General features: G+C 39.2%; 4 protein-coding genes across 6 annotated transcripts; 2 read left to right on the forward strand and 2 right to left on the reverse strand.

Moving 5' to 3' along the window:
• The first annotated feature begins 10,828 nt into the window (after positions 1 to 10,828).
• Positions 10,829 to 78,165, forward strand: LOC104225778 (uncharacterized). The gene is made up of 52 exons (XM_070153011.1): positions 10,829 to 11,234; positions 15,500 to 15,603; positions 20,451 to 20,585; positions 20,667 to 20,717; positions 21,504 to 21,598; positions 21,664 to 21,781; positions 22,303 to 22,404; positions 22,487 to 22,675; positions 22,783 to 22,943; positions 23,314 to 23,484; positions 28,061 to 28,153; positions 28,260 to 28,581; positions 28,817 to 28,921; positions 28,996 to 29,091; positions 31,203 to 31,270; positions 31,646 to 31,766; positions 31,848 to 32,051; positions 32,162 to 32,365; positions 32,460 to 32,569; positions 38,411 to 38,501; positions 38,581 to 38,679; positions 39,565 to 39,729; positions 39,819 to 39,893; positions 39,983 to 40,435; positions 40,523 to 40,870; positions 40,959 to 41,090; positions 54,729 to 54,842; positions 54,919 to 55,103; positions 55,340 to 55,448; positions 55,913 to 56,056; positions 56,172 to 56,462; positions 57,095 to 57,745; positions 57,855 to 58,049; positions 59,268 to 59,371; positions 64,001 to 64,290; positions 64,385 to 64,466; positions 64,546 to 64,860; positions 65,121 to 65,961; positions 66,304 to 66,467; positions 67,171 to 67,327; positions 67,652 to 67,921; positions 69,180 to 69,377; positions 70,911 to 70,953; positions 71,704 to 71,825; positions 71,949 to 72,407; positions 72,504 to 73,277; positions 73,377 to 73,450; positions 73,553 to 73,898; positions 73,975 to 74,073; positions 74,168 to 74,323; positions 74,895 to 75,076; positions 75,180 to 78,165. The coding sequence occupies exons 1-52, from the start codon at positions 11,138 to 11,140 to the stop codon at positions 77,875 to 77,877; spliced, it is 12,972 nt and encodes a 4,323-aa protein (XP_070009112.1). The 5' UTR covers positions 10,829 to 11,137; the 3' UTR covers positions 77,878 to 78,165.
• A 6,396-nt stretch (positions 78,166 to 84,561) lies between these two features.
• Positions 84,562 to 88,584, forward strand: LOC104225777 (uncharacterized). Its single transcript, XM_009777641.2, has 8 exons — positions 84,562 to 84,747; positions 84,824 to 84,889; positions 85,006 to 85,074; positions 85,865 to 85,924; positions 86,003 to 86,068; positions 86,457 to 87,065; positions 87,903 to 87,974; positions 88,113 to 88,584. Exons 1-8 carry the CDS (start codon positions 84,634 to 84,636, stop codon positions 88,344 to 88,346), a joined length of 1,290 nt encoding a protein of 429 aa, XP_009775943.1. The 5' UTR covers positions 84,562 to 84,633; the 3' UTR covers positions 88,347 to 88,584.
• Positions 88,585 to 89,356: 772 nt separating this feature from the next.
• On the reverse strand, positions 89,357 to 104,476 carry LOC104225776 (uncharacterized). Of its 3 annotated transcripts, none has more exons than XM_070155545.1 (13): positions 104,329 to 104,476; positions 104,156 to 104,205; positions 96,158 to 96,206; positions 96,031 to 96,079; positions 94,018 to 94,088; positions 93,403 to 93,461; positions 93,071 to 93,172; positions 92,637 to 92,694; positions 92,321 to 92,457; positions 92,134 to 92,190; positions 91,155 to 91,252; positions 90,340 to 90,545; positions 89,357 to 89,665 (listed from the first exon to the last, which is right to left on the reverse strand). In XM_070155545.1, the coding sequence occupies exons 2-13, from the start codon at positions 104,165 to 104,167 to the stop codon at positions 89,595 to 89,597; spliced, it is 969 nt and encodes a 322-aa protein (XP_070011646.1). In that variant the 5' UTR covers positions 104,168 to 104,205; positions 104,329 to 104,476; the 3' UTR covers positions 89,357 to 89,594. The 3 variants fall into 3 exon arrangements, with proteins under 3 accessions (XP_070011646.1, XP_070011648.1, XP_070011647.1); XM_070155547.1 differs by having other exon boundaries at positions 104,373 to 104,459; XM_070155546.1 differs by having other exon boundaries at positions 104,302 to 104,442.
• Positions 104,477 to 105,315: 839 nt separating this feature from the next.
• On the reverse strand, positions 105,316 to 108,859 carry LOC138876212 (uncharacterized). The gene is made up of 7 exons (XM_070155117.1): positions 108,599 to 108,859; positions 108,386 to 108,520; positions 107,972 to 108,280; positions 107,071 to 107,199; positions 106,836 to 106,910; positions 106,397 to 106,742; positions 105,316 to 105,473 (listed from the first exon to the last, which is right to left on the reverse strand). The coding sequence occupies exons 1-7, from the start codon at positions 108,857 to 108,859 to the stop codon at positions 105,316 to 105,318; spliced, it is 1,413 nt and encodes a 470-aa protein (XP_070011218.1).
• Positions 108,860 to 144,179: the final 35,320 nt, after the last annotated feature.

The following is a 144,179-nucleotide window of genomic DNA, read 5'->3' on the forward strand; positions in this document are numbered from 1 at the left end:
CCATATTATTTATAAACCTATGACCCCCTTCCCTTTATTTCTTTGATTCTTTGCTTCTTTTCCTAATCTTAAACTATTACTCTAAGAAAAAATCAGTTTCCCTTTTGTTTTTTCTAACTTTGCTCATTTGTAACCATTATGTGAAAATTCCCTCTTACTTGGAGTTTTATTTGCCTATGTGTTATTTGCACTTAAGTCACAATAATTGTCTGGCCGGGAACCACACTAGTGGATCCTGAGGGATGCCTAACACCTTCCCCTTGGGATAATTTCAAGCCCTTACCCAATCTCTGGTTTTTCAAATCAAACCTTTCTTAGTGTCCTAATGCACTTAAATCATTAGGTGACGACTCTTCAATTCAAACCCAATTCTCGAAAGGAAACGAGTTGTCCTCCCAAATGTCATAAACCCGATTTCGCGAGAAAAAAGGAGCGCGACAATGGCCCCTTCTACTGATCCTGTCAGCACCACTGATGATCATGCAGTGGCGCATCCGGCTATAAGGAGGCGACTTAATAATGACAATCCCGATAGCGTACCTAGGCGGGATGCGATGCGCCTCAGGCCAGCGGCTGCGTTGAAGCACACTGGATGCGGGACACATTGATTTTATTCTTTTTTTTGTATTATATGTAAATAATATTTTGGTATATACATTAACAACAACTTTTATATAATATGTGCATTACTTTTTTATTTCTCCGTTAATTAGCTAGTTTCGTACTACAACACAAACACAAGTCATAAAGAAGTAAAATTCCATTACAATGACTGGAAATAAAGTTCATTACAACTACTTTAGCTTAATACTACAACACGAACACAAATATAGCAACTTAACATAAAAAAAATGCTTTAGTACAACTAATAAAATTACACGACAACACACATAAAAATAAATTGATACACTAAACACATACATTTAGTCATTCCCGCCCATTATTCTCTGCTCCAACCACTTAAATTGTTCTAACATCTTATTTTTTTCTTCGTCTACCTCTTTAAGTTTCGCTTTCAACTCCACAACCTCTTTTTAAGTTGTTTTTCACGTTCCCACTGTTTTAAACACAAATCATTAAGATCGTTCAACAATCCTTTGTAGTATTCCTGATGACAAGGTTCATCAATCCATACCTCAATATCGCAAATAGGTTCGTCGGGAACCTTATAAAACTTGTTCAAACATTCCCAGAAGCGACGTCCAGCTGCACCATTATCCCAACAACTTTGCATCTGGCATTTTTTTCCGCACTTGCACCTTGGGACATAAATAGGCTGAGACATTTTTCTGTTAAAAAAACTTGCGTTTCAAGGAAGATTTGCTATTAGTTATTTTTGAGCGAAGAAAATATGTAGAATGAGCTCGTCATTTATAGGCAAGACAATACACATAACGTAATATTTAACCGCGATATATATAGACATAACGTAATATTTAACCACGCTATACCTTGCGTGTTAAATGTTCTGACGGGTACAAAATAGCTTTATGTCAGTTAGGCAGCTTTATGTCAGATCGACAAGACAACAGACACACATAACGTAGTATTTACTCGCGCTATGCTTTGCATGTTAAATGTTCTAACGGGTACGAAATAACTTTATGTCAGTTGAGCAGCTTTTTCAGATCGACAAAACAACACACAGTCATAAATTAATCAGATTTATGAAAGTTCAATGTTGTTTCCAGTTCTTCCGAATATATAATTTTTTTTTATTATCATTAAAAAACTAAAATGGAGAAATTCAACAATTAATTAACAAACATAATTTTATTTTATAAATCTTGAAACATAAATAAAACAACTAAATATTACAACACAAACTCATTGATAGTTAGGCACAATAGAAGAACACCCACCCCGAGCTTGATTAATGTTGCCACCCAAAGGATATTTTCGACGGTCATATCCTGTTTGCGAGCATATACCACATCTATGCGCATAAACGGTATCACTATCATTCATTTGGTTCCGTATACGCGTTCTCTTCTTCACCTGTATTTGACGCAAATAGGACTTGTTACACACCATTTTAAATGGTCCAGACGACCAATAATGCTTAGCACCCACTGGCTGCAACTGCCCACTATGTCTGTTTAGGTACTTCACAAAACTATATTGTTGATCAACATAGTTGGTTACACCCAAACCAACTTGTTGAAAACACTTGATGGCCTATGAGCAAGGCATGTGGTAGATGGACCATTTCCAACAAGAGCATAACCTTGTAGATTGATTTACCGTATGTACATTATTACCCCGATTTTGATGGATAGCGGTGCGAACTTCAAAAACATTTCTTTCGTTATCATACTGCAAAAATAAATGCCAATGCGCTTGCCGTCTGTATTTCTCAAATCTTTGCATCAGCACTGACATAAATTCAACACCCCTTTCCATCAATGACGTTGCAGCTGCAGACCTTTCAACAAACCTCTCCGCCATCTGCTTGAACGACATCCGCATCATGGCTGTGATAGGCAATCCTCTTACCGACTTCAATAACCCGTTGAAAGACTCTGACACATTTGTAGTCAGAGTTCCCCATCGTCTGCCACCATCCATATGCAACGTCCACTTTTCAGGGTCATGTCGCATTAACCAACGATAGGCTGCCTCGTCTTATTGCCTGATATATCCCATGTGCCTCCGAAATTTATGTTGTTGGTGGTCTATTGCTGCCATCCACATCAAATCATGCAGATCCTTGTTGGGATATGCCTTCTAGAAATTGGCTTTAAGGTGCCTAACACAATAACGATGGTAGGCATAAGGTTCTTGCCATGCAGGCAAGTTCTCCACAGAACTTAAGATATCACCATGTTGATCAGATATTAGACAAATACCGAAATGCTGTTTGACAACGTGCTCTTTCAAGTGGTTCAAAAATAACATCTATGTCTCTTGGCTTTCATTGGCACAAATAGCAAAAGCTAGAGGAAATATCTGTCCATTAGCATCTACTGCCACGACTATCAACAACTTGATATCATACTTTCCATAGACATGAGTGTCGTCTATGGATATTACGGGCCAACAATGCGAAAAACCATCAATTGCTGGTTTAAACGCCCAGAACACATAATTGAATATATATTCTGGTTTACTTGAAATACGCTAAAGCTTCCATTCAACAACCGTCCCGGGGTTAAACTGCTACAGTGCAGCCATGTACCTAGGCAGATCTGCAAATGACTTATCCCAGTTACCATAGACTATTTCAAATGCTCGTTTGTGCCCGAGATATGCCTTTCTTTTAGTAATGGTATGGCCATGTTCCTGGTGGACTGCTGTAATGCACTCTTTGATTTTATACCTTATGGACGCTTCGATGTGTGGAATAAGAACAAGAGAAATCAAGTCAATATCCAAGTTGCAGTGATTCCCGTTGAATGCGTCCATTTCGCATATGTGGGTGGGAATGTATTTACCCACTTTCCACGGACCTGTCTTCTTCTTGCTCGCACGCAACATCCAATGACATGGCCAAAACCACATGCGACAAACAACCTTGTATACAACCAGACTTGACTCCCATACCGTCATCTCACGACACTCTTTTACTTTGTGCATTTTACAAGCCCTGCTTAGGCGCGCTTTATCAGGAAAAAGTATGCCCTTTGCCAGCACCGTTGGTCTAGACTCATCCCATATTGCTGTCCGAATTTTATCAAAATCCCTTGTGAGAGCTTCCATATCCGGCATGCTTGGCAAGTTATCAAGGTAAGGAATCTCCCTTGAATGTAACAACACTTGGGACTCGTACACTCTTCGTCTAGGGGGTGGAGCATACTCTCTTGTCAAATCAGGTCCTTCCTCCTCATCCTCCTCATCACCATCCTCACGAGGAAAGGGTGTCTCGTCTCCAGATTCATCAGCATTGTTGTCGTAATCACTGTTCTCTTTCTCACTCTGTGCATCTGCCAGATCCCGATTTAATACGTCGTCTTCGGGCAATTGAATGAGTACATTTGGTTCAACTTGCTCGTTTTCACTGCACAATCAACAAAATAATAAGATGCTGAATTTAATAAATAATTTCCATATAGCCGTATCACTTCACTTACAAGTCGTAATGTGATGAAATTCCATGATAGACATTTTCATTTAGGTGATGGCTCCCGGATGGACCACCATGTCCAACACACCAAAACTATGCTTGGGTTCATAATTTGTAAAATTCATATCCGGCCTGTACCCCCTGTTAAATATATGAGCGTTAATGCAAATTCAATACAACAAAAATGTACATCGTAACACAAAGAAAAATTGAAGCTTACCACTCGTCTTGTGAATTATGTAAAGCAGGTGGGGATAAGTTTAAATCAAGGAAAACTCTTTCATCCGGAACCTGTCAGGCAAAACTCCTCCAGAATAGATGACTGGGGGTTATCCGGAACCTGTCCGGCAACCTCATTATTTGGAACGTCTTCGACCTTGACGTACATATCCAACATATTTATTACAAGATATTCCCGGTATTCATCCGGAGTCCTTAGAAAATCCCTCAAAGTTTCATCATCGTAGATATTTAACTCTGAGTAAAAAGTAGCCCCTTGCGGAGTGACATAATATGGATATCTTTCTGTTACTTTAAGTATCACAGAACGTTTCCTCACACCCATTTTTTTGCATAACAACGATATCAATTTATCGTACTCTATTGTAAGTGGTAATTTAACATGACCTTGTGGAGATAAACTATACCTCACGTAGTTATTCTCCATCACAATCTCCCCCCCCCCCCCCCCAATATAATAAAACTCTTATTCTACGCTCTTCAGACATTACGAAAAAATGCTTCAGAATTTAACAACAAGAAAAAATTGAACGGGAGTTAGAATTTTATGTGAACAAATTTTTCTAAAATCCTAACCACTTTATATAGGAAATGGCTAGCCCGGGATATAGAAATTTTTTGCCGTATAGCGTTCTTTAAATATATGCTATACACATTTAAATTATTGTGTTTGTCAGTTCACTTATTGGTGGGTTCATATTCAGGGTATAACGTTTTTTTTTGGCGCTATATGTATAGCGTATGAATACAAGATGCTATAACTTAACGACAGATGTTACCGTTAAGGTATAGCGTCTTGTATTTGCACGCTATATGTAAGCACGTGATTTTTGACCCTCCCCGGGAATTTTTACGCTCTTAGCTTAAATATTTAATTTAGGACTAGTATAGCCATTTTCACTATTTTACTTTATTTCGTTGCAAAAAGAAAAAAAATCACAAAATATATATATAAATTTTAGTTTATGTATTTCTCATAAACTTGAAAAATACAAAAATTGTACTTTATTTTGGTTCTTTATTAAAGAACGAAAATTACAAAAAATAGTTTTATTAATATTCTATAGTCATTTTTAACTTTGAAAAATACAAAAATATTACCTCATATTTTATCTTAATATTTAAAAACGAAAATTACAAAAAAATAGTTTTATTAATATTTTTGTAGCTATTTTAAAATCTTGAAAAATATTTAAAAATATATAGTTTTGTTTAAATACTAGTCTTATTTTTGGTAGTTATTTTGCTTACATAGGACTAGTTAAGCAACGTGTTCCTATTTCTCGGGTCCGGGCAAAAGAATAATATTCGGGTTCAAACTACCCGGTTTTAGGCCTAATTTTCGGACCTAGCCCACAATAAACCGTGTCCAGGACACGTGGGGAACCCCACCACGCGTGGGGAACATATGCCTTGAACCCCACCACGCGTGGGGCTCATTTTTCTTGGCCAAAGGGATCAAATACACGGACAAAACATTAAAGGAGGGAGGACTTTTGGAAATTTTTGAAAGGGAGGTACTGTTCACGCTTCTTCTTCCTCAAGAAGAAGAAGCAAAAACCCTAGCGGACTCCTCCTCAACCCTTCACTTCCCCCTCGCCGGAAACCACCAGTCCAAACACCACCACTGCTCGTCGCAACCAATCCATCACCTTCCCCGGCTTCTTCTTCCCTACCCCGGAAAAACCAGAAAACTGACGACCAAAAACCCTACCTCCCCGCGTCCAAACCCAACACCAAATGAACGCCATAACCACCACCCCCCACGTCCAAAGTCACCATCAACGACGCCCAGCTCCATCACACCCGTCGCAACCCAAAAACCAGTCGCGACGCCACTCCCTCACGTCCGAACGACCATCGCTTCCATCCTCCATTAAATCCGGCGAGTACTGCTGCTTCGCCTTCGTCGTCCAAACCACCGAACACCACCAGCTCCTCCCGTCGACCACTGCCCAACCCACCACAAAACACCACCTCCTTCCTCACCCAAACTAGTCGAAAAACCCTACTGTCAAGAACAAAGAACCCACCATCGTTCCACCTCCGTCAACTAGCCTAACCTCCCCCAGCCCAACTCCATAACCATCGTCGTCAAACCTTCAGCTCCCAAACACCACCTTCAACCAACCCACCTGCTCGTCGAACCCCCTCCTCCTCACGTCCAGCAAAAACACCAACTCCCTCACCTTCCCCATCGCCCCGACGACCCACTGCTGCTGCCCAGCTCGCAATCCCCAGTCCAGCATCCAAACGACCCCTTTTGCTTCATATTCGCGTATCAGTCTGTTGCGTCGAAAAACAGAAATACAGCAGCAACCAACATTTCGTGCGTTGGCAGTCTTGGCCGAGGTTTCAGTCTCTATTGAGGTCGTCGTTGTTCGTCGAGGTCCGGAACGTCGAGGTCGTTCCGAGTTTTCGTTGTTGTTCCTCGTTCAGTGAAGTCCAGCTTGAGTCCCGTCGGGGTCTTGTTTGTGTTCTAGGTTTGTCGAGGTTCGAAGGTTAGTATTCTTCATCCTTTGTTTCATTCCGTTCATTTCGCATATTATCGTTCAAGGTGAATAAAGAGTATTATTTGATATGGATGTATGTCAATAATGCATTTTCGTTGTGTCTTTTGCTAAGAAAAAAAAAAGCTTATTTCATGGTTAGTTACCGCATATGCTTAAAGTAAATGAGAGAATATATCGTGGGTTTAAGTTTTTACGAGAATGTTTACTTCCATGCATATATTTGTGTTTATTAAGGGAACAATTTGACATCCAGTGAATTGTTGCGAATGTATGTACTCACGTGTATTATGTACTCTCGTTGCAATAAGTATGTGGACGTCTGAATGAAAAAATCATGACTACTGGCGTTAAAGTCATATTTCTCATTTTTAGTAATAGAAGTTGGATTTAATAACAATAACAATACGCTAGCAAAGTTGGGATTAATAAGGAGCCTTATTAAAATATTTAGATTCCGGGACGGGCCGTTTAGCAAATTTCACGGCCTTACCCAAAAATAATAATGCGCTAGTTGCTTTAGAGGCGCCTTTAATAATGTTATCTCCCTAAACTCGGGTGCACATTTATGTGACCCAAATCCAAATCTCAACGGAGTCGAAATATGTCTCTAGTCACGGGCGCATTGATTGTGGCGGGGCCCGAGACGCATTTCCACGACGTTGCAAATTCCTTCAAAAATAAGAATGAGATGAGCCTCGCCGAATAAAAATACAAATTGTGGGGCCCTCAGTAAATACTTGTTTTAAATTACTTAGAGTTCAGGAGGGCCGTTTAGCGAATTTCACGGCCTTCCCAAAATAATAACACGATAGTCTCTTTAAGCGCGTGTTTAATAATCTATTTTCTTAAACTTGGGTGTGCATTTCATGTGACCCAAATCCAAATCTCAAAACATCAAATAAAATGCGTTCCGGATTGTGGGTGCATTTCATGTGACGCAATCCAAAGACGTGTTTTAAGCGATGTTCACATTCTTTTGAAATAACAATAATAAAAAAGCGGTTAAAAGTTAAAATTTGCACATAAGTTCATACTTGTATAAAATCAGATAATCAAGCCAAATATAACAGTTGAGCGACCGTGCTAGAACCACGGAACTCGGGAATGCCTAACACCTTCTCCCGGGTTAACAGAATTCCTTATCCGGATTTCTGGTACGCAGACTGTAATATGGAGTCATTCTTTTCCTCGATTCGGGATTAAAATTGGTGACTTGGGACACCCTAAATCTCCCAAGTGGCGACTCTGAAATTAATAAATAAATCCCGTTTCGATTGTCCTTTAATTGGAAAAAACTCCCCTGCGCCCCCTCGGGCGCGGGAAAAGGAGGTGTGACACTATATATAGAAATGTATTTTTTTAAACACCTATTAAGGTAATTTGAGTCCAAAAAATAATATTTAGGTTCCGGACTCAATGAATAGTGTACCCCCATATTTGAGGGAACACTATTCATCTCCATTTTTGGGACAAAAATGAGGGAGAGTTGGAACTTTAATACCCCAGAAATTACCCCTATTATAGGAAAATGGGGTAAGGTTGGAGATGACCTTATAAAAAGTAGTAAAAGTTCAATTTTGATAAAGTTCTTTGAAAATATTCATATAAAGTCTTTATATGTTAGAGAACTGATCATGATGATGTCATATGCCGTACTAACAAATAATCATTTGGTCCATTTTAATTGATTTTTAAAGCTATTTTTACACATATTAAGAAATTAGTTAATTAATAATAAAATTGACCATATTAACCTTAATTTATTCATTAAAAATACCCCTATGCTCCTTACTCCAAGGGAATCTTTGGAAAAAATAGATCAATTCCTTCTTGATATTTAAAAAATTAAATATTGTGCATCACAAAAAAGGTCAAAAAATCAATTAAAGTGCACGAGAGGGAGTAAGATAGTATTTATTGGTATAAATGCACACTCTAATTTTGAAGCCAAAATCAAAGTATTTAAAGTTTGTTTAGCCTGATATATTGACACCCTTAATTTAACTCTAACTCTTGGTTAAACTATATCTTGAAAAAAAATTAATTTAATATATTAAGAATTTGATGTGTAATGGATGAAATGATTGAGAATGATTAAGGCTTATTTTATCTTAATTTTTATTTACACCTATAGGTTAGAGGTTCGAGTCATGAAAACAACCACTGATATTTGTATTAAGGTAGGTTATATACATTACACCCTTGTGATATGGTACTTTCCTCAATCCTGCATGAAAACACAATACATTGTGCATTAGGTTCCCCCCTCCCCCCCAAAAAAAATCTATGCTAAAAGTGAAATAATGACTTGACTTGTCTTAAAAATTGTGATTAAATGTATTAATCTCGACTCTAGGGACTAAACTTTAATCCAATTTAGTCAAATGATCAAATTGAAATTTCTAAACAAACACTACAGAAAACAAGATTTTCAGTGACGATGTTCTAGGCAACCTACTTAGTCGCCATCAAAAATAAGTGTCAAGTCGCCATAATAAGTGATATTTTCAGTGGGAAACTATATATTGCTCTTTCAAGTAGTGACCTATCTTAGCTAGCGTTTGGTCATAAATTCTCAAATTTGTTTTGAAAAATCTGATTTGGGTGAAGTTTGGTTTGAAGATGAAAATGTGTTTGGACATTAGTTTTCAAAACATATTTCCCAAATTTATTTTGGAAAAACATGAAACATGACTTATACCCACAAGTTCTAAAAACTATCACAAATACCCAACAATACCATTATCAATAACATACATTATATTATTGCAAACCATAGTCCTGAACATAAATAAATTTGATTCAAAATTATCATTTTTATAATGAACTACATGATGCACTATCAAATGACCGAGAAGACGAAACAATATTGTACAAAATAATAAATGGTGGGCTGTTTTATAAAATACAAAAGTTTGGGGCAATTTTTTAAAAATGTAATAGTGATATTTTGGCCAAAAACCAGCAGCTATTGAGCTGGTTTTGGGATTTGGAATTTTACCAAAATGTAGGTAAAATTTATGGCCAAACGGGTCCTTAAATTTATCTTCTACATTTGCATACTTTTCTGGCGATTTTAGTCGTCATAAAAAGTTAATAATAGGGGTATTCATGATTCGGTTTGGGTCAGTTTTTCAGTTATTTATTAGGTTTTTTCTTAAATATGAGACATACACTACCAAATGCATATTCCGGCGACTACATTTTCGACGCAGCACTATCAAATCAATTGCTCTTTGAAAAATCTATCATTTACATAGATATATTGATTATAATTGAATCTAGTGATGAATAATTTAAGCACTCAATTAAAAATCGATTATTTTTAACATGAAATAAACTCTTATACTTAGCAAAAGAAAACTACTAATCAAATTAGAATGTGAAGGTAAAGAATTAAACTATTATAATAGCAAAGAACTAGAATAAAAATACAAATGACTAATATGTACCATAAAATTTTAGAAACTTTATATAAAAATATATACATATATATAGGTGTAATAATAAATTTAAATAGCTATTTTTATAGTTGGTTTGATTCATTTTTTGGGTTATTTTTTTTATTAAAACCAAGACCAAATTAAATTTGATCGGTTTTTAAAATTTAAAATCAAAATCAAAATCAAAATCAAAATCAAATTAAACCTAAAAAGTATCGATTTTTTTGATCGGTTTGATTTGATTTTTCGAATATTTTATGAACGTCCTAGTTAGTAATAAAACATGCAAGCTTTGTGGTGATGAAACTCGCATAGAAAGTAAAAAAGCGCCACAAATATCGGTAGGTCGCTACTCTAGAAGGCGATGTACATGTCGGTACCTACCTTTAGACGCGACCTTGGAAGTCGCCACAGAATCGTCGATGAAAACCTTCCTTAATAAAAACACTTAATGCAAACACGTGATGATCCCCTCCCTTCATCGTTGGCTTTGAATTACTCGGCAAGATATTAGCTGCTCCACGTGTAGATATTAAGATTAAAAGAAATATCTCAAACCCCTCCTCGTCATTCTGCATTTAGATTTTAGCTTACAACAACTGGAGAACCCCTCCGTACTTAAGCTTTTTAGACATTTTATATCTTTATAAAATAGAATAAGAAACAAAGAAAATTAAAAGAAAAAGAAAATAGATCGTGCGATTCCAAATTTCCAATTCTAAAATTCTCTCTTTCTTCATTTCTTCTTCGCCATGGAAACTTGTGGAACACTTCACTTTTTGACATTCAAAGTTGTATATAGAAACTTGTAGACATTCACAGTCACATCGTTAATATATATTTGAATTGAAGAATTGATCAGTTGAAAGTTCGCGAAGATGTTGGAAGATCAGGTAGCGTACTTGTTGCAGAGGTATTTGGGGAACTATGTTAGAGGACTCAACAAAGAAGCTCTCAAAATCAGTGTTTGGCAAGGTAAATTCCTAATTCTCTGAATGTACAGTTGATTTTCTATTTAACCATTAGCCTTTATGTAATTCGATTTCAAATTGTGTGATGAATTTGTGCAATAAAGTGCTTTCAACGGTATAATTTGGATTTGTATTACTTTGTTATCCGGCGTTTCACATCATATATAGGTTTATTGAATGTTAAATAGTATAGGCTGAAGTAGGCATGTGTGTGAAGAAAGTGTTGAAGCAAAAGCGCATAAATGTTTGAGTGATTAGGACAAAAGTATCTTTAGTTAATTTGCTGCGTGTTCTATTCACAAATGGCTATCTATTTATAGCTGTAGGGTTGGTCATTCTTGTGGTGCATTGTTTAGAGCTACATCGGCTAACTGTCTTCTCCCACGTTCAGTCGACGTTCCTCTATTCATATTTTCTGGAGAAGTGGTTATTTGACTGAGTCTTCTGGCTGTAAAAATTGTTCTTGACTCAGTTAATAACTGTAATCCTTCTTGCACCATTGTAATTTAGGTGTTATCCAACTCTTTGAAGGCGAATCATGGACTTACCCATCTCCCTGGTTGTATACTGGTTCTACAACATTGCTTAGCCCGTGTGGTTGAATCTTCTTTTGGGCTTAACCCATGTTCATTATTCTTTTGTTCTGCTAGGCGTGGTCCCTTTGACTCCTACTTGTTAAATTTTCTTGTTAGCTAGCTGTATTCCAGTTATACTGTCTGAGGGAAACAACATTGTTTCATAAATCTTGTACAACCTATTCCATGTATAGTTTCTTTGTTCAATTACAATGAAGTACATTAGTCTACTATTTGGAAGTGGATAACAAAACAATCTGGTCCAACTTTCATGTTGCCGAGTGGTTGGTTTATTTTTTCCACAACAGTTTTATAGTTCATCTGGATTAGTTTTTCCTCCATTCAGTAAACAAAATTTCACGGAAACACATCAAGGGGATGTGAATCTCCATAGAATCAAGATAACATGATGTAAGAAAGAGGAACCCGCAAAAAGCCCCAGTGAAACCCCGTCAGAAAGTAATAGATACTTCTAGTTCATACAACATAAAATTTAAGTGGTCCTACGGGAATCGTAAGTCATTATGTTATGACGACTTCGATCTTTACATCTGCACCAGTGTCAGATATCTGCACTGTGTTCGAGCAACTGAGGTTTTTATAAGGACCTAGCAACATGGATCCCAGTGATTAAGAGAGTTGAGAAAAGACTGGCAGCATGGTGAAAGAGGTACATATCGAGCATCTCTGTGTAGTTCATGTCATTGTTTCAGGCACTGGACGATGTCACAACTCACTGGTAAATTGGAAAGACTCCAAAGGAGCATCCTACGGGATTCGAGAAATGGGGTTAGGAAGCTCTACTTAGTCAGCTGGGAGAATGTTGCGGGAGGGATCTTGGGTGAAAGGTCTTCGAGTTTTCAACAAGGCCCTATTAAGAAAATGGTTATGGAGACTTTGCGTGAGCAACACGCTCTATGAGGGGAGGTGGAACTTCCAATGGGATTCGACAAATGGGCCTAGGAAGCTCAACTCAGTTAATTGGGAGGACGTTAAGTGAGAGCTCTTGGGATGAAACGTCTTCCAGTTTTCAACAAGGCGCTACTAAGAAAATTGTTATGGAGAATTTGGTTGAGCAACACGCTCTATAGAGGAAGGTTTTACTTCCAATGGGATTCAGAAACATAGGGTTTTGAAGCTTCACTTAATCAGCGGACTCTTCAATGAAATCGGAGGTCTTGAGGTAAAAGGTTGAGTATTCAACAATGCTCTATTAGGCTAATGGTTACGGAGATTCGTGATTGAGAAGTATGCTCTTTGTAGGGAGATGGTAGTGGAGAAGTATAGGAATGTGGAAGGGCAATGGAGGACTATATACATCATACTTGCATTTGTGTGCAGACTTTTGAAAGAATATTATGAAAGATTCACATTCCCGAGCATTTACAGGATCCCAAGTCAGAAAGTGATTACTACGGAAAATTTGAATGATACAAGAGGAGGAAGTATTGGAACGTAAAGAAAAGTAACAATTAACAGAATGGATCAACAAAAAATTAATTGAGTTACTCAAGATTATGTGAATGGAGACAAATCTAAAGACATTTGATACTAAAGTGGGCAAGAAACACATGGAGAGGGAAGAAAATAGAAAAGAGAACAAACAATAGATTTCACATTTGCCAAGCACATAAGCATATAATTGCGTCATATGAATGATATGAATCAGGACCAAAGAAGCTGCATGTCCAATGAAAGAGCACCACAAAATCCTTGCCGAAAGGGTCACTTTGCTCCTACTTTGTACCCAGATAGATGATATTGCTTCAGATGATGGGGTTGGTTTTTTGGATAAGTGAATCCCCCCCCCCCCCCATATATATATATATATATATATATATATATATATATATATATATATATATATTTTTTTTTTTGATAACCGTGGTGTCCGGAACAGCTTGCGCGCACCTCGACTAATTCCACGGGATACCTGCCACCTCCCACCAGCAATAGGTACCAGGTAACTCTATCCACCAAGGCTTGGATAGATGGGAAGAAATCACCTAGTGTGCCTCCGCTGGGATTTCAACCTGAGCCTTATGGTTCTCACCCACTTCATTGACCACTAGACCACACCCGCTGGAATTCCACACAATATTTATATACAATTTTTGATGATTTATAATTTGTTAGGTATATAGTCGGGTTTGTTCGATTTCTTTTTTGGTATAATAACAAATCAAATCACATAGTTTTTGTTTTTTCCAAATGTAATTCCAAACCAAACCTACCCAAAGTATATGTTGGTTTCTTTTGTAGATTTGTTGGATTTTTAGTTATTTTTCCTCATTTTTTCCCATTGAACACTCGTAGCGGAGACTTTAAGGCGGGAAGGAATGAGACATCTCTTTTAGGAAACCCCTACATGCTTCGGAGTTGAATCGTTCTTATATACGGCTTTACACAGTTTGGGTAGATAGTATTGATTTGGAAAGGTTCTCATCGAAACACTTAAGTCAGGTCCTATTATAGATGTTTGTTTATTGGTGGGGAGTGGAGCCTCATGTGGAAAGATATATTGATTTCTTGGAAACTTAAAACAGTTAGTTTTTTTGTATGTTTGCCGCTTGGGAAGCTATTCCGACTGTAGGCAGTTTGAGAAAAATAGGATATATCATGGGAGCTGGTGTTGCATGTGCAAAATGCATGCGAGGAGGTGGATTACATTCTATTGAATTGTGTGATGCAGAACTTTAGACCTCGATATTTACAACCTTCAAGATCTATTGGGTTTGTCCTAAATAGTAGTAGGGTGGAGCTCGAGTTTCATTGTAAGGAAGAAAAAGTAGCTATGGAGGACAGCAACACTTTTCATCTTTTGGGTTTTGGGGAGGATTAGAAATAAGAGAACTTTTGATGGACTAGAGGGTTCAGTGTTGAAGGTTAAGAGTTCTCTTCTATTGCTTTTAACTTCTGCTGCAAGATGGAAATATCAATTTGTGTAGATGGTTAATGTTTTGGGAGACCTGACACATAAGGTTTATGTTGACTTAGTTGGTGAGCCACTTACCGTTGCTGTAAATATTTTGACACCAGATTGGTATGATATCGATGAAATGCCATCCAATTTATGGCCAAAAAGAAAAAAAAAAGTCTTAGTTTGAATATCTCTGTTTTGCATTTACTGGTCATAGTAAAGAGTTCATTCGTAATGAAAATAGCATCTTTAAAGCTGATAATAGATGTTCAAACTCCAATAAGGGAAGCACCCAATAAGTAGCCCCCCTTCTTTAACATCTTGTTCAAGTAACTTGCCCTTGCCTTTATTATTTTTCCCCTCTTGATAATTGTTTTTAATGCCTTCAATGATGTCGAAAGACAGCATTTTAAGCGCAATTCAGTTCAAAAATTTTCTTTTTGACATATTGATTTGGCAAGTTAGATGTATATTCAGAATTTTAGGTGCGGAGTCACTAACTACTTCTTTGTGGCAATGGGTTCAGATTTATGTTAAAACTTTTTTGACTCTATATATATGGCTCGAGCAAAAGCAGTGATACAGGTGCACTCGCTGCCTTGAACATCCATCCATCCACGGAAGTGGAAGCTTTAGGTCTTCTTTTTTTTAGGGGGGATGCCATTGTATATAATACAGTTCTTAAGTGTTTTCCTTGACAATATCTGTTGCAGACAATGCAGGTATGGATTAAAAATTTGCTTGGTTACTAACAGATTGTGGCATATGTGACAGGTGACGTAGAGCTAGTAAATATGCAATTAAAACCAGAGGCTCTCAATGCATTGAAGTTACCTGTAAAAGTCAAGGCAGGATTTCTTGGATCTGTGAGACTCAAGGTTCTACCCCTAACATGTGACTTCTGAATGAGTTATTTTGAAGTTTTGAATACCTGAAAGTGAACTGAGTATATTGGTTGTTCTTGGCTGTGGATGCTTTTGCTTATGACTTTAGTATTTTGAACTCGAGGGCATATTTATAAAATTTTGAATCCGTTTCAGTTGTAATTTTATGCCACTGTTGTGTGATTTTGGAAATTAAGTGCACACATCACAGTGATTAATATAATGATGAGTCACTATTGTTTCTACAAGGAGGATTGATTGATCACTATCTCAACCCTTGAGTTAAATGAAAGTTGAGTTGAATAAACCTAATAACATCAATAAAGCAAGCTAAATTTAGAATTAGGTCATCCTTGAAGGAACCTGGTTCGTAACTTCGCATGCTATTTTTTTAAAGTGCTTTATTTATCTAAATTCATATTAAAAACATGTATTCCTACGGATATTGAAGTAACTTTAGGAACTATCCCTAATAAGAGTACCCGTGGTTTTGTAAGTATATTTCCTTTTTTTTAGATGAAGTAAGATAATATCATTGAAATGGCATCAGGAAGATGCCAAATTACAAGAACATAAATTATGTTAGCTCCCGTACAAAAGACAAAAAACATTGTAAGCTTAAGAGTGCCTATGCTAGAACCAGGGAGCTAACAAAATCCAAAAAATTGTCAACCCTATTAACAGGGGAAAGAAAGTTCCAACTGAACAAACTAACTAAACATTTAGCTTTTGGGAATGTGTTGGAGTTGATATTCCATCAAAACATATACCATTTCTTTCCTTCCAAACAATCCAAAATATGACTGCTGGGATCATTCTCCATATTTGATGGCTTTGTCAACTCTCCAAAAAATCCAGCTAATATAGGCTTCGTTGATGGTGTGAGGCATGATCCAAGTTATACCAAAAATGGATATGAAGAAGTTCCAAATATCAGCAGTGACTTGGCAATGAAGAAACAAGATGGTGAACACTTTCTGATCTCTGTTGGCACATATAACATCTGTTAACTAAAGTAATGCTCCTTCTGCTAAGATTGTCCTGTGTTAAAACAACTTCATTGAGGGCAGTCCATGTGAGGCAAGCTACTTTGAGTGGCATTCTGGTCCTCCAGACATGTTTCCAGGGCCAATCATCTAGTATTCCATTATGTGAGCAGATAAGGTTGTAGCCCTCTTTGACTGTGTACTTTCCTTCTTCTGAATTCCCTCGGATGATTCTGTCTGGTTGTTGATCTTCCGTGATGAAATCTCCCAGTGTGGCTAGGAGAGCAAGTAAGTCATTGATTTCCCAATCCTGAAGATTTCTTCTAAACACTGGATTCCAAATGTTGTTCTCTCTGTTTTGAGCAATATTTGAGTCCTGATTGCAGGCTATTAGGTATAGACCTGGGTATGAATCCTTTAGTGCTGTATTACCAAGCCATATGTCTTTCCAGAATTTCACATGAACACCACTACCAACTTTGAATGATGTATTCTGAAAGAAATCATTTTGAAAGCTGCTGATGTGTTTCCATAAACCCACTCCATGAGGTGCTGGACTTCTCTTGGGGCTCCAGTGATTCTGAATTCCATATTTGGCGTCAATGATCTCCTTCCAGTAACCTGCTTCAGTTTGTCCATACCTCCATAGCCATTCATTAGCATACATTTGTTGTGAAGCTTAAGATTCCTGATACCCAATCCCCCCATAAGACTTTGGTTGACTTACTTTTGGCCACCTAACAAGTGAAAATTTGTGTTTCACTGTTTCCTTCCCATAAAAACCTTCTTCTTAACCGGTCTAGTTGTTTCAGGACTGAGCTTGGCATAGGAAACAGAGACATGTAATAAGTTGGTATGTTGTCAAGTACACTACTGATCAGTGTGAGTCTGCCCCCATCGAGAGATATTGCATTTGCCAGGTTGCTAGTCTCTTTTCAACTTTTTCAATGACTCCATTCCAAATTTCAGTGGATTTGAATTTGGCTCCTGGGGGGAGTCCTAGATAAGTTGTGGTAAAGGAGCCAGTTTTGCAGCTAAGTATTTCAACTAATTCCTCCAAATTTTGAACCTCATTCACTGCATAAATAATGCTTTTAAGCATATTGATATGTAGCCCAGACAATGCTTCAAAAATGAGTAAGATGAGGTTGAGATTGATTACTTGTGACCTTTTTGCACCACAGAAGATCAATGTGTCATTTGCATATAACATGTGTGATACATTGATTGAATTTGCAGGATTTTTCCCAACCTGAAAACCTTGTATCCATTGAAGCTCCTTTGCCCTTCCTAGCATCTACGAGAGACCCTCCATTGCCAATATAAAGAGAAAAGGAGAGAGTGGATCTCCTTGCCTGAGGCCTTTTTGAGGAGAAAAGAAACCTACAGGACTTCTGTTAACCAACACGGAATATTTCACAGTTGATATGCAGTATTTTATCCACCTTATCCACCTATCTCCAAATCCCATCTTCTTTAAGATGATGAGATATGCCCAACTCAGTTGATCAGAAGCTTTTTCAATGTCTAATTTGCACAGCAAACCTGTTTCACCACTTTTGATTCTCCAATCCAAGACCTCATTGGCAATCAGGGAGGCATCTGTGATCTGCCTGCTTTTATTATAAAAGCACTTTGCTGCCCAGAGATCAAATTGGCAATGACCTTTAATCTTTCAGCCAAATTTTTTGCAGCTATCTTGTAAATACTCCCTATTAAACTGATAAGTCTATAGTCCCTTAGTTCTATTGCTCCTTTCTTTTTGGGGATAAGAGCAATAAATGCAGCATTGCAGGATTTGACCATATGACAGCTATGATAGAAGTGATTGAGAGCCTCCATTTAATAAAGTCCCATGCCTTTTGAAAGAAGGCCATAGTGAACCCATCGGGCCTGGTGCTTTATCAGGAGCACAAGACTTTAAGGCTGCCAAGACTTCTGATTCCCCAAAAGGTGATTCTAGAACAACACATTCATCTGCAGATAATGAGGGTAACCCCTCGAACTCTGCTGTAGGTCTCCAGGGCTCCCTCTCCTTGTACAAAGCCTGATAATAATCCAGTATTTCCTGTTTGATATGCTCCTTATCTTCAACTAGATTTTCTCCCACCTTGAGCCTATCAATGCTATTGTTCCTCCTTTGAGAATTAGCAATTTTCTGAAAATACTTTGTGTTTCTGTCTCCCTCCTTTAGCCATAGGCATCTGGATTTTTGTCTCCAAGAGACTTCTTCAGCTAGTGCAATCTGTTGAAGTTCCAATTTGAGATTGAAAGTACTCAGCTTTTTCTCTGGAGAATGTACCCTATGTTCAGCCACTTGATCCAAGAGTCTTAACTCATCTAGTGCCTTGTTCCTTCTGTCTTCCAACTTGCCATGCACCTCTCTATTCCAGGTTGTCAAGTCCTTCTTTAAGGATCTCAACTTCTGGATGAGAATAAGTATTCCTTGAATTACTCAAATCAATCCAATTGATAGCTAAAACATTAGAAGTATTAAATGAAGTTGATCTTTAGGCCAAAAAAAAAAGGTTATTACATCTTTTTGATCAACAAACCTGGAGTTTAAGCTTTGGTCCACATGAACCACAAACAAGTTTTTTTGCTTAGCATGTTAAGAGTTCCAATGCTCTCTAAGAAATAAGCACATACTTCTCACAGCCTAGATACTTCTCCTCCCTTGTCCGTGTTTGTTTGTCTGTGAGGTTGCTTGCTCTTCAATGGAATGTAAGTTGCTGCAGGTTGTTTCAGTGTTGTCAAAAGCTCATTTGAGGTGCTCTTAAACCCTAAAAAATAAGATAATGTCAGGCTGTGCGCATCATCTCGCTTAAGCAGCACTTTAGCGAAAGCTTTAAGGTGCTAATGCATGCACCTCATCACCTATTGGAGGGCACAATAACTATAGTTGGTAAATTGATAAATCATTTGTCGAATCTTCACTACACATGTTAGGTTCTCTTCTTTTGGTCTATTGGGGCTTTTTTTTGGATGTAACCAGGCACATTGTGCCAATTTGTTTATAATAATACTTACCACCTATAGCGGACACTATTGGGTCCTTGTAACTATTACAAGACTAGGTTTTTGTTCTTTTTGGGGGTCTTGTAACTATGTTTTACTCTTAGTACTTTCTTTGCGCTAAGGGTTACTTTATCTTATTTATAAAATTTGTTACCTTCAAAAAAATAAAAAATTACCATTTCAAAAGAAAAAAGAGTGAGTTTTTAACGATTAGGAAATAAAAGTACACCTTTTCACACCCTTATCAGAAAAAAAGTACACCTTTTCACATAAATCAGATATTTATAAAATGTATTTTCACCTTGATTGATATGATTTTTACATCTTAAGTTTCGCTTAATTATAGTTATGTCAATTCTTTTGTCAAAATAATTATTGTGCTTGTTTGTAGGTATTTTCTGTTGCCTTATATGTACACACACATATATAGTTGTGTATGTGTATACATGATTATATATATATATGTATATGTGTATGTGTATATATATATATATATATATATATATATATATATATATCTGTTGTTTTTCTTCATTGGTGAGCTTTTCGTTAAAACCCACACTTCATTTCTGCTTTGTGCTTAAAGCCCCAACAGATTATGGTGCTTCGCTGTGCTTTTTGCTTTTGACTACTCTGGGTTGTTTGGTGTAGTTACAGTGTGTCCACCTACTAGGGATTCTATAGTATCTCTAAATATTTCATTCCTTCTACCTTTTCTTATGACTTCTTATCATTTTCCATGTAACATTGGGACAGTTGGTATCCCCTTTATGGGTGACTGTTTAATTAAGGAATTGTATTGTCATTTGCATGTCAGTAATTAGTCCATAACTATAGGTACCATGGAGCAGGCTTGGCCAAGATCCAGTTCAAGTTCACCTGGATCGTATTTTCTTATTAGCTGAGCCAGCAACCCAAGTTGAAGGATCTACCGAAGATGCTGTCCAAGAAGCTAAGAAGAGTAGAATACGAGTAAGGTTTTGAGTCTCAAGTAAAATTTTTTGCATGTCGACAGGAAATGTTTTTGATGTTACCTCTTTTGATCGCAACTAGGACATGGAAACAAAGCTTCTGGAGAGTAGACGAATCCTACAGACAGAAATGGTATATTTTTTTGTCTTTTGTCAAATACATAAAACTTTGACGTATGTGTGCCAACTTGGATGCTCAGAATGATGGGTTCATTGGTTGCTTCTGTCAGTAGTAAACTGTTAATCTGATATCTAGCTTACTAACTTTGACTGCTGATGCTGCCTCTTGTTTTTGGACGTGAACTTATGGGTCTAGTGAAAAATGATTTGTTTTTTTCTTCTCTTGATGAAAGTGAAAAGTGAGAGATACGGGTAAGAGGCTGTCAATTTGCGTCAATAACTGCAGCATAATATTGTTTTTAGTATTCCTGTGCTTCTAGATACTGAAATGGAGAGGAGGCATTATAGTTTCTTAAGAATGTCAGTTGGTTCAGCATTATCCATGCTTATGGTTCTAGATTAGGAGTAATTAAGAAATGGCATTACAGTTTCTATAGAAAGTATAGTTCAGGGATTCTAATGTTATAATCTTTAGATATTAGTACCCACATCTTTAAATGAACTGAGATTTGACATCAATGTTAAGATATTCCTGTTGCTTGTTGTGTGTGGCACTCATATATGTTAAGTTCGATTGAGTTTTACCATATAAGATTTCCAAAGGCTGCTTGGAATGTTCTGTTTTAGTTTTTTTATCTTTAAACATCTTAAGGTATCCTCTTTGATTCGTTTTATGACATTGCCACGGATGGGAAACAAATGTAAATCATAGTTCTTGTATGGAATGGCAGTTTCACAGAATATTGTCCATCAAGTATCATCACTGTAACCAATTTTCTTCTTTGCCTTTCTCCTCAAGAATAAGTCCTGGTTGGGGTCTTTGATCAACACAGTAATTGGGAATTTGAAGCTTTCAATTTCAAATATCCACATCAGATATGAAGATCTTGAGAGGTAAGGAGGTTCAACTGTTGATTTCTTTGAATTTGTGATGAGTCTGACTAGCTTTCATCGTGCAGCAATCCTGGCCACTCTTTTGCAGCTGGTATGACCTTAGAGAAACTATCAGCTATGACGGTAGATGAGAGCGGGAGTGAAACCTTTGTAACTGGAAATGCATTGGATTTTATACAGAAGGTCCGTCTCTTTCGCACTTTTAAGTTGATGAAAAGATAAAAGTTCTTAACCACCCCCTACCCAATGACCTCTTTATGGTATGCGTTTATACATTAAGCAAACCTCTTATTTTCAACTTCCCCAATTTTCTTGCGCCTTGTCTACTTTTGCCCTCGTTGTGTTCTGTTTATAGCTGATTAGTTAGCAACTATAGTCGTGCAAAACTAGTGGTTTTTCGCTGAAGCAATTTTAGTGTCCCTTTACTCTCTTCAACCAGATTCTAGGTCCTTGATCATATCATTCCTGCAGTCCATTACCTACCTCTCTACTGCATCTCTCTTGCCTCTGGCTGTAGCTGTTCTCTGAAATCATGTCAACAATGAAAAAAGGGAACTGCCAAGTGCATATGTATTTTAATGAAGTCTTATTATCTTGTCTAGATTTTTATATGATGTGATAATTCTTCCTATGTTTTTCTTGATAAAATGTCCTTCTGGTTTCTTATTTCACACTTTTTATTGATTTGTTTTTTGACGTGTTAGTCCGTAGAACTTGAACGGCTAGCTGTTTATTTCGATTCTGATATCAGTCCGTGGCATATTGACAAACCTTGGGCAGATTTGCTACCACTGGAGTGGGTCAAGGTACTTCTCGAGTGTTCTGGTTGTCATTTGATGGTTCCTCTTTCTGATCTGTCCCTATTCGTAAACCTAGTTCAATCCTCAGATTTTCAGATATGGAACGGATAATGGCAAACCAGCTGATGGTCACATTAAAGAGCATTCTTACATTTTGCAACCAGTGACTGGGAAAGCTAAGTTCTCAAAACAGCGCCCTAATCCTTCACTTGATAATACGGAACCTCTACAAAAGGCAGTTGTGGCTCTGGATGATGTGACTCTTTGTTTGTCAAAGGCTGGTCTTGCTAACTTTTCTTTTCTGTCTTTTATTTCTCGTCCATGTGGAATTGATATCTAGCTTGTTTTGGCTTTTTCACTTACTTTGGCATGTAACTTGTGCAGAATGGCTATAGGGATTTATTAAAGTTGGCTGAGAACTTTGCTGCCTTCAATCAACGGTTGAAATATGCTCATCTTCGTCCACATGTCCCGGTGAGATCTGATCCAAAATCTTGGTGGAAGTATGCTTATCAAGCTTTATCTGATCAGATAAAGAAGGCCAGGTATGTAACTAGTTTCTTAAGGAATTAAGAGACTCGCCAAACTTCCTCTTACATTTTGATATCCTCACAACACTCTGATGCGAAGGCTAAACAAACGCGATAAAAGAGGAGCTAACATGTTTCTACTTGTCCTCATAATCTCTCTTGGACCTGAAAAAGATGCTAATGCTTTCGTTTACGCATTCACCATATTTGCTCTATTTTATTTTGATAAAAAATGATAGGGCTTTTGAGGAAAAAATGTTACAGCTTTTAGAAGATGTAATATCATTCTCTCTTATTTCGTTAAGTTGTGTAGATATATATGTGTATGCACGTGGAGAAGATTTGGTTCTTAGTCTTCAATTAATAATACCATTATTGTTTGTAGTGGAAAATTGTCATGGGAGCAGGTCCTGCGATATACGAGGTTGCGGAAGAAATATATCTCTTTGTATGCTTCATTGCTGAAATCTGATCCTGATCGGATAGTAATAGATGATAGTAAAGATTTAGAAGAACTGGATCACACGCTTGATGCTGAAATCATTCTTCAATGGAGGTAATTTGTGCTGCATGTTTTTCTATATTATTTCATGAATTGTTGGCTAATGGACTGCATCAAATTCAAAGGCAATATGTTGGTGTTGCAACATTGTGGGATTAACTTGCTTTCTATTAGTCTCGACAGCATTACTGGATACACTTTTGGTGAGCTGTATATTTTTAGTCAATTTGTCAGGTGACCCTGAGCAATCTTCCCCCTTCTCCATTGATGTTTCTCTGTGTGTGTGTGATTCTCTCTCTCCCTCTGTGTGTGTGTGTGTGTTTCTCTCTCTCCCTCTGTGTGTGTTTCTCTGGTGCATACACTTTGACTTGCAAGTTCGAGGCTCTTTTATAGAATTTTCAATGTCACATAACAGGAGTGTATGCCCCAAATTGTAGAATAGAAAGGAAAATAGTATGGAGAGAAATTGGTGCAGTGAGAGGATTGATGGAAGGTCCTTGGGCGGTTTGTGGTGATTTTAATGTTACAAGGTACCCTTCTGAAAAACGGGAATGTTCAAGGAGGTCCAGGGCGATGGTGGAATTCTCAGATTTTATAGAAGATATGGAGTTGATAGACCTTCGACTTGAAGGAGGCTACTATACTTGGTTCAAAAGGGACAATCATACAACCGCTTCAAGAATTGATAGATTTCTCATTTCAGAAGAATGGGATGAAAGCTTCAGAAACATCAATCAAACTATCCAACAAAGGCTGATTTCTGACCATTCACCTGTGGCTTTATACTGTGGTGCTTGGGAACAAGCTAAATCATACTTTAAGTTCGAAAATTGGTGGCTGAATGTGGAAGGTTTTGATGACAGAATTAGAGACTGGTGGACATCTTTTGAATTCTCAGGAAGACCAGATTACATTTTAGCTTGCAAGTTAAAAGCGCTCAAGGGCAAGCTAAAAGAATGGAGCAGAAGTTGTGAAGGTAATTTGGGATTGGAAAAATCAAAATTGCTGAGTCAACTCGCAGGTTTTGAGGCAACACAATAACTAAGAGCGCTGACAGAGGAGGAATCAGTGAGGAAAGTAGTTACTCTAATAGAGATTGAGGAACAACTCAAGAATGAAGAAAGTGCATGGAGACAGAAATCAAGAGCTCTGTGGCTCAAATAAGGGGACAGGAATACAAAATTTTTCCATCGTACTGCCAATGCACACAAGAGAAACAACAACATTGATCAACTATCGATTCGACATGAAGTAGTCGAGGATCCAGCCAGAATAGAGAACGAGATCATTGAATTCTACAAGGGGTTATACACAGAACCTGAAGAGTGGAGACCAACGGTCAATTTCGAAAATAGCCCAAGAATTTCTGAATCAGAGAGGGAGTCTTTACAGAGTAACTTTGAGGAACAAGAAGTTTTGAGCTGTCTGAAGATGTGTGCAAGTGACAAGGCCCCAGGTCCGGATGGATACACAATGGGTTTTTTCATAAAGTGTTGGGACATTTTGAAGGAAGACATCATGGAGGCCTTCAACAACTTCCATTCGCAGGAGATGTTTGAGAAAAGCTTCAATGCAACATATATAGCTTTGATTCCAAAGAAGACAGGTGCGAAAGAATTGAGAGATTTCAGACCGATCAGTCTGATAGGGAGCTTCTACAAACTGCTCTCAAAAGTCTTGACTGAAAGACTTAAGAGGGTGGTAGGGAAAATTGTCGATGCTCAACAAATGACTTTCATCAAAGGAAGACAAATAATAGATGCAGTGTTGATTGCCAACGAAGCTGTGGATTCAAGAATAAAAAAGAAAGAACCCGGAATCTTATGCAAATTAGATATTGAGAAGGCCTATGATCATGTAAATTGGAGCTTCCTACTCAGAATGCTAGAACAAATGGGTTTTGGGCAGAAATGGAATAGATGGATGAAATTTTGCATATCTACTGTAACATTCTCCATTCTCATAAATGGATCTCCTAAAGGTTTTTTCCATTCACACAGAGGTCTAAGACAAGGTGATCCTTTATCTCCCTTTCTATTCATTATAGCCATGGAAGGATTGAACAACATGATCAAAACGGCTAAAGTCAGTGGATGGGTTAAAGGTTTTGAGGTAAACAGGAGTGGGGCAAACAATCTAAAGATCACACATCTCCAATATGCTGACGATACTCTAGTCTTCTGTGACGCTGAAAAGGAACAACTTAGATTCCTAAGGATCATTTTGGTCTTATTTGAGGGAGTCTCAAGATTACACATCAACTCGAGAAAGAGCAATATTTTCCCCATTAATGAAGTTAACAACATGGAGCAACTGACACAGATATTGGGAGGAGAAGTTGGGTCCCTACCAACTGTTTACCTTGGGATGCCTCTTGGTGCAAGATCCAAATCAAAAGAGATCTGGAATTCAGTCATAGAAAAGTGTGAGAAGAAGTTGTCAAGATGGAAATCGCAATACCTATCATTGGGGGGAAGGCTAGTTCTAATCAACTCAGTATTAGACTCACTTCCTACTTGTATGATGTCTTTGTTCCCAATTCCAGCCGGCATTTTACAGAGATTGGACAAACTACGAAGATCATTCCTTTGGCAAGGTAATAAGGAGAAAAAAGTCTTCCATTTAACTAAATGGAAGACACTCACAATGGCTAAAAAACAAGGTGGTTTAGGAATAAGGAATTTGAAGAATCAAAGCAAGGCTCTTAGAATGAAATGGTTATGGAAGTACTCTCAAGAACCCCAATCTTTATGGGGCAAAGTGATAAAAGCTCAGTATGGCGAGGAAAATATCTGGGTGTCAAAAAAAGTCAGAACATCATATGGAGTAAGTGTGTGGAAATCCATCAGAGAACTTTGGCCTATAATGAAGAACCACTCCTCCATTAGAGTGAACAACGGAAGGAACACATCATTCTGGAATGATAACTGGTTAGGACACGGAAGCTTAAAGGAAAGATACCCTGATATGTTTGGTTTAGCACATAACCAGCACAAGACAGTAGCTGATATGAGGAGTCATCAAGGATGGGAAATCGCTATCAGAAGACAGCTGAATGACTGGGAGATAACAAGATTAGCTGACCTTTACAAAGAGCTGGAAGCATTTAAAGGATTACAGGAAGGGTTTGATTTACTTTGGTGGCAGAGACACAACAGAGGGGTTTACCGGGTGAAGGATGCATATAAGATTTTGAATCATAATAATCAAATGGTAGACCCATGGCCTTGGAAACATATATGGAAAACAAAGATTCCATACAAGGTAGCATGCTTCACTTGGCTACTAGCAAAGGAGGCGGTATTAACCCAGGATAATCTCATTAAAAGGGGAATTTCGCTGTGTTCTAGATGTTTTCTATGTGGAGAAAATGCTGAAACTGTCACCCATTTATTTCTACATTGCAAGATTACAGACCAACTAGGGGTATTTCATGGTCAATGCCATACAGGCTTAAAGACGTTCTTTATAGCTGGAAGAAGCTGGAGCTGAAGCAACTAGTAGAGATAGATGGAGGACTGTCCCGGCTTGTATATGGTGGACAGTTTGGAGGGAAAGAAACGCTAGATGTTTTGAAGATAGAAGCAATCCAGTGCAGAAGATTAAACTCAATTGTATTCTTCTTTTTTGTTTTTGGTGTAAACAGATCTACACAGAAGATACATTGACAATCATAGACATACTAGGATCTTGTTAGGTCTCAAATCAGAACATCTACTAATCCTCTTCATGTAAATTTGGTTTTCAGTGCAACCTATGTACTGATGTTTCTAATATATACAATAGTTACCAAAAAAAAAAAGTCATCAATTCATCAGAAGTTCTCAAATGTCCGTCTTAATGCCTTAGCTTGCTCCTTTTTGAATCATACCGGTACCACATCAGTTAAGGTTGTAGTCTCCATGTTTAATTTTGTACAAAGTCACCACTTGAGTCTCTTGTGGCTGAGTTAAGCTCAATGTTCGTTTTCTTAGTACGATACCAGAGCACCTTTTGTAAGTCCATTCTCGTGCCCGATTAATGTTCATATGTGAACTCCAAAACACTTAAATTACTCTTCAGGGAGGGCGTTCACTTAGGAGTTTATAACGGTTTTAGGCCACTCCGCTCGCAGTTATAAAGGTTGGGTTGGATACACAGATTTTCCAGATGGTATTAAAGTTGCATCCATTCCTGATGTTGGGCCACCTATTTTATATTACTTCACTTTCCCGATGTTTAACCTGGGCATTGGGGAGGGGGGAATTAGGATCCCACATGTAGGCTCCAAACCTCACTACTTGAGCTAGCTCTGTGGTTGATTTGAGTCCAAAGTTTTTTTCCTTAAGAATACCTATCATTTTTCTTTCATGTATCTAAGCTAGATTTGTTCTTTTGATTGAATGGAAACTTATTGGTTGACTTATTTTATTCCTTCATGATATTTCAAGTGTTTTGTAAAGCAGCTCCTGGGTGTAAGAGTGTTCCAGAATTTTTGCTTGTGTTTAATTGGACAAATAATCGTACATGCCAGGAAGAGCCATGACAACAATATTTTGATTTTTTTTTACTGAAGCTTTCTTGCCGATGTTTTAGAATTTACACAGATTTTTGTATTAGAGAATGACCTTTATTTTTAACTTTTCCACAGGATGATGGCGCACAAGTTTGTGCAGCAGTCAGTAGAGTCAGATTCCTACCTAAAAAAGCAAAAGTCAAAGAAATCTTGGTGGTCTTTTGGCTGGTTAATACTGGATCTTTATACTCCCTTGATTTCTGTACTGTGAAATGCTTTTATTTTCTTTGTTTTTTCTTCTATGGAGTCTTATGTGGTTGACCAACTTTCTCAGGACCAGCCAATCAGTTGAAGATGGAAGTGAGCAAGCAGGGTTTACTGAGGAAGACTGGGAGAGGTTAAATAATATAATTGGGTATAAAGAAGGTGAAGAAGAACCACTGTTGGCAACTCATGACAGGAGAGATGTGCCACATACCACCTTGGAGGTTCACATGAAGCACAATGCCTCAAAGCTTAGTGATACTCACAACTGCCTTGCTGATTTGTCATGTGATAACCTTGATTGTTATATAAAGCTTTATTCAGAAGCAAAGGTTTTTGACGTAAAACTAGGGTCATATCAATTATGGTCTCCAAATGGCCTTCTCGCTGAGGTGAGAATCTTTACATTCTAAGTTAGAAAGTTTTTGAAATTTTGGATATTACTTTTTCTTTTCTATTTAAATATACCTTTGCTATAGGGTGAAAAGTCGACAACCGAAAGCTTTCGATATTATGGAGAATATTTTCTATTCTCTTTTCTTTTTCATTTTTCGGGGGGGGGGGGGAGTGTGTGTGTGTGTGTGGTTAAGTTAGACAGCCTCATTTATGGTAATATTTTCTGTTTAGAGCGCTACTGTCAGTGATTCCTTGGTTGCTGCATTCTGCTACAAGCCTTTCGATTCCAACATTGACTGGAGTTTAGCGGCTAAAGCTTCTCCCTGCTATGTGACTGTAAGCTGAAGTTTTATTTTAGTTCACCAGTTGCAACAGTTTAGCGCTTTAACTGATCAAAATTTTTTCCTTAGTATTTGAAGGATTCCATTGACCAAATTATCAACTTTTTTGAAAGTAATGCTGCTGTAAGTCAGACCATAGCTCTGGAAACAGCTGCTGCAGTACAGGTCAGCTTTAGCTCCTTATTTTCTTCACAAACGTAGTTTCAAAGCTCAATTTTGACATTACTTTTCCTTTTCCATCTGTTTTGTTCCCTGTTCATTGAATTGGTGTTTATATCACAGCTTATTTCATGGTCATAAAACATTTTCTTCTTAGAGGAGTGAGTTAATTGAGCATTAAAAAAAAACCTGACTAAATTTCCTTGTGCACTCCACTTCATTGCTTGATCTTGTTGTTCCTGGCAATGAATGCGGATGAACCAATAAGAAGTTTGTCCTTGATTGTTAGCCTTCTTCTTTCATCAAACATTGTCAATGAAGGTGTGCTAGGGCGTAACGGCATTTTGGAACTGATCCCAATGAGAAGATTGAAGAGTTGACCATGACATTTTCTTGTTCTATTTTCCCCTGAAACTGAAAAGACATGGTTGTTGTAACCAAATGGATCTGAGAATGCAAAATTTGGTAAACATATTCTGCTTATTAGCAGAGTTAAAGCTTTGTCGGTGTGTGTAAAGGTGGCAACTATACATAAAGCAGTTCGGTAAATATAATGAGTGTGGCAGGCCATTAGCTCACACGCAGGACATGGAGGATGTACATTACAATGCGCATAGAAAGCATCCTTGCAAGACTGGTAGTTGGCTTGGCCATGCATAACTGTGCCAACAAGTGGGCTAAGGGTGTGGCAAGCGTGCAGACAGCTCTCTGCTGCTATTTGCTGCCTTTGGCTGGTGGTTGGGACTGTCAGTCGCATGCTTCCTTCTATATTAGCTGTTGAGTTCAGTTGATGTTGGAGAGAAAATTTCATACTTGGTCTAATTTTGGGTGAACTTTGGGGGGGGGGGGGGAGGAATCATATAGCAAGTCTTTAAAATATGATTCTTGCTAATGAAGGCGCTGTTGGATATCGGTTTCTGGTAAGTTTTTCATTTTTTTTTAACTTTTAAGATAAAGGAGAAAAGGAAGAAATTTCGAGAATGAATTGCTTGGTAAGTTCCTCAAGCCCTGGAGTTCCTTGTTGTACATAAGATTGGGTGTCTTTTGTAGAGAACAATATATTTTGGTGGGTTTCTGCCTTTTTGGTATATTTCTAGCATATAGGCGCTTTTGTTTTGGCCCAATAAATAATGAAATTTTATTACTTGATCATAAAAATAATCATATACCTTTAGATTAGCTATAATTATTAAGCGAGAGATCGGAACTACCAAATTAATAATATCTTTAATCGTTTTTTTTTTTTGTTGACAAGGGTAACATTTTATGAAAGAAAACAGCACAAAGTTTGTGCTGGTAGAAGTGACAAAATACATATCCCAAAAACAGTAAAGAATCCCCCTACTACAAAAACTTACAAGGATATCTTTAATCTGTTGATAACATGTTATAGTTTTATTGGTAGAATAGAGTATAATATTAGCACCCAAGGGTGTGGCCTAACAATTGAAGTGAGATTATGCGAAACCAGGGTTCAAATCCCAGCAAAGGCAACGACCTAGGTAATTCCTTCACATTTGCCATTGCTAGGCAGAGTTACCGATTACATGTGTTAGTGGAAGATAAGAGGTACTCGGTTGAATAGTCAGGTGCGCACGAGCTAGTCTAGACCTATGTTGCACGAACTCTCCAAAATATTGTCGCACCCGTGTCGGATTCTCAAAAAATGCACAGCTTTTGGAGAATCCGACACGCACCAGGCAACATTTTTGAAGAGTTCGAGCAACATAGGTCTAGACACCGCCATTATCAGAAAATAGTTGAGGATAATATTGTATTGAGAAAGGTAAAAGAGAGGCTTAGAAACTTTGTGGTATTGAAAAGAATTGAAACTTCCATGGGGGAATTGAACAACAATTTGAAACAACCCAGAAAGGAAGGGGAACATTTTGGGATAGGGCGACTATTGCCTTTAAGACGTTTATTTCACCTTTTAATATCAACTCTTGCTGTTACTACTTGTTTAATTGCTCTTTGCCACTCAACCTAGTAATATGGATATTAATGTCTCAAAAATGTTGAATTTAATTTATGCAAGAGATTCTTGGTTTATGTTTGTATTCCCAGTTTTCATTTGAAACGTGTTGGTATATGATGTGTATTTGTCCTGTTGTTAGATGACAATTGATGAAGTCAAACGAACTGCACAGCAACAAGTAAACAGAGCTCTTACGGATCAGTCCAGGTTAGATACTTTCTTTTGTATGTCAAACTGGTATCCTGATGTTGTTGAGATTACTGGTCCCTCACAGTAATTTGAGCAGTTTAAAAGAAAAATTGCTACATGTTATTGTCCAGTAAAAAAATCTGCAAATGTGATCCTGATGTAAAGAATAGGTGGTTTTGTGGAGGGATGGAGTGGCGGACAGGGATCAAGACTGATGGTTCAGTGGTCTAGGCATGTCTCCCTATAAGTTTGTTAGGTTTTTCTATCTTTTTCTGTTTAATGTTGCAGCATTATCAACCTTCGAACCCAAACAAATCTTGTGGTAGATATCAACATGTTGTATTCTTTTATACCATCCTGATAATTTTAAAATTGATATCCGCTTTTTACCAGGTTCTTCCTGGATTTGAATATTGCGGCTCCAAAAATTACCATTCCTACAGATTTCTCTCCAGATAACACTCACTCAACTAAGCTGCTTCTTGACTTGGGAAATTTGGTGATTTCTACAAAGGTAAATCTAAGGATCGTCTGAATCTATAGGACCAGATATCCCTCAGTTGGCTAAAGTGCCGTGTTTCTGTAATTTGGGCAGGATGATTCTGAATTTATCGCACCTGAGGAGATGAATATGTATGTTCAGTTTGATATGGTCCTCAGTGATGTTTCTGCTTTCCTGGTTGATGGTGATTACTATTGGAGTCAAACCCCTACAAATGGAGTTGGGCCATCTAGGTCTAACTTTGTTGCTTGGTTGCCTGTTATTGACAAGTGTGCAGTGGTTCTAAAGCTTCAACAGGTGATTGCACATTTCTTCTAAACATGATCTTACATTCACATAATTTACCTTAGTATGTTTTCACAGTTTCAACTTTGGGTGCAACACCTCTCATATTCCAATTTTTCCAGATTCGGCTAGAGAATCCTGCCTTTCCTTCGACGAGACTCGCAGTGCGTCTTCCTTCTTTAGGATTCCATTTTTCTCCTGCTCGGTATCATCGGTTGATGCAAGTTGCAAAGATATTTGAAGGAGAGGAAAGAAATGATTCAGATGTTTATCGTCCTTGGACTCAATCTGATTTTGAAGGGTGGTTGGGTCTTCTTACCTGGAAGGTTACTTTTAGATTAACCTATCCAAGTTTTGTTGCATATTGATATGTGCTTTAGTAGTTGTACATTTCTGATAATTATTTTTTTTTCACTGTAGGGTGTTGGTGGTAGGGAGGCTGTATGGCAGCGGAGATACCTATGTATAGTTGGAACTTTTCTTTATATACTGGAAAATCCTGGCTCTAGATCTTACAAGCAGTATACCAGGTAAAAACTATGCTCCATGTCTTGTGGCATCACCTAAACAATCGAGCCCCAACAAAACACCGCAAAAGTAACTACATTAGGCTGGTTGACATCGATAATTTTCTTTAGTTTTGGGAGATGACCAACTGTATGGCCGAGTGGGAGATTCCATGGGTATTAGGAAGACTTTAATACAATAAGGTTCTGGGAGGAAGGAGTGGAGAGTATAATGGTGTCTAGGGAAATGGAGGAATTTTCGGAGTTTTATCAACAATACCTCTTATTGATTTACCCTTAATAGGAGCAAGTGTTACATGGATCAGACCATGAGTCTATTTCAAAATAAGGGCTGGATAAGCTTTTGGTATCTACTGCATGGGATGAGATGATGCTGGATGCATTGCTAGTTCCATTGTTTAGATTTGTTTCTGACTATGTGCCTATCTTGCTAGATAGCGATTGTCATAGTTTGACTTGACATAAACTTTAATAAAGAAGAGAAGACTTATGAGATATGTGGTCTTAAATAAGCCATAGCATTTGTGTGGCTGAATTTTTTTTGAAACTTGTGGTCTGAAATCTGCCATAATATTTGTGTGGCTATAATTGCTTCCTATTAAGGAAATATTGAAAGGTGCCAACATTTTGAAATGGACTAATAAGGAAATAGAGCCAATCTTTTTAAAACGGAAGGAGTAGTAGAAGAAAGTACTCTTTCCAAGTTTGAGAACCAAGGTGGACCTAGGATTTAAATTCTAGGGGTTTAATTTTTAAGGTTCTTAGCATTGAACCCATTATATCTTTAAAGTTATGATTTCATATCTACTATTTATTGCAATTTTAGCGAATTTTTACACTTCTCGTCGAAAGTACTGGGTTCAGATGAACCCGGTATCCTAACACTAGATCCGCCCTTGTTTGAGAACATGTGACTCAAGGTGCTTGATTTTAGAGATAGAGTCAAGGAGTAGTGGAACAGGTGATGTCACCAGGTACACTATCCTTTAGGTATGCTATCAATTTTGGAGTAACAGCAACAACATACTAGTGTATATGTCCCATAAGTGGGATTTGGGGAAGACAGTGTGTACACATACCTTACTCCTACCTTGTGAAGGTAGAAAAACTATTTATGATAGGCCCTCGGCTCAAATGTATGTAAATAGAAGAAAACACGTAATAAGATACCCGGATCAAAAGAAACAAGTAGTATTAGAAATCTAATAATAGAAAATACGAGAATACACTAGTACTACAGGTATAGAAAGGCAATACAGATACAAGAAAGAAGCACGCTCAACTACTCACTAACCTACTACCCTAATCCTCGACCTCCACACTCTCCTGTCAAGGGTCAATGTCCTCGGCGAGTTGAAGACGTGCCATGTCCTGCCTGATCACGTCGCCCCAATATATTTTCGGCCTCCTCCTACATCTCCTTGGCCCTACCATTTCCAACCACTCACACCTCCTGACCGGGACATCTGCTTATCTCCTCTTCACATAACCAAACCATCTCAGCTTCGCTTCCCACGTCTTATCCACCCCAGGGGCTACTCCCACCTTGTCCAGAATATTTTGGAGTACGAATATTAATTGTATAAAAATGAGGTTAGATGGAGACCAAAGTTTCGGGGGGGGGGGGAGGGGGATAATGTTCAACCAAATAAGAGACGAGAGGAGGGAGTGGTTAGAAAGGGTTATAGGAGAACAAGAGGTGAGTTGTGCCCGAGATAAGATCCTGGGACCAAATGGGTTCACATTGGCCTTTGTCCAGCTGTGCTAAAGCAGATTTAAGGGAACTTGATGCGGACCATTATGACATTTTTTAATGGGTGAGTTCAAAGAAGCCTCAACACATCATACTTATTATGCTGAAAGATGAGGGTTATAAGTACAAGGACTACATGCATAGAAGTTTGGTGGGTATCATATATGAGATAATTCCTAAGGCGCTTTCTAACATACTAAAAAAGCACTAAATAAGACAATACCCATTTCTGTAATGCGTTTGATCAAGTAAACAGAGTTTGCATGCAACTTTGGTGGCGAATGAAGTGATTGATCCTAGAAGGAAGAAGGGAGAGCTAGGGATTAGGAATTTTTGGATGCAAGTTGGACCTTGACAAGGTTTATGTTGATATGCATTAGGAACTCTTGGACTACATCATAACTATGACATATTTGGGACAAGAGGAGGTGGATCAATTTTGCATTTTTATTGTTAGATTCTAAGTCTTAGTGAATGGAGGACCTTCTGGTGATAGGGGGATCCGCTATCTGCGATGCTATTCTTTTTGGGGATAAAACCGCTGAATTAAATTGATGGAGGATTTTTAAGAGACATTTTATCTCGGTGAGGAACAAAATTTTCATTAGGGTTATCCAGTTCATATTTGTGGATGACACCTTTGTATTCAGCAATGCAAGTGTGGCCCAGCTAAATATTTAAGACAAACCCTTATGTGGTTGCAGGTGGTGTCTATCTAGGTTAAAGTTCAACCTTAGGGAATGCGAGATCAAACCGGTGGACGGGGTAGCAAATGCTGAAGACCTAGCATACGTGTTGAATAAGGTAGGAGCACTACCTACTACTTACCTTGGTCCATCTTTCTCTGGGTGCTTTCAGTAAGGACTCAGTAGAGTGGAATATGCTGATTGAGAGGGTGGAAAAGCGGCTAGCTAGGTGGCGAAATATGTATTTGTTCAAATAAGGAAATGAAGTATTAATCAACCATGCCTTCCACATATTACATGCCATTGATGCAACATTGATCTTACTGAAACAAAAATTGGAGTCGCCATGGCGGAATTTTGAAGGAGAACGCAAGTCGAATTAGGAAATTTTGCTTAATGAATTACGGATCGGTGATATCTTCAAAGGAATAAGATCACGGAGTAGAAGATCTTAGGATCTTCAATAAAGCTTACTAGAAAGAAGCTCTGGAGAGTATTTTTTAACCACTTACTTCATCAAATAAGAAAAGAAAGAAGCTCTAGAAATCTGGGTGGACGAGCATGTTATGTAGGAACACTTTAGCCTATTTATCACTTAGGGCAGAGAATGTTAGTAGTACTCCCTCCGTTTCAATTTAGATGAGGTAGTTTGACTCGACACGGAGTTTAAGAAAAAAAGAAGAATCTTTTGAAACTTGTTGTCTTAAAAGCTTAAGGGGTAAAAACTTTGTGGGGTCATGATATTTGTATGGTTATAAAAGCTTCTCATTAAGGGTAAAATGAAGAGTTTAAAGTTGAATTATTTCCAAATTAAAAGGAAAGTACCTCATCTAATTTGAGACGGAGGGAGTATAAGTTTTTGTAGACACAGTTGGTGTGGTGACAGATATTAAGTAGTGCTTCCCTAATTTCTTTAGAGTGACGTGCCAAAGATGACAGTACAACAGAGCCGAAACATACATAGCAGGGAAGTTTATCAGAATTTGAGGTTTAGGAAAAACTTTTAAGATTGGGAAATGAGCGAGTTTAACATCTATTGGAGCTGCTTCACAAGCACCTTACACTGAATGATACACCACTTATGGAGATGGGTGAGGTTTTAGGAGGGATGGCCTATATATAGTCAAATCTTACTACTATAGATTGTTGGGAGATCCTGCACCAAATGATTCGTTTATCGGGGTGTCGAATAAGGTTCGTTTCTTCACGACATTTGGTGTTTTGTGTGCAAACATTCGAGTGAAAATGCAGATCATCTCATGTTGCATTTAAACGTCACAGTTGTGGTGGGTGGTCCTACATTGGTAAAAAGTGCAGTGGGTTATGCAGAGCACTGTCAAAGAAGCGCTTACATAGCTGCTCTTACATATCTGGGCATGTAGAAGGAGGAGAGAAGACCTAGGGCATGAGATGTTGCCTTGTTAGCTCTTATATGGGTTGTATGGATAGATAGAAATAAGGGACTGTTTGAAGGGTTAGAAAATGACTTTGTAAGTTGATAGCATAGCCTTTTATCTTTAGTTCTCTTTTGGTGTACTCATGAGCTCCTAGCTTGTATAGATGATTCGGTATTTTTGTACATAGCCATATTTTTAGTGGGTTCTCTGCTTTTTGGTATACTGCTAATATACGTGGTTTCCCCATCATTAATGGATTGTTTACCTTATTAAAAATAACATCATGTCGTCAACTTGTCAAAAAAAAAAGAAAACAAACAATTCTTTACCATTGTTTTATTATGGAGGATCAGACTTTACATTATCATATTTTAATAGCCCTTTTTGTGATATGAGTCATCTGTGAAGGATATAAAATTTATGTGATGAACGGAAAAATCATGGTTTACTTGGAAAATTAGTTAAGAGCTTGATATAAAAATATTTTTGGAATAATAAGTAGAGGTAACAACTGGGTGGGTTGGTCAAATTTGGGCGGGTCAAAATGGGTCAAATCAATAGGCTGATGATGACTCGACCTGCCCAAAGTTTGCTTGGGTTAAATCAATTATTGCCCTTTTCTGTTGCACTCTTTTACTGAACATCAAGGATGATGTTCATCAGTTTGTGATGGGGGGAGGGCTTTTCCTTGTATAACGTTGCAATCCTTATACATGGCCTCGTCACTTACAAGATGAAGTCTATTTGACTATAGTTACAGCTACTCTTAAATGTTACCAGATGTGATTCCCTCTTTTAAAAGTGTGTTAGTTAAAAATAAATCACAAGGCAAACTCTAAAATAGTTTTCACTATGTGAGGCTGCCATCATAAGGAAATGTGAGGCGCAGAGGAGTGATTATATAGCCAAGGTATATGGGTAACAATACCGGTGCTATTGTCCCCCTTATTTGTACTTTTCCTAATTGTTGTATTTTTCTTTTCTTTTATTAATAAAAAGCTAGCCCTAGGCGCTTGCCTAGAGGATTGCCAAAAAAAAAAAAATAGTTTTCACTTCATTTCTAGTACCATAACCATATTCCCCATATGCTCGATTGAAATTTGTTTGTAGATCTACGCATATGTCTATTGAGATCTCCCCAATAACATTGTTGGTAATTTGGGACTCCTTGTACTGGGGTATCCACATCCTCTCGGAATTTGGTTTTACCTTTTTCATGACATCATAAGCTTATGTTTTTTGCGTTCAGCCTCATAATTTGATCAAAATACTGTTTATTAACCCCAAAAAGGATAAAAACATATTGAAGTTGCTGTTTTTCCCCGCGAATAGTAGTCTAGTGTTTGGTATGCTGTCATAGCATGGAGCAAAAATCAAAATTGAAGCAAGGTTCACAGATTGGGAAGTTGTATGTCCTATTAACCATGCTCGTGAATGGAGTTCCTCTTTTTACGTCTGTATGGCGGGAGGGGATAACCCAAATGTATTATTGGATCATGAGCTCTCTTATCCTACTTCATGGCTTCATATTTTTTTTTTTTTTTTTGAGAATGGTAACAGTTATATTAATCTTCAGCACAGAGGTTGTGTTGGACCGGTAGCTAAATACAGATCCCAAAAAATTAAAAATGTACAAAAATCTATCCTACTTCATGCCTTTGGAAAGACAGATAGATATAGTGCTAGAACATGAAATTAGCTAAATGCATGTGAATTTATATTATGCCTTGAAGATGAGATAAATGATATACTATTACAATGTGGTTTGGTTTATAGAATCAAGAATTTTATCTCAGCAACTAATTCGAACGTACAGCATGTTTTCATCTCCAATGGTACTTTATTTGGAAAAAAAAGGAAAAAAAGAGATAATGTCTAGATTTCTGGTGGTCCTCCATGTGAAGCCGATCTAGGTTTTCTGACTGTAATTCCTATTGCTCACCTGGCTTATCCATCTTTTATCTGTGCTTCGTATCCTTAACTTCATTGTTGTACTGCCTTGTTGCAGTTTACGAGGAAAGCAACTATATCAAGTTCCTCCAAATGATGTTGGCGACGAACATGTGTTGGCTGTCTATAGTGCTGAAAGAGCCACCAACGTACTTTTCAAAATCTTTGGCTTCTTTTGGTTGTGCAGATTCTGTTTTCTGACATTCCTTACCTTATCATTGCTTGTAGGTTGTGGAAGATGCAAATGCTCTAATATTACGTTGTGACTCTGAAGATTTAAAGAAGACATGGCAGAGCCACTTGCTGGGGGCCATCTATCGTGCATCGGTAGACCTTTGTGCTATTTCTCTTTATGCTGATTTGGAATTGATTGCTTATTGACATGCCAATAGCTAGAGTCATAAGATTGTGGTTGGATGGTCTTTGTCAGATAACATCCCTTTGTAGGTGCCTATGACAAACTATGAATTGATGAATAGAAACTGCTGTTAATAGTTTAAATTAAGGTGAAAATATGGTGAGTGAAGCACCCGAGGGTGTGGCCTAGTGGTCAATGAAGTGAGTTGAGAACCTTAGGTCTCGGGTTAAAATCCCAGCAGAGTCAAATTCACTAGGTGATTTCTTCTCATCTGTCCAAGCCTTGGTGGATAGAGTTATCTGGTACTTGTTGGTGGTGGGAAGTAGCAGGTATCCCCACGGGTTTTGGAAAAAAAGACTCTGGTGAGTGGTGAGTGGTCAGCAGAATTTGATCTTGGAGACTATAGTATGATAAACCTGTTGCCTTCAAGACAAAAAGATTTTTTCCTAAAAACTTGCAGGAGTATCTCTCTCTCTCTCTCTCTCTCCCTCCCTCTCTCTAATTCCTTTTCTCTGGACAATGTTAATGGATCGAGATCCTTACCATAAGTAAATGGGGATCAATTAGAAGCATTGGGAAAATAGGTTTTTGGTGTGGATTAAGAGCTAGGACAAGATGTCTTAGTTTAACTTCATCATAACTTCACTTAGATTTGGCAGTTTAAGTCTTCGGATTTGAGGAGATCTTAAGGACTGTCTTTATTGGTTGCTTTCAGGATAGTACTTTTATCCCCTTTTTGAGGGGTGGGGTGGGGTGGGGGTGTTGTACGGGGAAAACAGGAGTATATATTCATCAAGTCCTTGCATGTTGTTGCTTTCCTATGAGAAACTTCTCAAAAGTGAGGTTTCATGCAGGGATCAGCTCCAATTGCTGGTTTATCTGAATCATCATCTGAGTCTGAAGACTATGAAGCTGATCACGCAGACAATCAAGATTTAATGGATCTGTCGAAAATGGAGAGTCTGTATTTGACCGGTATTCTTGATGAGTTAAAGATGTGCTTCAATTATAGTCCAGAGGTGAGTATTGGTGAAAACTATCAAGGACACTTTTTCTTGAAAAGCAGTGACTCCACTGACATGTATAATATGCTTTCCACTTTGTCTAGCATGATCAAAGTTTTACTAAGGCACTTCTAGCTGAGGAGAGAGGCTTATTTGAATTTCGAGCAACGGGTGGTCGGGTAAGATTACTGCAGGTTTTGCTATCGGTCTTATTTTAGCTTGATCTCTAATCTTTTGCTTTAATGCTTTAAATTTATGTCTGACACAGGTTGAGCTTTCAATTAGAGGCAATGATATTTTTATAGGGACTCTCCTGAAAGCTCTGGAGGTAGAAGATTTGGTGTGCCAGACAGGGATATCTGGCTCTTGTTATCTAGCACGATCCTTCATCAGAAATGTTGGTGCACCCCCCCTTTTGAATGATGTCAAAAGCCAGAGCAATGAATTTAGTCAATATGATGGAGAAGAGGAGTTTTATGAGGCATCTGAAAATTTAAATGACCTGGCTGATAGTCCATATTCATCTGGAAATTTTTTGTCATCAGAAAAGACCGTGTCAAAGGCTCCTAGTTTTAATCGTTTTGCTGGTCTTCTGCCTATTGATGTTCATGATAATGGAACTAATTCTGTAAAACTGACTGATACATTAGATAGTTTTGTGAAGGCTCAAGTGGTTATTTATGACCAGAAGTCACCTCGCTATACTAGCATTGATACAAAGGTCAGCTGGTGTTTCTTATCTGGCTAAATCTGTTTACTTTGTTCTGCACTTAGGATTTCTAACTTAATTGCATATTGGTTATTACAGGTAGCCGTCACACTTGCTACCTTGTCTTTTTTCTGTCGTAGGCCAACAATATTGGCAGTAATGGAATTTGTAAATGCCATAAATGTGGGGGAGGAAAGCTGTGAATCTTTCAGTGACACTTCTTCATCAGCCATTACACAACATGATAGTTCCAAGGAAAATGTGGTTGATTCACAGTTGTTTGAGATAGCTGATGTGCCTGCAGTGAAAGGTTTGCTTGGGAAGGGGAAGTCTAGAATTATTTTCGGTCTGACACTGAACATGGCTCGTGCCCAGATCTTGCTGATGAAAGAGGATGGATCTAAGCTCGCTACCTTGTCCCAGGATAATTTTCTTACTGATATCAAGGTCTGTTGTTTCCATCAACTTTGATTTTTTCCGTTGTGATATTTATTATGTGAGTGCAACTTTTCAATCTTGTTTTCTCCTCGGATAGGTGTTTCCATCTTCTTTTACTATAAAGGCATCTCTTGGAAATCTGAGAATTAGTGATGACAGCCTCCCTAGCAGCCACCTTTATTTCTGGGCATGTGATATGAGGAATCCTGGTGGTAGTTCTTTCGTAGAGGTAATTCATTGTATAGCTAGTGTGGTCGTTCTAGCTATTGTTGCTGTTAATGTCATTGATTGATTGTTGTCGTAATTGTTGTCTTTTTGGCTATGGTTATAGTATTAGTGAAGTTCTAACATCTTATTTGCTAGTTACTCCTGTAGGTCTGATCAAAATGGCCGGCTGTGTATTTTTCTGCTTTGAAACTTTAGAAATTTTTATTTAAATAAAAATTTTAAAAATCTTTGCATTCGGGGGTGGGGTGGGGGGTGGGTGGGTAGGGAATAGTCAATGAAACAAGTGCAATCCTTGGAGATTAGGGTTCAAATCTTAGCAGAAACAAAAAACAGTGAAACACTAGGTTATTTCTTCCCGTGTGCCTAAGCCTTGTTGGCAGAGTTACCTAATACTTGTTCTGGTGTGAGGTAGTATGTACTGATGTACCCGATGGAATAGTCGAGGTGTATGCAAGCTAGCCCATACAACACCATTATAAAAAGATAGCAACAACAATAACTAGTGATGTCCCACAAGTGGGGTCTAGGGAGGGTAGTGTGTACGCAGACCTTACCCCTACCTTGGGAGGATAGAGGGTTGTTTTCGAGAGACCCTCGGCTTAGGATGGAAGAAAGAAATAGTAGAAACAAGCGTTACCATCACCAAGTGCCAGAAAGATAATCACAACAAACTAAGAGCCAGAAAATAGATGTAATGAAGCAGTAGCAACAAGCATCAACCACAACAAGAAACTAAGAAACCAATGCAGATGGTGATGTTTTATTCTTCAATGCCACACGGGAGGAGGGGAGATGATTTGTGTGGTGTCCAATTTTTCGAGTGCACAGATTATAGAAGGACCTGGTTCTTCTATGTGTTCCTTATACTACTATTTGTGAAATAATAAATGCGAAAAGTAAAGAACACTAAGTATTTTTACGTGGAAAATACCCGGCTCAAAAGATGTAAAAATCACGACCTATTACTTAGTAAGATTTTTCCCAACACTTGACTAAATCACTGAGCCAAACAGCATTTTCAAAATTCTTTGTAAACCTAAGGATTACCTCTAATCCCGTTGTGGCAACCAGCCTCTAACTGTTGCGATAACTTCAAGTTAACTCTAGAATACTCAGAGTACCTAATACAATTGCTTCTAGATAAAGCTGAAAGGTACAATTTGAAAACACCTACTATAATGAAACTAGAATAAAAGACAAGACACTTGGAACTGATTCTTCTATCTGGTTCATGTAGCTTCAGGTTCGCACACTTGAATCCCACAAAAATTTCTTGCAAAATGCCTTGCTATTTTGCTCTCAACTCACGTTTAACTTCAGCTTTTGTGCGTACCCGTAAAGTAAGAATATCCTGTAATTTAAAGAGTTAGTAGGATAGGAAATAACTAGAGTTCCAATGCTATACTCTTCCTTGGTGGAAGAGTTCTAGTTATCTTCAACTTCTAACCCTTCCCTTTATCTTGGATAAGTTCTCTTCGAGTAAGGAGTCCCTTTCTTCATCAATTGTGCAACCTTTTTGAAAATGTTGGTTTATGTTTAGTCAACAATGGCATGCTAAAAATGTTGGTTTATGTTTAGTCAACAATGGCATGCCAATTGGAAGAGTTGGTGGAAAGAGTTGGTGTGGATACTAGGAGGAAGCTTCCTCCTTTGATGTCACCTATGACATCAAGAGGAGGTAGTTTGATGTCACCAATGACATCAAGAGGAGGTCTTTACCTCTATAAATAGATGCACTCCTTCACTTGTAGAAATCATCCCAAAATAATACAATACATTGTAGTGAGTAGAGAGTTAAGAGAGAAATTCTCTTAAGTGTAATTGGGAAATCTCCCCTTCCTTTGTTAATATTAAAAAGGGCAATTGTTCTCTGGTGGACGTAGGATTATTTTGATCCGAACCACGTTAAATCTTGTATTCTTTCTTTTACGTTTCCGCTAACAATTGGTATCAGAGCGACAGGATTCTTTAACGATCCAAGGAGAAAGAACAAGCAAATATGAGTTCCATGAAGTTTGAAATTGATAGATTCAATGGACGCAACAACTTCAATATCTGGAAGATCCAGATGATGGCGTTACTGCGGAGGGAAGGTTCAATCCATGCTATTGACGGAAAGTATCCTACGGATATATCAGCTCCCGACAAGGAGAAGATTGAAGGGGATGCATTGAGTGCAATCCAACTATCCCTTGCACCTAACGTGCTTTGTGAAGTGAGTACGGGTACCGAAGAGACGGCCAAACAGTTGTGGGAAAAGCTAGAAGGGCTATACCAAGACCGATCAGTGACAACAAGAATGTTGTTACAACGGCGTCTTCACACATTTAAGATGGGGTCAGGTACTTCGTTACAAGATCATTTAGATGCGTTTAATAAACTTGTCATGGACTTACAGATTGCAGGAATTAAAAGGGAGGAGGAGACGCTTGCATGTGCTTTGCTATTTTCATTGACTTCAGGATATCGTGATATTGAGAATTCAATGATGTATAGCAAGGAGCCTATCAAGCTTGAGCAAGTGCGGCAGGCACTTAACTCTAGTGATGTGCGGAGGCACATTGAAGGAGATAGAGATGACCAGGCAAGTGGCCTCTTTGTAAGAGGCCGGACTAGCCAACAGGGAAAGACCAAATCAAAGCACAGATCAAAGTCTCGTGTGAACAAGAAGAATACAGAGTGTTGGGGTTGTGGCAAGAAGGGGCACTTTGAACGAGATTGCCCAATGTCAAAGTCCAAGGAAAAGGCGAGTGCATCTACAGTTGAACAGGTACATAATTTTGATAATGATTATGTACTAACAACATCGTGTAATAATAATAGTAGTTATGAAAACAAATGGGTGTTAGACTCTGCTTGTACTCTGCATATGACGTTCCGAAAAGACTGGTTTAGCAGCTACGAGAAAAGTGGAGGAACCGTAGTAATGGGCAATAATGCAACTTGTGCAATAGTTGGCATTGGCTCAGTTCGGGTTCGCTGCCATGATGGAATCGTGAGGACTATTACACAAGTCCGTCATGTTCCTGATCTGAAGAAGAATTTGATCTCCTTGGGTACTCTGGATGAACAAGGCTACAGGTACATGAGCGAAGCAGGAACTATGAAGGTGACTAAAGGTTCTTTAGTCATGCTGAAAGGCAAGCTGGAGAACGGCCTTTACACATTGGCCGGAAGCACCATTGTTGGCTCTGCAAATGCATCTACAGTGCAGTTATCTAATGATGACAAGGCAAGACTATGGCACATGAGACTAGGTCATATGAGCGCACGTGGACTGGAGATGTTGAGCAATCGTAAACTTTTGGAAGGTGAGAAGATCAGCACGCTTGACTTCTGTGAGCACTGCGTTCTAGGGAAGCAGAAGAAGGTCAGCTTCAGCACTGGCAAACACAAGACAAGAGGAGTGCTAGACTACATCCATTCAGATTTATGGGGTCCTTCTAAACTTCCATCGAAGGGCGGAAAGAGGTATCTTCTCATTTTTATTGATGATTTCTCACGAAAGGTTTGGGTGTATTTTTTGAAGGCAAAAAGTGATGCTTTTGAAGCATTTAAAGAGTGGAAGATTTTGATTGAAAATCAAATGGAGCGGAAAATCAAGTATCTTCGCACAGACAATGGCTTGGAGTTTTGCAATGAAGAGTTTAATGAATTCTGCAAGGTTCATGGGATCTCAAGACATAGGACTGTCAGGCATACCCCACAGCAGAATGGAGTTGCCGAGAGAATGAACAGAACTCTTCTTGAAAAGGCTCGTTGTATGCTCCTACAAGCCAAAATGTCCAAAGTATTTTGGGCTGAAGCAGTTCACACTGCTGCTCATATTGTCAATCGATCTCCAGCATCGGCAATTGACTTTAAGACTCCGAATGAGGTATGGTCAGGTGAACCCTCTAACTATTCATACTTACGAGTATTTGGGTGTCCAGCTTATTATCACGTTAATGAAGGAAAGCTTGAACCAAGGGCTAAGAAGGCCATATTCGTAGGGTATGTGGATGGAGTAAAAGGGTACAAACTTTGGTGTTTGTCTTTACTCAAATTTATAGTTAGTAGAGATGTCACCTTCGATGAATCCTCTATACTTGATCCCCGTAAAGTTTCCGTGGAGTTTTCAGGAAACAAGAACAACGAGCAGGTGGAGCTTCCGGTGGAGCTTGCCAAGGAAAAGGATCAAGAGACTCAGGTTAAAGATGAGTCAGAAGATGTAGGCGTTGAAGAACTTGCTGTCAATGAACCATACACAATTGCGAAGGGGAGGGAGAAGAGGCAGACACGAGAACCGGAACGCCTTATAAATCAAGCAAACTTGATTGCATATGCGTTCGTAGCTGCACAAGAAGAGATTAAAGATCTGGAGCCCTCCTCGTATATTGAAGCAACTTCTTGCAAGGATGCCGCACAATGGCGGTTAGCCATGACTGAAGAGATGGAGTCTCTTCACAAGAATCAGACATGGGTCTTAGTGAAAAGACAAAAGGGGAAGAGGACAGTTGGATGCAAGTGGGTCTACCGAAAGAAAGAGGGAATTCCTGAAGTGGAAGATGCTAGGTTCAAGGCGAGATTGGTTGCAAAAGGTTTCAGCCAAAAGGAGGGAATTGACTACAATGAGATTTTCTCTCCGGTCGTGAAGCATAGCTCAATTCGCGTGCTACTAGCATTGGTTGCACAATTTGACTTGGAGCTTCAACAGCTTGATGTCAAAACTGCTTTCTTACACGGTGATCTAGAAGAGACAATCTATATGGATCAACCTGAAGGTTTCCTAGCTGAGGGAAAAGAAGATCACGTATGCCAACTAAAGAAGTCTTTGTATGGTTTGAAGCAATCCCCTAGACAGTGGTACAAGAGGTTTGATGCATTCATGACTACACATGAATTCTCAAGGAGTGCATTTGATAGTTGTGTGTATCACAAGAAGATGTCTGGTAACTCAATGATTTATTTACTGTTGTATGTTGATGATATGCTTATTGCTGCTAACAACATTACAGAGATAAATGCTTTGAAGAAACTATTGAGTAAGGAATTTGACATGAAGGATTTAGGAGCTGCAAAGAAAATCCTTGGTATGGAGATTTCAAGAGAAGACGATGTTGTACATCTTTCTCAGAAGAGGTATATTGAAAGGGTTCTCGAGAGATTCAATATGCAAACGTGCAAGCCTGTAAGTACACCATTAGCTCCTCATTTTAAACTTTCAGAGTCACAAATGCCTCAGTCTGAGGATGAGGTGGAGCATATGTCAAAGATTCCTTATGCCAGTGCAGTTGGTAGTATTATGTATGCTATGGTATGCACACGTCCAGATATTGCTCAATCTGTAAGTGTGGTAAGTAGATACATGTCCAACCCAGGAAAGAGGCATTGGGAAGCTGTCAAGTGGATATTGAGATATCTCAAAGGAGCTTCTGGTGTTGGTCTTACCTTTCGAAAAAGTGGTACAGGTATTTCAATTCTCGGTTATGTGGATTCTGACTATGCAGGAGATCTTGACAGAAGAAGGTCCACAACTGGATACATCTTTACCCTCGTTGGCAGTGCCGTCAGTTGGAAGTCGACTTTGCAGTCGATTGTCGCTTTGTCTACGACAGAAGCAGAATACATGGCAGCAGCGGAGGCGGTAAAGGAAGCTATCTGGTTGAAAAGTTTAGTAGCGGAATTGAGTTTGGTTCAGCTGGAATCAACTCTTAGATGTGATAGTCAGAGTGCTATTCATCTAATGAAAAATCAGAGATTTCATGAGCGCACTAAACACATTGATGTCAGATTTCATTTTATTCGAGATGTTATTGATGAGGGAACTATCAAGGTCGTGAAGGTTATCACAGACGATAATGCTGCAGACATGTTGACCAAGATAGTCCCGCTCGCTAAGTTTGCACACTGCAAGGACTTGGCGGGGGTGTGCATCAACTGATGCAACTCCGAAGAGAACAGTTGCTAGGTGGAGGTGGTATGTTCAACAATGGTTTGATTCTTCTTGTTTCTTACAACGGGGTTGCCCAGTAAGCTTAGAAGTTTTGGCCAGAGTTGTTCACACGCTCGAAACGCAAACCAAGGTGGAGATTGAAAATGTTGGTTTATGTTTAGTCAACAATGGCATGCCAATTGGAAGAGTTGGTGGAAAGAGTTGGTGTGGATGCTAGGAGGAAGCTTCCTCCTTTGATGTCACCCATGACATCAAGAGGAGGTAGTTTGATGTCACCAATGACATCAAGAGGAGGTCTTTACCTCTATAAATAGATGCACTCCTTCACTTGTAGAAATCATCCCAAAATAATACAATACATTGTAGTGAGTAGAGAGTTAAGAGAGAAATTCTCTTAAGTGTAATTGGGAAATCTCCCCTTCCTTTGTTAATATTAAAAAGGGCAATTGTTCTCTGGTGGACGTAGGATTATTTTGATCCGAACCACATTAAATCTTGTGTTCTTTCTTTTACGTTTCCGCTAACACTTTTTGATCAGGAGATATCAGATATAACTACTTAATCTTATCTCCTTCACGTGCATCCCTTATGCTCGAATCCGCCCGTGTCTGTGTACACTATGTATGGACCTGGTTCATGCTTGAGTTCCTTTGTCAATCATCAAAACAAACTTCACTTGGGCCAACAAATTTCCATTTTTTTATGATGACAAACTTTGTGCTTTTCATAAGCATAAGCCCTGTTTCAACTCAGCTCCGCATCAACACAAAGCTAGAACACTTTTCATTTTATAGTCACTAATCATTAAGGGCCAGGTTCATTAGGTTATAAATATCACAGTCCAGTAAAAAGCACAACCTATCTCCCCCCTTTTGGCATCATCGAACAGTTGCATAACCCTTCCCTTATCTTGGCGCTTTTTGCGCTTTTCACCCTCGAAACACACAATAGTATCGGGCAGTGTTATCAAAGGCGCGCTTAAAGTATGCTTAAACCCTGAAGCGAGGCTCAAAACACGTTGAGCGCTTCGCCTAGCATAACAGGTGCTTTAGTATTGTAATCAAGGCTCTAAGGCATGCTTTTCCTTGCCAATGAGCGTAATCCTAAAGAGGCAATACTAAACAATTGATATTTCACTTTATTCTAAACTTTCTTCAATTTTTTTGTCCATATATTTGGTTTTCATGCTTATAGATATTAGTCTTGGACTACACATACATATTTTTAGTTTTTCTCCATTTGCGCCTTTCTTCATTAAAGCCCACGTTTTATTTGCACTTTGCGCTTGTGAGAAGGCCCGGGAGAAAATATGATATATTGATATTGTGTGTGATGCAATACAAGAGGTGCTATTTATAGCTACTCTATACAAAGGGGATACTACTCCTATTCCAATGTGGGACAATTACATAGCTATCTCTAACATTTACATAGCTATCTCTAACACTCCCCCTCAAGCCCTAACACTCCCCCTCAAGCCGGAGCATATAAATCATATGTACCGAGCTTGTTACATATATAATCAATGCGAGGACTAGTGAGGGACTTGGTGAAAATATCTGCAAGTTGATCATTCGATCTCACAAACTTCGTAGTAATATCTCCTGAGAGTATCTTTTCTCTGACGAAGTGACAATCAATCTCAATGTGTTTAGTTCTCTCATGAAACACCGGATTTGATGCAATATGAAGTGCAGCTTGATTATCGCACACAAGTTCCATCCGACTGATTTCACCAAATTTCAACTCCTTGAGCAATTGTTTGGTCCAGACTAGTTCACATGTTGCCATAGCCATTGCTCGGTATTCTGCTTCTGCACTAGACCGAGCAACTACATTCTGTTTCTTACTTTTCCAGGACACCAAATTTCCTCCTACTAAAACACAATATCCAGACGTAGAACGTCTATCAGAAGGTGATCCTGCCCAATCAGCATCCGAGTACCCAACGATCTGCTCATGACCTCGATCCTCAAACAGTAATCCTTTACCTGGAGCCGATTTTATATACCGGATAATGCGGACAACTGCATCCCAATGACTATCACAGGGAGAATTCATAAACTGACTTACAACACTCACAGGATAAGAAATGTCGGGCCTAGTCACTGTGAGATAATTTAATTTACCAACCAGCCGCCTATAGCTTGCAGGATCGCTAAGCAGCTCCCCCTGTCCAGGAAGAAGTTTAGAATTCGGATCCATCGGCGTGTCAACAGGTCTGCAACCTGTCATCCCTGTTTCCTCAAGAATGTCTAACACCTGTTTCCTCAAGAATGTCTAACCAACCAGCCGCCTATAGCTTGCAGGATCGCTAAGCAGCTCCCCCTGTCCAGGCAGAAGTTTAGAATTCGGATCCATCGGCGTGTCAACAGGTCTGCAACCTGTCATCCCTGTTTCCTCAAGAATGTCTAACACATATTTCCTTTGAGAAATAACAATACCTGAGCTAGATTGAGCAACCTCAATACCTAGAAAGTACTTCAATCTGCCTAGATCCTTAGTTTGAAAGTGCTGGAAGAGATGTTGCTTCAGATTAGTAATACCATCCTGATCATTGTCCGTAATAACAATATCATCAACATAGACTACCAGATAAATACATAGACTTGAAGCAGAGTGACAATAAAACACAGAGTGATCAGCTTCACTACGAGTCATGCCAAACTCCTGGATAACCGTGCTGAACTTACCAAACCAGGCTCGAGGAGACTGCTTAAGACCATAAAGTGACCGACGCAAGCGACATACAAGGCCACGAGACTCCCCCTGAGCAATAAAACCAGGTGGTTGCTCCATATAAACCTCATCCTCAAGATCACCATGAAGAAAGGCATTCTTAATGTCCAACTGATAGAGGGGCCAATGACGAACTGCAGCCATGGATAGAAAAAGGCGAACTGATGCCACTTTAGCCACTGGAGAGAAGGTATCACTGTAATCTAGCCCAAATATTTGAGTGTATCCTTTGGCAACAAGACGTGCCTTAAGTCGATCAATCTGGCCATCGGGACCAACTTTGACTGCATAAACCCAACGACAACCAACGGTAGATTTACCTGAAGGAAGAGGAACAAGCTCCCATGTACCACTTGTATGTAAAGCAGACATCTCGTCACTCATAGCCTGTCGCCATCCTGGATGAGACAATGCTTCACCTGTAGACTTAGGGATGGAAACCGAGGACAATGAAGATATAAAAGCATAATGGGGAGATGACAGACGATGATAACTCAAACCAACATAATGAGGATTAGGGTTTAGTGTGGTCCGTATACCTTTTCGAAGTGCAATCGGTGTACTAGGAGCAGGATCCGCAGTAGGAGCCGTGTCAGGTGCAGGAACGAGAACCAGATGGGCCTGATGTAGGGCGCGAACGACGATGATAAGTCAAGAGTGGTGTTCCTGTGGCTGGGGAACTAGGAGGGATAACACTGGACTCCTCAAAAGTTGGTATGGGTGAAACCTCTGTGGTTGAAGGTGGAGGAGGATTACTAAACTCCTCAAAAGTCGGTATAGGTAAGACCTCAGATATGTCATGGTGGTCAGCAGAAGTGACATCAGTTGTGAAGAAAGGTTTAGACTCGAAAAATGTGACGTCAGCTGACATAAGGTACCTATGAAGATCAGGTGAATAACAACGATATCCCTTCTGAACACGAGAATAACCAAGGAAGACACACTTGAGAGCACGAGGAGCTAACTTATCTTTCCCCGGGGCTAAGTTATGAACAAAACATGTGCTCCCAAAAACCCGAGGTGGAAGAGGGTATAAGGCTGACTGGGGAAACAATATTGAATGTGGAATCTGACCCTTGATGGGAGATGAAGGCATCCTATTAATCAAATAACAAGCTGTGAGAACTGCATCGCCCCAAAAACGCAGCGGAACACGAGACTCAATTAGAAGTGTGCGAGCAGTCTCAATAAGGTGCCTATTCTTTCTTTCTGCAACCCCATTTTGCTGAGGGGTATAAGGACAAGATGTCTGATGAATAATTCCATGAGAAGACATAAACTGCTGAAACTGAGAAGATACATATTCTAAGGCATTATCACTGCGAAAAATGCGGATAGAGACACCAAATTGGTTTTTGATTTCAGCACAAAAACTCTGGAATATAGAGAATAACTCAGAACGATCTTTCATTAAGAAAAGCCAAGTACATCTTGAGTAATCATCAATAAAGCTAACAAAATAACGAAATCCCAAGGTTGAACTGACTCTACTAGGACCCCATATATCAGAATGAACCAAGGAGAAAACAGACTCTGCATGACTCTCAACACTACGCGTAAAGGAAGCTCGGGTATGTTTCCCAAGCTGACACGACTCACAATCTAATCTAGACAAACTGGATAAACTAGGCACCATCTTTTGAAGTTTGGATAAACTCGGATGTCCTAAACGTCTGTGGATTAGATCTGGAGGATCTGTAACTAGACATGTTGTGGAAGGACTGAGCGAGTTAAGGTAGTAAAGACCTTCTGATTCACGACCTGTACCAATTGTCCGTCCCGTACTGCGGTCCTGCATAATAAAAGAATCATCAATAAAATATATACCACAATTGAGGGCACGAGTCAAACGACTAACAGATGCAAGACTAAAAGGACAACCAGGAACATAAAGAACGGAATCTAGGGTGATAGAAGACAATGGGTTGGCTTGTCCAACTCCTTGTGCCTTAGTTTGACATCCATTGGCTAAAGTAACAGTAGGAAGAGACTGTGAATATACAATATTCGACAAAAGTGATTTATTACCAGAGATATGATCAGAAGCGCCTGAGTCCATGACCCATGGTCCAAGAGTACTAGACTGGGAAACACAAGCAAAAGAATTACCAGCAATAGGAGTGTCAGTCTGGGCAACTGAGGCTACTTGTGGAGATGTTTGCTTACTTGCTCGATACTGAAGGAGCTCATTATATTCTTCTTTAGATACAGAAAAGCCCTGGTTACCTGTAGTCTCGCTCTGAGCAACGTAGGCATTTTTGGGTGGACGGCCATTTAAGGAATAACACATTTCGCGAGTGTGTCCAAGTTTGTGACAATAAGAACACTTGGGTCTAGATCTCCCAAAACGACCGCCTCCTCGTCTATTCTCCATAGCTTGATGCCCGAACATCCACTGTCTGGGATGCAAGAACAGAGGAATCAAGTATCTGTGATGAAATCACTAGGTGACTTGGTGCTGCAGCAAGGCGAAGTAATCGAGAGAATAATTCATCAACTGTAGGGACAGTCGGACTCGCCAAAATCTGGTCTCGTACTGAATCAAGATCATGAGGAAGTCCAGCGAGTGTAAGAACTAGAAACATTTTCTGTCGCTGCTCTTGTTGTTTTGACACACTAGCAGAAACTGGCATCAATGTCTCAAATTCCTCCATGACTGCCTGTACCTGACCCAAGTAAGTAGACATATCTAATTCTTGCTTCTTTAAGTTTGTCATCCGTGATATCACATCATAGAAGCGAGATATATCATTAGTGTATAACGTACGAGCCTTTGCCCAAACCAAATAACATGTCTGGAATGGCCGAAACAAAGGCATCAACTTAGAATCAATAGAACGCCACAAGATGCTACATAATTGAGCATCAATTTTTGCCCAAAGCGCTATCGCCTTTTCATCTCCTTCGCTAGACTGTTTAATCAGATGATCTTGCACACCTTGACCTTTACACCACAACTCGACAGATGAAGCCCAAGCTAAGTAGTTTGAACCTCCCATTAAAGGTTCCGAGGTAATCATAACATTAGAGTTTCCAGAACTCATGCTTTTAGACCCAAAAACATCAATTCCCAAAGACATCTTGTAAATTATTACCAAATAAGAGAAATAATCAACTGTAATCCACTGAAAATAGAGTAAGGAACACTGAACCAGAATAGTAAACTACTGTAGCAGTTGGAAAGTTACTGTTGCAGCCGGAAAATATTCAAAGTGGTCGGAATGAAATAAAAACAGTAGGGGTAGGAATCGGAATTACCAGAAGACCCAACTGTTCTGAAGGAACTTTTTCAAAAAATGGCCGGAAGTCAACTTTTTGAAATCACTATTCACGCCGGAAAAATAAAAAAGTGGTCGGAATTTGGGTAACCTGGATGGGTAGGCTCGGAATTGCAAGGGAAATAATCTGTCCTGAAGAGTCGTCGCCAAAAAATGGCCGGAAGGTGGCCCACGCTAGGGCTGTGCATTTGGATCGGATATCCGAAATCCGATCCGATCCACTCTATTTCGGATTTTCGGATTTCAAATTTCGGATTTTCGGATTGGATACGGATTGTGTTTTATGAAATTTCGGATTTTCGGATTGGATTCGGATTGGTATGATTTTAATCCGATCCGATCCGATATCCGAAATTATATGTACCTATATAAATACACACTAAAATTTTAGGGTTATGCTTATTCATTTTTCACACACCCCCTCACTCACTTAGATTTTTCCGCCTCTCTTGCACCTCTCTTCTCTTCAGTGAAGACTAAAAGAGTCTCAATGACTCAAACTTCCGATTTTACTTTGATTTTATGTCTCTTTCTTCCGCCTCTCTTCTCTTCTCTTCTGTCTTTTATGTCTATTTCATGTTCTATTCTTCAACTTTTGATTTTATTTTGATTTTTTTGTTTGTTTTGGTAGATGGAAGATGAGATAGAGACACCGAATGAACTTTAAATTGTTGAAAAATTTTGTGACAATCCGATCCGACAATCCGAAAAATTATCCGATCCAAAGTTTAAAATCCGATCCAATCCAATGTTAATTCGGATCGGATTCGGATTGCCCTTTTCAGAATCCGAAATCCGAAATCCGAATCCGAAATATGCTAAATCCGATCCAATCCGATCCGTGCACAGCCCTAGCCCACGCAACGTTGGAACTTCGCCGGAAAATTTTCTTTGGACAGCTACAGTATCGCCAGAGATTTTCACTGGGATTTGGTCGCCGGACAGTGACTACTCTTGTGGTAGTGTTGGATTTTGTGCACAACACTGACCGAGACAAAGCAGACGCAAAACAACTTTGAAAGTCGCCGGAAAAAAAGGGTTCCGGTGACTGATTTTACTTCCCGGAATCGCTGGAATTTATGCACAGCGATAAATCTCTCACGATAGCTCTGATACCATGTGAGAAGGCACGGGAGAAAATATGATATATTGATATTGTGTGTGATGCAATACAAGAGGTGCTATTTATAGCTACTCTATACAAAGGGGATACTACTCCTATTCCAATGTGGGACAATTACATAGCTATCTCTAACATTTACATAGCTATCTCTAACAGCGCTTAAAGCCCCAACAGACCTTAGAGTTTTTTTGCACTTTTCGCTTTTGATAACACTGGTATCAAGATTCAACTTGAGTTAGATCAACCGCCTCGCTCTCCCTTAAGTATTAGTACCAATAAAGAAGTGGACATAAACTTGTTCAGATTATGTAGAATCTACGGATTCTTAGATTGATCTATTTTGGCAGAGATTATACTTACTGTTCGTCGCCTTATTTCATGCAAAATATAGTAAAACAGGCAAAACTTACAAACAGTTTGAGTGATATTGGCCGCTCTGGCATAAATTTGCTTTGTCCTTGATTTTTTATGTATTCTTCTGGTTTGTCATTTGATACACTTCTTTGGAGTTGTCATGTATTAATTTTCTCTGAACTAATCGGTCGGATTATTTGTGGATTGCAGCTAGAATTTTGTTCATTCAATGTTGATGATGAAGACTACATGGGTTATGATTACAGCATTATAGGCCAGCTGTCTGAAGTGCGGATTGTTTATTTGAATCGCTTTATCCAAGAGGTAATGCAGCTTTAGCTTTTCTATTTGGCTATTCCTGTGTTTTATGATCTCATGATATGTTATGATTTTCTTGTAGATTGTCAGTTACTTCATGGGTCTTGTTCCAAACAGTTCTAATGATGTTGTCAGAATAAACGATCAAGTTACAAACTCGGAGAAGTGGTTTACAAGAAGTGAGGTTGAAGGATCGCCTGCTTTAAAGCTGGATCTTTCTCTAAGAAAGCCTATAATTTTAATGCCTCGAAGGACTGATAGCCTTGAGTGAGTTAATAATTCTCTGGTGATGATGCTTTCCAGTCAGTTCTTCTGTTAAAATATGCACCTGTTAGCAGTGCTCTAATTTAAAAGTCTAATGTATTGCCTTGATTTTTCCTGTATCTTCATGTTTTATGTGATCTGTTTTGTGGGGATATATGGATTATGGATTAGACATTTATACCCTTTAATCACATCTGTGGAACAATAATCATAGCTGATCTCATAGTTTCCTCTTGCAGTTATTTGAAGCTCGATGTTGTTCATATCACTGTCCAAAACAGGTTTCAGTGGTTTTGTGGTAGCAAAAGTGAAATGAATGCCGTACACATGGAAATATTAACAATCTCTGTAAGATCTTTATGTTTTATCTCCGTTGGTTATGTTTTTGATCTAGATGCAAGTTGCTAATGGCCTAATATCACAATATTCTTACACTGATAAGGGAATTTAACAAAGAATGAGAATAAATAGTTTAGCTCAATAAAAATCTCATTTTTGCTGTCAAAGTTGCATGCTTTTTGCATGAAGCAAAAATTTGCATATTGCCAATCAGGGAACCTGTTTGAAGCTCAATTTTTGTATGTAATAGCATTTGAAAAGGTTGTGCAAGTTTGTCAGAGAGAGTATCCTTTAAACAGGGAAGTTATAGATATCTGCAGATTGTTAATTTGGTTGGCTTGCGTTATACAATGTAAGCTCAATGGTATCATAGATAGACACCATAATAGTATTCTTTTTAGTTGTCCCTTTCTTTAAGTTACTCTCCATACATAGTTCATCTGAGAATTTGTCAGATATTTACCTTCCTGTAGGTCAAGGACATCAATTTAAATGTGGGTGCTGGCTCAGAATTGGGTGAAAGTATAGTCCAAGATGTCAATGGAATTTCAATTGTTATACAGCGATCGCTGAGGGACCTATTGCATCAAATCCCTAGCATCGAAGTTGCTATCAAGGTACTTTAATACTAAAATTCTGACTGTAGTTTGGTTCTTTCTATCGTTCACTACCTAGAATTTTGTTGTTTTGGAGATCAAATTGTCCCAATCTCATGGTATTTGAATATTTCAGGTTGAAGAATTAAAAGCTGCTCTATCAAGCAGGGAGTATGAGATAATTGCAGAATGTGCGCAGGAAAATCTTTCAGAGACTCCTAATGTTGTGCCTCCTCTAATAGATGACGCCTCATCATCTTCAGCTGTCAAGACACAACATTTATCAGTGAGAAATTCTGATGCTGTTAAATCTGAAGCTGAAGATAAAGATAAGTGGATTGTAACCAAGGTCTCTATTGCTATTGATCTGGTTGAGCTTGGTCTTCACTATGGATTGACAAGGGATGCATCGCTTGCCACGATGCAGGTAATTGAGACTCCATTATTTAAGTTTATTTTGTTATTATTGTTATCCTTTCAAATTGTACTTTCATCTTGCTATTCCGGTTTGTTAATCTCATGCTTCTGTGAAAGGAAAGAACAATGTCTTTAGATGTTTCTTGGGTCAATAGATGTCACTAAGACAATATAATGGGCACATCTTCAAAACAGGTTGCTGATTTTCGCATGCATTTTCATTGAAGACATAGTGAGGAAATAGGTCTTATTGCATGCTTGACACTTGTCAGTCAGCCACTTTTGTCTAATTAGTGAAGTAAATTTGAGCAGGAGATGCTAGAATACGAACATATCGGCATGAAGTATATTACCTTTGTTCTGGTTAGGCAGTTAAGCATACACGTATTGTGTCACTTATTGGTAAATTGATCTCCACTAAATATGCATGAAGTGCAATATTTTGGATAGTTGTGTACATACTGTGATGTTCATGATCTTCTTGGAATTTGAATCATATCTATTTTTATTAATCTCCCTTTTTTAATCATAAATTTTGCACATCGTCACTGTCTTCCAAATATGTTTAATCTTTGTTTTCATTTAATCTATTAATTTTATGCCTGCCAAATTCTGAATGCGGATCTTATTTTTGCTTTTAAGGTAAGTGGTCTGTGGCTTCTCTACAAATCCAATACAGCAGGAGAAGGCTTTCTGTCTTCGACACTCGAAGATTTCACTGTGATGGATAATCGTGAAGGTATAGAACAGGAACTCAGGTTGGCAATTCGGAAGCCTGAAACAATTTGGTACAATCCTTCACAGTCAGTGACTGATGCTGGTGAATATGCTGGCATGGCCTTCAGTACAAGTAGTGACAAGGACATGAAACTCGTACCTTCAATGGTTATTCTTGATGCAAGATTCTATGAAAATTTGACATCTTTTTCTCTCTTCATTCAAAGGCCACAACTGCTAGTTGCACTTGATTTTCTGCTTGCTGTTGTTGAGTTCTTTGTACCAAATGTTCGAAGTATGCTGGCAAACGATGACCATGGAAGTTCTGCTAATGCTGTAGATGCTGTTATTCTTAATGACTCAGTTTACAATCAGCCTTCTGCTGAACTCTCACTTTCTCCTCAGAAACCTTTGGTTGCCGATGATGAAAGTTATGACTTTTTCACATATGATGGCAGAGGTGGAACTTTGTTTTTGCAAGATAGGAGAGGACAAAATCTCTCTTCTCCGAGTGAAGAGGCTGTAATTTATGTTGGAAGTGGAAAGAAGTTGCAATTTAAGAATGTTAAGATCAAGGTGTGTCCTCTAAACGGATGTTTCATTTATACGAATCTTGATTATGAAGCTTTATTGTTTTGACGGAGATGGAATTACCATGTTGGTTTTCTTTTTCTTTGTGGTTCAGAATGGAAAATATTTGGATTCATGCGTTTTACTTGGATCCAATAGCAGCTATTCTGCTTCAGAGGATGATGGAGTCTTCTTTGATGAAGCTTCATGTGAAGGACCATCAGAAGATGATTCTGGAGTGACCGTAGATGCTGTGCCATCTCAGAATACTAATGTCAGCAGATCTGCAGAGTTTATATTTGAGCTGAAGGTCAAATATTCTCTTATTTTTGTTGTTCTTTCTGCAATACCAGTAAAAGATTTTCCTTCAAGCAATACACTACATAGTTCATATATGGCCTTTCTGCCATGTGCATAAGTCTCTTCAAGTATTCTAAAAAATATGACCTTCAGTATCTACAATCTAAGAGGCCTGTGCACATATCTGATAAGTTAAAGGCACTTATTATCTATGATATAACTTTGAATCACACCATGGTTTGATGGTAGTCATTTATGAGTGTTTGCTGCTCTTTGGTGTTCATGTATCCTTCCTCCAGCAGGTGCCATTTGTTTGTTTAGGGCTGTAACCTTTTTAAACAGCGGTTGTATGAAGACCTTTCAGTAACGAAGAACAGCAGATTGACAGTCCATGAGTGGCCTTAGGTTCAGATCATGGGTCCTCTCAACATAGTCAGTTTGGATATAATTACCTCAAAATCTGTTGGGAAACAGTGATTGTAAAAGATCTTGCGTACAATAAGTATCATTGAAGTCTGCTAGACAAAAATGTTAATCTATATGAGGATTGTTAGCACCAAAAATACAAGGTCTTCCCAAGTTCTGCTTTCTTTCTCTGCCCCCAAAATTTGCATCTTTTAAGCAAACTTTTGTCACATGGAAGGCGCACTTGTTTCTTCTCTCAATTTTATCATTGCTGACATGATTCACAGTCGAAGAATTTCAGCCATTTTTATCAACGGAGGCTTTTCCTTTTATCTTTAGAATGTCTACAATCTGGATAGCAATTTGACTCTACTATACAACATATATATCTTGCTTTGTTTTTGTTGTTTTAGCATGTGAAGTTTGTTTGCACTATGTTTGATACTATGATGGAGAAGAAGGATAAAAAGGAGAAAACCTCTTGGTTTTGCTTCTTCTGGTGTGAGTTACTCATTTAGATCCAGTCTTTTTGATACAACTTGAGGGCAAGTAAAGTGTTTCCTCGTTTATGTCCAATTTCAAAGCGATAGGAAATTGATTACTGACCTGTCTGCTTTTAACTACCCCTCGTCCTTAACTTCCTTGCTAAGTGGTGGAGATCACCATAACGATCCTGTGTTATTTCCCTCTCTCCCACCTGTCCTCGTTTCATCTCGACCAAACATAGTGTTGATGATCTGGTACATTGAATTAGGAGGAGTCATTTAATAGAAATTTGAACTTGCTATAATTTTAATTACATCTTATGGAGAACAAAATGCAGGCTATTGGTCCAGAGCTTACCTTCTATAATACATCAAGAAGTGTGGGAGAGTCTGCTTCCCTTTCGAACAAATTATTGCACACGCAGTTGGACGCCTTCTGCAGGTTGGTTCTCTCTGCTAAGCATTACAGTGTTCCATTTTTGTTTTTTTTACTTGTATTTGTTGGGGATTGCATGTTTTTCATATTTCTACCTGGTTTCATGGAATTTCCAATTTGTGCATGGAAGTCCTCTATCAGCTTCCGTGGGACATGGTAGTTGGTTAGATAGGCCTATCGAGGAGGAGTAACATGTCCTTCCATTTCTCTCTAGAATAATACTTATATTAGTCTACTGATGATTTATCTGATTATGTGTTGATTGGTTCGAGTCTTGATTCTTTGTTTGTTGAATTAGTTTCTAAAATGGTACTCTCCATTAGTTTTGAGGAATTTTAGCAGTGTAAGCTTATCAATAAGACGGCGACAAATGGCGTGTTCAGCAAGCTCTCTTAATTTTTTGATTATGCAATTTCTTCAGATTAAGAATGCTTAATGAAGATACTTGACATTATTATACTTTCAAATGAGTTGGTGAATGATGCTAGCTACCGCAATAACCAATTGCTACTTTTTAAAGTGTTTTTTGGTATGACACGTGAAATTGGATTACTTCATCAGTTCTTCCTTCGTTTGTTACTATGATGATCGAGATTAGTCTTGGTAATGCATCTACAAGATTGAATTAACTTATCATGTGTAGTTTACAGGAAAGAATCTATGTATCCAGTCGAAAGTTATAAGCGAACTGGTAGAGTAACTCAAGATCTTTTTCAAACTCTTTGAATTCCCTTGAAAAAAAATAATGTATCTCCAAACACCCTCTTTCACGTGGGGCTCAACTTTAGAGTTCACAAGTTTATTAAATACAGATTTACGGTAGTAAGAACGGCCTATAAAAGGTTGATTCTGATACCTTTTGAAATATATTTATGCATCTAACCAAAAATCTTGAGGCAATTGATGGCTCACGACATTTGTAAACCCACCTTACAAATTCCTTTTGTTGCCTTTATATACTCTCTTGAGGCAATTATATATCTCAATCAGCTTCTTGTTTTTGTGTTGGACATTAAGTAAGGTATCCTGCATTTGAAGCTTTGAGGGGAACTTGATTTACAACTCGCTAATCATAGTGGTCTTTTCTTTTCTATGTTTACCCCTTTTTAGTGTCTTTTGGTGTTTCTGTTTTCTAGGTGAAAGTAGTTTAATATTAAGATTTGACATTTTAGCTTCCATTGTCTGTTGTACCATTCTGTGTTGTCCTCTTACTTGGGGATGCTTTTGTTGGGAAGTCCTCTTTTGATTACTTATGAGTCTATGACCCTATTGGGTTATCCTCTTTTTTGGATCGCTATGGAGGTAAGCCAGAAGATTGAACTTGTGATGCCAACTTTCTCATGAAAATGGGTTACCAATGTGCGCGGGACCGTTATAATTTTTGTCAAAATAATGATAATTTCAACTAAAAAGAAATTATTCTGTGTAAAGGATGATGATTGTTAGATAATTATGTATAAATAGTCCTAGTCTAATATGTAGTAGTAGTAGTAGAATATGTCCTAGTCCCATATGTAGTAAGAGTAGAATATGTATTATATATAGAGCTCATTGTATAATTGTTATAATTGGATTTTTCTCCCAAGCATTCTCACATGGTATTTGAGCTTCAGTGAGAAAATTATCGTTGTGCGTCATTCCAGCGACATTCGGGAAGAAATATCTCATCACCGTGCAATTTTCCGGCAACTTCGTCTTGTTCCCAGGGTTCATCACTGCTACAGTGGTACTGTGCATATACCAGTACCACCATCAGATCCGAGGCCCTTGTGCGACCAAACCCCAGAAATTCCAGTTCCGTCGGAATAGAAAAGTCAGTCACCGTGCATCTTCCCGGTTGACGAATCAAGATTAATTTGCGTTATCTCCTCATCAGTAAGTGTTTTGCGAAAACCACATGTTCGGAAAAGTCAGGCGACAATCCCAGTCAATCGCTCCGATACAAAGCCGCTCGCGCGCCTCCACGCGCCGCCGGAACTAGGATTCCAGCGAGCTACAATAACTTTTCCGGCACGTGTGAGCCATTCTGGCCACTTTTTGACAAAACTTCTTCAGGACAACTTACTCGTCCGGTGATCCCGAGCCTACCCATATAAATTACATCAAATTCTGACAATTTTTTTCGGTGTGAACAATGCACTTTTCCCCAGAAAAGTTTCTATTTTCTGGTAGTGTTTTAAACCTATTTTGCAGTGTGGAATTCAGCTTAGTCTCACTATTTTCAAAATTTTCCAGCAACATTTCGGCCAACTTTTATTTATGAGCAATCACCTGGTTTTGTTGCTCAGGGGGAGTCTAGTGGCCTTGTATGTCGAATGATCGGCTTGCAGATATTTTCACCAAGTGCCTCACTGGCCCTCGTATTAGTTACATATGTAACAAGCTCGGTACATATGATTTGTATTCACCGGCTTGAGGGAGTGTGTTAGATAGTTATGTGTAAATAGTCCTAGTCCCATATGTAGTAGGAGTAGGATATGTATTATATATACTCATTGTATCATTGTTAATAATTATATTTTTCTCCTGTGCATTCTCACAATGATTTTAGGGAAAACCCTGTATGTTGGACAAAAATCTATAATTAGTAGAATTTGGTTTTCAGAATAGGTTAATATATAGTTATCAAAGACTAATCGGGTTAATATGCTATCATGAGTGTTCTGTCATCTGTTCTTTCTAGTGTACAAGAGCTCTTGTGTTAACTTTCATTTGCAAAGCAAGCCTCCTTTCAAGATTTTCTATGGGTTGAGGTTCACGGCAGACTAAGCATCCTCTACTTTTTTTTGATAAGGTAAATTGTATTAATCAAAAGGGAGAGAACTCCCGTATACAGGAAGTATATCAAAAAGTAGAGAATTTACATCAGAACATGATTCTCTACAAAAGACGCCCAATCTTCTATACAAATAGGGGCTATATGAGTACATCAAAAAGCGATCAAAGATAAAAGACTATTCTTAAGATGTGAAAAAGGAGACTCAATCCCCTCAAAAGCTCTCCTATTTCTCCCCCCCCAAACTATCCACATGAGAGCTAACGGGGCGAACTTCCACGCCTTTTGCTTTCTTCTTCTATGGAAACCAGCCCAACTATATAGCATTTTCTTTACGGTCCAAAAAGGTTCAGGATCACCCTCCACAAAGCCGAGGACACAGGGCAATGCAACAAAAGATGATCAACTTCTTCCCCTGAGCTTTTACACATATAGCACCAACTAACAAGTGTAATTCCCCTCTTTCGCAGATTCTCAGCAGTCAAAATCTCTCCCCTCGCTGTTAGCCATGCAAAAAAGCACACCTTCGTGGGCGCCTTAGGAATCCAGATCGAGGAGTATGGAAAAGAGGCCTCCTCTCTCACCAACATACTCTGGTAAAAGGACTTTACGGTGAACAGACCATCACCACGCAAACCCCATCTCCAAGAATCACAAGATGGCTGAGGCCTGTCTTGCCCATATAGCAGTGTCAATAAATCTTGGAGCTCCGCAATTTCTCAATTTTGCATGTTCCTTCTAGATGAGAGGTCTCATACTACCCCCCTTCATGCTCCTTAAGGATCCTCTACTTGTTTCAATTTAGTGGTAACAGGGATGATATTTCCTTCTTGTTGCATTAAGTGTAAGAAAGAAGATTGTCCATTTGTGTAAATTGCCTCCTCTAAAAGCTTAAAACTGTGAGCACTTCTATTTATTTTGGATTTGCAATGCATTCCTTCATGTGCTTGATTTCCTTTTATGGCTACAACAACAAAAAACTCAGTGTAATCCCACAAAGTGGGGTCCGACGAGGGTAGTGTGTACGCACACCTTACCCCTACTTTGATTTCCTTTTATGGCTAAGTTTGTGAAAACTTTTTGATGACGGGTGACAGTGATATTGAATACAAGACCTCTGCTTGCTCAGGTCCTATGTTTAATTGAATGAATCAACCTCATCTAAACACTTAAGATTTATGTTTGGAACAATAAATCTCATATTGGTCTTTGCCTCATCTTTTTCCATCAGTCCTTGTGGATTTCGCTGTAATGACTGATGGATTTAGCTCGCGTAACTGCAATGTTGTTGAAATTAAAAAATAGGCCTCTGGTGTATGCAGGGGATAAAGTACAAGTCTTTGTTTCCACTTTTTCTTAATATTACTTTTAATTTCAAGTTATTTTTAGCAGTAGTAGTAGTTGTTATCATGTGTGAAACCAACACTTCCCCGCATGCTCAGGACCGGGATATCTGGAGCGTGGATAATATAATTGGGGCCCAACATCGGGTATATGAAGAATTGGTATTGTCCCGGCTCTGATACCATGTGAGAAATATAGGCACGGGAAAATATTATTGCGATGTGTCATAACTATTTCCTTACACTGAGCCCTATTTATATTTTATACATATACTTTACACAGTACATACTACCTATGTTCCAATGTGGGGCACTAAGCCTATTAATATATACAGAGCACTACGTAATAGTTAATTGCTATAAAAAGGTGTGTCTTGTATTCATAAATTATCAAGTAATCAATTTATCTGGTCTTTCTATTGTTTTTTCACTGTGTAACTTGAGGACGCCTGGTCGTCCCTTGCTCTGCTTTCTCTTAAAAGTATTATGTAACAAACTTGACCATGATGTTTCCAGGATTGTTTTAAAAGGCGATACCTTTGATGTGAATGCAAATGTTCTTGGATTAACTATGGAGAGCAATGGAGTTAGAATAGTGGAACCTTTTGATACCTCTGTGAAGTTCTCTAATGCTTCCGGAAAGTCAAATATACAGTTGGCTGTCTCCGATATTTTTATGAACTTTTCATTCAGCATCTTAAGACTGTTTTTGGAAGTTGAGGACGATATTTTGGCATTTTTGAGGACCACATCAAAGAAAATGACGGTGGTGTGCTCCGAGTTTGACAAAATTGGGACAATCAAAAGTATGACACAGTGCATCCAAACAGAGTAACTTACTTTATCCATAAGATAGATCTAAACTGATGAAAATGACATTTGTTGATTGTTTCATCACAGGTCCGTCTAACCAGATATATGCTTTCTGGAGAGCTCGTGCTCCGCCTGGTTATGCAACAGTTGGTGACTATCTGACACCAACGTTAGTAAATCTCCGCAGATTCATTTTCTCTATTGCCTTTGCAAATTTGCCTGTGATACTAACTGTTCTAGTTCAACAGCGACAAGCCACCCACAAAAGGAATCATCGCTGTGAATACCAGCTTTGTCAGAGTAAAGAGGCCAGAGTCTTTCTTGCTTATTTGGCCCTCATCCTCATACAAGGATGGTGAATTGTGTACAACCACGTGTTTATCTGAAGAAGATAGCACCTGTTCCATTTGGTTCCCTAAAGCACCTAAAGGTTATGTTGCAGTGGGCTGTGTAGTCTCTCCTGGAAGGATGCAACCTCCAATATCGTCAGCCTGGTGCATCTTAGCCTCTTTAGTTTCACCATGTGATCTGAGAGATTGTGTTAATATTGACATTATGAGTAGGTATGTGAAGTTATTTGATTTGTTTTCTTTCTAATTCATGGGATCATAGGTGGAAGTAGTATTTAACACCTGTGGTAAAACAAATCTGTTCTCATCTTGTGCATTTCTTCCAAGTGAAGTTCAAGTCTAATCATACGACTCGTATTAGTTTTGCATGCCTGTACTTAATTTTACTGGTCTGTAATGCAGTTACAGATATCAACATATGATTTTCAGTTCAATATAAAATGTATTCTAACCTGTAGTTAGTCTTGTCCCAGATCTTCCAACTTGGCATTCTGGCGCGTGGATAATTCCATTGGTACCTTCCTGCCTTCAGATCCAACTACTTTGGAGTTGTGTGGCAGAGCATATGATCTTCGGCATATTTTCTTTGGGCTTCCCAGAGATTTCTCTGAAACATCAAAGAGCTCAGAAACTAGGGCTTCCTCTAGTCGAAATCATGCAGTTCAATCAGAGAGGTCATCCACTGTAAACTCTGGTCGCAGGTCTGAAGCCATTGCAACATTTAGGTTAGTTTGGTGGAATCAAGGTTCTGGATCTAGAAAGAAATTATCTATATGGCGCCCTATTATTCCTCAAGGGAAGGTATATTTTGGTGATATTGCAGTTCAAGGGTATGAGCCTCCAAATACTTGTATCGTACTTCATGATTGTGATGAGCTTTACCAAGCCCCTTCAGATTTTAAGCTTGTGGGACAGATGAAGAAACATAGATCAGTTGATAGTATATCTTTTTGGATGCCTCAGCCTCCTCCAGGCTTTGTGTCCTTGGGTTGTATAGCTTGTAAAGGTGCACCAAAGCAATCTGATTTTGACTCCTTAAGATGCATCCGCAGTGATATTGTTGCCAGTGATCAATTTTCGGAACAAAGCATTTGGGATACATCTGATGCTAAATTTATGAAGGAGCCATTTAGTTTATGGGTTATTGGAGATGAGTCAGGAACCTTTATTGTTCGCAGTGGTTTCAAGAAGCCTCCAAAGAGGCTTGCTTTAAAGATTGCTGATCGAGATATGGCTAGTGGTCCAGATGATATGGTGGTTGACGCAGAAATCAGAACATTCTCTGCAGCCCTCTTTGATGATTATGGTGGCTTGGTAATCTAAGCTTTCCAGTAGCTTTAATTTCTTCCGCAACTAGGTGTATTATTGATAGTATAAACAGCAATTGTGTTGACGATACTTCTGTTAGGTTATAGACACATGTAAACCGCAAAACATTTTCTGTTCAACTTATATTACTAGAAGGTTCTCCTATGTGGCATCTCCTTGCTATAATATCAAAAGTAATGTATGATCACCTTTTGATGTAGTAGCATGTAAATAAGTTTCCAAATTTCCTTGACTTAATGCTTCTACATGCTATTTGTTATTCTGGATTACATTCACAGGGTCTATCTGTTGTCAACTGACATCTCTACTGTTCTACTCGATCTGCAGATGGTTCCTCTATGTAATGTGTCTTTCAGTGGCATAACTTTCAATCTACATCAAAGGTCTGACTATCTGAATTCCAGTGCGACCTTCTCCTTGGCCGCTAGATCATACAATGATAAGTATGACTCTTGGGAGCCTCTTTTGGAACCAGTTGATGGATTATTGAGGTTTTTCTTCTTCGAAACTTTTGTGAACTTCCCAGTGCTTCTTACATTAATATTTTCCTTGCAATAGAAACTAGAATTTTGGGACCCTGGTACTCTACCATGACACACCGTATAAAATACTCTCTTCCTCTTCATGTTTCTTAGATGAATCAATACATTACTTGCTTGTGGAACGACTGTTTATATGCAAGTTATTTAACTCCATTCAACTTATCTACTTTGTGGACAAACAGCAAGTTACTTTCTTGTCTTGCCAAATATTATCCCTTTTTTTGGTGGTAATTTGCCCAAATATTGTTTCATTTTCCAATAATTAACATATTATACTTGTTCAGGTGCAATTGCAATGACCTTTTTTCGGCCTTTGATAATTTGGATCATAACTGTGGTCTGGACCACTAACTTGTTTCAACCTTGCCATCATAGTACGAATTGTGTGTATATTGGAAGCAAGAATGATTTGTCAAATTATTCCTACTCTGAATTCCATGCCTGTGTTTGACTGGCAAACTTTGCTTTTGTGAGAGGTCTACTTATATTTCGGGTTCAACATTCTGCATAGTCCTTATCAGAGAGATGTAGTTGCTGGGGCTATTTGGTTTCAGCCTAGCATATAATCCTTCTTTTTGCAGAATGTTCAGCATGTATTAGAGGACCTCAGTTTTAGGATTTATTATTTAGACTGATTTTTTTTAATATTCAGGTATCAGTACGACGTGAATGCTCCTGGTGCAGCTTCGCAGCTTCGTCTTGCATCTACTGGGGATTTGAACTTAAATATATCTGTGTGTAATGCCAACACAATATTTCAGGCTTATGCCAGCTGGAATAATCTGAGCAATGTCAAGGAATCCTACCAGGCAAATCTTCTTTCTTTAATAAATATTCTAGCCCGGTATCAATTTCTTCATCATGTAGCACACACATTCAAGGATATCATTACTTGACACTATAAATTTCACTCCGTCTACCTGCTGTTACTTGTACATATACATGAGATATTACCACTTTTTTATTTCATGCTACAGAATATCTGGGACACATTACTTGAGTAATTTAAGAAATTAGTCAAACCAAATATCCAATCAAATGTACTTCATAAGATAGTGTATGAGATATCTAGCATATCCTCCTCCTTCTGTTAGTGACAGACATATCCCCGTTTTTCGAATTTTATTTGGCAGGATGCAGTCGCACCAATTGGAGGAAGCAGGTCCATCATTGATGTTCATCACAGAAGAAATTATTTCATTATCCCACAGAATAAACTTGGTCAGGACATTTTCATAAGAGCTACGGAAATCAGGGGCCTACCTAGCATAACTAAAATGCCGTCTGGAGATAGCAAACCAATTAAAGTACCTGTTGCAAAGAATATGTTGGATTCACACTTGAACGGAAGTCTTTTTGAAAAAGGCAAATCCATGTTGACAATAATAATAGCAGAGGCAGAGGTATGTTTCTGTGATAATGCTAATAGAAAAGCTAAGTGTAAAATACATCAGCACCAAATGACTCAGAGAGTTGTGTTTAATAGAGGACGTGGAAATTAAGAAAATTACTAGCTGTTTCATAATTGATGTTTGTGGAGTTGCATATTGCTTCTTCTTTCAAGGCATGAGACTGTCTATGTAAATTCTGCTCTATTTCATGTCTTTATCAAGAACTTTCTATAACAGAATAAAATTGTTGAAGACAAATAAATAAATCGTGTTTCCTCTTCAAAAGCTTTTGCGTGTAGCTAAGGTTTTTGCACAGTTCAATATTGTGTTACAACAAGCAGAGATCCTAGGTCGAATTTCACTGTTACCCTTCATAAAAAAAATAGTTCTATGGACTTGGACTAAGGAAAAAGTTCTGAACCATACACATGAGGACGTGTATTGAACAATTCAACAAAACCGAGATACTTGTGCATGTTGTGCTCTGGAGAGAGAGAGAGAGAGAGAGAGAGAGAGAGAGAGAAGAAAATCATCTTCTTGACTGGTAGTCCTGCGAAGTAGTTGGGGTCTAAGTGATATGCTACCTAGAAACATTGACCGGGGAAGTGGTTGTTGAGATTCTATCCTCTATAACATCTAGCGATTAGAAGTATGTCTTCAGTATGGAGTGCGAACATAGCCTATGGTTGTGTCATTGGTTCTTTGAAAACCAATCTAACCGACCAAACCGATATTGTTTTTTAAATAAACCGTAGGTTCCATTTTAAATCTATAACCATACTGAATAATTAGGGTATGTTTTAATTTTTTTTTAAAAAAAAGAATAAATTACCGAACCGAACTGGTTAATAAATAAAGAAAAGTGTCCTGTATCTGACCGAGTGTTGTTAAGGCGTGAGCACCTTCACCCATAGGTTCTAGATTTAAGGTCACTTCGGCATACATAGAGCTTAATTATAGTTTTTCCATTCTTTTATCCAAATAACTATTCTTCAATGCATTACATTTCTATTTTTTATTTTCTGCATTGGCTCTTATCGTCGCTAAAGCCCAAGCTTTAATTACGCTTTTTGCTTAAAGCTCCGACAGAGTTTGGCGCTTTTAGCTTTTGAATACTCTGCCCTGGGCATTTAAACTTTAAGTTGGAATCAGCTAATTCTTAACAAGTTGGCTCATCTATAACATGTTTATTCATTTTTGTCTGAAATCTTGGGAATCTTGTTGTATGAGTTGTTGTGTTTTAGCTTACACTTACGGCTTTGAAATGCAGTTCCAACAGGTTGAAGGCTTGTCTTCTCATGAGTATGCAGTAGAAGTCCGTCTTGCTCCAGATGAGAGTCACCCTTGCCAATCTCTGTCCACTCAACAAAGTGCACGTACTCGTGGCAATAACTCATATGGTTCTATATCTTCTGATGTAATCTCAGTGAAATGGAATGAAGTATTTTTCTTCAAAGTTGATTCACCGGTCTGTACTCTCTGCCTCCACAAAAGTCTTGTAGGAATTGTACATCATGAAATCATATTACTATGATATTACATCTGCCCTATACATAAACAATTACCACATATCACCTCTGTTTGCTCATAGAATGCTTAGTGCCATAGAGGTCGCGTTTAGTTTAAAATTGAATCAATTGATCCTTTAATAAATAATCATCTAAAAGTTCAGATTCAATGAATTGTTGGCCGTAATGGGTAACTCAATTTCAGCTCGCAAGATTCTTATGTTAAGTTGTTTAGTCATTCTTTCTATAGCTTGAATTTGGAAATGGCTGAAAGAAGCAAATACAAATGAGAGAATCATTACAATGTGAACAGTGAGGCAGAAATGGAAGAGATTTTGAAGGTGTTGAAAACAGATTATTTTATACTCCATAATGCTCTTTTTATGTTTTGAGGGGGGTGGGGGGGTAAGGGGGGGGGGTAATATATCTAGCACCTCATGATGTTCCAAGTTTTATAGACAATTACATGAACTTCTCGAATTGAACTCCATTGTATGGTGCCGATTTTGTATGCCTCTTGCTTATTCCATTTTTGATACAGAAATAAAAGTCTTTTAAGGGTTTATTAATGAAAATTGTTTTCAATTGTATACAAACAAAAAACAATCTGCTCATATTATGCTTACCAACTGCAATCTTATATTCTGTGTTTCCTGCAAACACAACATTTTTATGTCTGCTTCTGGAGTCGCTGGAACATACATTATTAAGTATACAACTGGTGATCACATAGCACTTGTCAGATATAATAAAAACACTGAACGGCTCTCTGAGTCAAGGTTCTTCAATGTGCTTTATCATGAGGATCTTCAATCACCAAAACAAGGAGAAAATCCATTTCACTTGCCTAGCACATTGTGCCCCCTCTCGATGTGTGCTTGGTACCATTTAGGATCATATAGAGGTCACAAAAGAGAGAGAAAGCATATCAAAGATACATCTTCCTTCCATTGCACCCTGTAGTTGAGAGCCAAACTGGTACCCTAAGGCCATGTCATTATATTAGATCTCAAAAGAAATATAGTAAAGGACATTAAATGAAGGTAGCATCTGAATTATGAAGGATTAAGTAAATAGATAATTTTGTTTTTCAAATATAGATAAGTAGGGGCACCCAGCTCCCTTTCCCTTTCACCCTCCCCCCTCTCCAAGCCATCCTTCCCTCCAATAATTCGGAATATAAGTGTAGCATTTTCCACCTACGTGCATGAAGTGTAGTTGTCGATGGATATTGCCATATATTTTTTACTAGTTAAATTCTGCCATCTATGTCTAACACATATAAGACACAAGTCTTTTAAGGTTATGATGTCGTAACATTTGGATCTATTGTCTATGGTATATTCTCCTCTCTAGAATTTCTGTATATACTACTTATGTTTTTGGTTTCTAGATTGTTTGGAGTTTTTGTTATCTTGCAATTTATTTAAAGTTTGGCTTTTTTCTCATTGTTTTCTGAAAATTTTCGATCATGTGCTTCCATTTCCAAACAGGATTTTTTCATTCTGGAGCTTGTCGTGATGGATATGGGAAGAGGTATTCTTAGCTACCGAAAATCTTCTCTTTGTTGGTCACACTTAAGAACTGTCGGACTTCTTTAGATTTGGTTAATCAGTAAAACAGTTGTATAATGAGTGGAATGATTGTGAAAAAATTATTATGATAGGGTCAAGAGCAGTAATTGGGAAGTCTAGTTACATTCTTGAATCTGCTTATCAGAAAGAATCAGAATCTGGTTAATTGCAGCCAGCTTATGTTTAGATAAAAGTTAAACTTAAGACGTGTAGCTGTGCATGTTTGGGTAAAGGCCTCATACAGATTCATAAAATAGAACATTTGGAAGCATGAAATGAGTTTAAAACCATACAGAAATTTGTGGGGCGTATATCCCATGATATTTTCTTGAATTGCAAGTAAAAGCGTGAGTTTTTGTAGTAGAAACCTGATTTTTAACTGACCCTACTACATTCATTAGTTTCTCTTCATTGGCTTCTGAGGTGGCCCTTGCTATTGCAATATTCCCCTAATTGGATTTATTCGTCCACAAGCTTAAGCTTAGGGATCTTTTATCGAATCATAAAGATAGGTCTTCTCATTAACTACAAACTTTTTTTGTACGGAAAATGAGAGAATGTGTTTTTAGAATTAATGCTTAAAGCCTGATCAGAATTTCTACCGGTCCTGTTGTATTGGTATCCATAGCTTAACAGGCACCTGAGTTGGCCACTTGATACGGATTAGTTCAATATGTGGTGCTATATTTTTAATTTGAACTATTCTTTGCAGGTGATATTGTTGGTTATTCATCAGCTCCTCTAAACCATATATCTAGACCCCAGGAGAATCCAGTGTCTTACAATAGTTCACTTGAACTCAATTGGCTAGCATTGTCCTCTTCGCGGTCTATGGTGATTTTCTCGTGTTGCTTCTTCTTTGTATATTACTCTTGAAAAGAAAATGTGGAAAATATTACTGTTTCCCTTTTAGCTTCTTTTTTTATGGTGTCTTGCTTATCTCACCATGAAATGCAGATGATGACTAGTGAAGGAAAAGAAATGAATTCATCAGGAAGAATAAAATTGGCTGTTTACTTGTCTCCTCAACTTGAAGTTGAAAAGAGTGGGAAGTCCTTTAACACTCGGACAAAATCTGGGTTTATCCAGATTAGTCCTACCAGGGAGGGACCTTGGACTGCTGTGAGGCTGAATTATGCTGCACCTGCTGCTTGTTGGCGACTGGGAAATACTGTTGTTGCCAGTGAAGTGAGCATAGCTGATGGAAATCGATATGTCAATATTAGATCTCTAGTTTCAGTTCGTAACTACACTGAATTTACGCTGGATTTACAGCTCATGCTCAGTGCTTTAAATGAGAAAAAAAGACCAGATGATGATGAGAGAAAAAAGGTTTATGGTGATGAAATTGTGACAGATGAGTTCTTTGAGACCCAAAAATATAATCGTGATATTGGGTGGTTTGACGTTAATGAGGTATGCCTCCAGATTTTATTTTCTTTTGTGCCTGAATGTAGCAATTGGTTTCTCTTATTTCTGGTCTTAAGCCATCAACTTCTGTCATTTGGGCAGGGGAGAAATGAAGTTGAGGTTCCATCAGGCTGGGAATGGGTTGATGAATGGCATGTAGATAAGAATTCTGTGAACACTGCTGATGGATGGGTTTATGCTCCAGATTTCAATAGTTTGAAATGGCCAGAGTCGTCCAATCCACTAAAATCTGTAAACTATGCAAGACAGAGGAGGTGGCTTAGGAATAGGCAAGGCAAGCCGAGAGATCCCCAGGCTCATATTTATGTTGGGCCTGTAAGGCCTGGTGAAGTTGTTCCCTTGCCTTTATCTGTCCTGACCCATTCTGGACTTTATGCACTGCAAGTGAGGCCTTCAAACCTGGAAAAAACTGAAGAATATTCGTGGAGTTCTGTAATGGACATGTCTGGAAACACTCAGGATCTTGGGATGCCAGCAGAAAACTCTGGAATATCTGTATCCATTCTCAGTGAGTCTGAGAAACTCCTATACTGCCCTGTAGTTAGTGGAACCTCATCCAATAGTAACCGGGGCATGTGGTTCTGCTTGAGCATACAAGCAACAGAGATTGCAAAGGACATGCACTCTGATCCTATTCAAGATTGGACCCTCGTGATCAGGCCACCACTTGCGATTACCAATTATCTTCCTCTTACTGCTGAATATTCTGTTCTTGAGATGCAAGTCGATGGTCATTTTCTCACTTGCGATAGAGGGGTATTCTGTCCTGGTGAATCTGTCAAGTTTTATAATGCCAACATAAGGAATCCTCTGTACTTTTCGTTGCTTCCGCAAAGAGGATGGTTGCCATTACATGTTAGTTGTTATGATTACTTTGTATTCTGTCAATTCAGTTGATTCTGGTGTCTCTTGGAATGCATTAAAATGATACTAACTTCTTAACATTATTTACAGGAGGCTATACTCATATCCCATCCTAAGAAGGCACCTTCAAAGACAATAAATCTAAGAAGCTCAATTTCTGGAAGGTCTTAAAGAAAATAAGAGCTGATTAAGTTCTTTCCTTTAATATTGTGAAATAGGTGAATTTAATTTTCATGCTTAATGCCTTAAGCTACTGGCTCTTGCAGGATTGTTCAAGTAATTGCTGAACATGTGCATACCCATGAAAGGCCTCTGCAAGCAAAGATCACCAAGGTCTATGCTCCTTTCTGGCTTTCAGTTGGACGATGTCCACCTATTACTTTCAGGCTTATCGATTTGAGTGGGCGGACAACAAAGAAGATTGCTTTCCCTTTGCTATCTAAAAGGAATAATGAACTTGTCCTGGAGGAGATCTCTGAGGAGGAAATATATGAAGGAAATACAATTGCGCCTGTTTTAAACTTCAAGTTATTAGGCCTTTCAGCATCAATTAACATGTCTAGTGAGGAGAGTTTTGGTCCTGTTAAAGATCTTTCTCCGTTGGGTGACATGGTAAAGAATCTTAATCTTGTGTGGTATACTATGTTTTATCCAAATTTTTAACTTATCCATCCGTCCTCGATATTAGGATGGCTCGCTGGATTTCTGCGCCTACAGCGCTGATGGAAATTGCATGCGGCTTTTTGTATCATCAAAACCTTGCCCTTATCAAACTGTTCCAACAAAGGTTCTGTTTCAACAACAGCAGCAGCTTCGCTCTCAAACTTCTATAAAATCAAATTCAAACATTTTTATTGATTATTTACCTGCTCTTTTGTCAGGTTATTACTGTTCGACCATTTGTTACATTTACCAATAGACTTGGTCAAGACATATTTTTGAAATTGAGCAGCGAAGATGAGCCAAAGGTTTTGCGTGCATCTGATGCCAGAGTCTCATTTATATATCGCGACACGGGTGGACCTGATGAACTCCAGGTGAGTAGATTCTCTATAACGTGTTATCTGAACTGCTAATTAAATTAAAGAATGCTTTTTTCCCTGGAAAATCCATCCCTAATATGGTGTGTCTTACACATCGTCCACTGTTCTTTCTTTCTTACCGTCTTCTGAAAACATGAATGATATGAACCGTCTTCTGAAAACATGAATGATATGGACATTTAGTGTATTTATGGTGCTATATAAGTATTATATGCATTACTGATGTCTTGATTAAAGTAATTTTGTTCCATTATAGATGCTACCATCCACTTTTAGACTATTTGTTTAAACAAGGTACTATTTGGATTACCTGCGTGACCATAGTTTATGAACCATGGCATAGAATTGTGGCCTTAGGCTGTGCTAGATTGAAAGAGTGGATATGTAGTAAATTTCCTGGTGAAGTTTCTTGCGTGTTCATTCTGGAAGGGAAATGTCAATAATGCCGCATAATTCCTCTTTTTTCTGCCTTCTTGATTGTTAGCCATTGCAGTTTTTGAGAGTTGACTGCATTATTTTAGCTGATAGCTTGCAAGTCACTTACAATATCATGTCAATTTTGAAGGTCCGACTGGATGATACAAATTGGTCATTTCCTATTCAAATTGTTAAGGAGGACACAGTTCTTCTTGTCTTGAGGAGAAACGATGGCACGCGAAGATTTTTGAAGATGGAAATTCGTGGCTTTGAGGAGGGGTCACGTTTCATAGTTGTTTTCCGCCTTGGATCAACAAGGGGTCCAATTAGGTACCTAATTAACCTTGCTTTAGTTACGGTCGCAGGCTCTGCTACTTCAAGCTTCTGATTAACTCCAATTCTATCTGGTTAATCTGCTATATATGCTTGATAGGATTGAGAACAGGACGAGGAGGATGGTCATTAGACTTCGTCAATCTGGATTTGGCAATGATGCATGGATCCAGCTACTGCCTCTTTCAACCACAAACTTTTCATGGGAGAATCCCTATGGCCAAAAACTTATTGATGCTGAGATTTATAGTGGCGATAGCTCTATGGTCTGGAAATTTGATTTGGAGAAGTCAGGGTTCTGTTCTGAATGTGATGGATCAGGCTTGCTTTTCCATGTTATAGATATGGCTGATGTCAGGGTTGCTAGGTTTATTGACGAGGGAGCAGCATTATTAATTTCAAAAGAAGGGAACATGTCTCTTGCAGAAGTTGGAAATCTTGGCAGTTCTCACATACAGAACCAGATGCAGGAGAATGGATCTCCTCTAGAAATTACAGTTGAGTTGGGTGCTATTGGGGTTTCTTTTGTGGACCATAGACCCAGAGAGCTATCCTATTTGTATCTGGACAGAGTCTTCATATCCTATTCTACGGGATATGATGGTGGAACCACAAGCAGGTTTAAGCTTATATTGGGGTTCTTGCAGCTTGACAATCAACTGCCTCTCACATTGATGCCTGTACTGCTGGCACCTGAACAAAACATTGATGTACATCATCCAGTCTTCAAGATGACCTTTACAGTGCGCAATGAGAACATTGATGGTGTCCAGGTATACCCTTATGTTTATGTAAGGGTAACAGATAAATGCTGGAGGCTTAACATTCATGAGCCAATAATTTGGGCTTTTGTAGATTTCTACAACAATCTTCAACTAGATCGCCTACCAGACAGTTCTAGTGTCAGCCAGGTTGATCCTGAAATACGTGTAGACTTGATTGATATATCTGAACTAAGGCTGAAGGTTTCATTGGAGAGTGCACCTGCTCAGCGACCAGATGGGGTTCTAGGCGTTTGGGGCCCAGTGCTGTCGGCTGTTGGAAATGCCTTTAAAATACAGATCCATTTAAGGAAAGTGATCCGCAGAGACAGATTTATGAGAAAAAGCTCTGTCATTTCTGCAGTAGGAAATCGTATTTGGAGAGATTTAATTCATAACCCTCTGCACTTAATATTTTCAGTGGATGTATTGGGTATGACAAGTTCAACTTTAGCCTCTCTCAGCAAAGGCTTTGCTCAACTATCAACAGATGGACAGTTTTTGCAGCTGCGTTCAAAGCAGGTATGGTCAAGAAGAATAACCGGAGTTGGTGAAGGGATCAGGCAAGGGACTGAAGCCCTAGCACAAGGTGTTGCATTTGGAGTTTCTGGGGTAGTGACAAGGCCTGTGGAGAGTGCTAGACAAGATGGCCTTCTTGGCTTTGCCCATGGGCTTGGACGAGCTGTTGTGGGATTCGTTGCTCAACCAGTGAGTGGAGCATTGGACTTCTTTTCATTGACTGTCGATGGGATTGGTGCAAGTTGTTCTCGTTGCATAGAAATTCTTAGTAACAAGACCACCTTCCATAGGATAAGAAATCCCCGTGCTATTCATGCAGACAATATACTTAGAGATTACAGCGAGCGAGAAGCACTAGGTCAAGTGATACTACACCTTGCTGAAGAAAGCCGACATTTCGGTTGCACTGAACTTTTTAAAGAGCCTTCTAAATTTGCCTTGTCTGATTATTATGAAAATCACTTTATGGTTCCCTATCAGCGGATTGTTTTAGTGACTAATAAACGTGTAATGCTCCTCCAGTGTGTGTCTGCTGATAAGATGGACAAGAAGCCCTGTAAAATCATGTGGGATGTACCTTGGGAAGAACTCATGGCACTTGAATTAGCAAAAGCTGGCTACCCTAGACCTTCTCACTTGATCATCCATATCAAAAAATTCCGAAGGTCTCAGAAGTTTGTCCGTGTAATAAAGTGCAACACTGAAGAAGAAACTGAGGTGCCTCAAGCTGTAAGAATCTGTTCGGTTGTGCGTAAAATATGGAAAGCACACCAAACTGACGTGGCATGTCTGCAGCTGAAGGTTCCTTCAAGCCAGAGGCATGTATCCTTTGCTTCAAATGATAATGATGGAAGAGATTCGTTTAGCCAGAAAAAGGCCATAATTGAATCAAGGGAGCTGGCTTCCTGGGGTGCTGTCTCTGATAGAAGAAAATTTGTTCAACATGCTATCACATTTTCCAAGGTATGGAGCAGTGAACGAGAGTTGAAAGGTCGTTGTACATTGTGCCGGAAGAATGTTTCAGAAGATGGTGGAATCTGTAGTATTTGGCGCCCTTCTTGTTTACCCGATGGGTACATCTCAATTGGGGATATTACTCGTGTTGGTTGTCATCCTCCTAATGTTTCAGCTGTATACCGTTATTCTGACAAGTTGTTCGCCCTCCCAGTCGGTTATGACCTGGTGTGGAGGAACTGCTCAGATGACTACACCAATCCCGTATCAATTTGGCATCCTCGTGCTCCTGAGGGCTTTGTATCTCCGGGATGTGTTGCTGTACCTGATTTTGCTGAGCCGGAACCAAATGCTGCATACTGTGTCGCAGAAACATTGGCCGAGGAGACAGTATTTGAAGAACAAAAGATCTGGACAGCGCCAGATTCATATCCCTGGGCATGTCATATCTACCAGGTGCGCAGTGATGCACTTCATTTTGTTGCTCTCAGGCAGCCCAGAGAAGAATCGGATTGGAAGCCAATGAGAGTTATCGATGACCCACAGCTTCACATTGAGCTCTAGGAAGTTCGATTATATTCCAGGTACTAACCCAATAAACAAAGCAGCTTTCTTGATTTTGCTTTCCCTTTTGGAGAAACGCTGGTTTGTGGCACTGCTTCCATCATAATTGTATCCATCTTAATTGAAAAGTTGTCTTGAGTAGTTTGTAGAGTCAGAACTGTGTATTCATGTACATAATTGTACCCTTGGGATCACAATGATATATTACGGATCTTCCTAAGAGGCTGCTTTCCACAATTTTGGAAATGATCATTTCGAGCATTCAAAAGCTCCTTAGAAGCTTATGGTTATCTATGTTGTGGTCCTCATTTTTCATTGTTTCGTATGTTTATTGAAATTTATAATGGCTAAAAGGAATCTATATTATGTAAGGTATTTGTTTTGCCGTATGTGTACCTCGTTTATACATGCGTTAGCATTACTAAATGTTGGAATTTCTTTATTTTATGAATAGATAGAGCCGTAATACATTCTGAAATATTGGAAAAGGCAAGAGTATTTTTGCCGGAAGTTTGCCTCAGGACTTATGTTAACGTTTTGGAATGGAGATATTCAGCTTTCGTAACAATTAGACTGAAAGCATAAGAGAGATCTTACGCTAAAAAAAGGCAGCAAATCTCTGAGCTACAGATCTTTCAAGTCTACTTCCGATTTATCGAATAGGCTTCAGACAAGTAAAGGTACTCAATAACCCAAAAAGAAGTCTCTGCATTTTAATAATCTTTATTCTTAATACCATGAAAGAATTACACAAATGTCAATAGCTAAACACAGTGGAGGGTCTCTGATCATTTGACACCTTTGTCGAGAATATTTTCAAATACATCCATAACGATGTCGAGAATATTGGCGTTGAAAAGATATGTACTTCTGAAGCCTCTATTTTTAGATAAAATAATGCATGCATTAGCTTTGTGTAGTATTAATAATACTTTATTGGAATTTTTACTTCATATAGTAAAGGTTAACACCTTATTTATTTTAAATAAATACCATTTAAAAAAATTATATTCTATAGATACATTTTAAGGTTTATAGCAAAATATTTAATTTTGGTTACCTCCTAGCCTTAAGCCACTAAATACGCTATTCAGTTACATTATTTTCTTTCTCTCTCTACTTTGATACATCTCATTCTCTTCTCCCATTCTCTGAAAACACGATGCTCAATCTCAAAATTCCTCTCACCCACACTATTTTCTTTGCATTCCGATCAATTCTTGCACCGAATATTTGAATTGCGATTTCTCTCATCAATTCTCGCCACGGGTTTCGTTCACATATTGCCCGATGCATTCGAGAGCTTGTCTAGCCCTTGCCTTCCTGAAAAACCGTGGGGTGATTTCCCTTTTGCAGGGTTTATAGCAATGGTTGCGGCAATTGGGACAATGATGGTGGATTTGGTAGCTATGAGTTATTTTAGGAGATCAAGAAACGAGATTTCTCTGTTAAGGTCACTAAAAGCAAAGCAAATCCCTAACCAAATCACTAAAAGCAGGTAATGAAAATAAGAAGGCACGTGTTGTACCTTCAAATCTCAAAGGTGTTGCGTGTTGTATCTTCAAACGTTGCTACGGCGGATTCGCCGGAAATTAGAGTTTGTTCTTGAACAAAGACGACGGAGTTTGGGGCTGAGCAACTTATTTTCTGTTAATATATTTCAATGTATTTTCATGTATTTCATTATATTCATTGTCTTTTTTTCATTGTAATTCAATGTATTTCATTGTATTCACTGCCTTTTTTTCATTGTATTTCAATGTATCCCGCTGTATTCTATGTATTTCATCGTATTCAATGTCTCGCTATATGCCATGAATGTATTCATGTATTTTTTTAATTAATATAATTTATGTATTCAGATGTATTATATAATTTCTCTGAAGATTGCTATGTTTTAGGGTATTTTTCGGTTGAGGATCTTTTTTATAGCTGAAAATACAAGATTTGTATGTTGTAATTGAGTTTGTTGAGTTATATTAGGAGTTTATTATGTTAATTGATTCACTTTTCGTTTTAAAAACAGTGTAATCCCCTATTTCACGCCGTGAATACAGTCGAATACAATAAGAATACAATAATCTGTCCAGCTATAATCCCATGTTTCACTCCATGAATATAGTCGAATACACTAGAATACAACAACTGATTAGCTGGACTTCAATGATTAACGCATATTCTTGCTACTGTATTTATGAATACAATAGCTTAAATACATCAAATACATCTTATAACCACAGAAAAGATATTTATAATCCGTAATATAGCAAATGGTATCTATAGATGACTAATTACTACTAAAAGATAGTGCTTTATAAAAATTTCTCTACTTTATTTGGTACGCTTTTTGAACATATGCATTAGTTATACATCCTATTTGGTATTATCTTAGTATTAGTTATACATCCTATTTGGTATTTTGTTAGCAAGTCATGAGGGTTTAAATGACATAGTTTGAGCATAACATAAGGTGTTCAATAGGAACATGCTGGAGATAAGGTGCCAAAATGAAATTTCGGGCCAAGTTCCAGGGTCTGTGTATGTATTAGGCCTACTAACAATATAATGGGTTGTAATGCATGCATTAATTTAGTTTAAGAAAAAATTGACCTTCAAAATTTATGCTTGATTAAATATGCTATTATATTAACGCAAATTTGATGTAAAGTTTGAACTGAAATTACTCCCGCTATTTATATCTACACTCCGTCAATTTCATTGTAAATTTATAAATTTGTATTCTACTACTACGTACTGAAATGCATTTGTAATCAATTCATTTTCCTTTTGTTTTTTTAATTCAAACTTCATTTGCCTAATAATTCAAGAAAGTGAGATATAAGATTATATCCCTAGTAGATAAATAAATACTTAGTATAGTTTCTTTTTTATAAATAAATATTCAATTCTATATACTACAATATAGGTAGATAAATCAAGTAAATATTTTTAAATCTTTTTCACGGTGCCGGCCCAAGGGGGAGGCAGCTAAAGCAATTGCTTTAGCACCCCCCCTCCCCCCACCCTAATTGAAAGCCTCAATTTTTCATTATTAGTTAATTTTATATTATTAAAAAAAAATTATTAAAAAAGACACTAGATTTATGCATTTTCTTTTTGGATATAGTAGTTAGAGGTTATTTAGTTAAATACTTGAATTTCATGATAAACATACAATATGGCAAAATAGCAGTTTGATGATGACATTGATAATAAAAAAAAAAAGACAAAACAAATCTTTTGTAATATCTTTTAAAGTAAATTATTTCTTATAAAAAGTAGATCAAGTCTTTCTTTTTTTAATTCAAATAAACTTGAACTCTTTCAAATGTATAAAATTATTTTAAAAATATACTTTAGTAGTACAAAATTATGATCATTAGATGCTTGGAACTTATAAAAATATTTTTTTTTACTGCATATATTTTTTATAAAAAAAATTGAAACCAATGTGAGTAAAGTTACTAGATATCTTCGATGGTGGAAGCTAGCAGGTAACCGAGTGAAGGGCCAAAATACGTACAAGACGGTCCATAAAACTATTAATAACAAGAAAGAAAAGAAATCATAAATATATAAAATTTTATTAAATAAATTTTGGGCCTCTTCTTAATGTTCAGCTTTAAGCAACCAATTTCGTTGAGCCGCCCCTGCTTTTTCATATAAAGACATTTTCCAACATATGTTTCTTTTTTAAAAACAATGATGGACTAGTTATGATGGTATTTTTGTAAACAAATAATTCTTTTAGAAATTGTGCAATACTGTAATATATTAAACCAAATTATGGATAAAAAATATGTCAGCATAACTATTGCCCGCATAATTAATGTGATCATAACTAATACCAACATTACTAACACATCCTAGTTTGGCAAAGTTAGCATCACTTATTTGCATACCCTAATCTAGATATTCAATCTCGGTAATTATTATATTTTAAAATTTTACCTTCACTTAGTTTTATGACTTTGAGTGTCCCAACGGAGAGCCTGAGAGTCAATAAAGTTATAATTCGGATTACAATGTAATGAGTTGAAATTTATTGTAGGGAAATTACTAGCTATGTCCATTTATAGGTAGTCATTACAAAAATTGGCCAATTGATAAAATATTACTAAATTAGCCAATTAGCTATCTATATCAAAAAAATATCATTTTTCTGCGTTGTTTTGAGTGGGTGTTATTAGAATAGATTGGGCACAACTTAAGGATCTTGAATCTCAGCTTTGGAATGATTTGGTGAAGTTTTGAGGTGGTTTGAATTAAAAATTCGGTAAAAATTGAATATGAAAAAAAATGATGTGTATCACTCTGTGTATTATTTGTGTATCACATATGTATCATATTTATATCTATTGTGTATCACATGTATATCCATGTATACCTGTGTGTGAGATACATGTTTGATACATGTGTCGCAACAGACTTTTTTGAACTCGATTTAATTAAGAAATTTGATACAAAATCAGTCCAAACCACCTCCAATCTTCCTCAAATTTTGTATATTGGCTTATCTATATATTTTCAATGAATTTCAACTATACCCATTGGAAAAGTTCCTTTTTTTGTTTAGATTTTTGGAATATTGTATATATTTTTTGTATTTCATCACCTTATTTACTACCTCATCTATAAAATTTCTTTTCCGTCTTGTATCTAGTGTTGTTAATCATGCTTAAAAATATGGAAGGTGATTTTTGCATGTGATTCTTTGAGAGAAAGAACTCTATTATTTGGTTTTTCAATTTTTGTTGGTTAGTTTTGGTAAGTCTATGATTAATGGCTAGAGGTTGGTAAGCTGAAATTTATTTGGGACATTTGTGTAAGCTTTCCTTTATTGTATAAGTTTATTGGGTACTCTCTGTTTTTTGGTTAATATGAAAATAAAAATGGCTATAGTTCTTCCTATCAGTATTTTGTGATTGCATTCAAACGTCTTAAGTTTAGGCAAGAGAATTCTGAACATGCCCTAATTTTCTTTAAGTGTCCACATCACTGGATTGTAAAACAATATCATTTCTCAAGTAACATGTTTGAGTTTGCAAATTAGTCAATTTTTTGTCTTTAATGAACTTTGTCACGCGTTTTCTTTTTCCAAACCTTCCTGTTAAAGGTGGAATCAATAGGAAAACAGATTGAAATGTCGACCAGATAATTCTTTCTTTTTTTGGCACAGTGATATGTTCCACAATATATTGTACAATTTTGTCAAAATTTTATTATAACTTTCTTAACCTTAATAAATTGAGAAAAAAAATCATAAATAGCCAGATGTAGAACTGGTAATTGAAAAATAGTCACCGATTCAAAAGTAATGGAAATTTAGCTATTTTTTCATGTAAAAATAAAATTTGAACAAAAACACTCTTAAAGATCCGGAAATATTCCAGCATAATATGCTGGGGTTTGAATTTTTTACATATGAGTTTCTAGCATAATGTGTTGGAGTTCCAACATAAAATATGCGTGAAGTTTATATGCAGGAGCTCCATAATCCCGCATATTATGCTGGAACTTTACGTGTGCTGGAGTTCCAACATAATATGTTGGAAGTTTACACGCATGATCTCCATAATCCTGCATATTATGCTGGAACTTTATGTGTTTCAGCAAAACATTGACTATTTTTCAATAACTTTACAAATGTTGGCTATTTTTCGATTGCTAGTCTGAAAAGTGGCTAGCCCGTAGTATCGCATATTCGCTTTACAACTTTGCAAGAATCTTCCCCTATTGATGATTTTTTATATGATTTTTTACATTCAAACACTGCAATTGCATAATGAACACAACTCTCCTTTGGAAAGATCCAAACTTCAAGCTTCCTACTAATTTGAGAAAATCATATGTCACCACAAATTGACGCTTGTATGAAATTTGGATACATCGAAATGGGTTGAGTTAACCCGGACATTTTTGAGACGCCGCTAATAACCAACGAGTGGCAGCTTTTTCTTGTGTAGACGCAATCGGGTATAGTATAACTTGACGATTAGAATATATATGGATAGAATTTATGACAGGACAACATATCACGACCTATTTTTTTCCAAAATTTGTACTAAACAATGTATTATAACCCATCCGCTAAACTCGCTAAACTCAAACTCATTTTTTTTATTTGTTAACTATTTTCTTAATTAAATAATTATCCATTCATATAAATACCTTTTTTTTCTCACAGAGAGAGTGAATGAACACGAACCAGACCAACATTTATGTATTTTAACAAAGTTATCTTATGAGTCAATTTGAGCAATTTAGATAGTCCAAATTATCTCTTAACTTCTAAATGATTTAATTTATTTTGTGCCAAACTACTATCAATGAATTTGTTTTTACGCGTAAGTTTAATTCACATTGTCACTTTCCTTTTCCGCTTCCATGATCTCTCTATGTAATATATATAATAAGCTAAAATAAATATTGAGATATTGCTAAATATATTTCTTATATTATCAACCAAATCAAACATGACAAATGGCTGGCTTTTATTTGTGTATTGAGATATTCTTGACTTTCTTAAGTTTGAAGTCAAACAACTTTCTCCATTAAGTCATTTAAGTCCCTACTGTCGGCAAAACATTGTCAAAAAAACCTCAAACTTCAAAATATTCACATAAATGCCATTACCCGCCTATCCCAACTTCATTCAACTGCTATTATTAAACACAATCCGATCACACTACCAATTTCTCTCAAGACAATCTCCCAAAAACAGGAGGAAAAGAATAGTTGTTGATTTGATCATCAATGGAAGGATTAGTAAAGGGGTTGTTGAATGTGGCTTTGGGCAATGATGAAAATGATGATAGGAACAATCAATCTGGTGATCGTGATGAACGGTCAAGATCTACTTGGGCGCAGGTTAGCACTCGTCACTGCCACTTTAAAAAACTTCCCTTTTTTAATCTGTGCTAATGGAGTATGCTAATATGTGCAGGTGGTGTCAGGGGATCAAGAAGATGAAGGGATTAGCAGCGATCGTAAACATGGATATAATAGAGAGGTTTTTAATTTGGTTTTTCTTGATCTGTCTGACTTTAAATTAATTAAATAAGTTATTGTTAACTTTTGAATTAAAGTTTTGATTTTTTTTAATTATTAATTTTGAATTTTTGGCAGGAGGGGAGATATGGGAGAAATGAGGAGTGGAAATCAAGTGAATCAAGGCCTCACATGATGCCCCAAAAGGTGCATACAAGTATTCTTTTTTGGTTGATTTTGTTATTTTTAACAGTGTATTTGTGATTCTGTAGTGTAAAATTCATGAATATGAGACACCCAAGTCTTGAATTTTGTGCTTATTTAAAAAAAAAATCCTGCTTTTAGAGTAGTTTTTGTGGTTAAAATATAGTTCATTAATAAATTTTGAATCTTTACAGCATTGATGATTAACTTGGCATTGATCTGTCGATAGAGTCTGTTTCTGTTGTGTGATTGGATGTTCTTGCTTTATGAATTAACCCAAATGTAGTGGAACGAGAAGGACCAAATAGAGTGGATTAGATATAGAGGACTCGTATAGTTTTTTCCAACTAGTTTGAGATCGAGACACAGTTGTTGTTGTTGCTGTAGCATTAGTTAATACAAAGAACGTGTTTGGTGGAGTGGTCAGGGATTGTTTTCCTACTATTGTTTGTGCAAAGAAGGTGCAGGGCTGCTTGTACAGTTGATTTACGCGATTTGAGAGAACAAGAATGTAAACACCAATTGATAAGAAAAAACTGTTGGATTGGTACTGCATCAGCATGTGGTGCAAGTTTTTAACCAATTAACTTGGTTGGAGGGCCACAAAATTTGACCTTAATTATTTCATATTAATTTTTTTAAAAATAAAAGGACATGTCTTGTATAGGATCTCAAGTGGATTGAAGAGATAAGTATAATCATATCACAGGTGTGAAATACTTATGTAGTCAGTGTGAAGTAGCATGTTTTCTGTTTGAATGGTCACGGTTCTCAGCCATCTCAAAACATGCAGGCTTCACCTCAGGGGTACGAAAGAAATGACGATGAGAGGCAGGATACTTTCAATCAAAAGGTTGGCCTTGCTCAAGTATCATATCTATTTTGATCTTCCTCATGAAGGTATCCTCATGTTTTACTGGTATTCCTGCAGGAGGACGAGGGAAACAATGACGGCTGGGAGACGGTCCAGAAAAAGCCTACTAAACGGCATCAAAAGGTTATTATTTCACAACTTAGTGAACTAGTTTTACTGTCTAAAACACAGACAAGGAGTAGATGTCTTTCCACAATACAAGCTATGTTTTCTTGTTACTAAGTAAAAGATGTGTAGGAAAACTATATTACTCCATATACAACAACAGCAACAACAAAAAACTCAGTGAAATCCCACCAGTGGGGTCGGGGTAGTGTGTATGCAGACCTTACCCTGAGAAAAAAACTATATTGCTCCGTATATACACCCAAAAGAGCAAGGGGAAACTAAATATACTTCTCTCAGATGAAAAATAACAGATAGAGCAACTTGTCAATTCTTCAAGCTTTTCAGTTGTGCATTTAAAATTTACGCTTGTCATCATATGGAAATGGTTGAAATGCTGCAACAGGTTAAAATGGATTATTGGGACAATTACAAAAAGCCTGTTGATGAGCAAGAATATTCAAATGAGGTTGAATATGGAGTTGGCATGGAACCCTCCGAAGAAGAGCTTTCAGATTTATCGAGAGCATGCAACAAGCTTTGGGAACTTGATCTTAACCGCTTAGTTCCAGGAAAGGATTACCAGATTGATTGCGGTGAAGGAAAGAAGGTTTACCAAAAGGAAGATATGGCCGAAGGATGTTTATTTTCCTGGTTGAGTGACGATGTATTTAACAAGCCTACTTATTCTCGTTTCTGTTCCCTTTTAGATAATTATAATCCGCACCAGGGTTGTAAGGAGAATGTAACACCTCAAGAGAAGCAAGAACAAACAGCATTCATAGAAGAGATCAGTAGAACTGCGCCAATAAAATATCTGCACAAGTATCTATCATTGAAACGCGTAGTTTCTGGTGATTATGAAGAGTTTAAGAGAATGATGACTCATCTCTGGTTCGACCTTTATAGTCGAGGTGGTACATCTGCTAGCTCTTCAGCTTTTGAACATGTTTTTGTTGGAGAGATAAAGGAGCACGGGGAAAAATCAGTTTCTGGATTTCACAACTGGCTTCAGGTGCACTTCATTCTTTTCTTCTACTTGATGCATTTACATTTATACTCTAGTATATACAAGACTTTTAGATGCAAAGGGACAAATAGTTGGAATTGATTGATTATGCATTTCTCATTAACTCCAACTAATAGTAGTTGAAATTAGCAAGCAGCTTTATCTGTTTGCTGACTTATATTGGCAAGTTTTGGTTCTTGAGTAAGATTAGAATTAGTTTCTGGAAAACATTTTTAGCTTTCAGAGTGAAAGAGAGCTATTAAGATCCTCAAGAATATAGCTTTGTCATCTTGGAGTTAGACAAAATAGATTAAAACTGCTGAATAAAAGGGGCGCCTGGTGCACTAAGTTCCCGCTATGCGCGAGGTTCGAGAAAGGACCGGACCATAAGGGTCTACGCAGCCTTACCCTGCATTTCTGCAAGAGGTTGTTTCGATGGCTCAAACCCGTGACCTCCTGGTCACATGGCAGCAACTTTACCAGTTACGCCAAGGCTCCCCTTCACGCTGAATCTGAATACAAAATGCAGAATTGAAGAGCCATACCCAAATGAGTACCTTTTGCACTCTTCAGTAGCTGGATTTTATTTTGTATATATATGACATTACTCTTCCCCTACACTAAAAAATTAATTCTGACATTGCAAAAGAGAATGCGCATTTTCAAATTTATTCAGGACAACAACTCGCCTAATCACCGTTCAATAGAGTTCATAACTTCTACCAATTTTCCTTAGTATATGTGCTTTTCACCATAAACTGCATTGTGAGTGCAGAATTTCTGACTTATAGAAGGGAAATTAGCGAGCTTATATATTCTTCTTATACATTATGTTGTTTGCAGTTCTATTTAGAGGAAGCTAAGGGCAGTGTTGACTATCAAGGATACATCTTCCCCCGAAGGCGCGGAGAGATTGTAAGTCATACAACTATTAATTTGGGTCTTAGAGGCTGAAGTCTAGGGGTTCTAAATATAGTATATCTACTTTAGTTTTTCCTGTATCTATTTGTATTCATTCAGCATGTTAACTCTTTTGCCTTCTTTCTAATGCAGCCCGACTCAGAGACTCAGTTACTGACCATACAGTTTGAATGGAACGGCGTCCTAAAATCTGTGTCAAGTAGTTTGATTGGAGTTAGCCCTGAATTTGAAGTTGCTATCTACACTCTATGCTTCTTTGTTGGAGGGGAAGAGAACCATGTTGAGATTGGTCCATATCCTGTTAATATTAAATGCTATCGTTTGGGAGATAACATTGGATCTGCTTTTCCTGTGGCTGAGTGTTGAATGCCACACATTATTTCTGTGATTGCTTATGTGAAAAAGGACTATTCTCCTAGCTGCTGCAACCTCTACTGTAAGCAGCAAAATGATTGACTAAAACTATGGTATTACTGGACCATGTATGTTTGTGAAATATTACCTTTTATTTAGGAAATATTCTTGCCCGGTATGATCCGTGTGTATTTAATGCTTTCATATTCCAACTGCTGGTGAAATGAAAATGCTGAATATTTTTCTCTTAGTTGAAGCTAATATAAAGGTTGTTGCTGCTCGACAGTGACCACTTGGTTTGTTATATGCTTCTTCAAATTGAGCTAAAACTTGTTGGATCTCCCACAAGAGTGTTCTATCCAAAATCAACCCTTAACCAGGCACCTTCTTCACCCAAACTAGAGAGTTTTGAGGGAATAGTTATGCACATGTGGATAGCCTCAAATATGTAACAAGTATAAAATATTTCCTCAAGTTTAATTCTGCTCTTTTGTGGCATATTTCATAGGGAATGCTTCGAACAACCCCTTATAAATACCACTGAGTGTGGTTGAATAATTGAGATCCCCCCGCCCCCACCCTCCTTTTTTTTTTTTTTTTTTACTGTAGGACTCAAGTCCGAGCTCTGAATATGGAGAAACTCTTTGGGAATGCTTCCCTTTCACTGGGCCCTATGTGAAGCAGATTATTTAGTCGGATCAATGATACCAGATGCATAAAGGTACTGGGGTTTGGAAGGGGGGGGGTGGATGGGATTATAAATTTGTTAATTGAGGCAAACAACTCCTATGTCAGTACCATCTGTTGCTCAACAATCAAACTTGTAGGTTATCATCTTTAGCAAAGTGCAACCGGAATGCGGCAGTGCAGCTCAAGTTCAGAATCGAACTGTTTCCCATAGCAGCTTTTCGCGCAGATCATAAGGCAGAGAACTTGATATTATCTTCACCTGGTGCACTGTCATTTGCAGGAAAGGGAGTGGGGTTAGGGAAGGAAAGCAAAATGTGTTTTCCCACAATGTGTGAATTGTAAATTCTCTCCCATTTCTTCCCCAAAACATGAAGGATATAATACATATCAAAGGCAAATTGTTGAACTAAGTAAAAGAGTCAATATTAAGGGAAGAAGACAATCACTAGACTGGATTTTCAGAATATACAAGTATCAAAAATAAAGTAAAAATATACAGTTAACAACCACAGCATTCACTACAGAGAATGCGATGAAGCAGCTGCTACTCCAGGCCATGAATAAATACAACTATGTAGAGCTTGTGTGCTCAAACATGTCCTGCAGAGCTTGAGGAAGATTCAACACGATTTCTGCATATGCTGCAAGAAGCAAGGTGTCAGCTGCTAATTTGTCCAAATCGATACATAAAATCAACTTTAAATGTAAATCAACATCCAAAGAAGCTTGGGGAGTTCTTTACTCTCACTCTACTCTATACTTTTTTTTCGAGAAGAAGGTAAGACACTCTTTTCCATATTTTATCAATGCCGTACTTCGTTAACTGCTTTCGCCACCCTTGACCCAAAAAGAAAAAGAAAAAAAAGTGATTCATAGAATAACTTTTCAGAAAAAAGAACCTGAAAACTGAGGTTAAAGAAGATTGTCTTCAGCTCTCCAAATAGTAAGAAGGCAAAAAGTTTTGCATCTCCACTTTAAGTCTATTTCTGATATAAAGTAAAGCTTTATAATTGTTGCCTTGCCACCTCATGGATCGGTTCAATCTCTATTTTAATATCCTATGCATCTCTTCGGCAATAAGATAAGGGGTTTAACCTCAGTTCAGTAATTCTTTATTAATTAAACTTGATCTATCCAGAGCTAGAAAGCATACAGGCAGATGTAGTCACCAGAAGCCTTCTTGTGACTCAGCCTTTACATTACCATGTAAAGGAAATATATTAAGAATTCTTCCTAAAGGTTAACACAGAATATGCATTGGACAAACAAATAATACGTAAAGTAAACAGGGGGAATTCAGATAAAGAAGCAAAACCTTCTGGCAGACTCATGGTCCGGAGTGCATCCTCTGCGTATGTTAAAAGTGCTGGGATAGGGTGACTTCCTACTCCATTTCCTTTCTGACTCGAGGGAATTGTATCGGAGGATCTCTTGGATTGGTGCATAGGCCATGCCAAGACACTAACCCCAGAGGGAAGTGTAGAGATCAGATCAGCATATCTCAGACTAACTGTCACCTTCCTGCAAGAAGAAACCAAATGTTGGTAAGAATTGGAGTTTGCAGGTTAAACCATAAGTTGCAGTCTGTTCAGTAACCAAGATTATAGATCAAACATTCGCTTTTGGCATACATACAGATAATGAGATCTGAATGAAACACTCAATCCAAAAATGTAGTTAGTTAGACACACGCAAAGGCAAGTCATGTATACACAAGATCCAACCAGAAAATGAAGAAATTCGCTACATATCACGAACAGGAGAGCGGGGTGAGGCTATGTTATAGGCTGAGAGCATCATAGGGAGATACAATTGAAACCTTTTATCACCAGTCAAAGCTAAATCAAGTTGTGCACCACAATTGTTATACCATACAAGTTAGCCGCTTCATAGTTCACGGTATTGTTAGTTTCTTTGAGTAGTGATATTAGAAAGCTAACTTTATTCCTACATCTGCAGCCTAAATAACATAGTCCGGTTCACTTAATGCTTCTGTCCAGTACTTCACAAGACCACCCATGACAAAAGGAAGATCCAAGTTGGAAAAAAGAGAATAAAACCTACAAAGCCAACCTCTCATGAAGGATAGTGAAACGGAAGATACAATAACAGAAAGGAAGAAAAGCATACGAATCAAAATCTTCAAGCACAAACTCGATCATATGGTATGGAAGACTATGATAGAGTTCACCGATTTGATTTCCATACAGCTCTTTAATAAGCCGAACCTGCAAAAGAACAAGTTGCATTTTACCAATACAAACATGCCAATGAAAAATATTTTTGAGAGGTAAAATAGCTTTGTACCTAAACGGCACTGAAGAAAAACCTATTAAAGAACTACAAAAGCTGGATACTCTGTATGTTATCCATCATACAGTAGATCCATCCCCCTCAAAATCATTTTCATTCGAATACTAAAAAGATTGTTGATTTTCTATTTTGAAGTACTGAATTATAAAATACCCTACATTCCAAAAGCCTCATTCTACTCTGCTTTCCCATTGATATCTTCTGTTTCAGATTTTTATCTTTATTACTCCCTCCGTTTCAAAAAGAATGGCGTAGTTCGGAGTACGAGGGTCAAAGCCCTTAGCTTTGACTGTGAATTAGGACATAGATTCTTCAAGTTTTTTAAATAAAATTTATACTTTCAGAAACTACATAAAAAATATTATAAGTCATAATAATTCATAATTGAAAATATTTATAAAATATTTAAGAAAAACGTGGTCAAAAAACAACCGTAGACTTCCCAAATAGTAAAAGTGCCAATCTTTTTGAAACGGAGGGAGTACAATGTTAAGCTGAAATCCTCTGTATTTGCATCTGTAGGTTCCTTTCTTCATCATCCAATGTCCAACTCCAATGGTGATTCCACCTCTTTAATTCAACTATCGCCTCTACTTTGTCCTAATTATTCCACCAAATCTTCTGTGAAACTAGCAAATGATTAACGACTTCGGAGACAGTCTCCAATGCAAAGTGGGAAAGGAGATTAAGTGTGTGATTTAAGGCCATGACTGAGCAAGAAACTGCTGAGTGATATCGTTCACCCAAACAAAAAGGAAGAACTCTGGTAATTCATTATCTCTAAGTTAGGGCATACCTGTTCCCTTCTATCTACATAGGCTTGCAAGAGATCTCCGACATGGTCAATAAATTTCTGAAGAAATCATGAATGCAAGTTCAGAAGTATCCAGTCAGTACTATACAGGAAAAAGTTAGGATCTAATACAAATGAAGCAATGACCATGTTAGAATAGGATCTAACACAAATGATGCAGTGACCATACTATTGCATTTGACGAGAGAAACTCATTTTCAGCTTCACGTATTGGCAAGAAAAAAGGAACTGTATGTTCCAGAACAGTCATCTTCTCAAGAAATGACTTGCTTTCAAGCACACAGTGGTATAGGTCACAAGATTCGCCTGTAAATTAGATAAATTGACATCATTCACTAGTAATCTAGATGAAGAATCAAATTTTGAACCCACCTACAACAGAATAAACTTCATTTGGGAAATTTGTACAGGTATATCAAGATATGTATTGGAATGTTCCCAACTGGAAAATTGTAGCCACCACTAGACAATAGCACGTGATGTACCTGCAAATGAAGTCTCATATTGTATGCCAATCCTTGCTCCATCTAAGCAACAAATAAACTGCACAGAAAAATAGGATTTAAAAAAAAAAGGTCAGGTATACATCCCTCACAATTCCAAGCCCCTCCAGCACTGCCAACTTGTCCTGATAGTAAACACAGCAAACAATAAAGACCCAGCCAAACTAAACTACATGTGGAAAGCCAAGATGCAGTAAGAAAAGAAAGCACAAAACTACTCAAATAATAAGAGTAGATCGACAATTTTTTTTATAAGAAAGAAATCTGAAGAGTAGATCAACAAATGAATTAGACACTACAAGAAAATGGTTTGAAATCCAGAAATCAGAACACATAACTTAAAGATCTTAAAGGATCTTTCACAAATAATTTTTCCTATAAGCCATGATAAATTGTAGCTACCAGGCACAACATACCTTATTCCCAACTTTGTACGTAATCTTTTCATGAAAAGGATTTGGCAACTGGGTTGTGTCCCCTGGCATCTGCATGGCCTTTCTCTCTGCCTCCATATGTACCTAAGATTGATTGAACCATGCAAGAAAATTATGTGATAGAATCTGAGAACGGGAGCAGAAAAGTAGTAGAGTAAGCTAAAACATGTAGCTGTCTGAATCCGGCATCCTCTAATATGATGACAAAAAAGGAAAGATTACTGATTGCTTGGTTGGAAAGAGAAATATCTTAAGGAATAAACAAGCTTGGAGAAGAACCGACACTCTGGATCACATAATTTAACTGTACATACCCGCTCTCTTATTGTTGCTAATAAGCCATCATTCCATTGCTCGCCTTCTAAGCTAAGTTCTGCAAAAGAATCAAAATGAGACAGGAGTTACATATTGTACAGACTAGATCAAGTACATTTCAAGGATAACTGAGGATCAAACAGGACCGATCGAGGAAAAGAACTCATCACTATATGTGGAACAAGAAGTAACATGCAGCAAAATGCAGTGCTGACTTATAAGCTATCCCCATCGTGATCGATACAATTGCTACTGAAACAACTTTTTACAAATTCACTCTTTAAATACATAGTTTAAACATCATAAAATCAAAAATGAAGGAGCAAGTACTTAAGAAGCGCTTTTTTTCAAGTAGCAGTCTTTAAAACACTTGCAGCCATATACCGCTGTTATTAGGTGCGCTCCTTAGATCAGATATCAAACAACATGGCACAAGAAACACTTGCAGAAAATAACAAGCGAAAATCAAGTATTAGACTAAACATTACGTTCCATATGATAAACGAACCATTCAAGTACTATTTGTGTGCTCACAACTTAAATAGAACACAACCAAGAGCAAGAGAAAAGAGAACATCAAGACTAGATGTGCTCTAGAATTCTACCAAAGTTACCTTGAGTTTGAGAAGCACGTGCGGCTTCAAATTCCCTCTGTAGACGCTCAAAAATTGACTTGTCAGAGTCCCTAGAGAACCATAATTGTCACAGTTATTGGTGATTCGCACTAATGTAAATGCAGAAAACACAACTACTATGGAAACAGAAAGAAAGCACCACTCTTTTCAGCTCCATCTTAGTAATCTAAGTGCTTGCAAAGATGCTATCATGCTCGGGAGATATAAACATGTAACTTTATCTGAGCCAAAAGTTTGAGCTCTTAATAAAATTCTTTTTGATGAAATAGCTCCTAATTAAATTATACTGAGAATTATGTCATAAGCTCAAGGTAAATTTAATTGGGAAAGTTAGAGATGGCAAAAGTTGGGCAGGGCAGGGTAGGGTCTTAACAGGGCAGGGGAGGGGATTACTTAAACGGGGCAGGGCAGGGCAAGGCGGGTCAAAGCACATTTTTAGAAAATTATAAATGGGGCAGGGCAGGTGGTAGGGCAAGGGTTTTAGCTGCAAAATTGATAAAAATAAACTGAAATTTTTTCATTTTTCAATACCATGTGTTTTCACTGGGAACATGCAAATGGATTGCATATTGGTGGAAGTATCACTAACTTGTTAGTTTGTTATTTTCTATTTTTCTTTTCTTACTTTGTTATTTGCACTTAGTTTAATAAGCTTATGTGTTTTACTGATACATCAAATAAAGTCCCTAGAGCAGACAATCTGATTTCTCTTTAGTAAAATATTTGGTCCTTTCTTCTCCTTGCAAATATTTGAAATGTTAATATTGCAACATCAAAAAGTTTCCAATTCCAACTCCAAACTTTCATGAACATTTACTGAGTCAAACATGATACTATGTTGGTTTGGTTATTATTATTTATTTTTACAGACACACTCTAATTTCTTCTTCAAGTACTTGTAAAATATTCCCAAGTAAATATACATCTTATGAAGTACAGGCTTAAGTTTCCTCAAATAATATAATTTGTTTCTTTATTAGAGTTTCCTTTCTTTTAACAAGTTTCAGATTTTACAGGTAGTTAAATTCCATTGACTTTGTATGCTTTTACTTTTGCTCGAATCGAAATTAGAATCAGACCCGTCCAAATAAATAAGAACATGAAAACTTAAAAAATGAAGGAAAAAAAAAAAATAAGCTAAACAGCGCGAGGCAGGGCTAAGCGGGGTAGGGCAGGGCAGGTTAAAAAAAGAGAAGTTGTTAAACGCGGCAGGGCAGGTCAAATATGTGGCAGGGTAAAGCTTCACCTGCCCCGCCCCGCCCCGCCCTATTTACCATCCCCTAAGAAAGTACATGTCAGACTTTCTGTCCAGTCCTACTTTTGTCGCACATTAAAAAGGAAGCATTCTATATGACAAAAAATGTCTGACGGAATCCGCATTTAATCTTATCAATAAACATTTTCTTCAATTTTATTCTTTAGAAACTAAAACTCAAGATATTCCTTGGTGTTTTGCTAACCAAAAACAACTCATATCGTTGACTATTCTATTAATAAAAAGTGCAGAAAATCAAAGAGTATTTCCTTTTGATCAACCATTGGAATTTGTTTTTTTAAGTCGTACATGCTAAGACACAATGAATTGCAGGAAGTTCTATTTATTACTCCAACATTTCTGTGCCAAAAAGTCTTCTCATGATTATAAAGTAGATTAAGGATGCTGATAAATCTTCTTTTCAACTTTTCTAGTTGCGTTTCCATTTTCACGAATTCCTTTATTCTTCCTTACCTTTACAATCCTCTATTCACATTCTTCCATTAAAGAATTCACTTATTCAAACCCTAGCCATCCTATCATCACAAATATCCAACCTGCAACTACGTGTACACTTCAGCTCCTTTCTTAAACTTTGACCGAAAAAGAATGGAAGACTCTCTTGCTTGCAACTTTTACTATGTGTCATTCGTAGCAAAAATTCGAGAAAAGATGTGTGATTTAATGAAAAACTTAACAGATCATGTAAATACCAATCAAGTCTTAAGAATCAATACCTAGAAAGACGCTCTGCTAGCTCCGAATGTCTTTTGAGAACATTTGAAACTGCCAGCAAAAGGAGTAATATGAATGTGGGATGATGTATGGGCCAAAAACCAAAGACACAAAAGAAGAGAAGGTTACATCTAGCCCGTACAGCGTCCAGATTTACATCCTCCTCTCGCATAAGAACCTAACAAGCAGCCAATAAAAGGTTACATAACCTTTGAAAATATAAATAAAGTGGCCAATAAGAAATCCCAAAAGTTAGTCCTTTCCACTTCAAGAAAGGTTATAAGCATTGACAATATAAATAAAGACAATAAGAAATCGCAAAAGCTAGTCCTTTTCCACTTCAAAAAACATGCATACTGTTACGCGGCGCCTTCCTGAGATTCCTTGGAAGGGCGACGTAAGGCTAAGCAACTGATGTCAGTGCAGTTGCTGTCCGCCAACTGAGGTCCCCTCCGTACGCTAGACTAGATTGTCAGTGCCGTACGGGAAAACCAATGTCAAGAGAAATTGAGAGAACAGGAATGAGAATTGAGAATGAAAGAAAGCTTGATTGCATTAATGAAAGCTATTACAGAAAGGAAATGCGGTGTCGAGGGGGAGAGACACCAGTACAGAGAATTGTTTGCTTGCTAGAAAGTTTTGATTGTTTGGTCCCCCTTAATAATGCTTAAAAAAAATAATCCAAAGCTACAAGACTAGACTTGATTAAGCTAGAGAAACATAATGAAATTACATGGAATAAAACTACTCTATATTTACAATGAAAAAGACTTAGTTTGCTATAAGGCAGAAAACATGGCCGTTGTCGGCAGCATAGTCTTTGGCATCAGGATCTGCGCGCGCGGCATTGTCTGCGCGCGCGGCGCTGTTGGCATCTGCCTGCGGTTGGGCGCTGGCGAGGGATATCGGTGGGGCGACAGAGGCACATGCGCGCTTGTCACTTGGCGCGACCAAGACCACGGGGCCGTCCGTGGCGCTAGGCATTGGAAGGCTTGCTAGGACGCCACGGGGCGCGCCCAAGGGGTCATGGGGCACGGCTGGAAAGCCGCCCATGACATTCTCCCCCACCTGAGTTGGCGACGTCCTCGGCGCCTTACTTGCAAGATAATCTTCAATTAGGCTCTTGTAGGCTTTGAGGTTTGTTCCCCTCTCCCAAGTGTTCTCCTCTGCATCACAGCCCTGCCATTTCACCAAGAACTCCTGGTGATCTTTCCTTGAGGCATGAATCACTCTATCATCAAGGATAGCTTCAACACGCCTTTTCCCGGTTGAATTGGGCCCTCGAATACTGGGTATTGTGAGCTGGCTCCTTGAAGGATCCTCTGTATCTTCCCGAAAAGGTTTCAGGAGGCTGACATGAAAAACAGGATGAATTTTCCACCAAGCTGGGGTATCCACCCGGTATGCAACTTTCCCAATACGCCTTTCAATGGACAAGGGTCCAATATATTTTTGCAATAAGCGAGGGTCATGGACCCCTGCAAATAAGTAACGTTTTGGAATTTTGACCATCACTTTGTCTCCTACTTGGTATTCAACAAAGCGACGATTCTGATCAGCATGCCTCTTCATCCGCTTTTGAGCCTTGACAAGATAGCTCCGCACTATCTCCAAATTTTGCTTCCACTCTTTAGAGAAGCTAGCAGCTCGAGGAGATTTAGACATATTTGGTGCATTGACTGTGTGTGGGAGTAGCGGTTGCTGTCCGGTAACAATTTCAAAAGCGCTTTTGTTTGTACTAGAGCTCTTTTGTGAATTGAAACACAGTTGAGCAGCATCCAGAAGCTTCACCCAATTCTTCTGCGATCCGGTTACAAAATGACGCAAATATTCCTCCAACATACCATTGAACCGCTCCGTCTGGCCATCAGATTGCGGATGAAAACTTGAGCTGTGATTCAGCTTCGACCCAAGACACTTAAAGAGTTGGGTCCAAAAGTTGCTAGTGAAGCGTGAGTCACGATCACTAACAATATCTTTGGGTAGGCCCCAATATTTGACGACATGAGAGAAGAAGAGTCGAGCTGTATCTTCTGCTGATATATATTGTGGGGCAGCAATAAAGGTAGCATATTTGGAAAACCGATCTACCACAACCAAGATAGTTGTTAGATCTCCGACCTTGGGCAATCCGGTGATGAAATCCAGGGAAACACTTTCCCAAGGTCTCTTTGGGACAGCTAGTGGTTCCAAGAGTCCCGCCTGTGTTAAGCGGTCTGACTTGTCCTTCTGGCATACTAGACAAGTCTTCACATACTGAGCAACGTCATCGGCCATTTGAGGCCAATAATATGCACGGCGAAGTAACGCCATGGTGCGTTCTTCACCGGGATGGCCGGCCCACAGAGTATCATGACATTCCGCTAGAAGAGTCCTTCGTAGATCTCCTCCTTTAGGAACATAAAGTCGGTTCCCTTTCACTTTCAGAAAACCATCTTCCATGTAGAACTGGCGAGTCTTGCCTTGTCCTACCAAATCAACCAAATACTGTGAAGCAGGATCTCTGATGAGTAGATCTTGTATCTGGTCCTTGATGGAGGTGGCTACCTCGCTCCCCCTTAGGGTGGCGAGTAAGCACACTGATGCTAGATCAGCTCTCCGACTGAGCGCATCAGCAACATGATTGGTCTTCCCACTTCGGTATTCCAGGTTGAAGTGGAATTCAGCTAGGAGTTCCTGCCACCTGGCCTGTCGACCATTCAACTTCGGCTGGGTCATGAAATGGCTAACAGCTGTGTTGTCTGTCTTGACCACGAACGGGGTTCCCAGCAGATAGTGCCTCCAGAGGCGCAAGCAGTGGACGACAGCCAATAATTCTTTCTCATGGGCGGCATAGCGCCGCTCTGCATCTTTTAGCTTCCGGCTCTCGTACGCCACAGGATGCCCTTCTTGTAGCAAGACGCCACCGAGGGCATAGTCAGATGCATCTGTTTGTACTTCGAATGGCTTGGCCAGATCAGGAAGGGCCAAGACGGGGCTACTAGACATAGCCGCTTTCAATGCGTTGAAGGCCTCCGCTCGCTTGGGTCCCCATTCCCAAGGCGTGACCTTCTTGAGGAGTTCTGTCAATGGTACTGCAATGAGGGAGTAGTTTTTCACGAATCGCCGATAGAAATTGCATAGACCAAGGAACGCCCTCAAGGCGTGGATATCCTTAGGTGGCGGCCAATCTGTGATTGCCTGAATCTTCTGCTGGTCCATCTTGATCCGCCCTTCCCCAATGACATGTCCGAGGAAGTCAATTTGCTTTTGAGCAAAGGAGCACTTAGATAGCTTCGCATATAGTTCATGCTCCCGCAATCGAGCTAGGACCTTCCGCAAGTGCATCAGGTGTTCCTCCAATGTTTGGCTATATACCACAATGTCATCCAAGTAGACCACCACGAATTCATCAATGTACTCCCGGAAGACTTGGTTCATCAAAGTGCAAAATGTAGCTGGGGCGTTAGTCAAGCCGAATGGCATAACCAGGAAATCGTACGACCCATATCTTGTCACACAGGTCGTCTTGTGCTCATCACCCTCTGCAATCCGAACTTGCCAATAACCTGTCTTCAGGTCTATTTTGGTGAACACTGTCGCACCACCCAGTCTATCGAACAAGTCTGCCATTAACGGAATAGGGTACTTGTTCTTCACAGTAATTTTGTTTAGAGCCCGATAGTCCACACAGAGTCGTAGACTACCATCATGTTTCTTTTGGAATAGCACAGGGGACCCGTATGGGGATTTGGAGGGCACGATAATCCCTGTGTCTAGCATTTCCGTCAATTGTCTCCGAAGTTCGGTGAGTTCGGGTTGTGACATTCTGTAAGGCGCCCGGGCAGGTGGCTTCGCGCCCGGCACCAGCTCAATTTCATGATCCACAGTGCGCCTAGGCGGTAGTCGCTTTGGCATGTCTTGTGGCATGACATCTTCAAACTCTAGTAGTAGCTCCTTCACGGGTTCAGGAATGGGACCCGAGGAGCATTCTACATCTTCGATGCAGAGGGTTGCCAGGAACGTAGGTTCGTTTCTTTTGACCCCCTTCTTCAACTGCAAGGCCGAGATGTTTTCAACGGCCATCTTCATGGGCATGCACGGGATAACGCAGGGCTTGGCCCCGTTTGCTCCCATCATCAGTAACATGTCAGCATACGGTACAGGCATGGTGTTGGTTTGCCTCAGGAATTCCAATCCAACTATCAACTCGAAGTCATCTATGATCACCACGCGCAAGTTGAATTTTCCTTCGTAAGGGCCAAGCTTCATCGGTACTTCTTTGGCTATTCCACCCACTGGCTGGGGAGGTGAGTTGATAGCCTTGACACGGCCTCTACCTTTCCCTACGACTAGACCAAGGCGCTCCACCTGAGTCGAGGCTAAGTAGTTGTGGGTAGCACCCGTGTCTACCATGGCCCGAATGGGCTTGCCATTCACCTTCATCTCAACGAACATTAAGGTCCTCTCGTGCTTAAGAGGAGTCTCATCATCCGCCTTCTTTTTCCCTTTCTTGGTGACTGGACATGGGTCCTTCTTCTTACGGATACCAGCACTAGTCTCTGCTAATGCCTCAGAAATGGAGCCAACAATTGCATTGAAGGCACCTACTGGTTCAGTCTGATCCGCATCGTCTGAATCGTCATCCGTCCCATCATCAAAAGTCTGATGGGCATTCATCTGTGCATGTGGGCACTCATTGTTCCAATGTGGTCCGCCGCAATGACGGCACCCTGAAGGAGGCTTCCTCCCCCGATCATTGTTGTTAGACGCAGCACTGTTGCTGCTTGTGGAGGGAGCCTTAGGTTTGGTTGAGCTCCGATCTCCTCCACTTCTGCTAGGGCCAACATTGCTAGACTGGCCCCCTTTGAATCCCGCTCGGGCAGGCGGTTGAGGCCTATCCTTCCGAGCTTCCATTTGATAGTCCCCAAGGCATTCAGCTGCTTGGATCGCCTTGGGCAGGGTATCTACCCGTTGCCTTTGTAGCTCCATACGGGCATAAGGTTTCAGCCCTTCTAGGAAAGTGAAGAGCTTGTCTTTGTCCCCCATGTCGCGTATGCTTAGCATGAGCGCGGAGAATTCCCGCACGTAGTCCCGCACAGATTTGGTCTGACGGAGCTCCCGTAGCTTTCTCCTTGAATTGTATTCAACATTTTCGGGGAAGAATTGTAGGCGGATGGCTGCCTTCAGTTCTGCCCATGTTTCGAGAGCATCTTCACCGGCCTTGATGGCTTCGTATTTCACCCGCCACCAGAGTTTAGCATCACCCTGAAGATACATGGCAGCAGTTGCTACCTTCTTAGCTTCTTCTAGGCCCCCAACAGCATCAAAATATTGTTCGACATCAAAGATGAAGTTCTCCACTTCCTTGGCATTCCTAGCTCCACTGTATGGCTTTGGCTCAGGAATTTTCAGTTTTTGTGTCGCGGAGGTGGGGTTTGCAGCGCCCCCGACCTGGTTTCCACCGCCTCGCAGTAGGCCCTGTAAAGCAGCATTGACAACATTGAGCTTGTCTGTCAAGTCGTCAATAGTTTGTTGCATGGCAGTCACCCTATCTGCCTCTTGTGCCCTGTAAGCTAAATCCTCGGCACGCTCCTGTTGGAGTCCCTCGAATTTGCCAAAAATTTCGGCTGCCTCTGTGGCTGCCGTTTGCCGATCTCCCTCGGAGTCACGACTGATGTTTTCTATGTCAACTTCGGCCTGGAGCACCCTGCGGTCCAGGTCATCCAACCTTTGCCCTAGGCTGGTTCTTAGTTCAGGCACCGTATCCATGATGGGCAGTAATCCGTCAACCGTCTGTTCAAGGGCCGCAATGCGGTCCCCATGATTCACCATGGTCAGAAATGGTGGTAATGGCAATGCGTTCCCTCGTCCGATGTCGAGCCTAGGCTCTGATACCAACTGTTACGCGGCGCCTTCCTGAGATTCCTTGGAAGGGCGACGTAAGGCTAAGCAACTGATGTCAGTGCAGTTGCTGTCCGCCAACTGAGGTCCCCTCCGTACGCTAGACTAGATTGTCAGTGCCGTACGGGAAAACCAATGTCAAGAGAAATTGAGAGAACAGGAATGAGAATTGAGAATGAAAGAAAGCTTGATTGCATTAATGAAAGCTATTACAGAAAGGCAATGCGGTGTCGAGGGGGAGAGACACCAGTACAGAGAATTGTTTGCTTGCTAGAAAGTTTTGATTGTTTGGTCCCCCTTAATAATGCTTAAAAAAATAATCCAAAGCTACAAGACTAGACTTGATTAAGCTAGAGAAACATAATGAAATTACATGGAATAAAACTACTCTATATTTACAATGAAAAAGACTTAGTTTGCTATAAGGCAGAAAACAGGTCCGTTGTCGGCAGCATAGTCTTTGGCATCGGGGTCTGCGCGCGCGGCATTGTCTGCGCGCGCGGCGGTGTTGGCATCTGCCTGCGGTTGGGCGCTGGCGAGGGATATCGGTGGGGCGACAGAGGCACATGCGCGCTTGTCACTTGGCGCGGCCAAGACCACGGGGCCGTCCGTGGCGCTAGGCATTGGAAGGCTTGCTAGGACGCCACGGGGCGCGCCCAAGGGGTCATGGGGCACGGCTGGAAAGCCGCCCATGACAATACACATGCGCTCACAATTTAACATTGCATGTTTCAAATAAGAGTGACACTACTTAACAAGTATTGGGGAGAGGTGATTAGGCATGACATGACGCTGCTCCAGCTTACTGAGGAGATGACCCTTGATAGGCGGGTGTGGAGGTTGGGAATTGGGGTAGAAGGTTCGTAGATAGGCATGCGTGTCTCCTTTTCATGCTGGTAGCATTAACATTAGTCTAGTATTTTCGTAACTTCCTATCCGCAAATTGCTTTTGTTATATGTTGTTTCTTTCGCTTTAATTATTCTATCACCTTATCTCTTTATCTTGTTGTTGTTACTACTTGTTATTTCTGCCTCTTTTAATTTTTCTATGAGCCAGGAGTCTATCGGAAACAATATATCTACCTTCACAAAGGTCGGGGTAAGATCTGCGTACATTTTACCCTCCCCGGACTTCACTTTGTGGGATTACACTGGGTATGTTGTTGTTGCTGTATTACTTAACAAGTATGGCTATGTTAAATCTTCAGTAGATATAATATGCTCGCATGCCCTCAAGGGAGAGGGTCTAGCTTCCATTCTCAACGGAAGCAACACTAGGTTTTGCCATTTGACTAATACATGGTAAACAGAACCCAATAACTGTGCTGGTAAGAGTTATAGGTAGCCGGAAAACTATCAACACACGCACAAGCAGCCCCAGACACTAATGTTGTTAAAAAAAGGGATTTACCTTTAGCATCTGTTGTCAATGACACCTCATAGTTTCTGTTTCACCTGTAATCTAAAAAGATGCTACCCTCATTTTGGCTAGCCTTGGAAACTTTTCAACACTACAACTGCTACCTAGTGTACTATTCGTGCAGGTTCTGATTCTCACCAGGCTATTCCTTTCCCCTACACTGACCCTCCTCCCCCCCCCCCAAAAAAAAAAGAACATTGCGGACAGTGGCGGAGCCATAAATTTATACAGGGGGGTTAAAAAAATAGAATGTCACGTATGGGATATGAACCTGTGATCTAAAGGAATTTTTGAACCCCCTTTGCCGCTGCACTGGACTTTTTCCTTTTATCAAGGGAATTCATCAGCTTATGTATAAACAAAATATTCTTTTTCCCCTATTTTCACAGTATATTTCAACAGTTATAATTTTTTAATGAAGGAGGTTTTCCCATAGCTCCGCCACTGTTTGCGGTATCAAACCCAAACAAATGCATGTATCTCAGAGCAATAGCGGTAAACAAAATTGTCTGAGCTTATCTTAACATGAAGGGATGTTGTTGTTATATGCTAAACAAGAAGACCTAATTGTAGAAAGTGGAAAAAACATCAAGAGAAACAACTCTGATGCAAAAGGGCTATCCTCAAAAACATAATTCTTCTAACTGTAATGACTGATTAACATTGTACTCAAATTCAAAAGACAAAAACATAGACTTTTACTTTCATAATATACATTGTACTAAAAGCTGATAAAAAAAAAGAACCCCAATACGTGAAATAATCCAAAATTAAATAAAAATTAAGCAAAAAAGGCAAAAACTAAAGTTTTCCAATAAAATTACCATTTCTCCCATTTATAACAGCTACAATCCTCCTCCTCAATTTGATTACACTGCAGAAAAAGAAAACACAGAAATTAACAACACCAAAAATCGACTTGTGCAAATTTCAAAAGATAAAGAAGATCGTTTCTAAAACTTTTTTCTACCCAAAAAAAAAAAAGTGATGAACCAACAGTTAAAATTTAGAAGCTACTGTGATCTCCATCACAAACTGAACTAATGAAAATCCCTCGTTTCAATGTTTCGTCGTCCAATTGTTGATCTTCCGGCAACTGGGAAACAGAAGTAAAAGGTTTCTTCTTTTCTTGTTTGTTCTTTAGTACAGTATTAGTTTTATGGAATTTTACTTGTCTACCCTATAGTATTAAATATTACATTTCAGCCCCGGATTGTGAGTTCTTGTTTGAGACGGTTTTCGGTGATGACGTGACAAATAATACTCACGGCATCAAAAATGTCAAAATGGTAAAAAAAAAACTTCAATCTATCTTTTGTTTTTACTAACTTGCACTTGATAGGAACACATGGAGGTCGAATATTAGGGTTGTAAGGTAAGAGGTAGTTGAGTCTTGCCTTATGTCATGACTTTATGAGACTAGTTCGGTAGGTATACTATTTCGCCTTTGCTTTGTATCTTTCTTCTTGATTGCATGTTATTCCTATTTTTCATATTATTTCTGTGTTGTTACTGATATTGTCTCCTTTTGTCTTTTTGTCTTCTTGAGCCGAGGATCTTTCGGAAACAGCCTTTCTACTCCTTCGGGGTAGGGGTAAGGTTTGCGTACACGCTATCCTCCCTAGACCCCACTAGTGAAATATCACTGGGTCGTTGTTGATGTTGTATTGCACATTGGCCAATACTTGATACCAAATTATAGGTATCGATCAATGCAATAGTGATAAAATGAAGAGAAAGAGATAACAAGAAAGAAGGAGAAGAGAGGAGATCAAAGATTGAGAGATTTCAGAATTTTCTTAGTATTCAATAATGTGTCTTACATTTCTCCTATTTATATGACTAATACAAGGAATTCAAATAAAATACAAAAGAAGATCAAATGAGCTGAAATTCCTACTAACTAACTTTCCCGCCCTTCCGTCTTTTTGAATTTTCGGTACAACAATAATATGTTAAGCTAACTACTCGTCCACATGGCATCCTAGTTGGCATCTGAGCTGGAAGTAGGTCCCTCAGTAGCTGAATTATGTGTATCAATACCCCCTCGATGAACAATACCCTTGTCCTCAAGGGTGAACTGTGGAAACCTAGTGCGCAAGTCTGAAGCTAGCTCCCAAGTAGCTTGAGCTGAATCTAAATCTGTCCATTTGATCAAGCATTGAGCAATAGCCTTATTGCCTTTTTTATGAGTCTTCTAGCCAAGATTGCTTCAGGATAGGGACATAAAAGACTAGCCAAGTCCAAAACAGGAGGGTGCATAATAGTGGAAGGTAAGGAGTACTAGAATTTTAGTTGAGAGATATGAAATGTAGGATGAAGTTGAACCTAAGGAGGAAAGAGAAGCTTATAGGCAACAGCTCCAACCCTTTTAATAATAGGATGAGGACCAAAATATTTGGAAGTCAGCTTGTGATAAGGGGAAAGAGAGAGTGTGGATTGGCGATAAGGTTAGAGTTTAACAAACACCCAATCTCCCACCTTAAAGACACGATCAGACCTATGACTGTTAGTTTGAACTTGCATTCTCTGCTAAGCTCTGCCCAAATGAAATTTAGCTAACTGAAGTTTGAAATCCCTAACCAACAAAATGTGCTCAACAGCAATAATGGAAGAGTCACTAGGAAGATAAGGGAGGTGTATAGGAGGAGGATAACCATAAAGAAGCTCAAAAAAAGTGGTTTGAATAGCAGAATGAGGGTTGGAATTGTACCACCATTCAGCAATAGATAAGAAGGAACACCAATCAGTAGGAGAGTCAGTGCAAAAACATCGCAAATATGTTTCCAAACACCTATTGAGCACCTCACTTTAACCATCAGTCTGTGGATGATAGGCAGTTGAAGTTTGGATGGTAACACCTTGAACTTATAAGAACTCTTTCCAGAAAGAACTAATGAATATATGATCCATGTCACTTGTGATAAAGGTTGGAAAACCATGAAGTTTAAAGATGTAATCCATGAACAGAGTTGCAAGGGATTGGGTAGTATAAGGATGGGCAAGAGCAATAAAGTGTCCATACTTAGTGAGCCTATCAATGATTACCCAAATGACAGTCTTACCTCTTGATTTAGGTAAGCCTTCTATGAAGTCCATATTAATGTTTGTCCAGGGTGTAGCAGGTATAGGCAAGGGTTGTAAGAGGCCTGGGTAGGCAGAAGTATCATACTTGTTCCTTTGGCAAGTATCACAGCTATGAATGAAATCCAGTATGTCTTTCCTGATTCCCTTCCAATAGAAGTAAGCCATCATCTTCTTGGTAGTAACATCAATACCAGAATGACCCCCAGAAGGAGTAGAATGCCATAGAGTTAAGATTTTCTTCCTCATAATATCATCATTTCCTACTACAAGTTTTTCCTTCCTCCGTAACTGCTCATTGATCCAAGTAAAGTGCTTTTGTGGAGCCTGTACTAAAGATGCAATGAGAGCTTTAAGCTCAGGATCATTTTGCCAACTATCTGAAATAACTTGTCATAAATCAGTCTACACAGAAGAGACCATCAAGGACATTAATGTAACGCCATCTACCCTGGAGAGTGAATCTGCAACAGCATTCTCTTTCCCCTTCTTATACTGAATTTCAAAATCAAAGGGGAGCAACTTAGCTAACCACCTAAGTTGTGAATCAGTGTGTAATTTTTTTTTCCAATAAGTACTTCAAAGCTTTTTGGTCAGTCTTCACAATAAAGTGTTGGCCAAGCAAGTATTGAGACTATTTAGTGACAGCAAATACAAGGGCAAGTAATTCCCTTTCATAGACAGATAAAGCAACATGTCTGGGAGCCAATCCGTTGCTGATAAAGGCTATAGGATGGCCAAGCTGCATCGGAACAACACCAATTCCAATGCCACTTGTATCAATCTCCACCACAAAGGAATAGAGTAATCAGGCAATGCTAAGACATGTGCAGTAGTGAGGGCCAACTTCAATGCATCAAAGTCCTGAGCAGTAGCTATAGATCACTTGAAACTATCCTTCTTCAAAAGCTCAATTAACGGTCGACTAATAAGACCATACACCTTAATGAATTTCCTGTAATATCCTGCAAGCCCAAGGAACCCTCTTAGTTGTTTGATTGTAGTAGGAGTAGGCTATTATTGAACATCACTGATCTTCTTAAGATCTATAGAGACTCCTTTACTAGAAATGAAGTACCCCAGGTATTCCATCTTGGAGACTCCAAAAACACACTTAGATTGTTTGGCTAGCAGACTATTAGTAACCATTACATCAAAGACATGTTGTAGATGAGAAGCATGTTATGATAAGCTTCTACTATATATTAAGATATCATCAAAGAACACTAAGACAAATTTCCTCAAAATTGGTTGAATAAGTGGTTCATAAGACACTAAAAGATAGAAGGGGCATTGGTTAAGCCAAAGGGCATAACCAAGTACTCATAATGACCAAGATGAGTTTTGAAGGTTGTCTTAGGTATGTCAGCTGAGACCATTCTTATCTGATGATAACCTGATCGAAGATCAATTTTAAAGAATATCACTGCTCCTGCTAACTCATCCAGTAGATCGTCTATAATAAGATTAGGGAACTTATCCTTGACAGTACATTGATTCAGTTCCCTATAATCCACACATGACCTTCATGTTCCATCTTTCTTTCTTACTAATACCACTGGAGATGCAAAAGGACTGTTGCTATATTGGATCACATCCTGCTGTAACATGTCTTTAATCAGCTTCTTAATAATATCCTTCTTTAGAGAAGAGTACCTGTAAGGCCTAATATTGATAGGCTTAGTCCTAGGTTGCAAGGGGATGCTGTGATCAAATGTACCTCTTTGTGGAGGCAAGGATGTTGATCTGCAAACACCTGTTTGTACTGATTGAGAAGGTTCTCGATTATAGCAGGAACATGAATTTCTTTGGATAAATGCAACAAACTGATTTCCTGAAGGCAGCTCAGGCTCAACAACTAAAACCTGCAGCATAAAGAGTTGCACTTGGTCTCCATTCATTTTGTTGATAGCCTTAGTGCTGGACAACTTTCATTCTTCAGAGGCACCCTTCAACAAATGGAACTTGACTTGATAAGTAAAGGACATGGTTAAGTCAGTGTAGTCCATAGTGACTGGTCCCAATGTTTTCATCCACAAAGCTCCCAAAACCAAATCATATCTCCCAACTGGAAAGACTATCAGGTCTGAAGTATAAGAAGTGCCCTGCAGCATCCATTGGAAATCCCTTACTACTCAAGATGTAGCCTCCATAGAATTATTACCAAGGCTAACATAACCAACCTTAGTAGAAGAGATGGTACAACCAAGTCTTTTAGCATATTCACAATCTATAAAATTGTGAGTACTACCCCCATCCAATAGAATTTGTAATGGCCTTTTGTTATTGTACCCAGTCATATGTATTATTTGAGCACCTTGTATTCCACTCAATGCAGATAAGGAGATCATAGAAGGATCACTGTCACTAACAAACCAATCTTCATTGGTAGCATCACCTTCTGTCTTTAGGTTTGAGTCCTCTAAACACTCATCATTCTCCATATTCTAAGTCCAATACAAATAATTGTTTTGGAAGTGTACATTTGTGGCCAGGTGAATACTTCTCATCACAAAAGTAACATAAGCCTTGAGCCTTCTTAGCTTGCATCTCAGTAGGAGAACTTGTCCTCCTATACTTAGGAACAACTGGAGCTCTAGGTGCAGGCAAAGCTAGCTTAATGTTTGGAGCAGAATTAGGAATATGTGGTCTGGCTGGTGAAGAGTCATAAATAGATCGTCTCAAAGCAAGGGAAGGTTGTCCACTAAAATTGGACCTATGTGCTCAAGCATTAGCAGCCAAGGTAGCCTCCGCCAACCTAGCTAACATGTATGTTTTAGAGAGAGTCTGAGGTTCATGCATCTTCACAGGATTTACTAGTTCCTCCTTGAGTCCTCCCAGGAAACAAGAGATAGCTTGACTGACAGACAAATCACATTGAGCTAGAAGTCGAGCAAAAGCAAACTGAAATTCTCTCACAGAACATGTTTGCCTTAATTGTTTGAGTTCTAACATAGGATCAGAAAACTCTTCCCTAAATGTTTCAACCAAGGAAGCTAAGTAGTCATCCCAGTCAGTCACTTCAAGTGATTCATGACATTTCATATAGGACTAATGCCATTCTAAGGTCTCATCATCCAAATTTATTGCAACTAGACTCACTCTTTGATTAAGAGGAGTTTTATCAACAGAGAAATATTTCTCGATCCTGTACAGCTAACTCTTCAAAATTTCCCCATTGAAACGAGGGAAAAGTAAGTAATGGCTTCGATTTGTGTTAGCACAATAAGGATTGGGACCTAAGATCCTTTGCCCGGATTGGAGCACCTTATCCCTGGCATTCGAAGTGGACGCACTGTCCTTCGATTGTTGATTCAATTGCCAACCTTCGAATGAACTTTTGAGAGAACTTACCATATGAAGCAACTCAGCATGTCTCTTATCAATATCATCTCGCAATTCCTGCTGCTTCTGAGGTAGCTCTTCTCTGAGATCTAACTGCTGTGCAGCCAGATCTTCATATTGCTCCTGCAAATCAGTAGATTGAGCTCCTGTCACCACATCAATAGCTCTACGCGGTCCCATTGTTTACGAGCTCTGATACCAAATTGTAGGTATGGATCAATGCAACAGTGATGAAATGAAGAGAAAGAGATAAGAAGAAAAAAGGAGAAGAGAGAAGATGAGAGATAGAGAGATTTCAGAATTTTCTTAGTATTCAATAATGTGTTTTCCCTCTTACATTTATCCTATTTATATGACTAATATAAGGAATTCAAATAAAATGCAAAAGAAGATCAAATGAGCTGAAATTCCTACTAACTAACTTTTCCGCCCTTCCGTCTTTTTGAATTTTCGGTACAACAATAATATGCTAAGTTAACTACTCGTCCACATGGCATCCTAGTTGGCATCTGAGCTGGCAGTAGGTCCCTTAGTAGCTGAATTATGTGTGTCACACCTCCTTTTTCCGCGCCCCGCCCCGAAGGGTTAAATGCGCGATGGGAGTTTTTCCAATTTAAGTGACAATATTCGAAATGGGATTATTTATTTAATTCAGAGTCGCCACTTGGGAAAGGTTTGGCTTTTGGTGTCCCAAGTCACCGGTTTATCTTGAATCCCAAATCGAGGAAATTTTCGACTTTTCCAAATGAAGTCTGCGAACCAGAAATTCTAAGTAAGGAATTCTGTTGACCCGAGGGAAGGTGTTAGGCACCCTCGAATCCCGTGGTTCTAGCACGGTCGCTTAAATTGTTATAATGGCTAAATATCTGATTTAAATACATGTTGTGACTTACGTGCTTTTATTAAGTTTAAAACCGCTTTTATTATTATCATTTATTTTTATAGAATTGCAACGTCATGAAAATGCATCTCGAACCACGTCACAATCAATGCACCCGTAGTTGTTAACACATTTCGACTCCGTTGAGATTTGGATTCGGGTCACATCAATGTGCACCCGAGTTTAAGAATGTAATTTAATTAAGTCGCGCCTAAAGAGTCTAGCGCATTATTATTTGTAGGAAGCCATGAAATTTACTAAACGGCCTATCCTGAATTATAAATATTTATTATGATTATTTATTGAGGGCCCCGCAATTTTGCATTTTTTATTTGGCGAGGCTCGTCTCTATTTAGAAAGGATATCCTAAAGTGGCTACATTTCTACTATGTTCAGTCTAAAATAGAAGAAGGAAGATACACGTCAATTCAAGTATATGCTTTGGGCCTAATTCTTATCAATTTCTGATTAATTATTTATAAAGTAAAAAAGACGTCCTACTTTTATGAGAAATGTTCTACTTTGACAAAGAAATTACATGACAAATGCTATGCTCATATCCAAAACATCTCTTGAATTGAATTCAAACTAGACTCATTTAGGCTAGGTTAAGGGAATTAACCCACTAGGCATTATTATCACTGGGGGTTTGAACGTGCTCCTATATACTGCCTAGCGGGTTTTGACGAAAGAAACTAAAATAAAACAGAACATCATTGCGTAAGGTGGAAGTATCCTATCCTATGCATATCATTATAGCTAAAACAAGAATCCGGTCAGTCACTATGTCAAATATTTGTACATTCTACGTACATGCACCATTACTTAACTCATATCAACAAACAACTATAAACTAAGATACAAGAGGCTAAAACTCAGTTAAGTATTAACTAACTAGATTTTTTTTGCTATTGAATTACACACTGATCAATTTATACGAAGAAATCAATAGACCATGAGCATTACAAACAGACATTTAAACTTCTTGGAACTCCTTTCATTTCATGCTTTCGAACTGTTACAGTTTACACCCACATAGGATTTGAAATGTGTACCTGGAATGCTGAAATGCAAAGAGGAAGAAGAGAATAACAGGGAAGATCAGCAGCAGCAGGAATCAGAATAACAGCAGCAATCGAAACAACACAGCAGAACAGATTCTATTGCAAGAAGTGGAGCTATAGTTGAAGAGAAAGCAGCCAAATGGAGCAGCACACAGTGTGGTGGAAACAAAACTCCAGACAATCCAATTCCGAGATATACCTAATGCAACAAAACACTAATAATAATCTCGATTGAAACTTAGAAGAAGCAACACTGCCTAACACATTGACAACAGATGAACTTCAACCAAACAAAACCAAGTTTCTGATTTCCTAATCTGTTTTATCTCTTTCTTACTCTCTTTCTATTTCTGTATCTATGTGTATCTATGTATGTCTTTTTGCTCTCCCCTCTTTTTTGATTCTCTTCTATGTATGTCTGTGTGTGTATACCTCTCAGTGTGTATCACCCTCTCTCTCTTTTCCAAATCCTCCCCCCAGAACTGATGGAAGTCCCCCCTTTTATTGAGCCTCAAATCATCCCTTTAAACAGCCTGTTTAGACCATTCGAACAACCTCCCATGTGCTGCCCTCTTTTCAGTTCCACTTAGTCAATTAAGTATAAACAAATCCCCCCCCCCCATGATATTCCCTGGCAGATTCACTTTAAGTAATGTTTATTATTTTTGAGGCTAAAGTAAAGTATGGGCAGCAGAATGTAGTCTGACAGCATATGCTGTCAAACTATTTTAATTAAAAAGGGCCTTTATGCACATGTTGTGCACAAGTGCACATGCCCTCCAATTCAGATTACCATTACAGCCTACACCTTAGATTTCTGAAATCAAATTAGCAATTATAAGTAACTAAACTCAGTTCCTAATCGATTCAGGCAATGCTTAACAGAAGCAGGTCGATTTGTTTATTGTTCAAACATCTGAAACTAATTGACGACACATGTCGACTCGACTATATTAGTTATAACACATACCATCGTAGCCAAAAATCAGACATTTAACAGTATCACACAAGGGGTTCATATTGCAATGTTAACACAGAAGGGCCCTAGGAGCTAAATGAATGAACCAATTCAATACTCACTTGATTGCACAGCTTACACATGCCATTATCAGTGAACAAGTAGAAGAAAGAAGATAATCAAACACAAAGGCTCGGGCAAGGTGGACAGGACACAGTTAATAAAAACTCAAAACAACAGATTTCAACAATTATGAACAGCTTTTAAAACAAATCACACGGACTAAAACAAATAAAGAAAAGCAAACTCACCTTAAAACCCAAAAAATCAGAAAATCTTGACTTGGATTCGAACACACCTTTCTTAAGGCTGAACGGACTTTAATCGAAGTGTTTCTCAGATGAGAAACACTTCGATTAAGGTCCATTAGACCTTAATCTCTTTGGCTCGAACAGACACGGAACATACACGGGGAGAACTAGGGGTCAAAAAATTAGATCTGGGATTCGTGTTTCCCTGGTTAGATTCGGACCAAACCAAGCATGGTTTGGTCACGAGGGGGTCTGGGGACTGTCTGGTGTGAAGTTGAGGTCGGTTGGTGTAAATCGGGTTCTGACTCGAATCTTCAAATGAAGATTCGAGAAGGTGGGAAGGGATTCGAACTATGTGGTTAGCAGATCCGTGTTCTGGATGGCAAGGGGGTTCTATGGTGTTAAGGGTAGGGTCACCGACGTCCATGCCGCCGGCTTTCATGGTGAAGGACACAGGGGCGGCTAGGGTTTGAAGGGGAAGGGTTTGGTGAAGACGAAGGCTGGGGTGTTGGATAGGGGGCAGGGTATGGTAAAGGGTTTATATAGTTAGTGGGTAGGTGGATCCTGGCCGTTGGATGAGATGTGATGAAGGGCCAGGATCCTTCGACTAACAGGGAACGACGTCGTTTCAAGGGTAAAAGGTTTGGGTTGGTCCGGGTGGAGACGGGTCGGTTTCCTTAGTGGGTTGTGGGGAATCGATCTTGACCGTTGATCAATTTGAGATCAACGGCCCAGATCAACCTGGATTAATACGACGTCGTTTGGATGCTCTGGGTGTTTAGCTGGTGTGGACCGGGTAGGCCTGGTTTTGGGCTGAGTTTGTTTGGGCCAATTTAATCAAATTAAAATTAAATAAACACTTAATACAATTATTTGCACACACATTAAAATAATTCAAAACAAGTAAAAATCAAACAAAACAAAATCACGGACAAAGATGCATGTTTATGATTTTCTATTTAACAACCGTGTTACGGTTCAGATTACGCATGACACGTACATTTTTTGTATCTTGTTTTAATAAAGTAAAAATGGGCAAAAATCATAAATAATTAACAAAGTGCCATGTAAGAATCCAAAAATTGTACAACAGGATCAATTTTTATTACTTTTTTTATTTCTTTTGGAGCAATTGTCGCGCGAAACAAAAATTACGTGCTCACAGCTGCCCCTCTTTGTTCGGAAACACGAAGGGTTTTCGTGCAAAGATAAAGTGAGCGTGTATGAGCGATTTTTGCCTATGGACTACTCCGTGTGAAACATGTTTTTTTTTTGAAAGATCTGACCGAATCTTGCTTCAAAGATTTCCTACATATCCTGGGCTAAACAGGAATCAGGTCAATGTAGTTCGGGAAGTTTTGGTAGCTGGGACTACCATGGGATTGCAATGCTTGTTGCTACTGATGTTGCTGTTGTCACTGCTGCGTCACTGACCGCCTTATTACAACCAAACGAAAATTGGAAACTGAACTAACTACTTATATGCATGTCAACTGCTAGTTACAAGATTCCTATCTATGATTCTTTTATGACTTGATCTTGGGTCTTAGCTGATTCTGCTTGTAGACTCCGATCTGAATCTTGATGCTTGCGAGTTGCGGCGACTTGTTTAATCTCTGAGATACTGAGTGAGACGCGATTGGCAGGGTTCAGAACCTTAACCAAATGTTGGAGTCAATCTGCCTTCCTTTTACTCCAATATCTCGGGACATCTTCTTTTTTTTTCTTTTTCTTCTTTGATTCCGAACTGGGACTCATCTCGTGGGTCATTTCGATCCATGTGGCTCGAGGTTAGACCTGCGGGAGAAAACAAACGAACGAAATTTTCTGCCCCAGTTTCACTAGGAAAATTTCGTTAATTATTCGCCAGGAAGTTCATAAAATTGATGAAAGAGGATATGCATGCTCAGTTCAGGGTTGGAGCCCTGATACCGACTAGCTGGGGAGAGGTTCGGTTTTAGAGTCGGAACTCTGATACTGACCAACTGGGGAAAAGTTCAGCTTAGGGTTTAAAACCCTGATGCTGACTAAAGGAATAAGCTCAGTTTAGGGTTTAAAACCCTAATGCTGACTAAAGGAAAATTCAGTTTAGGGTTTAAAACCCTAATGCTGACTAAAGGAAAATTCAGTTTAGGGTTTTAAAACCCTAATGCTGATTGTATGGAAAAGCTCAGTTTAGGGTTTAAAACCCTAATGCTGGCTAAATGGAAAAAGTTCAGTTTAGGGTTTAAAACCCTAATGCTGACTAAAGGAAAAATTCAGTTTAGGGTTTAAAACCCTAATGCTGATTGCATGGAAAAGCTCAGTTTAGGGTTTAAACCCCTAATGCTGGCTGAATGGAAAAGTTCGGTTTAGGGTTTTAAAACCCTAATGCTGACTAAAGGAAAAATTCAGTTTAGGGTTTAAAACCCTAATGCTGACTGCATGGAAAAGCTCAGTTTAGGGTTTAAAACCCTAATGCTGGCTGAATGGAAAAAGTTCAGTTTAGGGTTTAAAACCCTAATGCTGACTAAAGGAAAAATTCAGTTTAGGGTTTAAAACCCTAATGCTGACTGCATGGAAAAGCTCAGTTTAGGGTTTAAAACCCTAATGCTAGCTGAATGGAAAAAAGTTCAGTTTAGGGTTTAAAACCCTAATGCTGACTAAAGGAAAAATTCAGTTTAGGGTTTAAAACCCTAATGCTGATTGCATGGAAAAGCTCAGTTTAGGGTTTAAAACCCTAATGCTGGCTGAATGGAAAAAGCTCAGTTTAGGGTTTAAAACCCTAATGCTGGCTGAATGGAAAAAGTTCAGTTTAGGGTTTAAAACCCTAATGCTGACTAAAAGAAAAATTCAGTTTAGGGTTTAAAACCCTAATGCTGATTGCATGGAAAAGCTCAGTTTAGGGTTTAAAACCCTAATGCTGGCTGAATGGAAAAAGTTCAGTTTAGGGTTTAAAACCCTAATGCTGACTAAAGGAAAAATTCAGTTTAGGGTTTAAAACCCTAATGCTGATTGCATGGAAAAGCTCAGTTTAGGGTTTAAAACCCTAATGCTGGCTGAATGGAAAAAGTTCAGTTTAGGGTTTAAAACCCTAATGCTGACTAAAGGAAAAATTCAGTTTAGGGTTTAAAACCCTAATGCTGATTGCATGGAAAAGCTCAGTTTAGGGTTTAAAACCCTAATGCTGGCTGAATGGAAAAAGTTCAGTTTAGGGTTTAAAACCCTAATGCTGACTAAAGGAAAAATTCAGTTTAGGGTTTAAAACCCTAATGCTGATTGAAAGGAAAAAAGTTCAGTTTAGGGTTTAAAACCCTAATGCTGATTAAAGGAAAATGGTTAGTTTATGGTTTAAAACCCTAATGCTGACTGCATGAAAAAGCTCAGTTTAGGGTTTAAAACCGTAATGCTGGCTGAAAGGAAAAAAGTTCAGTTTAGGGTTTAAAACCCTAATGTTGACTGGCTGGGGACAAAGTTCGAGAATACTAAACGATCTCTTTTTTTGAATTTTCTTGTTTTAGTAGAAGATAAAAGGGAGTTTCGTGGAAACTTACCTTTCGAGTGAATTCATCATTGCCAAAGTATTTCTTGTACCCGTGTACCTTCTTCTTTGGGTGACACCTGCTTCTTGCACGGTTGTCTTGGATTATACCTGTTTCAACTTTTCAGACAAAGAACAATTGTTAGTTCGGAAATGACGGTCGGTTTGGTGACCTTGATCGTTCCTGTTGCTTTGTTGCGTCCTTATTTCTGTCGCGAAGTCCTGCCGTTGATTGGATTCAAATGGCGAAACTCTTTTGACTACTCAGGCTTTGTATTTCCAGATTCTGTGATGATTTGCCTCGTAAGGCTCCTTTTCTTTTCCCTCTTTTTTTGTCCCGTTTTGATTGAAGGTTCTCAACGGGGATTTTATTGGAGGTATTCTTGTGGGAATTTGTACAAAAGGAAGCTCTGTGGGGGGATATTTACAAAGTGGATTCTTTGTGTGGAGTTTGTACAATGGGGCATGCTGGGTATTTATTTCAAAACGAGTTTCCCAGGGTTTGTTGGGGTAAGTTTGTTGGGGAATATTTACAAAGGGACTCGCTGGGGATGTGCTGAGGAAATTCCAACGGGGATTTTTTTTTTCATTATTATATTGGGGAGACTCTGTGGGAGATTGTACAAAAAGAGAGACTCTGTGGGGATTTGTACAGAGGGAGACTCTGTGGGATTTATCTGAAAGTGGACTTGCTGGGGGGAAATTTCTCTTTTCCTCTTTACTTTAAACACCACCACACGTCACGATTCATCAGGCTTGGGCAATCGTACCAACGAAATGAGGCGCTTTCCTTCATGAGACGGGATTCCGTGCAAACAAACCTGCCACCTGCCCTCTCCGGTGTATCCTGAACTTGGGGTTAAAACACAAAAGGGATTCGAAGAGAAGCAAAGAAAGGAGAACACAAATTTCAGGAAGAGAGTGTCCCTTTTGGGACGAGAAAGACTTATCTGAGGAAGATAACGCTGGCTTTAAATGACATGACATGCTCTTTGGACTGGGCGCCTGACCATTCCATGAACTTGCGTTTCTCTGAACCAGAACGGATCTGTGATTCCAAACCGGTGGAACGTTGTCGAGACCTCCTTGGGGTGGAGTCATTCTTTTCCGGCCAACAGCGCCCTTTGCGGGTTTTCGCTGGCTGACCTCTCTCATTTCTCTTCCTGTCATCGCTTGATAGCACTCTTTGTGAGTTTTTACTAAACAAGCTCTCTCATTTTGGTTTCTCTACTCCCGTCGCCTCGTGGTGCCCGAAGGTTTTCACCGACGAGACTCTCTCATTTTATTTCTCTCAATTCAGAGTGTGCTGGTCTCCATTTGTGACGCTTATTGGTTCTCCACCACATTTGGTAATTGATTTGAAGGCTTGTGCTTGGTAAAGAGAGGTAGATGATACTAACTTCTCAACTGCTCGACGTGCCCCGGTTTCAATTTCAGGGCGAATGAGATTTTATTGTTGGTGTGACTGAACCTCAGGGAGAGGCTGCCTACGTATCCTTTCAGAATCAAGTCAAACGTAGTTCAGGCCTCAATCAATGTTTTGTTTTGTTTTCTCTTTTTTTTTCCTTTCTTTTTTTTTTCTTTTTTTTTTTTGTAAGCGGCTCAAAGGTTTGTAGAGGGAATTGGGTAGTGTTTGGGGAGTAGTGGGGAATAAAACCTTCGCCATTTTCAAATGTGTCAGGACCACTGGAGTATGATTTAGACATAGTATCTCTTGACTGCATCTGCATTTACTGCTGTGTCGGGGTCATTTCCTTCGATATCACCTAAATACAATGCTCCTCTCGGCAATATCTTCCTTATAATGTATGGGCCTTTCCAATTTGGAGCAAACTTCCCTTTTGCTTCCTCATGATGCGGCAGAATACGCCTCAATACCAATTGACCTACTTCGAAATTCCGGGGTCGGACTTTCTTGTTGTAAGCACGGGCCATCCTTCGTTGGTATAACTGTCCGTGACAAACTGCGACCATTCGCTTTTCATCAATCAACGTCAATTGCTCTAACCGAGTCTTGACCCACACGCTGTCCTCGATTTCTGCTTCGACAATGATTCGAAGCGAAGGAATTTCTACCTCTGCTGGTATTACAGCCTCGGTCCCATAAACCAAAAGATAAGGAGTCGCTCCCACCGATGTGCGTACCGTAGTGCGGTACCCCAACAATGCAAATGGTAACTGCTCATGCCACTGTCGGGAACTTTGGATGGTCTTCCTCAAAATCTTCTTGATGTTTTTGTTTGCCGCTTCCACAGCACCATTGGCCTTTGGCCGATAAGGCGTGGAATTCCTATGCGTTATCTTGAATTGCTCGCATACATCTCCCATCAAGTGACTGTTCAAGTTTGCTGCGTTATCTGTAATGATAGTCGCAGGAATACCGAAGCGACAGATAAGATTTGAGTGTACAAAATCCACCACAGCTTTCTTAGTGACCGACTTGAGAGTGACAGCCTCTACCCATTTTGTGAAGTAGTCTATGGCAACCAGTATAAACCTGTGTCCGTTCGAGGCCTTTGGTTCAATTGGTCCAATGACGTCCATGCCCCAGGCGACAAATGGCCAAGGTGCGGACATGGGATGCAGTTCCGTGGGAGGTGCATGAATCAAATCACCGTGCACCTGACACTGATGACACTTCCGAACGAAGCTAAAGCAATCCTTTTCCATGGTCATCCAGTAATAACCTGCTCGAAGGATTTTCTTCGCTAAGACATACCCGTTCATGTGAGGTCCGCACACACCTGCGTGTACTTCGTGCATGATCTTTCTCGCTTCCTCGATATCGACACATCTTAGGAGATTGAGGTCCGGGGTCCTCTTATATAACAATTCACCGCTCAGAAAGAAACCACTTGCATGTCGCCTGATGGTCCTCTTTTGATCTCCGGTAGCATGCTCGGGGTATTCTTGTGTCTTCAGGAATTTCTTGATGTCATGGTACCAAGGCTGCGTATTTGATCCCGCCTCGATTACATTGCAGTAACCGTGTCTTTCCTTGATTTGGATTTCCAAAGGATCGACGTGGGCGTTGCCCAGGTATGGTAGCATTGAAGCCAAAGTAGCAAGTGCATCTGCCAGTTCATTGTGACACCTCGGAATATACCTGAATTCTATTGATGTAAAGCGCTTGCTGAGGTCCTCCACATGTTGTCGGTATGGGATAAGTTTGACATCCCGAGTTTCCCATTCGCCTTGAGCTTGCCGGATGATCAGGTCAGAATCTCCCATAATCAGTAAGTCTTCGACATCCTGATCGATTGCCATATGCATGCCCATAATGCAGGCTTCATACTCAGCTGTATTATTTGTGCAAAAGAAACGCAGTCTAGCTGTGGCGGGATAATGCTGACCGAAAGGCGATATCAAAATTGCCCCAATCCCCACACCCTTGGCGTTCACGGCTCCGTCAAAGAACATATTCCAAACATGAGCTTCCTCCGAGATCACTTCTACGGTGTTTACTTCTTCATCTGGAAAGTAGGTATCCAATGGCTGGTATTCTTCATCGACCGGATTTTCGGCCAAATGATCTGCTAACGCCTGGGCTTTCATTGCCGTGCGAGTGACATAAACTATGTCGAATTCCGTAAGCAAGATTTGCCATTTAGCCAGTCTCCCAGTAGGCATTGGTTTCTGAAATATATACTTCAAAGGATCCAACCTGCTTATGAGGAATGTAGTGTGGGCTTGGAGATAATGTCTCAGCTTTTGAGCAACCCATGTGAGAGCGCAGCATGTCCTTTCCAGCAGAGTGTATTTGGCCTCGTAGCCGGTGAATTTCTTTCTCAAGTAGTAGATTGCTTGCTCCTTCTTTCCGGTTACGTCGTGTTGCCCGAGGACGCAGCCGAAAGAGTTCTCCAAGACTGTCAGATACAAGAAAAGTGGCCTCCCTGGTTCTGGAGGGACCAAGACTGGGGGATTCGAAAGGTATTCTTTGACTTTATCAAAGGCTTCTTGACACTCAGTTGTCCATTTGATCGCCGCATCTTTCCTTAACAGCTTGAATATGGGCTCACACGTGCTTGTCAGCTGGGCAATGAACCGACTGATGTAATTCAACCTGCCCAACAGACTCATCACGTCTTTCTTTGTTCTCGGGGGAGGTAGATCTCTGATGGATTTTATCTTAGTTGGATCTAGCTCGATTCCTCTCCTGCTTACGATGAAGCCCAAAAGTTTGCCCGACGGAACTCCGAAAGCGCATTTGGCTGGGTTTAGCTTCAAGTCATACTTCCTTAATCTCTCGAAGAATTTCCTCAAGTCTTGGATGTGATTATCCTGCGTCTTGGACTTGACTATCACATCGTCCACGTACACCTCTATTTCCTGATGCATCATGTCATGGAAAATGGCAGTCATGGCCCTCATGTAAGTAGCCCCAACATTCTTCAGACCAAATGGCATGACCCGGTAACAGTAGGTGCCCTAAGGCGTGGTGAAGGCAGTTTTCTCGGCGTCCTCTTCATCCATCAATACCTGATGATACCCAGCATACAATCTACAAAAGACTGTATCTCGTGCTTGGCGCAATTATCAACGAGGATGTGGATGTTGGGCAGCGGGAAATTATCTTTAGGACTTGCTCTGTTCAAATCTCGGTAATCTACACATACTCGAGTTTTTCCGTCCTTTTTTGGTACTGGAACCACATTTGCCAACCATGTTGTATATTGGACTACCCGAATCACTCCCGTTTTCAGTTGTTTGGTGATCTCCTCTTTAATCTTGTCACTGACCTCAATTTTGAACTTTCGTTGCTTTTGTTGAACTGGAGGACAATCAGGATGAATCGGCAATTTATGAACCACTAGATCAACACCTAGTCCCGGCATGTCATCATATGACCAAGAAAACACGTTTTTGAATTCAAAAAGAAGTTGAATTATCGCCTCTCGCATTTTCTTGTCCGTGTGAATGCTTATCTTGGTCTCCCGGATTTCTTCCGGGGTTCCTAAATTTACCGGTTCAGTGTCATTCAGATTTGGCTTAGGTTTATTCTCGAAATATTCCAACTTCTCGGTTTATCTCCCTAAAAGCCTCTTCCGCATCATATTCTGGTTCTGGGTTCGTTAATTCGCAGTTAAATAACTCATTGTGATCTGGGCGTGAAGTCCGCAAGCATGTCATATTTAAAGCCGCATTATTATGACTGAAAAGAAAGATAAAAGGAAAAATAACAAAAATCAGAACAAAAAGAAAGAATGGAAAGAAATGATTGATTTTTTTTTTTATATTTTTGGAAAGTTAGAAGACAACAATGTTTACAACTTAGGAATTCAAAACAAAATTGAAAGGAAGAAAACGTTCAAGTTATGTCCTGGGGATAACTTGTGACACAGGAAAGGTGGCAGGACAGGTCTACCCGGACTTCCGTCTAGTCGGGAATAGCGTGGCCTCTCAGTTTTGAAGTTGGGCGCTCGGCCCCATGTACAGCATCTCAGTAGTGCTTGTGCCTTCACCTGGTTGAACCATGTGGACCTCGTAGAGCATCTCTCTCATCGCCCCACATATCTCCTCGATTTCTTCAGCTGTGAAGACCTAATCATCTTCTTCTTCAACGTACCTTGGCCTGATGAAAGTTGCATATAAATCCGGCAGCGGTTGAGGTAACTTCCAACCCTCATTTCTCCTTTTCTTTGCCCATTCTTCGTTTGCTGGAGTAGGTTTGAAACCTAGTCCAAAAGGTTTCTTGGTGACTGGCAAGGTAATGGGTTCTGTTATTCCTTGGAGGGTTCGTCCAAGTCCTTTCCCTGGCCTAAATCCATGCCGGATCATCTCTTTGGCCACCATAACCGAGGCGTTAGACAAGAAAGGCTGGGGGCAGGGTATTCCCTCTTCGTGCTGCTCGGCCAGTACAATCTCGGAAGCTTGATAGACCATATGTTCGCTCCCTTCTCTCGGTTCAAGATACGGGATGGATGGGTCCCGATAAATGGCATGCTCATCTTCCCCATGGACCACGATCTCTCGGTCTTCGTACTCGAACTTCACCATCTGGTGAAGAGTGGAAGGCACGGCTCCTGCCGCATGGATCCAAGGTCTGCCAAGGAGAAAATTGTAGGATGTATCCATGTCGATCACCTGGAAGGTTACTTGAAATTCGACTGGTCCTATGACCAACAACAGGTCTATTTCTCCCATGGTATCTCTCTTGATGCCGTCGAAAGCTCTTACGCAGACATTGTTGGGTCGGATTCTTCCGGTCCCAATTTCCATCCTTTGTAGCGTGGAGAGCGGGCAAATGTCAACACCTGATCCCCCATCCAACATTACCCGCTTGACATAGTAGTCCTCGCATTTAACTGTTAAATGCAAAGCCTTGTTGTGTGCCACTCCTTCCGAGGGTAAATCATTCTTGCTGAAAGAGATTTGGTTGACGGCGAAGAATCTTTCTGTCATCCGCTCTAGTTGCTCCACCGAGGTTTCAACTGGTACATATGCTTCATTCAGGGTTTTCAGCAGGATCTTTTGATGCTCGGTTGACCTCATCAATAATGACAGCATGGATGCTTGCTCAGGGTACTTGCGCAGCTGATCTATCACTTCGTAATCCGATATTTTCATTTGTTGGAAGAACACTTCCGCTTCTTCAACACTCACGGGCTTCTTTGGCGGGAAGCGCCTTTGTGTGGCGTTGTTCAGTTCTTGGGTATTTGAATACCTTCCGATGAAAGTATTTTCTGGAAGTTCTCCCATGACCTCTTTACCTTTGTACATTACCAAAGTCTTTTGATAATTCCACGGCACTGTGGACGGGTTGGTCATTGGCTTTTGTGGCACGCGTCCGATAACCACTGGCTCATTCAGCCGAGGTGGTTGAATCGTCCCCCGGACCACATAGGCCCCTTTTGGCACGTACATAGGTTTTGTCTTTTTGATCCCGAAGTTCTGCGTCTTCTCAGCTCGACCTCGTGGTATGTAAAGAACTTCATTTTTTACAGGTACCACTTTCTTCTCTACCTTCTTTTCAGGCTTGTTCTTTATAGCCTTGGCCTCCTCCCCCTTTTCTGGTTTCTGGTCTATTTCAGGCCTCTTCCCCGTGTCGACAATGGCAATTATGGCTTTCAAAGCAGGGTCAAATTCTTTGTCTTCGCAAATCATTCCGATCAGCGGCCCATTATTGTGAGCAGGTAATGGATTGTTAGTTACATTCGGGATCTCCTCGTCCCTTAGCACTATTTTCCCTTGCTCTATCAAATTTTCGACCACTCTTTTCAACGACCAGCAGTCATTTGTATCATGTCCCTCGGCCCCTGAATGATAGGCGCATCTGACTCCGGCTTTGTAAGAAGGCGATGTTGGGTTTTGCCTTGTTTGAGGGATTGGTTGCAAGAAACCCAACTGGACCAGCTTTGGGAACAAAGTTGAGTATGGCTCACCGATGGGCGTGAAAGTCCGCCTTCTGGGTGGCTCCTGAGGGCGGAAGTTATTCTGCGGGGGTTGTGGGTTATAGCGGTTGTGGTAAGGAGGCTGATTTCTGGGGGTGGAGCTGGGCCTCGGTTGGCTTGTTGTGGTGGATGGTTATAAGGTTGGGCATTCATGACCATATAAGGTTGATGAGCATATGCCAAATTTGAGTGGGAGTAGTAGTGTTGTGGGGCTCTTTCCGGAAAATGGGGCCTGGGATGACGATACTCCCTTGCTTCAGAGGCTGCCATAGTCGTTTCTTCCTTCTTCTTCCCCCTCGTCGTTCCTCCGGACCCGCTTTGGACGGCCTGGGAGGTTGCCCTTATGGCTGCTTGACTCAGAATCCTACCTGTTTTCAAGCCATTTTCCACCATCTCTCCAATCTTGATCGCTTCCGCGAATGGCTTACCCATGGCTGACATCATGTTTTGGAAATAGTCAGACTCTTGAGCCTGGAGAAAGGTAGTGACCATTTCCACTTCATCCATGGGAGGCTTCACTCTCGACGCCTGTTCACGCCACTTAATAGCATATTCTCTGAAGCTTTCCGAAGGTTTCTTCTTCAAATTCGACAGAGAGTTTCGGTCTGGTGCAATGTCGATGTTATACTGGAATTGTTTTACAAAATCTCTGGCGAGATCATCCCATATATGCCATCGGGACATTTCCTGGTCCATATACCATTCCGAGGCTATCCCTACTAGACTTTCCCCAAAATATGCCATTAGCAGTTCTTCTTTTCCGCCGGCTCCCCGCAATTGGTTGCAGTATTTCTTAAGATGTGCAATGGGGTCACCGTGCCCATCGAATTTCTCGAACTTCGGGGTCTTGAAACCAGTTGGCAGGTGCACGTGAGGGAACATGCACAGGTCGGCGTAAGAGACGCTCTTTTGTCCGCTCAACCCTTGCATATTCTTCAAACTTTGTTCAAGGCTTCTCATTCTCTTGGCAATCTCATTTTGTTCTGCAATTCTGGGGTTCTGATCCTGCCCAGGTGCAAGCTCGCACTGAGGCGGTAGAGGATTAGTACTGGTAGCGAACCTAGTTGGTTCCATTGAGAACGATGGTGCTTGGAATGTAAAAGAGGATGAGTCAAAGCTTGGCTTGTACGTGGTAGGCTGTGCCGTAACCGGGCAAGGCGATGCAGTAAAGATGTTCATGCTTGCATCAGTGGATGACATTCGGGGATGAGGCTCGGAAGGCGATCCAGCAGAGAAGGCTGAGGTGGCTGGGTACCCGAATGGGGTAGCAGGATAATTTATGGGGACATTAGAAGTCCCACTTGACCTGGAGAATAATTCAGGGAATCCGGGGACGACACTTGGCGGCTCTTTCCCATTATTCCAATCGTCCAGCATTTCCAACATGCGGAGCCGTAGGATTCTATTTTCCTCCGCAGTTGCGGATTCAGGTGTGAGGACGGCTGAGATCGAGCTTTCCTCAGAAACAGGGATTGTTTGCAATGGAATTTCTGAAGACATTTCCACACTTACTTTTGACCTGGTGAAGTAAGTGTGAGTACTTCTTCTGGTCCTAACAACAGGTAGATGAACACTTCTCCTTGACCTCGTGAAGTATGAGTGCGAGGCCAGACTTTCACCAAACCAACCGTCTTTTCAAAAACCCTGGAAATACTCAACGACAAACGCACGGTTAATTTGTAGCAAATAACAGATAGCTAATCTCACGTTGGGCATGATGCACCTATACACTTAAGTGGATTACTATATGTTTGCTACGAGAGCATGCGTCATTCCGGCATTTTTCCTCTTATTAGTTTTTCCCTTTCTTTTCTTTTTCTTTTTTTCTCTTTTTTTGTTTTTCTTTTATGTTTTTTTTATTTTGCAGTAAAAGAAATGCGACCGGATCCGATGAGGATTGCCTACGTATCACGATGCCTGCGTGAATCAGATCATTACGTAGTTCGAAAAACACAAATGAGCGTAAAAGAAGCAACCTTTTTATTGTTGAAGTGGTCTATTACAAACTACATTTTGCAAAAGAAAAAGCAAACTTCGAAAATAAACCTAGACTCAACATAGACTAAAATCACCCTGATGGAAAAACAGGCAGAAAATGCTAAGATACAGATTCGACTTATGAGTGCATTATGGTTTTGAAAATTGGTGTCCGCGGGGCATCGTTCGGCCTCGCCGCGGTCCTAGGCGTGAGATCCCTCTCAAGTTGCTCCAGCTCGTGCATAGTCTGCTTGACATAACCCATTACTGCCGAGAGGACGGTAACGCTGGACATGTTCTCACATCGTAGACATCGTCTGGTGATGGCATGGGCAATGGCCTTGATCCTATCTCTGGTTTGCTTCTTCTCCACGAGTAGGCGTTTTATCTGATCGCTGCATGTCTTGAATACTTGAGCATCCTGTATATGCTGATGCTTCAGTCGCCGTACTTCCAACCTCATCTGGGCTATTGAGTCGTACCAGTATCTGCTCTCAATTTGGAAAACCTTGGCCTGATTAACTGCTTTGATCTCAGATGCAGCCATCTCTCTCTTTATTTTAGCAACAGTTTTCTCGTGGTTGCCTTCCAATTGATTCAGGTATCGGCGATGCTCATCTGCTCTTGCATCCCACTGTGCCCTGAGCTCTGCTATGACGTTTTCAGATTTCTCCAAACCATCTTGCCATTCCCTGATTTCACTTTTTAGCCTTTTTATCAGGTGTTCGTCTGATCGACGCCTTGGCTGTTTATCCGCATCCACCCTTATCTGTTTGATCTGGGCCCTGAGCATTTCGTTCTCCTGAACTAACCTGTTCCGTTCTCCCAAATTGGTAGTAGTTTGCACATTGTGCTCATATTTCAAGCCTTCTACTTGTTGCTTTAACCTGCTGATTTCGGCGCAATAGCCTCTTTCCTTCGCTAACCAATCCCACTGTCTTTGCGATGATTCGGTGAAATTCCGGATGTGGGGTCTCTTAGCTGGCCTTTCATGCTCAAGTTCCCTTCTATACCATGCAAGGTAACCTGGCGCCGTCTCTCCTTTGGCTCGATCCCGCACGCAAGTATCTGATTTCAAATATTGACACTCACTCCAGATTTGGCGAATCTTTGCTTCTGGGAATTGTCCGTTAGGACTTATTTCAACTGCTTGAGTGCTAAGATCTTCCTCATGAGGTACTGTCTGGCATCTTCCGAACTGTCTCAAAACTCGGCAGGGTGCGTAAGGTTGAATGCTCTTAAGCCCCATCAGTAAGAAATGAGTTTTAGCTGCAGACATATATAGGATCTCATCAACAGGCAACCATCCCAACGTCCATTGTATTTGGCTGGCAGTAAGAGCTTGAAAGAACGAGGTCCATGCCAGGACTCCTTTGGGCAAAATGATCTCTTTGGTTCTCGTGTAAGATTCTTCTATGCAGGTCTTTTCCGGGGAACCATGGCTCAAAATCTCGGAATGATGGCAGAGGTGCTCGGTCATCCATATCTGTAGGAGCAAGTTACAACCTTCGAAGAAATTTCCCCCAGCTTTACAAGCTGTGAGAGCCCGAAAGATGTCAGATACCACCATTGGCGCGAGAGTACTGTCACTTTGCGTGAGTAAAGTGCTGACGACCCCAGATATCTTCAAATCAATGTTTCCATCTTTACTTGGAAATACCAGAAGGCCCAGGAACATTATCATGAACGCTACCCGTCTGTGCTCGTCCCACTTCTGACGAACTCCTTTGCTGCACAGTTTGTTGATTGGATTATTGAATCCCCCTCATGACCGTACCTATCATATATGAAGCATGGAATACAAAATCCGGCTGCCAGATCCGGGTTGTGGACTGTTCTAGGTATCTTCAATGAATCTAAGAACCGATGTACCGTGACGACTCTTGGGGCGACCAAGTATTTTTCCCTCAAGGGAAGTTCAGTATTCCCGATATATCCGGCCATTTCTTCCAAAGTCGGGGTGAGTTCAAAATCAGAGAAATGGAAAACATTGTGCGCCGGGTCCCAACAGGTAACCAAAGCTCTTATGATATCTCCCCGAGGCTGGATTTCCAACAAACCCACAAGACCTTTCAGATATTTCTTAACCTCGTTTTGTCCTTCAACACCTAGATCATTCCACCATAGCCGTAACTTGACAGGGATTTTGGTCATTATTGAAAAATGTTCATTTTGCATCGTGCTCATCCTGCACATTTATTAAGGTGATTTTAACAAAATAACTTGACTCAAAATATTTTACAGAGGGGATCAAGTTTTGAACACGGCCTTTAAACACTTCGGGGATGAAGATTTTAAGGCTATATGGGTCAACTGGACAAAAATGCTAAACAAGACCCAAAGGTGGCTGTTTATGCAAAGTCAGCCTTCCGGCGTCCCTTTCGGGAACCTTTGACTATTTATGACAAAACAACGTCACCTGACTTATTTATGACTCTTTAAAAATTTGACACATCTCTTTTTTTTTTATTTATTTATTGATTTTGGCTATTTTGGCAAAATGGGGTTGAACCCGACCAGGGTTGCCTACGTATCTCACATCCGGTGAGAATCAAACCGGCGTAGTTCGGGTATACCGTAAATAGGGAAAATCGAATAAATCTAGAAATCAAGAATACGTATTTTTATTATTTTTGAAAAGAGATAAAGACTAAAGAAAATATTTATTATTATTTTTTTTTAGGAAAAATTTGGACTATTAATTTGAATTCATAAAAGGGGTACTACGAAAGAAACAACATTTTTTTTGAATTATGAATTTTCCGTTTTTTTTTACTTTTTAAAATAAATACCTTCTCTCTTTTTTTGATTTTGAAAGTGATGAAAAGAAAATTTTTATATTATATATTTTTTTAACTCTCAATAAAAGACAAATTTTGTTTTCATTCCGGCGAGGTTTTGACACTACTTGGACATTGGTTTTATTTTTCCAAAATAAGTAATTATCTCCCCTACGCTGCTATTTTTTCTTTTTTAGGAACCGGTCGACATGCGGAACCGAAGCAAATAAATGCACAACACAGATAGGAATGCAGCATGATGGTCTTTTCACTTCAGGTTGCCTGTCCTAGACGGACCCAACCCCTGTGTTGAGTCCCCTAAGTCAAATGCAACATGATGCAAATAAGCGTTCCTACTAGGGATCCGGCATGAAGTTTCGTTATACTAGGTTCACAACCTGGGTATTTGTTCTAGACTGTGTACCCGAGCGGACAACTCGAGTCGAGGAGGGGGCTACTTACCGGGAACCAAAAGGCCGTCCGGCTTCGTAACTTATCCGTCCTCTTTCTTATTTCGGGCATTGACACTAACAGAATAGGGAGTCTCGACCAGCGAGCTTCTCCCCGGAGGTAAGAAGAGAAGGGTTTCGGCACAGTTTATATACAGTTCAGATAATATCAAAGCGGTAAAAGACAACATTTAGCACGTTATGCAAAAACATGTAATAAAGATCAGATAATAAAGCCAAATATAACAATTATTCTAAGCTCGAATTCTTGAACCCTGAACCAGTGGTTCTGGGTTTAGTTTCCCCAGCAGAGTCGCCAGAGCTGTCACACCTCTTTTATCCGCGCCCCGCCCCGAAGGGTTAAATGCGCGAGGGGAGTTTTTCCAATTTAAGTGATAATATTTGAAATGGGATTATTTATTTAATTCAGAGTCGCCACTTGGGAAAGGTTTGGCTTTTGGTGTCCCAAGTCACCGGTTTATCTTGAATCCTAAATCGAGGAAATTTTCGACTTTTCCAAATGAAGTCTGCGAACCACAAATTCTAAGTTAGGAATTCTGTTGACCCGAGGGAAGGTGTTAGGCACCCTCGAATCCCATGGTTCTAGCACGGTCATTTAAATTGTTATAATGGCAAAATATCGGATTTAAATACATGTTGTGACTTACGTGCTTTTATTAAGTTTAAAACCGCTTTTATTATTATCATTTATTTTTTATAGAATTGCAACGTCATGAAAATGCATCTCGAACCACGTCACAATCAATGCACCTGTAGTTGTTAACACATTTCGACTCCGTTGAGATTTGGATTCGGGTCACATCAATGTGCACCCGAGTTTAAGAATGTAATTTAATTAAGTCGCGCCTAAAGAGTCTAGCGCATTATTATTTGTAGGAAGCCATGAAATTCACTAAACGGCCTATCCTGAATTCTAAATATTTATTATGATTATTTATTGAGGGCCCCGCAATTTTGCATTTTTTATTTGGCGAGGCTCGTCTCTATTTAGAAAGGATATCCTAAAGTGGCTACATTTCTACTATGTTCAGTCTAAAATAGAAGAAGGAAGATACACGTCAATTCAAGTATATGCTTTGGGCCTAATTCTTATCAATTTCTGATTAATTATTTATAAAGTAAAAAAGACGTCCTACTTTTATGAGAAATGTTCTACTTTGACAAAGAAATTACATGACAAATGCTATGCTCATATCCAAAACATCTCTTGAATTGAATTCAAACTAGACTCATTTAGGCTAGGTTAAGGGAATTAACCCACTAGGCATTATTATCACTGGGGGTTTGAACGTGCTCCTATATACTGCCTAGCGGGTTTTGACGAAAGAAACTAAAATAAAACAGAACATCATTGCGTAAGGTGGAAGTATCCTATCCTATGCATATCATTATAGCTAAAACAAGAATCCGGTCAGTCACTATGTCAAATATTTGTACATTCTACGTACATGCACCATTACTTAACTCATATCAACAAACAACTATAAACCAAGATACAAGAGGCTAAAACTCAGTTAAGTATTAACTAACTAGATTTTTTTTGCTATTGAATTACACACTGATCAATTTATACGAAGAAATCAATAGACCATGAGCATTACAAACAGACATTTAAACTTCTTGGAACTCCTTTCATTTCATGCTTTCGAACTGTTACAGTTTACACCCACATAGGATTTGAAATGTGTACCTGGAATGCTGAAATGCAAAGAGGAAGAAGAGAATAACAGGGAAGATCAGCAGCAGCAGGAATCAGAATAACAACATCAATCGAAACAACACAACAGAACAGATTCTATTGCAAGAAGTGGAGCTATAGTTGAAGAGAAAGCAGCCAAATGGAGCAGCACACAGTGTGGTGGAAACAAAACTCCAGACAATCCAATTCTAAGATATACCTAATGCAACAAAACACTAACAATAATCTCGATTGAAACTTAGAAGAAGCAACACTGCCTAACACATTGACAACAGATGAACTTCAGCCAAACAAAACCAAGTTTCTGATTTCCTAATCTGTTTTATATCTTTCTTACTCTCTTTCTATTTCTGTATCTATGTGTATCTATGTATGTCTTTTTGCTCTCCCCTCTTTTTTGATTCTCTTCTATGTATGTCTGTGTGTGTATACCTCTCAGTGTGTATCACCCTCTCTCTCTTTTCCAAATCCTCCCCCCAGAACTGATGGAAGTCCCCCCTTTTATTGAGCCTCAAATCATCCCTTTAAACAGCCTATTTAGACCATTCGAACAACCTCCCATGTGCTGCCCTCTTTTCAGTTCCACTTAGTCAATTAAGTATAAACAAACCCCCCCCCCATGATATTCCCTGGCAGATTCACTTTAAGTAATGTTTATTATTTTTGAGGCTAAAGTAAAGTATGGGCAGCAAAATGTAGTCTGACAGCATATGCTGTCAAACTATTTTAATTAAAAAGGGCCTTTATGCACATGTTGTGTACAAGTGCACATGCCCTCCAATTCAGATTACCATTACAGCCTACACCTTAGATTTCTGAAATCAAATTAGCAATTATAAGTAACTAAACTCAGTTCCTAATCGATTCAGGCAATGCTTAACAGAAGCAGGTCGATTTGTTTATTGTTCAAACATCTGAAACTAATTGACGACACATGTCGACTCGACTATATTAGTTATAACACATACCATCGTAGCCAAAAATCAGACATTTAACAGTATCACACAAGGGGTTCATATTGCAATGTTAACACAGAAGGGCCCTAGGAGCTAAATGAATGAACCAATTCAATACTCACTTGATTGCACAGCTTACACATGCCATTATCAGTGAACAAGTAGAAGAAAGAAGATAATCAAACACAAAGGCTCGGGCAAGGTGGACAGGACACAGTTAATAAAAACTCAAAACAACAGATTTCAACAATCATGAACAGCTTTTAAAACAAATCACACGGACTAAAACAAATAAAGAAAAGCAAACTCACCTTAAAACCCAAAAAATCAGAAAATCTTGACTTGGATTCGAACACACCTTTCTTAAGGCTGAACGGACTTTAATCGAAGTGTTTCTCATCTGAGAAACACTTCGATTAAGGTCCATTAGACCTTAATCTCTTTGGCTCGAACAGACACGGAACATACATAGGGAGAACTAGGGGTCAAAAAATTAGATCTGGGATTCGTGTTTCCCTGGTTAGATTCGGACCAAACCAAGCATGGTTTGGTCACGAGGGGGTCTGGGGACTGTCTGGTGTGAAGTTGAGGTCGGTTGGTGTAAATCGGGTTCCGACTCGAATCTTCAAATGAAGATTCGAGAAGGTGGGAAGGGATTCGAACTATGTGGTTAGCAGATCCGTGTTCTGGATGGCAAGGGGGTTCTATGGTGTTAAGGGTAGGGTCACCGGCGTCCATGCCGCCGGCTTTCATGGTGAAGGACACAGGGGCGGCTAGGGTTTGAAGGGGAAGGGTTTGGTGAAGACGAAGGCTGGGGTGTTGGATAGGGGGGCAGGGTATGGTAAAGGGTTTATATAGTTAGTGGGTAGGTGGATCCTGGCCGTTGGATGAGATGTGATGAAGGGCCAGGATCCTTCGACTAACAAGGAACGGCGTCGTTTCAAGGGTAAAAGGTTTGGGTTGGTCCGGGTGGAGACGGGTCGGTTTCCTTAGTGGGTTGTGGGGAATCGATCTTGACCGTTGATCAATTTGAGATCAACGGCCCAGATCAACCTGGATTAATACGACGTCGTTTGGACGCTCTGGGTGTTTAGCTGGTGTGGACCGGGCATGCCTGGTTTTGGGCTGAGTTTGTTTGGGCCAATTTTAATAAATTGGCCCAAGTCCGAAAGAAGGAAGGGCTTTTCTTTTTTATTATTTCCTTTTCTTCTTTATTTTTTTTAAAAAAAAATAAAATAAAATAAAACTAAGTAAAATCAAATTAAAATTAAATAAACACTTAATACAATTATTTGCACACACATTAAAATAATTCAAAACAAGTAAAAATCAAACAAAACAAAATCACGGACAAAGATGCCTGTTTATGATTTTCTATTTAACAACCGTGTTACGGTTCAGATTACGCATGACACGTACATTTTTTGTATCTTGTTTTAATAAAGTAAAAATGGGCGAAAATCATAAATAATTAACAAAGTGCCATGTAAGAATCCAAAAATTGTACAACAGGATCAATTGTTATTACTTTTTTTATTTCTTTTGGAGCAATTGTCGCGCGAAACAAAAATCACGTGCTCACAATGTGTATCATTACTTCACTTGTCAAACACTGAAATCTTATTATTTATAAGTTGAAGTTTAGCCAACAATATTTTTCATTGTTTCAATTTTAACTTGTAATAGATAAATTTAAAGTTGAAAAACTTATTTGAGGAAGTGAAAAATACTTCGACCCACAAGATCTTAAATTTTTTCAAGTAAAATTTATATAGAAACATATATTCAACCTTGAAATATTTGTTTTTAGATTTTTTTCAAACCTCAAACCTTCAAATAATCTTATATGTGGTATTTATTAACTTAGAAAAGCATACGACAATGTTCCGAGGGAGGTCCTATGGAGATGTTTGGAGGCAAGAGATGTATTTGTGGCATATATTAGTTCGATTAAGGACATATGCGATAGGGCCAAAACCCAGGTAAGAGCAATAGGAGGAGACTCGAGGTACTTCCCAGTTATGGGAATGCCCCAAGGATCAGGTTGCCTTGGTGATAGATGTATTGACGCGATATATACGAAGGGGTGTCATGATTTATGTTATTCTCAAAACAATATTGATAGACGAGACGCACAACGAAGTTAATTCGAGGTTGGAGGTCTAAAGAGAGACCCTAGAGTCTAAAGGCTTTAGGTTGAGTATAACTAAGATGGTGTACCTGGAGTGCAAGTTCAGTAATGTAATCCATGAGGCAAATGTGGAAGTGAGGACTGATATGAAAGTTATCCGTAAGAGAGGGAGTTTCAAGTGTCTAGGGTCGCTAATCTAAGGGAATGGTGAGATCGACGATGATGTCACACATCATATTAGAGTAGGATGGATGAAACGGAAACTCGCATGCGATATCTTATGTGATAAAAAGGTGCCACCAAGACTAAAAAATAAGTTATATATAATGATTTTTAGACCAGCTTTATTTGTATTGGGCAGAATGTTGGACAGTCAAGAGCTCTCATGCTCAGAAGAAGAAAACAGCGAAGACAATAATGCTGAGGTGGATGTGTGGGCATAATATGGGAGATATGATTGGGAACAAAATTATTCATGACAAGGTGGGAGTACCCTCCGTAGACGACAAGATGAGGAAAATGAGGCTAAGGTAGTACGAGCATGTGAAGAGGAGATGCACAGATGCCCCAGTGAGCAGGTGCAAGAAGTTGGCTTTTGTGGGTCTGAGAAAAGGTAGAGGTAGTTCGAAGAAGTATTGTGGAGAAGTGATTATATGACATCTCATGTTTCCAGCTTACTGAGGATATGAACATAGATAGACAGATATAGAGGTCGAAGATTAGGGCAGAGAGTTAGTAGGTACTCGAGTTTAGGACTCAGTACTAGTACAGTCAGACCTCTCTATAGCAGCATCCTTATATAACAACACTTCACTATAAAAGCCAAGTTTTTTGGAACCAAATGTCATTTTTGTTATAATATATGTTCTATATAATATCAATTCACTATAACATCCAAAAATATCCGAAACAAACAAAGCTGTTATAGAGAGGTTTGATTGTATATCATTTTAGTATTTTCTAATTCTTGGGGTCTAGTTACATCCGTTGTTTCCGTTGATTGGTTATATTAATGCTTTATTATTTTTGTTGTTAATGTTCTTATCATTAATATTTTCAACTGTCACGACCCCGGTTCGCCCTCCGTGCACCATCGTGATGGAACCTAGTCTCTACGACTAGGTAAGCCTAACAATGCGAAAAAAATAAACCAATTTGCGGAAGAAATAATAAAAATGAAATAGTGAAATAAAACAGTGTTTAAAAGTGCCGCTCGACATACACCACAAAAACTCTCGAAATTTGAATACATTTCCCAAAACCCGGAATCTCATGATCACAAGCCTTTGAATGTCTACAAGTATCTAACTCTAGAATATCTAACAAAGGAAAGGAAAATATAAAAGGGCTAATCCCAAAAAAAAAGGGAGTAGAAAGGGACTCTTCGGTCTACGGACGCGGCAAATATACCTCGGAGTCTCTACAAGCGCATCGTTTCAAGCGTGATGAGTCTGAGTGGAGGTACCTGGATCTGCACATGAAAAACATGCACAGAAAGGGCATGGGTACACCACAGCGGTACTCAGTAAGTGCCAAGCCTATCCTCGGTCGGGTAGTGACGAGGAAGGTTAGGGCCCTACTGAGATTAAATGAAATATAAGGTGCGACAATATAAGATAAAGCAGTACAGTTGAAAGATAACAATAAGAATCAATACAGGATAATAAGGATAACTACAACTGAAACAGAAACAATCACCAGGAATACCACTCTCCACATGCACCTGCTGCTCAGGAGTGCGGGCGGCGGGAGTCTGTGCTCCTCCCCCGGCCTAAGATGTGGCTGTAGCAAAGGGAAGCAACTCTGCCTGAGCCAAAGTGGTGTACATGCTCATGAACTATGCCAAAGTCTCCTGAAGTGCTGGAGTAGTAGTAGCAGCAGGCATATCAGGTGCCTGGACTCCGGTTGGAACTGGTGGTGGTACCTTGGTGGTAGCTCGCACGGGTGCTCTGGCTGCAACACGTGTACGTCCCGACCTCTACCCCGGGCCCGGCCTCTGACGGATGCAGTAGGGAGTACGAGTGCCTGATCATCTCGGGTAGCACGTGTCCTCACCATCTATGAGAGAATAGAAGACAGAAGTTTAGAATTGTGTTATCAAAATCTCGCACAACAAGGAAATCAAATGAAGTGGAATTTTCTTGGCAGTTACATAGCCTCTCGTAGATAAGTACAGACGTCTCCGTACCGATCAACGAGACTCTAATAAATCGGCTTGTGATTCATGACTCCTATGAACCTAGAGCTCTAATACCAACTTGTCACGACCCCGGTTCGCCCCCCTGAACCATCATAATGGCACCTAGTCTTTACGACTAGGTAAGCCTAACAATGCGGAAGAATAAACCAATTTACGGAAGAAATAATTAAAAACTGAAGTAGTGAGATAAAACAGTAATTTTAAGTGCCACTTGGCATACACAATAATAACTCTCGGAAGCTAAATACATTTCCCAAAACCCGGAAACTCATGATCACAAGCCTTTGAAAGTCTACAAACGTCTATCTCTAGAATATCTAACAAAGACACAAATACGGAAGGGCTAATACAAAAGGGGGAAGTAGAGAGGGACTCTTCGGTCTGCGAACGCGACAGATATACCTCGGAGTCTCTATGAACACCTCATCTCAAGCGTGATAAGTTTGAGTGGAGGTACCTGGATCTACACATGAAAATCATGCACAGAAAGGGCATGAGTACACCACAACGGCACTTAGTAAGTGCCAAGCCTAACCTCAGTCGGGTAGTGATGAGGAAGGTCAGAGCCCTACTGAAATAAAATAAAAATATAAGGTATGACAGAATAAGATAAGCAGTACAGTTGAAATCTAACAATAAGAATTTAATACAGGAAAAATAAGGAATTTAATAACTGAAACGGAGGCAAAACCAATCACAAGGAAATACCACGCTTCACAAGGATAATAACCGGGGATCTCTCAGTATCCCGAGGATCTCTTGGTATCCTCAATATATGCTAGGGATATCTTGGTATCCGAGGATTTCTTGCTATCCTTAATATATGTGCTAGGGATCTCTCGGTATCCCGCACCTCAGCTCAAATCATAAATACGTACAGGGGATCTCCCGGGATGTCGTCCCGTAGTCCCAAAGTAAAACACGCAGTAACAACACAAGGAATACTCAATTAAGCTCAATTTCGTACCAAGTAAAACAGGTAATTCTAACATAACATGCTACACATAATGCAATTAAGATAGTTTAAGTAAATAAGCAATTAAGTTAATTAAACATGCTTTTCTAAGCTAACAACAGGCTTAAATTTGCAAGTAGTCTAAAACAGGAAAAAGGAACACAATTGAGATTACTTAAAGAAAACCGGATTTTCAACAATTAGCTCAAGTACGCACTCGTCACCTCACGTACAAGGCATTTCAATTATCAAATATACCAAATCCTAAGGGGAAGGTCCCCCACACAAGGTTAGGCAAGCCACTTACCTCGAACCAACTCAAATCAACCCGAAACCACGTTCTTGCCACGAGTACTCGACTCCAAATGGCCCAAATCTATTCAATTCAATTTCATAATGTAAATAATACTTCAAGTAACTGATTCTACAATTAAATTCTAAACTAATACGAGAAATTAGGTGAAATGACTAAAATGCCCCTCGGGCCCACGTTTTGGAATTGGGTAAAATTTATATTTTTAGAATTTTCACACTCTCACGAGTTCAGTCATACCAAAGTACCAAAATCGGACCTCAAATGGTCCCTCAAATCATTACTCAAAGGTCTCTAATTAATCAAGCCCTAACCCTCAATTTGCCACTGATTTTTCCTTAATTTTCATGCTTAGAATGATAAAAATCACTATAATAACGACTTTAAGTTCCAAGAATCTTACCTTCTCGAAGCTCTCTTGAATTCCCTCTCAAAAACCTCCCCAAAAGCTCACTTCTCGGATAAAAATGGTGAAAGAATAACTCAAATTTGCGAAGGCAACTATTTATATGTTCTGCTCAGTTAAACCGCTTGTGCGGTCATGGGACTGCACCTGCGGTCCCGCTTTTGCGGAACAAAAGTCACATCTGCGACAACTCATTAAAATCTCGAATCTGCACCTGCGACCTACACACCGCATCTGCGGTCACGTAGGTGCGTAAATCCTTCCGCACCTGTGACTCCTGTTGTTCCTCCCCAGTTCCGCTTCTGCGACTACGAACCTAGGGGACCCAACCGCAGGTGCGATTATGACAGAAGATCAGCAGCTGAAGCTGCTTAAACAATTCTCAATCCTTCCGACTGTAGACATGTGATTTTTGACCCTCCCCAAGATTTTTTATATATTAGCGTAAAATATTTAATTTAGGCATAATATAGATATTTTAAGTAATTTTGACTCTTTTACTTTATTTTATTACAAGAAAACAAAAAAAATCACAAAAATAGGTTCATTAATGTTTTGTAGTCATTTTTAATCTAAAAAAAATCTTAAAATATATACAACAATAGTATCGTATTTTTATTTTAATATGATATTTGAAAATACCAAAAATAGATTTATTTTAATGGTTAGTTTTATTTTAATAATTATTTGGATAGTTGGAATAATTAACAAATGGGCCCGTATTTTTAATCTCGTTCGCAGCGAAAGAATAGAGCTTGGGCTCGAGCAACCCATTTTTAGGCCTAATTTTGGACCTAGCCCACAATTGTCAAGCCCATAATTCTTAGGCACATACCCCTTAACCTAAAACCCTACCAAAAACCTAGACTATAAAAATAAAAGGACGGACAAAAAAGAAAGGGCTGAGCAAAAGTTGAAAAAAGGCTGGGCAGCTTTTGGAAAAAGTCCCCACCCCCTGCGTCGTCTTCTTCACCTCCCCCTGCGCGTCGTTTGTTTCAACAGAGACCCCCCTACCTGCCCATCGTTTTCTCCAAACCACCCATCTCTCTACATCGACCAAACCAATGACCCACACCCCTTGAAACATCATCTCCTTCACACCACCCCAACAACCAGAACACAGACGACCCCCGCCCTGTTGAGTCGTCTGCTTCAACAGCAATAGCCGCCGGAATAAAAAACAAAAGCTGAAATGACACACACAGCCACACACACGCACAAAAACGAGAAACAGTTGGACGCACATACAGACGGAACCAAATCTGACCGAAAATGTTTGATTCCGACGACTTGCCATAGAATCCAGCGAACCGGGTTCGAACCCAGCGGTAAACCTAGCTCCAAAACTCCCTGAAACTAACCCAAATTAGTGCGAAAGTCAGCTCGAAAATGCTACCCAAATCCAGGTCGAGTGAATCTGTTCAATTCCATCGAGGTGTTCGTTGATACGCTGTTCGAGATTCCGTCTGTTTTGAATTTTCGGCGAGGTTCCGGTGCTGCTACATTTTGTTCGAGTCCGTGTCTGTTATTCGAGCATCAAAACAGTGCTCGTGTGTGAAGCTGTGTTTCATCGAAAGTTCAGGTTCATATTTCTCAATTCGTTTCTTCTGTCAACCTGATTAATCTTAATTTAGTGTTCAGATGATATGGATTTGGTGTTTGAATGAAATGCGAGATATGCCCAGATTCTTATTTATGGTTTTGAACAACATTCAGTTGTGGCCTGGCTGTTATAACTTGATTGCTATCGTTTTGAAGTTGCATTGTATTTGCAACTATGATGTTAGTAATTATCACATATTATTATTTGGACGTCTGGATTATTTTGAAACTCTACTCTTTTGAGTCTAGTTACATGTTTGTTTGAAAATTTTCTATTACATGGCATCACAAATAGTTGTTTGCAACCTGTTGGAAATGGCCTTGGCCATGTGGTGGAATCCTTTGTTCATTGCAGATTCGTTTAGCAAGCGTGAAGGCTTGTTCTGCTTCTCGGTTTTCTTTGTAGCAAGCAACACAGATTGCTCTTTGCCTCTAGCTGGATAGTCACAGTTTCGTTGTAATTTCAAATTTGCCCGCTTAGTTATTTGCTCGTATGTTTACTCGAATTGGTTATAGCTGAACACGATGTTGTCACAATATAGATATTGGGTTGTTATTCATCAACTGAACTACGTCAAATTAGATTAAAGGGGCTTGGGTGTGCATTTCATGTGACCCTACCATAATTTTGAATATTAAAAAGTAAACATGCTAAAATCCGGGGGTGCATTTCATGTGACCCGGTTCTAATGACAACAAGGTTAAATAGAGCGTGTCGTGAATCACGGGTACATTTCAGGTAGCGTGGCTTGTGATATATTTTAAATAACTTTGAATTAATTCTTTAAATAAGTAAAAGCGGTTTGGAAAGGTTAAAACGCACATAGGTCCAAAAGTGTTTTAAAATCAAATAATTAGGCCAATAATAACAGTTGAGTGACCGTGCTAAAAACACGGAACTCAGGAATGCCTAACACCTTCTCCCGGGTTAACAGAATTCCTTACTCGGATTTCTGGTTCGCGGACTGTTAAACAGAGTCATATTTTCCTCGATTCGGGATTCAACCGGTGACTTGGGACACCATAAATCTCTCAAGTGGCGACTCTGAATCTTTTAATAAATATAATCCCGTTTCGATTGTCCTTTAATTGGAAAAACTCCCTTTATTTAGACCCTTTCCGGGGGTGTAAGGTAAAAAGGAGGTGTGACAACACTGGCGACTCTACTAGGGACAGAACCTAGAATCTCTGGTTCAGGGTTCAAGAATTCGATCTTAGAATAATTGTTATAGTTAGCTTTATTCATTGTCTGATTTTGTTACATGATTTGGGCCTAATATGCTAATTGATTGCTTTTACCGCTTTGATATTCCGTGAACTGTATATAAACTGTTGCGAAATCCCTCTTCTCTCTAAGTCTTCTAAATCATGAAGAAGTGTGCACTTCGTATGACTTTTTTTCTGTTAGAGTCATATTCTAAATTTAGAACGAGGTTCGGACAAGTTGCAAAGCCGTCGAAGCTTCGTATTCCCGGTACACTGCCCCCCTCCCCCCCGGCTCGAGCTGTCCGCTCGGGTAGGCCAGGTCTAGAACAATAAACCCAGGTTTTGAACCTAGAATAACTCAGCCTCATGCCGGATCTCTAGTAGGCACGTTTGTTTGCATCATGTGCATTTGACTTTGGGGACTCAACATAGGGGTTGGGTCAGTCTAGGACATGTATACCCCAAAAAATAAAGGACCATCCTAATACATCTTTTGTGCTACATGTTGCATTTATTCAAGGGTAAAAGGGTCATTTGACAGACCAATGATTACTGAGGGTAAATGAAGAAATGAAAAAAAACAATGAGAAAATAAAGAAGAAAAAAAAAAGAAAAAGAGAGAGGTTGAAGTGTGAGGATGAAGCGAGTAGGGCCCAATTATATTTTTGTTACATTTTATTAAGAAAAAAAGAACATGGAAACTTCAAAAAGATTTTGCACTCTTTATCATTTTTCAAAAATAAAAGAAAACATCGGAAAAAAAAAGAAAAGAAAATCCAAAAAGATTTTATATGTTTCATCATTTTTCGAAAAAAAAGAAGAAGAGAAAAGGTGTGTTTTCTATATGTCAGTTGTTTTTTTTATTATTCTCGCCCGTATCCAATCTGCCCGAACTACGCATACCTGATTCTCGTCTTTCGGGACGCGATACGTAGGTAACCCACATAGGGTCCGGTCTTCCTAGTAAATCTTAGGTTCTTGGCTTTGCAGGGTCATAGCAAATTTTGCACTTCTAGCCACCTTGTGGCCAAATAAGTCAGTTTGCAAAAATAGCCTCAACCATGTCTTCCATGTGTCCAGTAGGGAGTGTTATTGTCTCATATTTTGTTGATTTAAAGTTTTCTCAAAAGGTGCGGATTTATTTACCGAAGTTGAGCATGACAGACACCCTGTGACCATCCGGTTAGGATCGCTCAGTCAGGAGTTGCTTGAGGAGATTTGTTTTACTTTTAAGTTTTGAGTCTGTTCTTTATTTTATGTCGTCTTTTACTTTCTACTTTTGTACAGTAATGTCAAGTCTTTTTATTATTGTTATTTTCTGTTTTATATTTGAAAAAATGTGTTGTAACTCAAAAATCCAAAAAAGAGATGTTGCATTTTATATTTCGTTATAAATTTTCCTTAGAATGCTAATTCTAGAAATGAGAAAATTTTGAGGTTGTTTTTCCTTTAGGCAATTAATATCTAGGACTTAAAATGAATTGTTTTCAAGTTTCCTTTAGTATATTAGGACCAAAATTCAAAAAAAAAGAGAATTTTCTTGTAGTATTTCTTTAAAAGCTTTCTTTAGGGTATTAATTCCAAAATCCAAAAAGATTTTCTTTGAGGTGTCTCTTTGGGAAATTAGTGAAAATTGAGGATTTTTTTTATTTTCATTAGAACTTTAGGATATTGTACATAGAAAAATACTTTATCTTTTGTTCATCATTAGAATTTTTTTAGGTAATAAAAATTGAAATCCAAAAATATTTTGTTTTATCTTTTTCATTGCTTGTTTCGAAACCTTGCAACAGAATATCAAATGAAAATTCTAAATATTTTTCTGTGGTTCACTCTTTAGATTTTCTTCCTAAAAAAAGGGAATCAAAAATATCTTTCTCTTCTAGAGTTTTTCCTTAATAGAGTATTTGTTTCAAAGAATAAAAAAAATCCGTTAAGCTTGAGTTTAAAATAGGTTATAGAACATTAAGTTTAGAAAAAAAGATTTGTTTCTTTTATTTCTCTTTTCTCGTCAGAGTCATTAGGGTAGAAACGGGGAACGTCAGTTTGTTTTCTTTATTCCTGATCTTCCATAACTACGCAAAGATCTGATTCATGCAGCGTCATGATACGTAGGCAACCTACATAGTGTTCGATCGAATCATTTTTTTACTGTTAAAAGAAAATAAAAAAAAAGGAAAAAGGAAAAAAAAGGGGGGGGAAACAAAAAAAAAAGGTGAAATTGTGGGATGTGAGATATGAGAGAAAGAAAAGAGTGATGAAAAAAAAAGAGAAAAAGAAATGAAGGAAAATGGGCAAGCCAACAAGTACCAGAAAAACAAAGAGAAGAGAGGTTGAAATGAACAAATTGGGATGATGCCAAGTGACCTTGCGACCCTCGAAGTCATTCTTGGACCGTAAATTATTGCTAGGTGCATGGCACGAAATGTGATATTTTTAGCTGTTAAATGCTCTAACGCTAACATGATGACTTTATTTTGTTCCTTTTGTTCTCCTTATTGTAGTAGAAGGGTGGTTGGTTTGTGGATCTTAAGACAACTCATCCATTCAACACAAGGCCAAAGGGCAATGTAGCCATGACTAGCAAAAACTTGGGCACGAGAGTTGTTGACCCGTCAAGGGAGTTTGTGGAGTCAGAGTCTGAATTAAAAGAGGAGTTGCAAAGGGTGAAACAATAGATGGCAGAAATGTATCAGTCTTGGATCAGGGGGCATCCTCCGCCTTCATTCCCCACTAACTACACCGAAAACCCTGCAACTATCCCACCACTATCCCAAATCCAGATTCCCACTGCTGCTGATATCACCCCACAACCTTTTCACACTCTACCCGCCAAAACCACCTCGTATCCCGCTCCTTTGGCCACTCATGATCTTATAGCTCCTCCCGCAGCTACTTTTCCTCGATCCTGTAACGAGGTTGTGTTCAAAGTCCCTGATGCCCAACACTATGCACCAGAACCAACTTTCAAAGTCTCAGATTCATACTCTTCTGCTCCTCATTTTGAGCCTCCCCGCGAAACTGAAAAGCTTGCTAAGATAGTGGAGCAAGATGAGATGTCCAGGAAGGTGAAAATCTTAGAGCAGTCTTTAAGAAACATGCAAGGGATAGGGAGCGAGATGAGCGTGTCTTACAAAGACTTGTGTTTGTTTCCTAATGTCCAACTGCATGTTGGGTTTAAGACGCCAAAGTTTGATTTGTATGACGGGCACGGAGATCCCGTGGTCCACTTGAGAGGTTATTGCAGTAAGATGAGAGGCGTCGGTGGGAAAGACAAATTATTGATGGCATATTTTAGTCAGAGTCTGAGTGGGCCAGCTCTGGAGTGGTACACCTGCCAAGACGCTAGCAGGTGCTACACGTGGGATGATATGGCTCAGGCCTTTGCCAGGCACTTTCAGTACAATATAGAAATTGTCCCAGATCGTATGTCCCTCGCCAAGATAGAAAAGAGGCCTAATGAAAGCTTTAGGGAATACGGGCTCAGATGGAGAGAGCAAGCTGCCAGAGTCCATCCTCCTATGGAAGAAAAAGAGATGGTCGAGTACTTTCTTCAAGCTCAAGAACCAACTTACTTTGGGCATTTGATCACGGCTGTAG

Source organism: Nicotiana sylvestris, chromosome 8 (genome assembly GCF_000393655.2).
Source record: "Nicotiana sylvestris chromosome 8, ASM39365v2, whole genome shotgun sequence".
Lineage (NCBI taxonomy): Eukaryota > Viridiplantae > Streptophyta > Magnoliopsida > Solanales > Solanaceae > Nicotiana > Nicotiana sylvestris.

Excerpts from the sequence above, each read along its gene's own strand:
- LOC104225778 (XM_070153011.1), top strand. The coding sequence starts at position 11,138 with ATGTTGGAAGATCAGGTAGCGTACTTGTTGCAGAGGTATTTGGGGAAC. Across the intron at positions 20,718-21,503 it reads GAATCCTACAGACAGAAATG|AATAAGTCCTGGTTGGGGTC; the intron begins GTATATTTTTTT and ends TTTCTCCTCAAG. Across the intron at positions 29,092-31,202 it reads AAACAGCTGCTGCAGTACAG|ATGACAATTGATGAAGTCAA; the intron begins GTCAGCTTTAGC and ends TCCTGTTGTTAG.
- LOC104225777 (XM_009777641.2), top strand. The coding sequence starts at position 84,634 with ATGGAAGGATTAGTAAAGGGGTTGTTGAATGTGGCTTTGGGCAATGAT. Across the intron at positions 84,748-84,823 it reads CAAGATCTACTTGGGCGCAG|GTGGTGTCAGGGGATCAAGA; the intron begins GTTAGCACTCGT and ends TAATATGTGCAG. Across the intron at positions 87,975-88,112 it reads CCCGAAGGCGCGGAGAGATT|CCCGACTCAGAGACTCAGTT; the intron begins GTAAGTCATACA and ends TTTCTAATGCAG.
- LOC104225776 (XM_070155545.1), bottom strand. Across the intron at positions 93,462-94,017 it reads ACGTGCTTCTCAAACTCAAG|AACTTAGCTTAGAAGGCGAG; the intron begins GTAACTTTGGTA and ends ATTCTTTTGCAG. Across the intron at positions 92,458-92,636 it reads ATATGAGACTTCATTTGCAG|GCGAATCTTGTGACCTATAC; the intron begins GTACATCACGTG and ends TCTAATTTACAG.
- LOC138876212 (XM_070155117.1), bottom strand. The coding sequence starts at position 108,859 with ATGGAGAATGATGAGTGTTTAGAGGACTCAAACCTAAAGACAGAAGGT. Across the intron at positions 108,521-108,598 it reads GTACCATCTCTTCTACTAAG|GGCACTTCTTATACTTCAGA; the intron begins GTTGGTTATGTT and ends TGGATGCTGCAG. Across the intron at positions 107,200-107,971 it reads GTCCTTTTGCATCTCCAGTG|ATTGATACAAGTGGCATTGG; the intron begins GTATTAGTAAGA and ends TTTGTGGTGGAG.